This window comes from Zootoca vivipara, chromosome 2, assembly GCF_963506605.1.
Source record: "Zootoca vivipara chromosome 2, rZooViv1.1, whole genome shotgun sequence".
In the NCBI taxonomy this organism is placed as follows: Eukaryota; Metazoa; Chordata; class Lepidosauria; order Squamata; family Lacertidae; genus Zootoca; species Zootoca vivipara.
In genome coordinates, this window is record NC_083277.1 from 2619456 (window position 1) to 2760562 (window position 141107).

The 141107-nt window shown below is 46.2% G+C and overlaps 7 protein-coding genes and 1 pseudogene across 11 annotated transcripts; 2 read left to right on the top strand and 6 right to left on the bottom strand.

Moving 5' to 3' along the window:
• Nucleotides 1–7454: 7454 nt before the first annotated feature.
• On the bottom strand, nt 7455–31164 carry LOC118081503 (zinc finger protein 883-like). 2 transcript variants are annotated; one of them, XM_060268649.1, is made up of 7 exons: nt 31111–31164; nt 28983–29406; nt 28030–28156; nt 27430–27509; nt 24166–24298; nt 21950–23053; nt 7455–11123 (listed from the first exon to the last, which is right to left on the bottom strand). In XM_060268649.1, exons 2-7 carry the CDS (start codon nt 29397–29399, stop codon nt 9691–9693), a joined length of 3294 nt encoding a protein of 1097 aa, XP_060124632.1. In that variant the 5' UTR covers nt 29400–29406; nt 31111–31164; the 3' UTR covers nt 7455–9690. The 2 variants fall into 2 exon arrangements, with proteins under 2 accessions (XP_060124632.1, XP_060124631.1); XM_060268648.1 differs by lacking the exons at nt 21950–23053; nt 24166–24298; nt 27430–27509; ... (1 more) ...; nt 28983–29406; nt 31111–31164 and adding exons at nt 12200–12286; nt 16206–17311 and having other exon boundaries at nt 7458–11369.
• A 19855-nt stretch (nt 31165–51019) lies between these two features.
• LOC118081505 (zinc finger protein 391-like) lies at nt 51020–60349 on the top strand. Of its 2 annotated transcripts, none has more exons than XM_060268658.1 (6): nt 51020–51141; nt 52145–52831; nt 53937–54066; nt 54614–54699; nt 57031–57157; nt 58503–60349. In XM_060268658.1, exons 2-6 carry the CDS (start codon nt 52415–52417, stop codon nt 59519–59521), a joined length of 1779 nt encoding a protein of 592 aa, XP_060124641.1. In that variant the 5' UTR covers nt 51020–51141; nt 52145–52414; the 3' UTR covers nt 59522–60349. The 2 variants fall into 2 exon arrangements, with proteins under 2 accessions (XP_060124641.1, XP_060124640.1); XM_060268657.1 differs by having other exon boundaries at nt 52219–52831.
• Nucleotides 60350–61016: 667 nt separating this feature from the next.
• Nucleotides 61017–62519, bottom strand: LOC132591242 (oocyte zinc finger protein XlCOF6.1-like). Its single transcript, XM_060268874.1, has one exon. The coding sequence runs from the start codon at nt 62517–62519 to the stop codon at nt 62172–62174; it is 348 nt and encodes a 115-aa protein (XP_060124857.1). The 3' UTR covers nt 61017–62171.
• Nucleotides 61017–65491, bottom strand: LOC118081416 (oocyte zinc finger protein XlCOF6-like; annotated as a pseudogene).
• Nucleotides 65492–68139: 2648 nt separating this feature from the next.
• LOC132591146 (zinc finger protein 420-like) lies at nt 68140–75495 on the top strand. Of its 2 annotated transcripts, XM_060268756.1 has the most exons (4): nt 68140–68489; nt 70222–70398; nt 70518–70644; nt 73008–75495. In XM_060268756.1, exons 2-4 carry the CDS (start codon nt 70324–70326, stop codon nt 74144–74146), a joined length of 1341 nt encoding a protein of 446 aa, XP_060124739.1. In that variant the 5' UTR covers nt 68140–68489; nt 70222–70323; the 3' UTR covers nt 74147–75495. The 2 variants fall into 2 exon arrangements, with proteins under 2 accessions (XP_060124739.1, XP_060124737.1); XM_060268754.1 differs by lacking the exon at nt 68140–68489 and having other exon boundaries at nt 69428–70398.
• Nucleotides 75496–80300: 4805 nt separating this feature from the next.
• On the bottom strand, nt 80301–87339 carry LOC118081262 (zinc finger protein OZF-like). 2 transcript variants are annotated; one of them, XM_035107662.2, is made up of 5 exons: nt 87260–87321; nt 86490–86521; nt 84324–84410; nt 83378–83502; nt 80301–82908 (listed from the first exon to the last, which is right to left on the bottom strand). In XM_035107662.2, the coding sequence occupies exons 4-5, from the start codon at nt 83427–83429 to the stop codon at nt 81392–81394; spliced, it is 1569 nt and encodes a 522-aa protein (XP_034963553.2). In that variant the 5' UTR covers nt 83430–83502; nt 84324–84410; nt 86490–86521; nt 87260–87321; the 3' UTR covers nt 80301–81391. The 2 variants fall into 2 exon arrangements, with proteins under 2 accessions (XP_034963553.2, XP_034963556.2); XM_035107665.2 differs by lacking the exon at nt 84324–84410 and having other exon boundaries at nt 87260–87339.
• A 6538-nt stretch (nt 87340–93877) lies between these two features.
• Nucleotides 93878–100504, bottom strand: LOC132591786 (vomeronasal type-2 receptor 26-like). The gene is made up of 3 exons (XM_060272215.1): nt 100312–100504; nt 96755–96826; nt 93878–94776 (listed from the first exon to the last, which is right to left on the bottom strand). The coding sequence occupies exons 1-3, from the start codon at nt 100502–100504 to the stop codon at nt 93878–93880; spliced, it is 1164 nt and encodes a 387-aa protein (XP_060128198.1).
• A 7647-nt stretch (nt 100505–108151) lies between these two features.
• Nucleotides 108152–114010, bottom strand: LOC132591787 (vomeronasal type-2 receptor 26-like). Its single transcript, XM_060272216.1, has 4 exons — nt 113699–114010; nt 110629–110859; nt 109873–109999; nt 108152–109071 (listed from the first exon to the last, which is right to left on the bottom strand). Exons 1-4 carry the CDS (start codon nt 114008–114010, stop codon nt 108152–108154), a joined length of 1590 nt encoding a protein of 529 aa, XP_060128199.1.
• Between the last annotated feature and the right edge of the window lie 27097 nt (nt 114011–141107).

The window sequence follows — 141107 nt, forward strand, 5'->3', positions numbered from 1 at the left end:
CCATCATCATCATCATCACGGAGGTATTTGTGGAGGGCATATAATGATTGGGTTCCTATTGAGGGTATTGTGGGAGCCAACATGACTGTGATGTGAGATTGAGGATCATTCTGTGATATTATGGCAGTAGACAAAGCTGTATTTTAAAAAATGTTTTTTTTAAAGGTCTCGAATTCAATGCTTTCCATGCAGAAGGTCCTGGCTGAAATCCTCGGCAGGCAAAGAGACCCCTGTTGGCATCTGTCTCGGGAGGTGATGGAGGGGGCCTTTGGGGGTGACGTCCAACTGTGGGCAGCTTGCAGCTCCTGCTGTGGCTGCTTCATGTCATGGGCAAACGCTCAATGCTGGCAGAGGGAGGAGCAGCTCCAGATGAACTCTGCTTTCAGCCTCCTATACTGCCTGCTCTTTCTACATATTTCTGAAAGATGGGCCAATCACGTGGGCAGAGAGATTCTTCTCTCCGCAGGGAAATGGCTCTCCTGAAACTACTGGCAATGCCCACATTTCCCTGTGCCACCTTCCCTCCCCATGTTAGTTCTTGCCCCCAGCACCTCCATTATTCCAGCGGCCACCAGGGATTTTGTACATTTTGCAGTTTAGTGTCAGGGGCTGGTGTGAATCGGAGGATTGGGGAATGCAATCACAGGAAGATCAGCTTCTAACAGAAGAGGAGAGGAAAGATCCCACCCCCACCCCCCTTCCAGAGTTTCATGAAGCAGAGAGACAGGCAGATTCAGAGGCTGCACAGTTGAGACAGGAGCTACCAAGCTTTGAGATAGTAGCTAGGAAACAGTAAGGAGGGAGGCACCTAACCAATACACCAACCAGAGTGGGGGGGGAACTCCCTCCCTCCCCAAACTCTCTGAGATATGTGCCTGTCTGTCAGGAGTATGGGCAGGAGTCAGGCTCTGGGGCCTGTAGTGCTTTGCAGGACTGGGGCATGCCTCAACTTGTGCTGGAGAAGCAAGGCGTGGCCACACAGGTGAAGTCCTCAGCTTGTGCTGGAGAGGCAAGGAGTAATCACCCAGGTGTGGCCACTTGAGATCTCACTGCACCTGGTGGCAGGAGCTGGGAGGGATAAAAGCCCAGTATTTCCCTTCACTTCTTGGCCACAGCAACGCTATCCCTGCCTGGTTGCATCTGGCCTCCTGTTCCTTGGACCCTTGCCTTGTTGCTGCCGTGCTTCTTGGACCCCTGCCTCGCCTTCGCCTTGCTCCTGCCCCGTGGACCTTCGCCTTGCCTCTCGTTCCTGGATCCTTCGCCTTGCTCCTTGGACCCTTGCTTCGCCTTCGCCTTGCTCTTGCCCCGTGGACCTTCGCCTTGCTTCTTGTTCCTGGACCCTCGCTTTGCCTTCGCCCTGCTTCGTGCCCCGTGGACCTTCGCCTCTGCCTTCGACCCTGCTTCTTCACCACCATCTTGCCTCTGGTGCTGACGCCCACCGACCGGACCGTGACAGTGTCAGAGGAAAAAAGGAGAATTAGGGACGCCCTGTTGGAAGTGGGTAAGAACTGCTATCCTTGCAAGGAGTTGCTTGTTGGTGCTAGCAACATGATAAGGTAATAATAATAACCAACTGCTCATTAATTCTCATCAGTGAGCAACCAAAAGGGAGGGGGGAACTCCCGGACATGACATGTAACCATGATAAAATAAAAAACAACGTAGGATGGTTTAGAATAGAATAGAATAATAATTTATTGGCCAAGAACTAACATACAGTACTTGGAATTTTGTTTCGGCTAATTTTGTTTAAGGATTACTTTGTGCACATAAGGCTATGCATTTCAGCCTTTCTGTGTTTTCATTGTTCCTTTATTGCAATTAAAAAAATGAAATTTATGCTGTTGTTCTTATAACAAGGAGTTGGACTAGAAGACCCTCGCAGTCCCTTTCAACTCTACAGTTACAGGATTCCAGAGCACATCCTGCTTCCTAAACACCACTGTCGTACTCTACTTTTCACAACTCTGCATTCCCAATTCTCTCTGCAAAGACCAAATATCAATGGACTCTCAGCACATGTTCACTCACAATGAGCACTCCAGAGCCACATTCCGCACATCCCTTACAATACATTGTATATTTCATTATACTTACATTTATGAGACATTACCTTCATTGTCTTAATACACATATGTACAACTTTCCATACAAACACCAGAACATCAAACACACTCCATGCATTTACAAATGATTTTTCCCTATATGAGTTTGTTGATAGGAGCGACGAAGTGAACTCTGTGGAAAAAAACTTGGAACACTCCATACATGTAAATGGGTTGTTCCCTGTGAGAGTCCATAGGTGTTAATTAATAACTCAATTATAATTGAAACACTTTCCACACTTTTTCCATTTAAACAGTTGCTTCTCTGTGAGATCGTTGATGTCTTGTAAGAGTTCCACTTTCACTGAAGCACCTCCCACAATCCATACACTTATATGGTTTCTCCCCCGTGTGAATTCGTTGGTGTATGGTAAGTCTTCCATTTTGACTGAAGCTCTTTCCGCACTCCATACATTTAAAGGGTTTCTCCCCTGTGTGAGATCGTTGATGTGTTGCAAGAGCTCCTCTCTCAATGAAACCCTTCCCACAATCCATACATTTAAATGGTTTCTCCCCTGTATGAGTTTGCAGGTGTCTTGTAAGTTTTCCACCTTCACTGAAGCCCTTCCCACAATCCTTACATTTAAATGGTTTCTCCCCGGTATGACTTTGTCGGTGGACTATGAGTTTCCTACTACAAATGAAGGACTCTCCACACTCCAAACAATTATATGGCTTCTCCCCTGTGTGAGTCCGTCGATGTACAGTAAGTTTCCCCCCTTGACTGAAACCCTTCCCACACTCCAAACATTTATATGGTTTCTCCCCTGTGTGAGTTCGCTGATGTTTTGTAAGTGACCCACTTTCAGTGTAGCTCTTTCCACACTCCATACATTTATATGGTTTCTCCCCTGTGTGAGTTCGTTGATGTTTTGAAAGAGCTCCACTCTCAATGAAACCCGTCCCGCATTCCATACATTTATATGGTTTCTCCCCTGTGTGAGTTCTCCGATGTATAGTAATGTGTGAATACTGATTGAAGCTCTTCCCACACTCCATACATCTAAATGGTTTCTCCCCAGTGTGAATACGTTGATGTACAGTAAGCTTTCCCCTATCCCTGAAGCTCTTCCCACACTCCATACATTTAAATGGTTTCTCCCCCGTGTGAGTTCGTTGATGTCGAGCAAGACTTCCATTTTCACTGAAGCTGCTTCCGCACTCCATACATTGAAATGGTTTCTCCCCTGTGTGAGTTCGTTGATGTCTTGTAAGAGCTCCACTATCAATGAAGCCCTTCCCACAATCCATACATTTATATGGCTTCTCCCCTGTGTGAATTCGTTGATGTGCGGTAAGATTTCTATTTTGACTGAAGGTCTTTCCACACTCCATACATTTAAAGGGTTTCTCCCGTGTGTTAGTTTGTAGTTCACTCACACTGAAGTACTTTACAGATGGCCCCTCAAAATTATGATTGCCTTCTTCATCACCTGGTTTAAAGGGGGGGGGGAGAAAATATTGTTAGGTATTCAAGGAAGAGAACAAGAGAACTTAGCACACAGAAATACCAGCCAGCACCTCCTCTTATTTTAGCACCTCTAGCATTCTTCCCTCTCCTATGTACATTTTTAGGAAAGGAAAGGAAATCTGAAAATAGTCTGAAGAACCCTTAGTATCCAGTTCTACCTTCAACTCCCATGTAACACTGAGCACCAAGAGAAACCTTCTATGCTGAGGTGAGGCATCTATGGCCCTCCAGATGTGGTTGGACTCTAAGTACCATCAACCCAAGCAAAGATGGCCAATGACCAGGGATGATGAGTGTTGTAGTGCAGCAACATCTGGAGATACACACTTTCTCCATCGCTCCCCCCCCCCGAAAATGCTACTCCTCTTTATTAATTTTTCTCCTTCCTCCCTGATTTGTGATACATTCCAACCAACTGTACACATCACCTAAACCTCCACCAGGATGCTGGAAAAGATGGGCCCTCGTTCTGATCCAAAAGGGCTCTTTTTATATCCCTACACACTGAAAGGAAACACACAAGGTACAGCCTCACAGCAAAGTGGAAGTATGTACCTCTCAATTGGTCCAGGACAACACCCCTGTATTTTTCTGTTCCAGGCGAGGAGATGAGCTCAGACTTGAGTATCAGAGTCTCTGCTATGTGAAATAAGTAACACAGAAGTGCTGTTTATATCGTATGTGACTGTAAAAATATTAATCTTGTGAAACAAAGACAGTAAAATATCTGGTGGCCCATTTAAAGCTAATAAATGACGTCGACCAGGAAAGCTCATGTCACCATTATTATGTTGTGAGTCTCTTTTTAGATTTTACATAGTTTTTTGGGGGGAAATTCAAACAACAATATCAGCTTGTTAAGACTTACCTACTGACAAAAGTACAGCATTGCTATAAACAACAATCTTCAAGGTCTCAAGGCAAATCTAAAAATATGCATTATTTGGGAACTGGGAAACACTGGCCTGCAAGTGCTCCAATAGAAGAATAGCCTTTACCAAAGGTGTAATGGACTTTGAAAAAGCACAAACTCAGGACGAAAGGGAGAAGTTAAGCAAACCCTCACTGTGATTAACTCCTGCCTGACAAGCTGGAACGTGTCCAGAAGAGGGCAACCAAAATGGTCAAAGGCCTGGAAACAATGCCTGATGAGGAACGGCTTAGGGAGCTGGGTATATTTAGCCTGGAGAAGAGAAGGTTAAGGGGTGATATGATAGCCATGTTCAAATATATAAAAGGATGTCATATAGAGGAGGGAGAAAGGTTGTTTTCTGCTGCTCCAGAGAAGCGGATACGGAGCAATTGATTCAAACTACAGGAAAGAAGATTCCACCTAAACATTAGGAAGAACTTCCTGACAGTAAGAGCTGTTCGGCAGTGGAATTTGCTGCCAAGGAGTGTGGTGGAGTCTCCTTCTTTGGAGGTCTTTCAGGGGAGGCTTGACAGCCATCTGTCAGGAATGCTTTGATGGTGTTTCCTGCTTGGCAGGGGGTTGGACTGGATGGCCCTCGTGGTCTCTTCCAACTCTATGATTATATGATTCTAAGACACGGCATGAATAAATGGCTCAAACAGCAGATTAACACCTCCAATGTCTAACAGTCAAGAGGAATAAAAATGTGCCCTTACCTAAAGAAGCCACCATTTCATAATTCTCCTCCATGACTTCCTTGTGCAGAGCTCTTTGGCCTGGATCCAGCAGAGCCCACTCCTCCTCTGCGAAAAACACAGCCACCTCCTCAAAGGTCAAGAGGGCCTGGAAGAAGAAGAAAACAGAGCTTCTCTTAGATCCCCATCATCCCCACTCAACACAGAGGGAAGCTGGGTTGTCCCATCTGTGCCTCTTCCCTCCTACCGCCTCCCATTGCTCTTTCGCTACCTGAGGAAGCTGCCTGGCTCCTCTTTCCATTCCATCTTTAAGAAGAGACCATTCAGAGGTTGTCTCAGAGGCCATTGCGTTGACAGTGGAAAGGACAGAGGAGGAGGAGGCGTAAACTGGGCCACTTCTGGGAGATCTCTCAGGTGTTGCTGCGATGCACTTCAATGCAGGGAGCAGCTCTTTAAGGAGAAAAATGCAGAAATTATTACTATTATTACAGATTGAATTTATATACCGCCCTATATCCGGAGGTTTGAGAGCAGTTCATAGAAAGGCGGATTTATTTAGAGTGGGAGACATTTACACAGAGAGCATACGTTTTACAAATACTGTACAAATACCAATTATAATAAATTAATACTCCCAAATTCTAATTACAAAAGCTCTGGAACACTTGAGATTATCACAACAGAAACAGAAACTATATAATATTATGTATATATAAATCTTTATAGTACCAACAATCCCATATTGGCAGAATTGGAATGATATGTGTAAAAGAAAAAACAAATGAAGTATTTAAGGGGGGGGGGAAGAAGACATAGTAACAAAAACCTGTGGAAAAAACAAGGATATAAGAAATCAGGTATAATGAAAAGGATTGGAAGTATAACATGTTTATTTATACTCAGACCAACACGGCTACCTACCTGTAACTATGTTTAATTTGGATGTAACGTTTTGGAAGTGTTTTAGTTTCTTTTCTTTTCTCTCCCCCCCTTTATTCTTATGTGTATGAGTTAAAATGTGAATTCTTTTAAAATATATTTTTGTACCTTTGTGTACTTTTAAATAATTTTCATTAAAGAATATATTTTTTTAAAAAAGAAACAGAAACTATTGACTTTTGGTGTATTTGTTGTGTATCTGTCTCTCTCTCTCCCCTCCTGCCCAGACTGGCTACCTGACCCAGAAGGCTGGGGGGGGGGCAGCGTTCCAGGCTCAGTGTGCAGAAATACATAAGGATGGGTTAGGAGGGGCTGGGTCAAAGATTGGGGTGGGAGCTTCACCTCAGTGCATAGGTGCCAACTCCCTGGGTGCCCGAGGACCCACCCAATTCCCCATGAAGGGGCCGGGCACCCACAAATTTTGGTGCCAGGGCAATGCCCCCTGCATGGTACCATCAGCCGTGGGGACCCATGGTCGTGGGGTGAAACTGGCACACTGGTTCAGTGTCCCAGTCAAGTTGCATGGGGTGGGGAGCGCCCTTCGTCTCAGAAAGCAAAATGTATTTCCCTCTCCCCACCCCCACCAGGAGGCTGGTTGATCTCTCCGCTTCCAAGAGGATACTGCAATGCAAACCTCATTTGGGGAAGAGAACCATCACCACCCCTTTTGCAGCAGATTGCAGATTACCTTTCCTGGGTTTTTTTTGGGGGGGGGTGAGAGAGACCATCCTTGCTTTAATGCTCCCCTCACATTTCCCCGCCCCCTCCTACCCTCCCTCCCGCCCTGTTTTTAGATTCACGGGGAGGAAAAGCAAATTCGTCTCCCTCCCTGCACCCCAAATCTCCCCCACGAAATGTTGCACCTTTTCCCTCCTCCTTTGCAAGCCTCCTTCTCTTCCGGGGATGTGCATGGAGACCCCACCCCTCAAACATTGCCTCTAACCCCCCCGCCTTCCTGCGTCACTTCCTGCCTCTCTAGGAAGCGAGTTCATTGATCCAGGGGGAGGGGTCCTCCCTGCAAGCCGAGTCATAGGAATGTAGTGGGAAGGGAACCCCCCCTTCAAGGGTCATGGAGCCCGGTGTCCTTTAGCCTTTTCCTGAACATGGCCCCCTCCCGATCTTGTTTCCTTCCTGTGCCCCCCCGCCCCTCCTGCCGGTAGAAAGGTAGCTATTTAAATGTTTTACTTGTAAATAGAACACATTCTGGGAATCCTAAGGTCTTACATATATAAGATAAATGTTCATAAATATACAAGGCAAACACACATGGATAAGTATGTCCACCTAAACATTAGGAAGAACTTCCTGATAGTAAGAGCTGTTCGTCAGTGGAATTTGCTACCAAGGAGTGTGGTGGAGTCTCCTTCTTTGGAGGTCTTTAAGCAGAGGCTTGACAGGCATATGTCAAGAATGCTTTGATTGTGTTTCCTGCTTGGCAGGGGGTTGGACTGGATGGCCCTTGTGGTCTCTTCCAACTCTACGATTCTAGTATAGTGTCTGAAACAGTACGGGAGAACAATCCTGAAGCTGTTTTGACTCTCCCAAATTGACATCAAATATTTCTTTGCAAGGAGGAAGGAAATGGGAAAAGCTTTCCAGTTTGTCTTTGGACTGCAGGGGCTTACACCTCCCTTTGCAAAAAACGGTCTGGCAAGTACAGTATCTGTTAAGCTGAGCAAACTATCAATATATGTAAGAGATTCAGGAACTAGAGTATTTACCATCACAAAAGAATGGCCAGGCTGCCCAGGTTGAGCCTTTAAAGCCCTAAACGGCCTCAGCCAAGTATACCTGAAGGAGCTTCTCCACCCCATCATTCAGCCCAGACACTAAGGTCCAGTGCCGAGGGCCTTCTGGCGGTTCCTTCCCTGCAAGAAGTGAGGTTGCAGGGAACCAGGCAGAGGGCCTTCTCGGTGTTGGCACCCGCCCTGTGGAACGCCCTCCCATCAGATGTCAAGGCAATAAACAACTATCTTACTTTTAAGAGACATCTGAAGGCAGCCCTGTTTAGGGAAGTTTTTAATGTTTAATGCTGTATTTTGTTTTTAATATTCGGTTGGGAGCCACCCAGAGTGGCTGGAGAAACCTGGCCAGATGGGCGGGGAATAAATAAGTTGTTGTTGTTGTTGTTGGGCGGGGAATAAATAAGTTGTTGTTGTTGTTGACAAATGCAGGTGGTTCTTTTAATGAGATTCAGAAGCAATACAAACACAAGTGAGTGAGAAGATTAAAGATTTTATTCTAAACAGCAAGCATTATATACATTACCAAGCAAGCACTCCGATCTGCCACTGGGAAGCCCTCAAGAAGTGGCAAAGTGACCTCCCCAGGTGGTCTCAGGTTGCACAAGCTTCTGGCTATGAGTCCGTACACGAGCGTCCTCAAAACCATCTGATTTATTGATAGCTAGCCAGTATGGATTGCCCAACTGCCTATGGCAGATATATTCTCTGGCTAGCCCCCTCCATACCCTGCATTATCACTTCTTCCTTCAACCAGATTATACATTAAAGCAGGGGTCAGCAACTTTTTTCAGTCCCTCAGACCATGTGGTGGGCCGGACTATATTTTGAACAAATATATGAACGAATTCCTATGCCCCACAAATAACCCAGAGATGCATTTTAAATAAAAGGACACATTCTACTCATGAAAAATCACCAGGCAGGCCCCACAAATAACCCAGAGATGCATTTTAAATAAAAGGACACATTCTACTCATGTAAAAACACGCTGATTCCCAGGCCGTCCATGGGCTGGATTTAGAAGGCGATTGGGCCACATCTGGCCCCCGGGCCTTAGGTCGCCTACCCCTGCAATAAAGGCTGCTCTCAGCCATCAAAGAACTTTAAGAAGAGATAGAGAAGGGAAGTAAACAGAGGCAGGAAGAGATGGCCAAGTTAGATCACTTATCTCCTCAAAGTACAAATATATTCCAGAAAAGGTTGCCCATTCATCCCCCTCTTTGGGGGCCGGGAATGGGACCCTAAGAGTCACCTAGTCCAACCGTCCTGCAATGCAGGAATCACAGCTAAATAATCCCTGGCACATGGTCACACAACCCCAGTTTAAAAACATCCTTTCCACATTGAACCAATGGATTCAAATTACCAGACTGCAGGGTGGATTTGATTTAAAGATTCTTTTGTCCCAAAGCATTTTATTTTAAAAATCCAATTTAAATTTTTTAAAAATCTGATTTTGATTTTTTAAAAATCATTGATTTTTATCCACCCTGCCAGAAAGGAGATTCCAACTAAACATTAGGAATAACTTTCTGATGGCAAGAATCATTCAACAGGGGAACAAGCTCCCTTGGCTGCCCTTCATTCAAGGTTTTTAAATGAAAGTTGGATGGCCATCTGCCAGGGAATCTTTAGCTGTGATTCTTGCATTGCAGAGGGTTGGACTATATGGCCCTTGGGGGTCCCTTCCAATCCTTCAATAACTGCAATCATGATAATAATAATTGCTTTCAACTCCTTGGGCCCATGGAAACAGCAGATCCAGGCGGGATGCCACAGAATATGGGGACAAGTTTAAGGCTGCCCCAGGCGAAACCGGCAGTCAAGAATTCTTCCTGCCATGTAGGGGAGTTTGGGGCACAGGCTTTTCTGCAGAGGGACCCCCTCCGCCCCTTGTCTTCTGTGCCGCCCCCTCCCCCAGCTTCCAATGGCTCAGCCACTGGCGGATTCCCAACCCTCCTAGAAATTTCAAGGGAAAACAAGAATATAAACGGTGCACATTGCCTGCAGGCACAGTGGCATCCACATTTGCACCAGGGAAGGGTGGCGTGTGTGGTTTCTCCCTCCTGTGGATGCCTTCATGCTTATAAAGGCTTCCTCTGTTTCTGAAGCTCTCTCCACATCCCATGCATTTATACGGCTTCTCTCCCGTGTGGGTTCTTTTGTGAGCAGTGAGAACCTCAAGCCAACGGAAGCTCTTCCCGCACTCCACACACGGATATGGTTTCTCCCCTGTGTGGATTCTCTGATGGGAGAGAAGTCTCGAGTGGCCCCGGAAGCTCTTTCCGCACTCGACGCACTGAAACGGCTTCTCCCCCGAGTGAACGCTTTTGTGAAAAGCGAGGCTCGCGCTGTCGTTGAAGGCCTCTCCGCACTTCCGACACTTATAGGACTTCTCCGCTATGTGCGTTCTCTGATGTTGACAAAGGTTTCCTTTGGTCCGGAAGCTCTTTCCGCACTCCTCACAAGGGTACGGCTTCTCCCCTGTGTGGATCCTCTGGTGTAAAGTCAGGCTTGACCTTTCGGCAAATGTCTTTCCACACTCGGCACATTTATGTGGCTTCTCTCCTGTGTGAGTCCTTCTGTGGTAGGCGAGGCTTGGTCTCTCACGGAAGCTCTTTCCACATTCCACACACGCATACGGTTTCTCTCCGGTGTGAGTTCTCTGATGAGCGGTAAGGCCAGAGCTCATCCTGAAGCTCTTCCCACACTCCACACATTTGAACGGCTTCTCCCCTGAGTGGATTCTTTTATGGAAAGTAAGGCTCGTGCTGTCACTGAAGTCCTTCCCGCATTCTGCACATATATATGGCTTCTCTCCTGTGTGGATTCTCTGATGTTTACAAAGGTTTCCTTTATTGCTGAAGCTCTTCCCACAGTCGGTGCATTTATACGGCTTCTCCCCCGTGTGGATTCTCTGATGTTTACAAAGGTTTGCTTTTGTGCTGAAGCTCTTCCCGCAGTCCGCACATTTATATGGCTCCCCCATGTGAGTTCTGTAGTGCGACGTCAGCTTCGAACTCACTCTGAAGCACTTTCCACACTCGGCGCACTGATAGGGCTTTTCCCCCGTGTGAGTTCGGTAGTGTATCGTCAGGCTACCACTCTGAGTAAAACTCTTTCCACACTCCATACACTTATATGGTTTCTCTCCTGTGTGAAGGAGCATGTGTTTTTTAAGGTTCCCGCTATTGCTAAAGCCTTTTCCGCACTCCTTACATGTATACGGTTTTTCCCCTGTGTGGGTTCTGAAGTGTTTATTTAAGTCCGATTTAAACTTGAATATTTTCCCACACGCCGGGCACATTCTCCTCCTCTTTCCTTTACAATCTCCTTGGGGTGTGTGGAGTTTGTGGGCATCTGCACCCTGAAAAGCAACGGATGTCTTCCTCCAAGTCTTCCTCTGGTTTTCCTTGTGACCTTTGCTTTCAAAGGTCTCTCCTTTTACTTCGGGCTTGATGGCTTCTGATGGTGCTACAGAATCCTCATTCTCCTGCCCACCTGTTTGGAGAGGGGCAGAAATCCTGTTAGTAGTGCAAGGCAGGAACTAAGGGTCTCAAAATGGATCAAAAGCAATTGGCTGCTTCCCTTATTTCAACATCCCTATCCTGACCCGCCGAATTCAGTAGCCAACAAGACACAGAGGCTGCAGAGCCATTGGCTAAGGAGCCAGACCAGGTAGCTGACTCTGAAGCAGGTGAGGAGAGGGTGGCGGCACCAAAACAGAGATTGGTGGGTTGGAGATCCCTGGATCAGAGCCCACAACACGAGAGCCATAATTGGACAACCCTGTAATGTCCACTTTTGCTAGCAGCCCCAGGCTTGAAATAGTGAGATGCTGGAAGAATTCGGAGGGTACTTCTTTGACAAATGGGTACCATAAAGCACCATACGGTCGCATCTTACGTGAATTGCACAATTTCAACCCCACATGGTTGGGGAAAGGCTGGTTGAAATTGTGCAAGTTAAACCCAAGCAATGTGCAGTGATTAAAAGTTCATCTTTGTACTGTGTCTTTGCTAGACCAGGAAATTCTCCATGATTCTTCCCTTTGTTGAAAGCTTGCTTATTTTCTTAAATTTATACACTGCTTGATTGTTTGGGGGGGAACCCTCAAAGCAGTTTACAAAGAGAAAGCCGAAGTACACTAGGTCAACCGAATCACTGCTATCTATCTATATGCTTGCTGACACTCTCAAAGAACTCTAACAGGATTGTGAGACAGGCCTTTCCCTTGCAGAAGCCATGCTGGTTCTGCTTCCGCAAGGCTTGTTTTTCTACGTGCTTCGCTCTTCTATCTTTAACAATGATTTCCACAACTAAGCAGCTACCTGATGATGTCTCCTCTGCCACCTCTTTTTTAGGGACCTGGATAATTTCATCTTCTCCTTCTTCCCAACAGGAAATGAAGTCTGGCTCTTCCAGGGGGAGAAAAAGACATGGTTGGTATGGAAATATATCCATATGTACTTTAATTTTATTTGATGTAATTGACAAAAGTGAAAGCCTGCATTACAAGTTTTGTTTTGCTTGTGTTCACTATTGTGGAAAACCAGCACAATACATTTTTTAAAAATGACATGTTTTGTTACTTTTGAGCACAAAGTATTCAGAAATCCCATATTAGAGAGTGGGGTGAGAGAACAGCAGAACATCTGGGGAGGGAATAAAGCCCTGTCCAATCCCTGTGACCAGAGCCATGTTGAGTTATAGAATAATAGAATTACAGTTGCACCTTGATTCTCGAACAGAATGCGTTCTGGGAGTCCAATCGACTCCCGGAACCGTTCGAAAAGCAAGGTGCGGCTTCCAATTGGTTGCAGGAGCGTCCTGCAGCCAATCAGAAGCCACGCCGGATGTTCGACTTCTGAAAATCATTCAGAAACAGGAACACTCACTTCCAGGTTTTGATCATTCAGGAGCCAACTTGTTCAGGAGCCAAGGCATTTGAGATCCTAGGTGCAACTGTATAGAATTGGAAGGAACTTAAAGGACCGTCTAATTCAACCCCCTGCAGTGCAGGAATCATGTTGCAATTCTCTTCCCTTAGAAATGAAGTAAACCCTAACAGCATTAAGTCCCCCCCCCCCCCCGACTTCCCAAATTAGCCTATTCTATTTCTGTGGTGCTTACGTCTTGCTGCAATTTATACCGTTTGTATGATCAGTATTAAGCTTTCTGGTGGAAAGTCAAGTGTGGCACTCATCTTTAACTCAATAATAATAATAATAATAAGCTGCAAGGTGAATCCTGGGTGCTGGATCAGTCCAGTGGCCCACCTAGTCCAGCATCCTGTTCTCACAGTGGCCAACCAGATGCCCCAATGGGAAATCTGCCAGCAGGATTCGAACACAAGAACAACTCCCCCCTCCTGTGGCTCCCAGCAACTGGGATTCAGAAGAATCACTTTCTTTTACATGTCAGGAATCTCCCAACATTCAGCTTCATGGGATCTCCACCAGTTCTAGTGTTATGGGAGAGGGAGGGAAAATGTTCCTCTATACACTTTCTCCATGCCTTGAATAATTTTGCAAACTTCTACCATTTTGCCCCTCATTCGCCTTTTTAGCTTGGAGTCCCAAACTCTGCAACCTTCCTTCCTAGGGGAGCTGCTCCACTCCTTGATCGTTTTGGCTGACCCTTCTCTGACCCTTTTCCAACTCTACAAATATCCTTTTTGAGGTCAGGTGACCAGAACTGGGCACAATGCTCCCAGTACAGCTGTACCATGGCATTGTGCTACTGCCAGTTTTTTTTTTGTTGCTTTCCTAACTATCCCTAACATTGAATCTGCCTTTCTCCCTGGCCTGCTGCCAAATTGAAGCACCCAGGCTGGAGATCATAGAATTGTAGAGTTGGAAGGGCCCCTGAGGGTCATCTAGTCTAACCCCCTGCAATGCAGGAATATGCAGCTGTCCCGTACGGGGATCGAACCTGCAACCTTGGCATTATCAGCACTGAGCTCTAGCCAACTGAGCTATGATTAGGTGCCAAGTGAAAAAGAGTAATAAGGGCAAAATCATCACGATCATTGGGAATAGAAGATAAATTAGTCAGTTCCACAAAGGGCCCAACGACACAGCTAAGGACTAACCTGCTAATGTCCCTTCCTCCTCTTCTTTGAGGTCTTGGAAGAGCAGATATTCTCCTTTTCCCCAATTGGAACCGAGCTCTGACTCTTTCAAGGAAAACAGGGAAGGCTGTTACTTTTGACTACTGAACTCTTCAGGTCTCCTCCAGGCCACAGTTATTAGAAAGCCAAGCCAGACATTTAACTTTGGGGAAACAGCTGGAAGGGGAGGTTCAACCAGCAGGCCAGCTCTCCTCTTTATAACAAGAGCTGGGCTGGATCAAACCCAAGTCCCACCTACCTATTGCTTCCGAATACCTATGGGCTGCGGAATATTGAACACAGCCATCTTCGCTCTCGATCACATGCAACCTGGGGACCGTTTGCATCCAAAATTCAGTATGGGCATTGTAACGGATTGACACGGTTTTGAAATATTTATTCCTATGTGGCTGGAAAAAGAGTTAATCCACCTCTAGCCTGATTGACATAGCATTCTGGTGGGGGCGGGACTGTTCCCAGTTTAAAAGGAGGGAGCAGCGGTTTTGTCAGTGGAGGAGAGGGAGAGGGAGTGGGTAGGTGAAGAAGAAAGTTGAGAGGCCAGGATAGTGGGCATCTAGATGAGGTTCAGGAAGGCTCGATGTTAAATGTTTGACAGAGATTATCTACAACCGAAACGTAGCTTATAAACACAGGAAACGTTAAACAAACAACTATGTTCTAAAGGTTAATAAAATTCTTCTCTTTTGTGCCAAGAAGTATCGCCATTATTTTTCCAGCAAGGTATCGGGACTCACAGAAGTGGTAAATGTGCTCTGGTCCATGGGGTCATGAAGAGTCGGACACGACTAAACGACTAAACAACAACAATAAAGGGGTTTATTTGGAGGTGGTGGGAGAAGAGGGTGTGTGGCTTCACCTCTGGATTCCAGTGTCGCATTTTAGTAATAGAGGGGGGGAACATTCGCCGCAGGCATGATTTTCAATTACCTTCATATTGTACGAATTTGTCAGTGCCCAGTTATCACAGACAATAGACCAAAGCTAGATTAAATGTTTTCCCTTCTGAAGTATACCCTATCACAGAGGTTTTCAACCTTTTTGAGCCCATGGCTCCCTTGGACATTCTTTCTGCGGTACCCCTGTGGGGCTCAGGAGGTCAGTTGTGCCACCCCTTGCCTGCAGAGCTGGCAGCCCCTTACCCCTTTTCAAACACCCTCCGTTGTTCACTCAGCCTCCTCTCCTTGGGAGTTCTCCAGGCAGCCTCTGCTGCCACCCCTGGTCTCTGGGCTGCCCCCTTTGCCCCACCCCAAAGAGAGGTGCCTCCTCACACTGCTCCACAGGGGCCTGGGACTTGCTGGTCTGTTCCCAACAGCAAGGGCTGGCCAACCGACTGGCTGGGCTCCCTTGCCTGCCTGCCTGCTTGCTTACTCCAAAGCCACCTTAGTTGCTGGCACCCAGCACCCCCTGGCCAGCCCCAGAGGCACCATTCGCCCAGGGAGCCGGGACTGCTGCCACAAACAGCTGTGCAAGCCTTGGGAGGTTTGGGAGGGCATCCTTGGGAGGGCATCCGAGGAGGGAGGGAAGGAAAGAGGGACAGAGGCCAGGGTTGCCCACGACCCTCCCAGGGCATCATTCAAGGCACCCTAGGGTGCCAGGGCACACTGGTTTAAAACCACTGCAAAATAGACTTTGTTTATGTCTTCAGGCTGTCAACTGTATGAAACAAATTTTACTACACTGTGGGCTTTATAAACAAGCCAGGAGCCAATTAATTAAACCTTGGTGAATTCATCTGGTAAGTCTGATACATTTTATCTCAAATATCTCATTGGAAGGTAAATGATATAACCCTGGCTGTGGCAAAATTCCTCTTGGGGGTAATAAGAATTTGAAATCGACATGCTCTGGATAAAACACAATGACTGCCCAGCAATGTTTTTCCTCTATCTCTGCTGTATTTTGCTTTCAAAATTGATTTTGAGGGTCTCTGGACTGTAATAAAGAATGTGTGAATACCAGTTGTTGAAAACCGCAGGAAAGGGCCAGTGCGTTTTTCTGCTTGGGCTTGTGGCTTTCCTACAGGCATCTATTATTATTATTATTATTATTATTATTATTATTATTTAGCAGGGCTCTTATTTTCTTATCCAGCACACATGGCCCAGACACCCATTTTCATCACAGCATCACTGCAGTGCAGGTTTAAGTGGCAAAAATAGTAGATTCACACCTATGATACCTATCAATCAAGAAGGTATTCTTACCGAGAGAGGCCACCGCCTTGTGATTCTCCTCCATGACTTCCCTGTGCAGAGCTCTCTGGCCCGGATCCAGCAGTGCCCACTCCTCCTCCGTGAAACACACAGCCACCTCCTCAAAGGTCACTGGATCCTGGGAGGAAAGAACACGCTCTCTACTCAGGAGGTAATCTCTCTCACAGATACCATTGCTCCCAGTTTGAAAGGGGAAAGGGTAACAAGGTGAGGTGCTGGCTGGCTTTATTTACTCATCTATTTATTTGCAGCATTCAAGAGTTTGTACGGGAGAATCTGTGATGCAGCAGCAAAAAAGGCTAATGTAATGCTAGGCTGACTCAACGGAAGTATAGTGCCCAGATGAAGGGGTACAGAGGGTGGCAACACAAGAACAGGGCCTTCTCTGTAGTGGCTCCCCGTTTGTGGGATGCTCTCCCTAGGGAGTTTTGCCAGGCACCATCAAGAAGGCTGATGGCCAAAGAATTGATGCTTTTGAGTTATGGTGCTGGAGAAGACTCTTGAGAGTCCCATGGACTGCAAGAAGATCAAACCTATCCATTCTGAAGGAAATCAGCCCTGAGTGCTCACTGGAAGGACAGATCGTGAAGCTGAGGCTCCAATACTTTGGCCACCTCATGAGAAGAGAAGACTCCCTGGAAAAGACCCTGGTGTTGTGAAAGATGGAGGGCACTAGGAGAAGGGGACGACAGAGGACGAGATGGTTGGACAGTGTTCTCGAAGCTACGAACATGAATCTGACCAAACTGTGGGAAGCAGTGGAAGGTAGGAGTGCCTGGCGTGCTCTGGTCCATGGGGTCACGAAGAGTCGGACACAACTAAACGACAACAACAATTATTATCCTGCTCTGGAGGGTAGAACTTGAACCCATGGCTTCAAGCTATAAACTATGAGAAAGGAGATTCTGACTGAACCTCAGGAAGAACTTTCTGATGGTAAGAGCCGTCCAACAGCGGCTACCTTTGAAGGTGGGGGGGCTCCCCTTGACTGGTAGCTTTTAAAGCTGAGTTCGGGTGGCCACCTGTCAGGGATGCTTTGGCTGAGATCCCTGCATTGCCGGGGGTTGGGCTAGATGACCCCTAGTGCCCCTTCCCCCCTCTCTACAATCCTATGATTCTCTGAACGAGGAAGGTCTGCAGAACCTCTTTGTGTGTGACCTTGAGAACCTGCAATGTGCCAAAAGAGGAAAAGGAGGATTCTTCTGGACCTTCCGACTTCCTCCACAGTAGAGCGAGGTACCCAGGCTGCCCCCCTGTGTCTCTTCCCTCCTCCATCCCAGTTCTCCTTCCCTTACCTGAGGGTCTCCTCCCGCTTCATCCCAAGGACCAGTAGAAGGTCCCACAGGTGCCATGCTGCTGCCTGTGAGGAAGGCAGAGGAGGGAGACTCTCAGCGCTGCCCTGTAATAAAAGATTTGGAAAAGCTTCAGAAAAGGGACACCCAAATCACAGAATGGTAGAGTTGGAAAGGGAGCCCATGAGTCATCTAGTCCAACCCCCTGCAAAGAATAATTGCAACAAAAAAATTTTTTGGGGGTGGGTGGGTGGGTTATGTTTAGGAAGATCCCTGCAATCAAACTAATGCAATTTGGGGGCATTGGGGTGATAATTCCATCCTTTCCTTCATTGGGGGGGGGCAGACATGGCGAGAGAGCACTCTCCCTCTCTCCCCCTCCCAGAAAGGCTGCTTTCTCTACACCAAGCCCCGCACCCACTCCCAGCTCCGTTTTGGGTGGGGGTGGGGCTTCGAACAGGACCGTGCAATAGAAATCCTGCAAGGGGTGTTTCTCCCTAAACCTTGGGGGGCGGGGTTCCTCATCTGCACACAGACCTATGGATCTTTCTCTCCCCGCCGCCCCCCCAACCCAATGCATTTTTCTTGACGGTGGGGTCTGCAAAAAGGCTCTTGGGATGCAAAATCCACGCAGCTGTTGGGGGAGCGATTCTGAAGCCGGGTTGCATGCAGTACATCAGAGACCCCTCCCTCCTTCTATAGGGTTCCGGGGGGGGGGAACTCCCCCTTCCCCCTCCCTGCACCCAAATCAAATCCCTGCCCTTCCCTCTTGCACAGCTTTGCACCTCTTTCTTAGTCCGCGGTTCTCTCCGCATTTCAGCCTCCCTCCTCCTCTCCGAGGGAGTTTGATCAAGCCTATTTTCCCCTCCCTGCCTTTCACTATTGTCTGTCTGTCTGTCTCCCTCCCCACCCCTTCCAACACCTCTCTTTCCCTCCCCCCACTTTTATTACAACATCCTGCCTCTCTAGGAAGCAGAGTCCAGTTCTTTCCACAGCTGGAGGGCTGAGTGACAGGTGAGCTCTCTGTTGCGCTTTGCTCTCTTAATACATTGCAAACTGCAGACTATCAGTTAATCCAGAGGTCCCCAAACTAAGGCCCGGGGGCCGGATGTGGCCCAATCGCCTTCTAAATCCGGCCCATGGACGGTCCGGGAATCAGCATGTTTTTACATGAATAGAATGTGTCCTTTTATTTAAAAACTAGAGCTTCAGCCAAAGCTCGAGCCTGAGCTCCCATCAAAAAGTTCACACGGAGGAGAAGCCACATCAGTGCGTGGAGTGTGGGAAAAACTTCAGCCAGAGGAAGAATCTCACCAGGCACCAGACTATATTTTGAAAAAATATATATGAATGAATTTCTATGCCCCACAAATAACCCAGAGATGCATTTTAAATAAAAGGACACATTCTACTCATGTAAAAACACGCTGATTCCCGGACCGTCCGCGGGCTGGATTGAGAAGGCGATTGGGCCGCATCCAGCCCCCGGGCCTTAGTTTGGGGACCCCTGTAGTAGATGGTTCTTGGGGGGTCCCTTCCAACTCTACAATTCTATAATCATAGGATCAGAGAATTGTAGATTTGGAAGGGAATCTTTCACCCAACATAGTACAGGTCATACCTCGGTTTAAGTATGCTTCGGTTTGAGTACTTTCAGTTTAAGTACTCCGCGGACCCATCTGGAACGGATTAATCCACTTTCCATTACTTTCAATGGGAAGGTTCGCTTCAGGTTAAGTACGCTTCAGGTTAAGTACAGACTTCTGGAACCAATTGTGTACTTAAACTGAGGTACCACTGTACTTAGGGTTGAAATATGTTGGAATTTCCAGACGTATCCGGAATACTGAAGTCGGAAGAAGTGTCTGGGCAGAAATATTTTTTTAAAAAAAAAATCATGGGAAATCTGGCCATATGACAACCCAGTGGCTTTAAAACATAGCTTTGCGAATTTGCCAAGCAAACTTTTCTGTCTGGATTATCAGTGTTTGAAATATGGCAACCCTATCCACACAGATAGGGTGTGTGGATTGTTGCTGTTTAGTCGTTTAGTCGTGTCCAACTCTTCGTGACCCTGTCTTCCACTGCCTCCCGGAGTCTGACCAAACTGCGGGAGGTAGTGGAAGACAGGAGTGCCCGGTGTGCTCTGGTCCATGGGGTCACAAAGACTAAACAACTAAACAACAACAATCCACACAGAACCCTCAGATTGAGAGTGCTCTACTGACTGAGCTATGATGTTGGCAACGGGAGCTCACCCCGTCACGGGGATTCGAACCACCGACCTTCTAATCAGCAAGCCCTGTGCAAGTAGATAAATAGGTACCACTGCAGCGGGAAGGTAAACAGTGTTTCCATGTGCTCTGGTTTCCATTGCAGTGTTCTGTTGCACCAGAAGTGGTTTAGTCATGCTGGCCACATGACCTGGAAAGCTGTCTGTGGACAAACGCCAGAGCCCTTGGCCTGAAAGTTGAGATGAGCACCACACCCCATAGTCGCCTTTGACTGGACTTAACTGCCCAGGGGTCCTTCACCTTTTACCTTTATGATCTTGGGTGCCAAATCCCTGGGGCCTTGGGTGCCCCAGCACCCACAAAATTCCCCATGAAGGGGAGTTTCTCGCAAAGCATCTTCTTGCTTGGGGCATGCAAAATCTGTGCATAGAAGGAATGAACGCCTTTGGAAAACAGGGTCTTCTTCTTGCCCCCCAATTCAGACAGCTTTGCCTCGAGAAAGACATTGGAAGCAGAGCAAGGAGATGACTTCGGGTCCTGTCAGAGGTACGAGAGCAAGACTCGGCCAGTCCTGAAGCGGGAAGAGGCCCTGGTGCCACTGAGTTTGCGAGGAGCTGAGGATTGTGGGAAGGAACCGTGCATAAGATCTTGGGCATGCAGAAGATCCTGGGAGACTCCGTAGTCTGCTGGCAGTGGCTGAAGCCAGAAAGGCTCACCAAGGCTCAGATCCTGGACCTGGTGGTCCTGGAGCAGTTCCTGGCTGTCCTCCCCCTGGAGATGGAGAGCTGGGTCAGGGAATGCGGAGGCGAGACCAGTTTTATTTCTGTCTCACTGTGCAGTCCTTGAAATCTCCATGGTTCTAAACACCTCATTTGCCCCCAGGATGCATCTTTCTTGCGGTGGGTTCATCTGAGATCAGGTGTTCCCTGAAAGTTATTTTATGCAAAAACTACTGCACACTAAGTGTGGGTGCCTAATCCTCCCCTTGTCACCCAACTGCCTCTCAGTTGTATTTAATTGATTTTTAATATTTTGATCTTAGTATTTCTAGTGACTCTAGTTACAGGTAGGTAGCCGTGTTGGTCTGCCGCAGTTGAAACAAAATAAAAAAATTCCTTCCAGTAGCACCTTAGAGACCAACTAAGTTTGTCATTGGTATGAGCTTTCGTGTGTATCTGAAGAAGTGTGCATGCACACGAAAGCTCATACCAATGACAAACTTCGTTGGTCTCTAAGGTGCTACTGGAAGGTTTTTTTAAAATTTTGTTTCTTCTCACACTCCGTAGCCCAAAACTCCTGGTTTTAAGAATGGGAACCATGCACTATTTCTGTTAGGAAAATTCTGCAGTTCCTCGGATCCACAACCCACCTGAGTAACGACAGGGAATACAAGACCTGCTATAAGCTAAACAGGTTTAATGGCACATCGCCTCGCGAGGGAGAAGAGAAAGCAGTAGTTTTGACCAAATTTGTGGTTTTTTTGATAAGAAAAATAGAAACATAAGCAGAGAATTAAGGCACAAGTAAGTTGACCAGTGACTTTTCACAAGTGGTCAGGACTTAGCAAGACACAAAACATACAGTACATTAATGCCTAGGATATATTATTACACATCCAAAGTAAATAAATACCAGCCCTGCTCTCACTTGTGAAAGGAGGCTGATCTCCATCAAAGCCCATCAGCATCAACTTATTTCTAAATTGATACTGACAGAAGGGCTTCCCGCCACCCCAACTTTTTTACTGAGGAAGGAAAGAGGAAAGTATCTTTCCACAGTAGGGCTTGAGAGGCGCTGAGCAACAAAAAGGTTATGTTGCCACCAGCACCCGTAATTCAAAATATATGGAGTGGAAGGAAGTCTAACAAAGTTCTGGCTTTCTCATGACTAGTTCATGACTAGGGATGATTTCTCCCTAAATCTCACAAATCGTATTCTTGTGCAAATTCCCCGAGGGGGCGCAACACTGGTGCGCCACCCGAATCCACATCAATGCTCCAAGACATGATGGACAAGTCTTCCCCTCTGTGAATTCGCTGGTGCCTCTTCAGTGTACACTTATCAAAAAATCTCTTTTCGCACTCCACGCACTGATGCGGTTTTTCTCCCGAGTGGATCTTCTGGTGCCTGGTGAGATTCTTCCTCTGGCTGAAGTTTTTCCCACACTCCACGCACTGATACGGCTTCTCCTCCGTTTGAACTTTTTGATGGGAGCTCAGGCTCGAGCTTTGGCTGAAGCTCTTTCCGCACTCCAAGCACCGATACGGCTTTTCGCCGGTGTGGATTCTCTGGTGTATGAGAAGGTGGTGCTTATCGTAAAAGCTCTTGCTGCACTCCGGGCAGCTGTGGGGTTTCTCTCCCGTATGGGTCCTCTGATGAGAAGCAAGGTTCGTATGGTGCCTGAAATCTTTCCCGCACTCCAGGCAGCTGTAGGGTTTCTCCCCGGTGTGCATTCTTTGGTGTATAAGGAGGTGTGATTTGTCGTAAAATCTCTTGCTACATTCGGCGCAGTTATAGGGCCTCTCCCCGGCGTGGATTCTCTGATGTGAAGTAAGATTGGAACTTCGATGAAAACTCTTTCCGCAGACGGAGCATTCATACGGTTTCTCCCCCGTGTGGATTCCTTCGTGGGAAGTAAGTTGCGACCGTCGAATGAAGCTCTTGCCACATGCCAAACATTTGTGTGGCTTATCCCTCGAGTGAATCAACTGGTGGAGATTGAAGACGGATTTATCGCAAAAGCTCCGACTGCATATCGAGCAGTTATATGGTTTCTCCCCGGTGTGTTTTCTCAGGTGGGAAGTGAGGTTCGTGCTCCTGTTGAAACTCTTCCCACACTCCAAACACTGATAAGGCCTTTCCCCTGTGTGGATTCTCTGATGGGAAGTGAAGTTTGCGCTCTCCCTGAAACTCTTCCCGCAGTCCAGGCATTTATAGGGTTTCTCTCCCGTGTGGATTCTCTGATGGGAAGTAAGGTTTGAGCTCCTGTTAAAGCTCTTCCCGCACTCCAGGCATTTGTAGGGCTTCTCTCCCGTGTGGGTTCTCCTGTGAGCAGTAAGGTCCGATTTCTGGCTGAAGATTTTCCCACACACCAGGCAGACGTTCCTTTCCTTTCCTTTTGGTTGAACTAGGATTTCGCAGAAGTCACCCTCCAGCCAGGATGTCTTCTTCCCCATCTCTGTTGGGTTTCCCTCCTGCTGTCTTGGTTCCTCTTTATTTCCGATGTTCTCTCCCATCTCTTGAAACTTGTTCCTCTCCAATGATGGCAACAGGCATGGTCCATCATCTTTCTGACTGTCCCACCCATCACCTGCTGGAATAGAGACAGAGATCTTGTAACAGCGGGGAAAGACGCCTTTAATCAATGCCCACCCAGTTCAATGCTATGCTGGTTGGAGCTGATGGGAGTTGTAGTCCAACAAAAACTGGAGGGTACCAGGCTGACTGGTGAAGGCCAAGTTATAGCTTAGCCATCTTTCCAGAATTTTAGTTATTTTTGCTCAAGTGTAAGATGAGCACAGCTGGATCAGGCCTATGGACCATCTAATCCAGCATCCTGTTCTCTCACAGTGGCCAGCCAGATGCCTGTAGGAAACCAGAGAGCAGGATCTGATCATTCTCCTGGTTCCACCCCCCCCCTCCAAGCAACTGGTCTTCAAAAGCACTTCTGCCTCCAATGGCAGAACAGAGCCATCATGGCTGACTTCACTGCATGCCCATATGTTCCGGTGTTACGAAAGAGGGAGAAAACCTTTCCTCTATTGGCCCAGTAAACCTGAAGGAGCCTCTCCACCCCCATCATTCAGCCTGAGGTCCAGCTCCAAGGCCTTCTGGCAGTTCCCTCACTGTGAGAGGTGAGGTTACAGGGAACCAGGCAGAGGGCCTTCTCGGGGGTGGCACCCTCCCACCAGATGTCAAGGAACTAAACAACTACCTGACTTTTAGAAGACATCTGAAGGCAGCTCTGTTTAGGGAAGTCTTTAATGTTTTATTATGGTTTTTATATGTGGCGAAAGCAGCCCAGAGTGGCTGGGGAAACCTAGCCAGATGGGTGGGGTATAAATAATAAAATTAGTATTATGATTATGATTATTATCCACTTTCCCTATGGCATGCATAATCTTATAAACTTCTATCATGTTTCTTCTTGGTCACCTTTTCTCTAAATTAAAAAAATCCCGAACACTGCCACTTTTACATTCAGAACCATAGGATCTTAAGAGTTGGAAGAGATCTCTGAGGGTCTGATCTAGTCCAACCCCCTGCAATGCAGGAAACTCAGCTAAAGCATCCATGACAAATGGCCACCCAACCTCTGCTTGGAAACCGCCAAGGAAGGAGAGTCCGCTCCACCCCATTGACCAATTTGGTCACCCCTTTTCTGAACCTCACTTTCTCGACTCAGAGCAGAGAAGGGAGTCCTACCAAGAGAGGCCACACTCCTGGAGTTCTCCAGCATGACTTCCCTGTGGAGGGCTTTCTGCCCGGCCCCCAGCAGCGCCCACTCTTCGTTGGTGAAATAGACAGCCACTTCCTCGAAGGTCACCACGGCTGGATCCTGAAAGGAGGAAGAGGAAACATCTGCTGTAAAAAGCCCAGGAAGTGTGTCCAGGTCCTCGACTCACAAGAACCCCCCAAGAGGACATTGGCAATGGAGCAAGTGAGCTCTTCCCAACAAGGTCCAGAACTCTGGATGATGAAACAGGCAAGAGCTCACGGCTTCTGTCTAAAGAGGGGCCAAAAGCTCTATTAACTTTGGCCAACTCGAGGTTTGTTATTGTTTGAGGGCAATCTAAGAGGAGCCTTCTGGATCAGGCCAGCGGCCCATCTAGTCCTGGGGCCCACCAGAAGAGTGAACGATGGGGATGGAGACGCTCCTTCAGGTCTACTGGGCCAAAGCCATTTAGGGCTTTCAAGGTCAGCACCAACACTTTGAATTGTGCTCAGAAACGTACTGGGAGCCAATGTAAGTCTTTCGGGACCGATGCTATATGGTCTCGGTGGCAGCTCCCAGTCACCAGTCTAGCTGCCGCATTCTGGATTAGTTGTAGTTTCCGAGTCACCTTCAAAGGTAGCCCCACGTAGAGCGCATTACAGTAGTCCAAGCGGGAGATAACTAGAGCATACACCACTCTGGCGAGACAGTCCACACGCAGGTAGGGTCTCAGCCTGCGTACCAGGTGGAGCTTATAGACAGCTGCCCTGGACACCGAATTGACCTGCGCCTCCATGGACAGCTGTGAGTCCAAAATGACTCCCAGGCTGCGCACCTGGTTCTTCAGGGGCACAGTTACCCCATTCAGGACCAGGGAGTCCTCCACACCTGCCCGCCTCCTGTCCCCCACAAACAGTACTTCTGTCTTGTCAGGATTCAACCTCAATCCGTTAGCCACCATCCATCCTCCAACCGCCTCCAGGCACTCACACAGGACCTTCACTGCCTGGGTATCATCCGCATACTGATGAACACCCAGCCCAAACCCCCTGATCTCTCCCAGCGGATGCATGTAGATGTTAAAAAGCATGGGGGAGAGGACAGAACCCTGAGGCACTCCACAAGTGAGAGCCCAGGGGTCTGAACACTCATCCCCCACCATCACTTTCTGAACACGGCCCAGGAGGAAGGAGCGGAACCACTATATGACAGTCCCCCCAGCTCCCAAACCCTTTAGGCGGCCCAGAAGGATGTTATGGTCAATGGTGTCAAAAGCCGCTGAGAGATCCAGCAGAACTAGGAAACAGCTCTCACCTTTGTCCCTAGCCCGCCGGAGATCATCAACCAGTGCGACCAAGGCAGTTTCAGTCCCATGATGAGGCCCGAATCCCGACTGTCTGCAGGCAGGTAGTCTCAACAGCCCCTTCTATTTACAGCCCCATGGAGATGGAGCTCAGCCCCTCCAATCTTGAGGGGGTCGAGGAGACTGGCGGTAAGTCATATGGGGCCACAGGCAGTCTCCTGACCTGGCACAGCCTGGTGGGTTATCGCCCCGGGCCATGAAGCATCAGGAGAGGCCACACAGACCAGGACAGCCTGGGAGATAAATGTCTCATTGGGAGAAGGCCCGCCTGGCTTCCTCCCGACGCAACAATTGTCACACATGCAACATGCATGCTGCTGTTGCAGCAGACATTTAAGATTTTCGCTGTCCCACACTGTGTACCTTATGCAGCCTTATGCCAACATAGGCTAGAGACAGTTGCCTGGATGAGTTTTCTCTTATGCTGGCTAAACATTTGCTTTTCAGCACTCCTTCCCTTCCCCAGGACTACAACTGTTTTGTACAAAGATATGGCAACTTGGGGACGCGGGTGGCGCTGTGGGTTTAACAACAGCGCCTAGGGCTTGCCGATCAGAAGTTCGGCGGTTCGAATCCCCACAACGGAGTGAGCTCCCGTTGCTTGGTCCCAGCTCCTGCCCACCTAACAGTTTGAAAGCACGTCAAAGTGCAAGTAGATAAATAGGTACCACTCCGGCAGGAAGGTAAACAACGTTTCCGTGCGCTGCTCTGGTTCTCCAGAAGCGGCTTAGTCATGCTGGCCACATGACCTGGAAGCTGTACGCCAGCTCCCTTGGCCAATAATGCGAGATGAGCGCTGCAACCCCAGAGTCGGTCACGACTGGACCTAATGGTCAGGGGTCCCTTTACCTTTACCTATGGCAACTTGGGCTTTCAGAGGATCTCCTAGGTGCCGTAGCGTTCCCAGTCGCCAAAGCCATGTTAAATACTAGGTTATGGGACATAGAGCGCCAGGAACTAATTTAAGTTCCCCTTTTTATTTTTGACTCTCTTGGGTGCAGGAATTTAACCCCAATTATTTACATTTTTTGTTTAACCCGCAAGAAAGAAGGGCTTTCTGGCTGGCTAGGTTTAACGCTAATCCCTCTGGGGTAGGTGGTGGAAACTCTAGCTCACATGGTCCTCAATTGTACAATGTATGGTGATCTCCGCCAACAATTCCTAGACCAACTATGTATCCCAATATGGAAACTGGAGACAGAGGTCATACGCTTCCTATTACAGGGAAGAAACCAGGAGCTCACCAAGACAGTAGCTAAATTCCTCTATTTGATCTTTTGCCACTGAAGTACATTACAGGACCCTGCCCTTGTTGGAGACCCACAGAGGTGAAATAGGTTGTTGGCCCCTCTTCCCATTGGCAAGTGACTGTACTGATGATATGGTGATGAGATCGTACTGGCCTATTTACTTTGAATGTTTGTAAAGGTAAAGGTAAAGGGACCCCTGACCATTAGATTCAGTCGCGGACGACTCTGGGGTTGTGGCGCTCATCTCGCTTTACTGGCCGAGGGAGCTGGCGTCCAGCTTCCAGGTCATGTGGCCAGCATGACAAAGCCGCTTCTGGCAAACCAGAGCAGCACACGTAAACGCCTTTTACCTTCCCACCAGAGCGGTACCTATTTATCTACTTGCACTTTGACATGCTTTCAAACTGTTAGGTTGGCAGGAGCTGGGACCAAGCAACGGGAGCTCACCCTGTCACAGGGATTAGAACCACCGACTTTCTGATCTGCAAGCCCTAGGCTCTGTGGTTTAGACCACAGCGCCACCCACATCTTGAATGTTTGTAAGTGATGGCAATAAAGGTTTTGATGCTGCTGTTGCTTCTTTGGGGCACCTGGTTAGCCACTGTCTAGGACTTGTTCTCCTTGTGTGGTCCTCTCCCTACCTGAGCAGGCAATCCAGCAGCCGCTTCCGACCCACCGCAAAGAGATGTTTCAAAGAGCCTTGGTGACGTCACCTCGTTCTCTGTGAGATGGGGGTGGGAAGAAACATTGAAATTGTTGTGAAGCACCCTGAAATCTACAGGTGAAAGGTAGTATGCAAATTTAATAATTTTTAAAAATTGTGCATGAATGCACTCTGCATAAGGCTGGACACAATACAAATATAAATATAAAATGATTATTTATTATTTATATCCCGCCCAACTGGACTATAATTCCTGCTTCACAGGGGGTTGGACTAGATGACCCTTAGGGTCCCTTTCCAGCTCTATGACCTCTCTGCACAAACACACAGTGGGGTGGGGGGGTGGGGGGCTCAGTCAGCGAAGCATATAAACAGCTCATTATGTCCCAGGCGCCCAAGGAGAGAACTGGTAGTCTTGGAGCAGTTCCTGTAGGAACTTCTTCTGGGAACGTGAAGAATCGTAGAATTATAGAGCTGGAAGGGCACCAAACAGTCATCTAGTCCAACCCCCTTGCAATGCAGGAACCACAACATCACACAATTCCAGCAACTTAGGAAGGAAGAAATCCTCTATTACCCAGCGAAATGCCCCGACTTCGAATCTCCTGGGCCACGCCAACGGAGAGCAGTTTCTGACAGGGATTGGATGGGGCGTTCTCCAACTCTGAGGAACCAGCAGCGACCCCCAGGAGTGGGCCTTGCACCTGAAACAGAAGCAAGGATGCCATGGAGGGAACAGGTGAAGAGGAACAATCCATGCGGGGGGGGGGGGTCGTCAAGAAAAGAACCGAAAACAAAAACGGCCAGTATCACAATGCCGTCATACAATTATGATGTGATTCCATTCGGAATTCTGTGTATAGTTCTGGTTGGCTCGCCTAGGAAAGGATAATGTTGAGTTGGAAGAGGTTCAGAAAAGGATCAAGGTGATGGGGCAACCGCCCCCCCCCCATGGGGAAAGGTGGCAGATTCTGGAGTTTTTCAGTTTAGCAACTAGGCAAGTAAGGGGCAACATGGTAGAAGTTTATAAAATTATGCAATGGCATGGAGGAAATGGGAAGGGAACATTTATTTCTCCCTCTCTCTTAACACTAGAAGCCGTGGACACCCCAGGAAGCTGAATGTTGGAAGATTCAGGACAGATAAAATGAAGGACTTTGTCACGCAGTATGTAGCTAAACTATGAAGGAGCATCTCCACCCACATCGTTCTGCCCAGACGCTGATGTCCAGCTCCAAGGGCCTTCTGGTGGTTCCCTCCCTGCGAGAAGTGAGGTTACAGGAGACCGGGGGGGTCCGACTAGATGGCCCTTGGGGGTCCCTTCCAACTCTACGATTCTATGAGTCTGTGATAAATACTGGGAAGGGACATGTAAACTCACACGTGACAAATCTGGCACCTCACAGATGGATCAATCTGCCTAGAGACATCGTGAAATCTCTCTTTTTGGACAAGTCCCAAAACGGGGTGTGTCGGAATATAATTTTCTTGCATGCATTTTCCAACTTGAATGGAAATACTCTCTCTCACCTGCTTCTTCTCTCCCTGCTTCTTCCCCTCCTCCTGGCTCAGGAGGAAGCCTTCTGCCAGAGCCACCGCCTGGGAGCTGGTCTCGGCTCCGCACTCCCTGACCCAGCTCTCCATCTCCAGGGGGAGGACAGCTAGGAACTGCTCCAGGACCACCAGGTCCAGGATCTGAGCCTTGGTGAGCCTTTCTGGCTTCAGCCACTGGCGGCAAAGGTTGTGGAGTTGGCTGAAGACCTCGCGGGGCCCTTTGGCCTCCTGGTAGCAAAATTCCCGGAACTGCTGGCGCCAAAGGTTTGAGCTGGTATCCGCCTCATCCAGGATCTTCTGCGCAGTCCCTTCCCAGCATCTCCCCCTGCATCCAGACTGCATGGGGTGGGGGTCTTTTTCTGCTTGCTCCCCTGCCCGGCTGGGCACTTCCATGGTGGAACTGAAGGAAGAGGCAAGAATGTCTCAGTCCCACAAGGGCATTTCCTGCTACCAATCTGAGCTTCTCCTGCAGGAAAGAAAGCAACACCAACACCCCCCCCCCCAAGAATCAGGGGAGGCCACTGGCCAAGTGACTTTGCACACAGCTCCCTTCCCTTAGAAGCATTTACCTATTGCTTTCTTCTCACCAGGTGTGTTCTCTTCTGTGTATACGTATATTTAAAAAATATTCATCCATATGAGGATGCCTTTGTAACTCGGAAGCTGACACAGTGCACTAGGAACCCTCAATGAGTGCAATAACTGTATTTTCCCCTTTGCTCTGCATGTGATTCCTGCTACCGACTTGGGGACAGAGGAAGCTGCCTTCTACTGAGTCAGACCATTGCACCATCTGGCTCAGTAATGCCTACACTGGCTGGCAGCAACAGCTCTTTAGGGTTCCGGGGGATATTCCCAGCCTTGCCTGGGGACCGAACCTGGACCGGAACCTTCTCCTGCATGCAAAGCAAGGTGTTATAAACACTGAGTTGCAACTTGACACAACAGGGCTTGCCATCAACCCTTTTGGGCCACAGATGCCGGGAGAAAGAGAACTCTGATCTGTGTCTCTTCGGTCCCGTTAATGCGGCAGTTTGACCTTCACCCCCAGGGGCGCACTCAAGACAGATGGGTGCTTGAACATTTCCGAGCACAATTCAAAGCGATGGTGCTGATCTTTAAAGTCCTAACAGCCTCAGCTCAGTATAGCTGAAGGGGCGTCTCCACCCTCATTGTTCGGCCCGACACTGAGATCCAGCACCAAGGGCCTTCTGGTGATTACCCTCACTGTGAGAAGTGAAGTTACAGGGAACCAGGCAGAGGGCCTTCTCGGTGGTGGCGCCCACCCTGTGGAACGCCCTCCCGCCAGATGTCAAGGAAATAAACAACTATCTGACTTTTTGAAGACATCTGAAGGCAGCCCTGTTTAGGGAAGTTTTTAATGTTTCATGCTTTATCATTTTTTAAAAATATTCTGTTGGGAGCTGCCCAGAGTGGCTGGGGAAACCTGGCCAGATTGGTGGGGTATGAATAATAAATTATTATTATTATTATTATTATTATTATTATTATTATTATTATTATTATTTCATCATTCTAAGGTCCCAGGGTGGGTTACAACTTTAAAGCACAATATTGAGAACAGTTTTAAAGCCAGTTCCCTGAGGTCAGAACAGACCAGGCTGTGTCAAAACACACAGGGTCAGGAACTCTGTGCATTCCCAGAAGAGCCACAGAATGATGGGGGATTGCCTTCCCTAGGAAAACAGCACCTGGAGAGTGGAGTTTGGATGATGCTGGGGTCCTCCTGCCCTCTGCCTCTCCACACTCCCTTCCCCTTGCTCTCCGGGAGCATCAAGAGCCTTTCAGGGGCTTCTGTGGACCAGATGAACCTTTCTGAATGCAAAACCCCAGAACCACAAAATAAAAATATATTTAAATACCAGTTGCAGGGGGGGACGGACTGCTAGCTCCTGACCAGGACAGTCCTCCCGCCTCCCCACAACTGGCAGCAGCTCTCCCACTGCCCGGCACATAGCTGGGCCCTTGCTCAGAGTCTTGCCCCCCTCCCCAAACTTTTAGCAGGAGGGGAATCCTGGCTCGCCCCTACCCCAACTGCATGCATGCAATTGCATGCATGCACTCCCCCGTCACATCTCCTTACCTCTCTCTCTGCAAAAACCTCCTCTCTCCACCATCCCAAAACTGGAGGAGGAAGTGCCCCCCCCCACCCGCAGACAGGGGCCTCTCTAGGAATGCAAAACTAGCCAGTCTCTCTCTCTCTCTCTCTCTCTCTCTCTCTCTCTCTCTCTCTCTCTCTCTCTCTCTCTCTCTAATTTTTTTTAAAGGACTCGTCGTGGGGATTGGAGAGGTTTCGGGGAAGGTGGGGCTTTGCATTGCATTGCAACGCTGCCTTTCCCTGCCCGCAACAACCCTCCCTCTTCAAGACAGGCTGCCTGCTCCACACAGGGCTGTTGTTTTCGCCTTTACGCACCGTTATGTTCCCGGGAGCTGCGCAGAAGGGGAATGTGGGTGCAAATGGCAAATGGCCTTCAATGCTCCTGTGCTTGGATCATAGAATCGTAGAGTTGGAAGAGACCACGAGGGCCATCCAGTCCAACCCCCTGCCAAGCAGGAAACACCACCAAAGCATTCCTGACAGATGGCTGTCAAGCCTCTGCTTAAAGACCTCCAAAGAAGGAGACTCCACCACACTCCTTGGTAGCAAATTCCACTGCTGAACAGCTCATACTGTCAGGAAGTTCTTCCTAATGTTTAGGTGGAATCTTCTTTCTTGAAGTTTGAATCCATTGCTCCGTGTCTGCTTCTCTGGAGCAGCAGAAAACAACCTTTCCCCCTCTTCTATATGACACCCTTTTATATATTTGAACATGGCTATCATATCACCCCTTAACCTTCTCTTCTCCAGGCTAAACATACCCAGCTCCCTAAGCCGTTCCTCATAAGGCATCGTTTCCAAGCCTTTGACCATTTTGGTTGCCCTCCTCTGGACACGTTCCACTTTGTCAGTCTCCTTCTTGAACTGTGGAGCCCAGAACTGGACACAGTACTCCAGGTGAGGTCTGACCAGAGCAGAATACAGTGGTACTATTACTTCCCTTGATCTAGATGCTATACTCCTATTGATGCAGCCCAGAATTGCATTGGCTTTTTTGCATTGGAGTGTTGTTCCATTTGGGAACATGGACTCCCACCCACCACCCCAAAATCCAGAAGGGGTCACAGAAAAACAAGCAAGATTTCTGGGTTGCCAGAGCCATGACTTCTCATAGAGGGGAAGAAGCCCCTAACTCACTGAGGGTTTGAGACCCATCGGCTACCCTCACCTGGTTTAGCTGGCCCACTTCCCAAGATGTGGCTGCTTCTGACCATCTCCAGGAGCCGCAGGTGCGAGCCATAGGAGCCAACTTCCGGCGGCCCCCCAGTGAAATATTTGAGGGGGCTGGCCCTCCCCCCAAGCTGATGGGCTTTGCTATTCAAATGGTGTGCACCATGGCATGTGATCAATTATGTGGGGGGGGGATTCACGTGGGTCCCCCCCCCCCATATATTTTATTCAAGTTGGCATCCCCGGTGAGAGCTGAGTGCTTGGTGGGGACCAGAGGAGCATAATGTGTCCCTTGGCCATCAGATGTCAAGGAAATAAATAAATAAATCTGACTTTTAGAAGACATCTGAAGGCGGCCATTTGGAGGGAAGTTTTTAATGTGTGATCCTTTATTATGCTTTTGTTGGAAGCCACCCAGTCTGTTGAGGTGGGTACAAATTTGATCATCACCATCATATTTTGAGTGCCCTTTTGTGAAGCTTTTCCAACTCTTTTCTGCCCCATGGAAGGCGAAGTCAACTAGTTTCATGTCTCATCCACCCACACCCAATAACAATACAGTAAAATAATAATAATAATTTCTACTGCGCCCATCTGGCTGGGTTTCCTAAGGTAAAGGTAAAGGACCCCTGACAGTTAAGTCCAGTCACGAACGACTCTGGGGTCTTAAGCATGCCTGGCGCCCAGGCGCGACGGATCCCTCCGGCGCTTCCCCCGCCCCGTTTCCCGGCGTAGCGGGTGGGCGCAGCGCGGCTGCCGCCTGGAGGGCCGGCACCCTGCACCATCCAGCCTGTCCGCCCCCGGTTGCAACCCCCCTGCGCGCGGCAGAGGCAGCCCCAGGCCTGCGCGCCTCCAGAGAGCGGCCTGAACAGCTGAGAGGCGCGCCTAGGGCTGCATCCGCCATGCCTGGGGCAGCTTCCGCTGCACCTCTCAGCAGGCGCAGTGGCGCCCTTGGTGGCCTGGTGCCCCGTGCCACCGGACCCGGACCTAGAGACGGCCCTGTGGCCGTGGGAGCTGACGTTTGTCCATAGACAGTTTTTCTGGGTCATGTGTCCAGCATGACTAAGCCACTTCTGGCGAAACCAGAGCAGCTGCTGACTTTCCGATCGGCAAGCCCTAGGCTCAGTAGTTTAACGGCTCCCAACAGAATATTAAAAACACGATAAAGCATCAAACATTAAAAACTTCCCTAAACAGGACTGCCTTCAGATGTCTTCTGAAAGTTGCTTATCTCCTTGACATCTGATGGGAGGGCGTTCCACAGGGCAAGCGCTACTGAGAAGGTCCTCTGGTTCCCTGTAACTTCCGCTTCTTGCAGTGAGGGAGCTGGACCTCAGTGTCCGGGCTGAGCGACAGGGGTGGAGATGCTCCTTCAGGTGTACTGGGCCAATCCTGTTTAGGGCTTTAAAGGTCAGCACCAACACTTTTAATTGTGCTCAGAAACGTACTGGGAGCCAATGTAGGTCTTTCAGGACCGGTGTTATATGGTCTCGGTGGCTGCTCCCAGTCCCCAGTCTAGCTGCCGCATTCTGGATTAGTTGTACCGTAGTTTCCAAGTCACCTTCAAAGGTAGAGCGCATTGCAGTAGTCCAAACATGTCTCTCCCTTATCAGTCTCTACAGCCACAGCAAGTGCTATGACCTTTGAATAGCTCGACTTCATTTCCAAAGGTACACTCCATTGCCTCCCAAGACAGACGGATGCCGACCAGTAATAAACATGTTAGTCCTTGTATTGCCACAAGACTCTTTGTTGTTTAAAGATGTTTGAAGGTGATCAAACCCGCGGTGAGGGATATCTATCGGGCCAAGGCTTTGTTACCAAAGTCGCTTTAAAAATGCAGACAGAGCCCAGAGAGGAATTACGATTAACACTGTACTGAGTCAAACTTTGCAAAAAGAGCATATAATTTGAGGAGAAAGGAACAAGGGAAGTTTTGTCTTTTTTAGGTCAGGCCTCGTACGTAGGAGGAAGACATTCAACTAAACACAGAGAGGGAAAACTGCCTCAGACTTTGCAGCCAGTGTCTCTGACTTGATAGAAGATACAGCAGAATTGTAGCTAGGGTCAGAAAATGAATGTCATTCTTGATATCTGTTTCCCAAAGTGTTCATAATTAATAAATGCATATGACTCATACAAAAATAATAATAACTACACAACCAATCAGAAAATGTGTTACCTCAGTGAAGATCATGCAATACTATCTGGTCTCTAAGCAGCAGCACCCCTCTTAGCTAATATACTAACATTAGCAGAATTAACCCTTACGTGGCAAACTGTATGATCCCTGCTGCTGCACTGTCAATACCCCCGACCATTGGGCATGCTGTGACTGGGGTGGGGAGGGGAGATGTACTTCAGCAACGTCTTTTAGGGGTGGGTGGGTGGGACAAAGTTAAATTACAGTGAGCAAAGCAAACACAACACTTAAACATACTTTTTATTAATTTTACAAAATACAAAACAAAACAAAAAAAACAAAAAAAAATAACGGTACATACATAAACACCTTTTCCACCTCCTTCCTACCCACCCACATGGGTCCTCCCCTGCCACAGAAGTATCCCATGTATGTGAACAGTCAGAGATGGTCCATTTTATGCTTGGATTTCTGTCCTCCTCCCCCTCCCCTGACCCCAAAGCCCCCCCCTGCCACCAGGGAGCTCCAGCAAACCAGGGCAGTACGCAGGAGACCATCCATCCAACCATCTATTGTCATACCAAAAAAAAGAAAAATAGAAATAGGAAAAAAGAGAAAAAAGAAAAGGCAAAAAAAAGAGAAAAAAAACAATACAAAACAGAATTTTTTTTCTTTCATTCATAATTGTAAAACCATATTTTGTGGGCTTCCCCTCCCCCCCCTTCCCCGGTTTTCATCCCTTTTTTATCATCTGCAACAGTTTCTTACTTTATAAAAATACACCTTTATATCTTATACAACTTATAAATCAATTGTTAACATTTTCATCTAATATTCAAATCACTGAAAAATCAAACTCCCATTTTATCTTCCCGTGCCTAATTTTTACTCCCTCTATAAGCCTCCATATTTTCACATTTTTCCAAAATCCATTCACTTTTAAAACTATAACTATTCTCAATTTAACCTTACATCCCCGATTACCGGCTCCACCCCCCCCCCAATCCAGCAAATTCCATAATCAGCAGACCAGTTATAAACCTGTTAATCCATCCTTATAATCACAACATCACTTTCCCTTCACCCCACCCCCTGTTTACAGTCTTTTGCCATCCAGGCCACCATACAGGACCCCTGAATTTCTTCTCTTCTCTGCATATTTTTTCCTTCTTCCCTGTGGGCGTTCTGGAGTTCCAGTAATACCAATCGTGCCCTCCTCAAAGGCAGGGCACTCCATCCAACTTTTTGTAGAGTAAAGTCATCATTTTTTTCGTGGTGTGTTTCATTTTGTGTTGAATCATCACAGTCCTCATCTTCATCTTTTTCAGTGTCAAAAGCTTCATCTTCTAAAAAATCATATTCTGCCATCACCATCTGAAATTGTTGCTGTAACTCTTGCCGTCGTGTCTCCTCTTGACATAGTTCTATTCTTGTTTCCCACATTAAGGTCAAAACAGACCGCTGGAACTCAGGGGAACACTTTTTTGTTGACATAGTTCAATCCTGCCAAGGTCAAAACTTGTCACGTGGGGTGGAATATGATCACAGTTTATTTTCTCGACTCCATTTTAACAAACTGGCTGCATTCTTCAAGTCTTATTAACAATAAAGTTCGAACTCACATTTCACAAACATTTAAACCAAAAAAGAAATTCCACAAAGTCCAGAAATACAAAGTGAAATAAAAATTGACTTATAAATCCTGATCAACTCACTGGGTTGTCTGGGCTGCCGGCTCCCGAGGAAAAGAAAGGTTTTTCTTAGTCTTTACCTCTTGCTGCAGGGCACTCACAACCACAGTCTCTCTCCCCTTTCACCCTGCATCAAAGGGGAGATTCTCTTTGATGCCTTTGAGGGATCCTTTTGAATTGCAAATCTTCTGTTTACGGCTTCGGGTTTCTATTTACTGTCTCTTTTGTTGCCGTGGGGGGGGGGGTGGCTTCCTCTTTTCTCCCCTCTCTCCCAGATCCAAATTGTTTTATAATCCAAATCGTGAGGTTACTTACAATCTTGTTTATTTTCGGAAGAATCCAGCGCTCTCCGCCTTCGGCTTGAAGCTTCTCCCTGCTAGAATAACGTTGCCGCTCAAAATGGCCCCCGCGACTTCTACCCTCCTCACTCCGGAGCTCTTATTAGAGCTAGCCGAAGGGTTGGGGAGTCCGGATTGGGGCTGTGCCAAGCAAATTTGCCCCCGGGACGCCCTTCCCGAGGTTCTAAGGGGCGCAGCGTCGCTCTCGCTGCCCTCCCCACTCCTAGCAGGGACGGGCCGTCTCGGAGACGAGACGAAACCCCGCCGATCGGCGCTGGCGCTGAACCCGGAAGCCCAAAGCAAACACAACATTGCTAACAAAATATTTGTAAAATATCCATCAGTCGCCAAGACAAATTACAGCCACCACAAATACTGCTCTACTTTACATGAGGAGGAGAGAGGAGAATTAGGAGGTCAGAATTCTATGGCAGAGCACATGTTTTGCGAACATAATCGTAGAGTTTGGGGTGTCGGGGTGGGGGCTTCGTAAGCCGTCTAAATCCAACCCCCTTGCTTGAGGCAATACATCTTGAGCCAGGGCACCCCCCAAAATATTGGGTGAACTGGACGTTGCTGTCAGGCCTCAGGTCCAATCTTCCATGTCCCAGAAAGCAGGGCTGGGAAATTATCCAGAGCCATTTCCAAAGGAGACTCTGGAGGTGTGACCCATGTTCCTACGCTCACAAAGGGGCACCGTTGCAGACACCGGCCCTGTAGCCTTTGGCCTCCCCGGCCTGATGACTCCATTGATTTCCAACTCAATCTATGTATGTGGAGAAATCAGCCTTAAATCTCTTAGCCACCAACAGGTCTGCCCTTCTAGAAGTTGCCTACTCTGTTTCTAATAATACCCCTTTCTGTGTTAGTAAGACCTCCATCTCTTAAGTGTGGCAGCACCTACCCTCGCCCCAGAGTGACCAGGGAAACCCAGCCAGATGGGCAGGGTATAAATGAGACAATTATTATTATTCTTATTATTACTCTTTTTGGTGCCTGCTAAAAATGTTTCTGTTTAGGCAAGTTTATAAAGTTGATGCGGGTTTTAATCTGTTTTTTGGTCTATTGCTATTTTAACTTTTTGAAAGCTTGGAATTATAGTTGTTAATTTTTCTTAAGTGGTAATTTTAATGTTTTATCTTCTTTTTAAAACAACAACAACAACAACAACACACAACTCCTAGGCTTTTCACAAAGCAGTGTATAAATTGTACAAAAGATTAAAAATAAAATAAAATAAGAAAGCTACATGTCTAAGCTACATGTCCTCATCACAACCACGTGGAAGCGATTCCTGCAACTTGACCATGGTGGGGTTGGTGAAGAAGCTGTTTCATCTTTGTTGGCCTTGAGCTGACCATCCAACCAGTTTTACTGGCGGTGTGCCCAGATCTTCGTGTGTTGTTTTTTTGGAGAGTGAGGAATTCTCTCCATCCACAGTTAATAAATTCATAGAATCATAGTTCTTCTGTAGAGTTGGCAGGGGACCGAATGGTCATCTGTTCCAATCCCCTGCAATTCATAACATTCCATCCTGTTCTGGGGCAACCCAGTCCAATGGGTGGGGTACAAATAATAAAGTTGTTGTTGTTGTTCCTCCAAGCAGGAACCACTGTCGTGCCATGACAATGTCATATGAAAGCATTCATAGCATTGTAGAAAACGAGTTCCGATACCATAGCTAGAAAACAGATAATGGCTGAAAGATACATTTCTCCCTCTCTTTCTTAGAATATTTGCTAGGAGGACATATTTAACTGATAAAATGGACCGGGGGGAAAGCATAACAAAACAAAAGTCATTCAGTTTTTTCTACATTTTCACCAAGATTAGGTTTCTCCCCTTTATGGATTCTCTTAAAACCAGAGAGGCTCCACTCTGCTTGTAAATACGTTGCCTCCGTATGAGTCACTGGAGAGGAAAGTCATCCTCATATGCCTTCCGCATCCCAAAGATGTCTCTATCCTTCTCAGGATGCCCTCCCTTTGTGCACTCTCTGATGTCTAATAAGGTTTATCTTCTGGCTGAAACTCTTCCCGCACTCTGGGCATTCATAGGGTTTCTCCCCCGTGTGGATTCTCTGGTGGTAAGTGAAGTTGGTGAGTTGGCTGAAGCTCTTCCCGCACTCGGCGCATTTGTATGGCTTCTCTCCAGTGTGGATTCTCTGATGGGCACTAAGGCTCGAGCCGTCACTGAACCTCTTCCCGCACTCTGAGCATCGATATGGTTTCTCCCCTGTATGTACCCTCTGATGCCTCACAAGGTTTATCTTCTGACTGAAGGTCTTTTCGCACTCAGAGCACTCGTACGGTTTCTCCCCTGTGTGGATTCTCCGATGTTCGTTAAGGTTTGAGCAATGGCTGAAGCTTTTCCCGCACTCGGGGCATTGGTATGGTTTCCCTCTAGAGTGAAGTCTCTGGTGGTAAGCAAAGCTGGTGGTCTGGCTGAAGCTCTTCCCACACTCGGAGCATTTGTACGGCTTCTCCCCCGTGTGGATTCTCTGATGATCACTAAGGCTTGAGCTGTGGCTGAAGCTCTTTCCACACTCGGGGCATTTATAGGGTTTCTCTTTCGCGTGCACTCTTTGATGCCTGGTGAGATTTATCTTCTGACGGAAGCTATTCCCGCATTCTGAGCATGTGTACGGTTTCTCCCCCGTGTGGATTCTCTGATGTATTTTCAGGGTTGTGCTCTGACTGAAGCTCTTCCCACACGCTGAGCACTCATGGGGTTTATCCCTTGTGTGCACTCTCTGATGTCGTGTAAGGTTCATCTTCTGACTGAAGCTCTTCCCGCACTCAGAGCATTTAAACGGCTTCTCTCCCGTGTGGATCCGTTGGTGCCGAGTTAGGTTTGTACTCCGGTTGAAGCTCTTCCCACACTCTGAGCATATCAAGAGCGTCTCCTCTTCATGGGTCATCTGATCTGTGCTAAAGATAGATGGCTTTGAACACAGAGTCTTTCCTTTTTCTCTTTTGTGATATACTTGTGGGAGTGGGATTTCTTGGGAACAGACAGAATTCATCTTCCCTGGCTGTTTTGATCCAGCTTTCCTTCTCCCTTGCCTTTTCTGCCCACCATCTGCAGGAATAAAGAAAGATAATCAGAGATAATCAGAGACTCAGATTGTCAGGCAGCTATTGTGCAATTTACACCACTTTTTGTAAGGTGTTTCAGATTTTGTGTTTTGTGCCTCAAGATCATGGGTAGGCAAACTAAGACCCGGGGGCCGGATGTGGCCCAATCGCCTTCTAAATCCAGCCCGCAGACGGTCCGTAAATCAGTGTGTTTTTACATGAGTAGAATGTGTGCTTTTATTTAAAATGCATCTCTGGGTTATTTGTGGGGCATAGAAATTTGTTCATTATTTTTTTTCAAAATATAGTCCAGCCCCCCACAAGGTGTGAGGGACAGTGGACCGGCCCCCTGCAAACTTTTTCAGCAGGGGGCCGGTCCACTGTTCCTCAGACCTTGTGAGGGGCCGGACTTTATTTTGGGAAAAAATATGATTGAATTCCTATGCCCCACAAATAACCCAGAGATGCATTTTAAATAAAAGGACACACTCTACTCATGTAAAAACACCAGGCAGGCCCCACAAATAACCCAGAGATGCATTTTAAATAAAAGACACAGTCTACTCATGTAAAAACATGACTGTCTGCGGGCCGCATTGAGAAGGCGACTGGGCCACATCCGGCCCCCGGGCCTTAGTTTGGGGACCCTGGTTTAGGGCTTATAAACACTAACACGAGGACCTTGAAATAGACCCAAAAATGAACTGGTCACGAATACAGCTGTTTTAAAAGAGGGGTTATATGAGATCTGCAGGTAAGGAAAATGATAAAGGACCCCTGGACGGTTGAGTCAAGTCAAAGGCGACTATGGGATTGCAGCGCTCATCTCGCTTCAGGCCAAGGGAGCTGGCGTTTGTCCACAGACAGCTTTCCGGGTCATGTGGCCAGCATGACTAAACTGCTTCTGGAGCGACAGGACACTGTGACGGAAACCAGAGAGCACGGGAACGCTGTTTACCTTCCTGCCACAGTGGTACCTATTTATCTACTTGCACTGGCGTGCTTTTGAACTGCTAGGTTGGCAGGAGCTGGGACAGAGCAATGGGAGCTCACTCCATTGTGTGGATTTGAACCGACCTTCTGATCAGCAAGCCCAAGAGGCTCATTGGTTATCTGCAGGTAACCCCAAACAGTAATCTGGCTGCTGTATTTGGGGCCAAGTGAAGTCTATGAGTCGTCTTCAAGGGCAGCCCTCTGTAGATCGCATTGCAATAATCCAGTACATTTCCGAGCACAGTTCAAAGGGTTGGTCCTGACCTTTAAAGCCCTAAACGGCCTCAGTCCTGTATACCTGAAGGAGCGTCTCCACCCCCCATCATTCAGCCCGGACACTGAGATCCAGCACCGAGGGTCTTCTGGCGGTTCCCTCCCTGCGAGAAGTGAGGTTACAGGGAACCAGGCACAGGGCCTTCTCGGTAGTGGCACTCGCCCTGTGGAACGCCCTCCCAGCAGATGTCAAGGCAATAAGTAACTATTTTACTTTTAGAAGACAACTGAAGGCGGCCCTGTTTAGGGATGTTTTTAATGTTTGATGCTGTACTGTTTTTAATACTGTATTCTGCTCTGGTCAGACCTCACCTGGAGTACTGTGTCCAGTTCTGGGCACCGCAGTTCAAGAAGGATACTGATAAGCTGGAACGTGTCCAGAAGAGGGCAACCAAAATGGTCAAAGGCCTGGAAACGATGCCTTATGAGGAACGGCTTAGGGAGCTGGGTATGTTTAGCCTGGAGAAGAGAAGGTTAAGGGGTGATATGATAGCCATGTTTAAATATATAAAAGGATGTCATATAGAGGAGGGAGAAAGGTTGTTTTCTGCTGCTCCAGAGAAGCGGACACGGAGCAACGGATTCAAACTACAAGAAAGAAGATTCCACCTAAACATTAGGAAAAACTTTCTGACAGTAAGAGGTGTTCGGCAGTGGAATTTGCTGCCAAGGAGTGTGGTGGAGTCTTCTTCTTTGGAGGTCTTTAAGCAGAGGCTTGACAGCCATCTGTCAGGAATGCTTTGATGGTGTTTCCTGCTTGGCAGGGGGTTGGACTGGATGGCCCTAGTGGTCTCTTCCAACTCTATGATTCTATGATTCTAATATTCAGTTGGAAGCCGCCCAGAGTGGCTGGGGAAACCCAGCCATATGGGCGGGGTATAAATAATATATTATTATTATTATTATTATTATTATTATTATTATTATTATTAGGAAGTAACCAAGCGCATGGGGTACTGTGGTCAGTTGCATAAGTATCTTAATTTAAAATAAAAATAGAGGATGCTGCTGTCGTTCTGCTCAAACAGTGCAATGAATGAAGCAAGAAAAGAGTTGCTGAAATTCCTCTTTTCTGTGTCTGTCTGCCAGGGGAGAGCAGTGAGCCTTACACAGAGAGTAATTCTCCTCCATGACTTCCCTGTGCAGAGCTCTCTGGGCCGGATCCAGCAGAGCCCATTCCTCCTCTGTGAAATGCACAGCCACCTCCTCAAAGGTCATAGGGCCCTGAAATACAAAGGAAACAGGTTTTCCTACTGGATAGTGCAAGAATTCAAGGGGCGGGGGAAGAGACAGTAAAAAGTGGAGAAGAGGTTCCTCAAACAGTGCCTCAAACAGTGGGGTAGGAGAGCTGAAAATAATGCCAAACTATTTCACTATTTCACAGGGGGGACGCAGGTGGCGCTGTGGGTTAAACCACAGAGCCTAGAGCTTGCCGATCAGAAGGTCGGCGGTTCGAATCCCCACGACAGGGTGAGCTCCCATTGCTCGGTCCCAGCTCCTGCCAACCTAGCAGTTCAAAAGCACCTCAAAAGTGCATGTAGATAAATAGGTACCGCTACAGCGGGACGGTAAATGGTGTTTTCGTGTGCTGCTCTGGTTCGCCAGAAGCGACTTAGTCATGCTGGCCACATGACCTGGAAGCTGTACGCCGGCTTCCTCGGCCAGTAAAGCGAGATGAGCGCCGCAACTCCAGAGTCGGTCACGACTGGACCTAATGGTCAGGGGTCCCTTTACCTTTTACCTATTTCACATCTAGCAACCAATGTGCCCTTTTGGTTTCTGATGGGTAAGGTACCCCTGACCGTTAGGTCCAGTCGTGGACGACTCTGGGGTTGTGGCGCTCTTCTCGCTGTATAGGCCAGGGGAGCTGGCATTTGTCCGCAGACAGCTTCCGGGTCGTGTGGCCAGCATGACAAAGCTGCTTCTGGCGAACCAGAGTAGCACACAGAAACGCCATTTACCTTCCTGCCGGAGCGATACCTTGATACTTTGATGTGCTTTAGAAATGCTAGGTCTGCAGGAGCTGGGACAGAGCAACGGGAGCTCACCCCATCGCGGGGATTCGAACTACCGACCTTCTGATCGGCAAGCCCTAGGCTCAGTGGTTTAGACCACAGCGCCACCCGCTGTGTAGATGAGTCTAAAAAGCTCGGGACACAAGTTTTCATGGCTCTTCAGCGGCTACGGTGGCTCATTGTCCAGAAGTAATGTATTCAGCGTTAACTCTGGGAGAGTCTATTCGATTCTGACCCAACTTAGCCTCCGAGCATATACGGTGCTGATGCTATGCACAGTACCTGGGAACGGAACCTCGGCGCAAGTGGGCCGGTCGCCTGTAAATGGAATGAAACAAACAAATCTCTGCAATGATTACCTGATCCGGTGGAGAGTGTACCACTTCCATTTCCACTTGGGCAGGAAGAGAAGGAAGTCCTTTTGCCATCCCAACACCTGGGGAAGAGAAAGGATGTGAAAATGTGGCGCATGTCTTTTTCTTCTAGAAAATACATAAATAAATCCATAAATTTGGCACGTCAGTTTGTGGGCTGGAGTAAAATCTGTCTCCACGCTTGCTTTGTGCCTAGTTCAAGATGGCTGCTTTAGATTTCAGGCCTTGCGCCTCCAGGCCTCTGGAATGAGGAGCTAGCCAAAGTCATAGAATCATAGAATCATAGAGTTGGAAGAGACCACAAGGGCCATCCAGTCCAACCCCCTGCCAAGCAGGAAACACCATCAAAGCATTCCTGACAGATGGCTGTCAAGCCTCTGCTTAAAGACCTCCAAAGAAGGAGACTCCACCACACTCCTTGGCAGCAAATTCCACTGCCGAACAGCTCTTACTGTCACGAAGTTCTTCCTAATGTTTAGGTGGAATTTTCTTTCTTGTAGTTTGAATCCGTTGCTCCGTGTCCGCTTCTCTGGAGCAGCAGAAAACAACCTTTCTCCCTCCTCTATATGACATCCTTTTATATATTTGAACATGGTTATCATATCACCCCTTAACCTTCTCTTCTCCAGGCTAAACATACCCAGCTCCCTAAGCCGTTCCTCATAGGGCATCGTTTCCAGGCCTTTGACCATTTTGGTTGCCCTCTTCTGGACACGTTCCAGCTTATCAGTATCCTTCTTGAACTGTGGTGCCCAGAACTGGACACAGTACTCCAGGTGAGGTCTGACCAGAGCAGAATACAGTGGTACTATTACTTCCCTTGATCTAGATGCTATACTCCTATTGATGCAGCCCAGAATTGCATTGGCTTTTTTAGCTGCTGCATCACACTGCTGACTCATGTCAAGTTTGTGGTCTACCAAGACTCCTAGATCCTTTTCACATGTACTGCTCTCAAGCCAGGTGTCTCCCATCCTGTATTTGTGCCTTTCGTTTTTTTTGCCCAAGTGTAGTACTTTACATTTCTCCTTGTTAAAATTCATCTTGTTTGCTTTGGCCCAGTTGACTAATCTGTTAAGGTCATTCTGAAGTGTGATCCTGTCCTCTGGGGTGTTAGCCACCCCTCCCAATTTGGTGTCATCTGCAAACTTGCTCAGGATGCCCTCAAGCCCATCATCCAAGTCATTGATAAAGATGTTGAACAAGACTGGGCCCAAGACAGAACCCTGTGGCACCCCACTAGTCACTACTCTCCAGGATGAGGAGGAGCCATTGATGAGCACCCTTTGGGTTCGGTCAGTAATCCAGCTACAAATCCACTGAATGGTAGCATTGTCTAGCCCACATTTTACCAGCTTCTTTACAAGAATATCATGGGGCACCTTGTCAAAGGCCTTGCTGAAATCAAGATAGGCTACATCCACAGCGTTCCCTTCATCTACCAGGCTTGTAATTCTGTCAAAAAATGAGATCAGATTAGTCTGACATGACTTATTTTTCAGGAACCCATGCTGACTTTTAGTGATCACAGAGTTTCTTTCTAGGTGCTCACAGACTGTTTGCTTAATGATCTGCTCTAGAATCTTTCCTGGTATTGATGTCAGGCTGACTGGGCGGTAATTGTTTGGGTCCTCTCTTTTCCCCTTTTTGAAAATAGGGACAACATTTGCCCTCCTCCAGTCTGCTGGAACTTCGCCTGTTCTCCAGGAATTTTCAAAGATTATTGCCAGTGGTTCTGAAATCACCTCTGCCAGTTCTTTTAATACTCTTGGATGTAGTTCATCTGGCCCTGGAGACTTGAATACATCTAAACTAGCCAAGTATTCGTGTACTACCTCCTTACTTATTCTGGGCTGTGTTTCCCCTGATCATAGAGTTGGAAGAGGGCTATCCAGTCCAACCCCCTGCCAAGCAGGAAACACCATCCAAGCATTCCTGACATATGCCTGTCAAGCCTCTGCTTAAAGACCTCCAAAGAAGGAGACTCCACCACACTCCTTGGCAGCAAGTTCCACTGCCGAACAGCTCTTACTGTCAGGAAGTTCTTCCTAATGTTTAGGTGGAATCTTCTTTCTTGTAGCTTGAATCCATTGCTCTGTGTCCGCAAGTCAGCCCCCCAGCATCATGGGGCTGGATCCAAAATGCTGATCCTACTTAGAGGAAGGAAATGAACGCATCCGAGTTGAGCCACATTCGCAATATACGTTGAGAGCGGCATTGCACCGCTTTAAACAGCTTCCCGCAAAGGGTTCTGGGAACTGTAGCTGAAGGGTGCTGTGAGTTGTTAGGACGCCCTCACGGCACTACAATTCCCAAAGTTCCCTGTGTAGACGCATGAAATGTTAAAGCACTCTGGGAATCGTAGCTCTGTGAGGGGAAGGGGGAATCTCCGAACCAATCTCAGCACCATACTGAACTACAGTTCCCATAATTCTTTGAGGGAAGCCATGACTGTGCAAAGTGGTATCGTAGCACTTTAGGCGGGTCCATGAACTTCAATGGGTCAACTCTGAGTAGGATTAGCACCCAATACAAGTCCATGATGTTGAGGTTCTGCATCCCGAAGAGTATTTTGTTGTGGTTTTAAGAAGGGTTTACCTCCATCCATGGTTCTTACATTCCAGGTTCCTATGCAATATTTTTCTTTACAGCATCGGACTTTCCTTTCGCTTCCAGGCATATCCGCAACTGAGCGACCTTTCAGCTTTGAGTGCCTGGCGTGCTATGGTCCATGGGGTCACGAAGAGTCGGACGCGACTAAACGACTAAACAACAAGAAGGGTTTCCCTGAGGAGTGACCCTCCTGGTCATTTATGGACATTAACTGTAATCCTGTAAGAACAGTTTTAATTGCTCTCAATAGTTTTTGTGTACTTAATTTTACCTTGTACATGGCTCTGATGGCCTCAGGCTGGGAAGCAGTTTATTAACTTTTAAAATAAAATATGTGAGCCCAAAGTCCCCAAAAAATAAGAGCCGGGGGCAGGGGGGCGGGGGCGGGGCTGATTTCGATCCATGAAATGAAATGCTACATTATTAAAAAAAACACTTTTATTCATTTTTAATTTATGAGATTTATATAACTGCCATCCACCAAAAGACTATTTTTCAAAATTACTGTTTATCAAATTTGTATTAACACACTTCATTTGTAGATATCGGGGGGAGGGGGGTTGCAGCATTTTAAAAAAGGGACAAAAACACAAAATTGAGAGAGCATACAGTAATAGAATCGTAGGGATGGAAGGGACCACAAGGGTCATCTAGCCGTGCAGCCACCTCACCTAACTCCCTCCCCAATCCCACCCCTCTGGCCAACTTTAAATATGTCCCCTTGATTCTTACCTGGAAAGAAAGTCCCTCCATCAACCTTCTGCTGGGTCCCCCCTAACACTGACCTCAGGCCAGTGTCCGATTGGGTTTCTTCTACCCCAGAGAAATCTGTCATGGCTGCTATGGCCAAAGTCCCGTCCACCTGAAAAGGAACCCCAGGCAGAGAAGATGCAGGTGAGGAGCTTTGCTTCTAAGCCTCCTACCTTGGGACCCAGGTGGCGCTGTGGGCTAAACCACTGAGCCTAGGGCTTGCTGATCAGAAGGTCGGCGGTTCGAATCCCTGCGACGGGGTGAGCTCCGTTGCTTGGTCCCAGCTCCTGCCAACCTAGCAGTTCGAAAGCACATCAAAATGCAAGTAGATAAATAGGAACCGCTATAGCGGGAAGGTAAATGGCGTTTCCATGTGCTGCTCTGGTTTGCCAGAAGCGGCTTTGTCATGTTGGCCACATGACCTGGAAGCTATATGCCGGCTCCCTCGGCCAATAATGCGAGATGAGCGCACACCCCCAGAGTCGGTCACGACTGGACCTAATGGTCAGGGGTCCCTTTACCTCCTACCTTGAACCCACGGAGATGTCTAAATCTTTGTGGTTGTCTGTCCGTATCTGAGCCCAATTCCAAGTGCTGGCTTGGGACCTATAAAGGGCCGGGACCCCAATATCTCCTGGAATGCCCCCCCTATACCAGACCCTTCGATCCATCTGCCATTGGCAACTACCAAGATTTAACCCTCTCACCTGCTTCTCCTCTCCCTGCTTCTTCCCCTCTGCCTGGCTCAGGAGGAAGCCTTCTGCCAGGGCCACTGCCTGGGAACTGGTCTCTGCTCCGCACTCCCTGACCCAGCTCTCCATCTCCGGGGGGAGGACAGCCAGGAACTGTTCCAGGACCACTAGGTCCAGCATCTGGGCCTTCGTGTGCCTTTCCGGCTTCAGCCACAGACGGTAAAAGTGATGGAGGCGGCTGCAGATCTCTCTGGGACCCTCGGCTTCCCGGTAGCAAAACTCATTGAAGTGTTGAGCATCTAGGTGGGCATTTCTTCCACCTAGGGTCTTCTGCCCTGTTTTCTCCCATAATGCCCCGCTGCTTCCAGCCTGGGTGGCCCGAGGGTCCTTTCCTGCTGCTTCGTTGCCCGGGGAGATTCCTGGCACCTCCATTTTCTTTCTGTGCTCAGAAAGGTCCCTCAAATACCTTCATGCACAAAAGGTTCTTTTTATTCCCAAGGCCAGGAGGATGCAAGGGGGTTAATAGCTGGCTTTACAAGGCGGTCTGTTCCAAACAGATTTCTCTGGGAAATACTTCACAGACGAAAGGCGTGCGCTTCTACCTGAAAGGGGGGGGGGACAAGGAAATCACAGATAATATAATATAATATAGTATAATAATTGGAGAAGGAACTGGCGAGCCACTCCAGTATCCCTGCCAAGAAAACTCCATGGACAAAGAGTTTGACCAAACTGCGGGAGGCAGTGCAAGACAGGAGTGCCTGGCGTGCTATGGTCCGTGGGGTCACGAAGAGTCGGACACGACTAAACGACTAAACAACAACAACAACAATAGTATAATAATATTAAGATTGCCGGAAGAAATATCAATAACCTCAGATCTGCTGATGACACAACCTTGATGGCAGAAAGTGAAGAGGAATTAAAGAAGCTTTTAATGAGGGTGAAAGAGGAGAGCGCAAAATGTGGTCTGAAGCTCAACATCAAAAAAACCAAGATCATGGCCACTGGTCCCATCACCTCCTGGCAAATAGAAGGGGAAGAAATGGAGACAGTGAGAGATTTTACTTTCATGGGCTCCTTGATCACTGCAGATGGTGACAGCAGTCACAAAATGGATGCCGAAGAATGGATGCTTTTGAATTGTGTTGCTGGAGGAGACTATTGAGAGTCCCATGGACTGCAAGAAGATCAAACCTATCCATTCTGAAGGAAATCAGCCCCGAGTGCTCACTGGAAGGACAGATCGTGAAGCTAAGGCTCCAATATTTTGGCCACCTCATGAGAAGAGAAGACTCCCTGGAAAAGACCCTCATGTTGGGAAAGATGGAGGGCACAAGGAGAAGGGGACGACAGAGGATGAGATGGTTGGACAGTGTTCTTGAAGCTACGAACATGAGTTTGACCAAACTGCGGGAGGCAGTGGAAGACAGGGGTGCCTGGCGTGCTCTGGTCCATGGGGTCACGAAGAGTCGGACACGACTAAACGACTAAACAACAACAAAAATACAGTAATAATAACTTAGTCTCGAAATCATGCACATAAAAGCTCATACCAATGACAAACTTAGTTGGTCTCTAAGGTGCTACTGGAAGGGGGGGTATTTTCTTTCGACTACGACAGACCAACACGGTTACCTACCTGTAACTAGAATATTTATTTACTTATTTATATCACGCCCATCTGGCTGGGTTTCCCCAGTAACTCTGTGTGGCCCGCAACAGAATATTAAAAATGGAATAAAACATCAAGCATTAAAAACTTCCCTAAACAGGGCTGCCTTCAGATGTCCTCTAAAAGTCAGATAGTTGTTTATTTCCTTGACATCTGATGGGAAGGCGTTCCACAGGGCGGGAGCCACCACCGAGAAGGCTCTCTGCCTGTGTACTCCTCAGTCAGAAATATTCCCTTCGTTGTTGTTGTCTGATGTAGCTGTTAATAGCTAAAATTTGACCAGAATGGCAAGAAATGAACACAAGAGGATTCCTGAGCCGGATCAGACCAAAGGGGGTCTAATTTAGTCCAGCAGTCTATTTTCACAGAGTCCAACCAAAGGGAAGATCTTAGGCAGGATTCGAGCACCAAACCTGAAACAACTAAATGGGGAATCAGGAGAGGTTGGACTGAAGGTGGCTAAGGCTAAAGTAATGGTTGAAGAAGAGAACGATATATACAATTAGAAAAAAAAGAAAAGAAACAGAGCAAGTCAAAGGATACGTCAATTTAGGACAAAGAACAGGGAAGAGAAAATCAACCAGAGGAATAATAAAACAAGTTTGCAAAAACTCAGATCATGACGAAAAGAAAACCCCCCACTTCATTAGACTTGAAAGCTGAAGTGTCCAATGCATGCATATAATCTATTTATCATTCGTTAATTTATTTCAGCAGCAAGGCCCACATGGGTACAGGAAGCAAACAGCAGAGAACCATGGAGAGAACTGGAAGAGGCGTCTATCCGAAGACGGATGTGTGATGCAGAAGAGGAAAGACTATTTCTTTAAGATGTCCAGCCTGATGAGGAGCCCTGCGTAACTCAAAAGCTCTGCAGAGTCCAAGGAGGGCATTGTTTCCCTGGATTTGGTTCCACCGGTCTGCCAGAGTGCAGGCCTGCCGTCACCCTATAGCTAGCAACCCATTTATCCTGGGACGGCACACAGGGAGCTCGAGCTCCCTTATGTACTCAGCCCAGAGCACCAAGGTGCCTTGAACTCAGAATTGCCCACACTGACTGGCAGCAGCAGCTCTCCTGGGTTTCAGACTCGGGGCTCCCCCCACCCCAGCCCTACCTAGAAAGGTCACCAGGGATTGAACCTGGGAACCTTCTGCACGTCAAGCAGGCGATCTCCCCTACTTCAGCCAGGGCCCCCTTTCTTATGACGCCAGCGCTGCAGAGGGTTAGACTGGATGACCCGCGAGGTCCTTTCCAACGCAGCAAGTCTATGATCCTAATTGCACCGCAAGGACCAAGCGGCTCAACGACGATCTGCCATCTCTGCTGCTTCAGCTCCAAAAGGGGGCATCTCTCCTCGCCTCTTCTATCGAAAAAGTCCCAGTCTGCGTTTTGCAGCCGCGGTGGACCTTAGCTTGGCATGGGGGGTGGCAGCAGGCAGAGAAAGAGGGGGGGGGCGGACTTCTGCATGCAAGACTCCTGGGATGCACCCCTCCCCTCCAGACCCCCCTACCACCTCCACCCCACACTCACCCGGGAGCACAAACCCTCCTCACCTTCCCAAACAATGCCTGGGAGCGGAGGGGGTGCGAGCTGGAAGTGATCTGATGCAGGGGGAGATCCCTCTAGGGGGGGGGGGGTCTTTAACCCCGCTCCCCCAAAGGTGCAAGGGAAGGAAGAGAAGGAGAGCCCCTCTGCGCCCCCAGCTGCAAAGTCCTCTTGCAAGCGCGGCTGTTTTCCGGGCTTTTGCAAAGGGATACCGGGGGTGGGTGGCTGGGTGGGGGGCGATGAGGAGGGAGGCCCTCTCTGTGTGGGTCCGCGGCGAGGAAGGGGTTAAAGCGAGCGAGGCTGGGTTCCTGGAGCGGCGTGCAAGGAGGAGGGGGGGGTGGCAACACCGGAGGAAGGGAGGAGGAGCACAGAGCATCAAACGAGCCGCCTGGGATCTCCCCCCCCCCCGCAAAATAATCAGGGCGCTATTGCAGTAGGCAGCTGCTGACTCACTTTGCGGGCACGGAAGGGTTAACCCGAGCCCTGAGCTCAAGTTTCCCATGTGGGCGGGGCTTAGCAGGTTCCCTCCCTCTTCTCGCTGCCTTGTAGGAAGGAGGAGGCGAGGAAGGAGAACCAGGGAATGAAATCTCTCCAAAGGGAGATATTCTCCTGCCAAGTTCCTTTCTAAGTCCTTTTTCCTTGTTCGTGACAGCTCCTGAAACTCTTGTGAGTAGAAATATAATCTCCGCTTCAATCAATCACTCAATCAATCAATCGATTGTTTGGGGGGGGGGGAATATGATCCAACAGCCCCTGCTGTCTCTTCCTCCAAGGGGGGGGGCGCAGGGGGGGCGCAAATGCAACTGAGGTTGGGGAGAGTTAACCTAAGTGGCTGCACAACCACCTCCTCAAAGGTCACCAGGCCCTGAAAGACAAAGAAAACAGGGTTGTCCTGGCGGAGAATGTAAGAATAATAATTTTTGAAGAGGGGTGGTGGAGGGAGGTTCTCTTGCAGGACCTGGAACTTCCTCCTTGACATGCAAAGCCTTTGAAGTGAGCAATTGGGAGGCAGCAATAATTCAGATTACCAGTTGCTGGAAATCACAGGAGGGGAGAGGACTCTTGTGCTCAGATCCCGCTTTCAAGATCCCCACAGGAATCTTGTTGTCCACTGGCCTGATCCATCGTATACTCAGTATACGAGTCCAGAAACTGAGATCTCGTGCGGAGGGTCTTTCTATGATTCTATTAAGCGGAGGCTTGACAGCCATCTGTCAGGAATGCTTTGATGGTGTTTCCTGCTTGGCAGGGGGTTGGACTGGATGACCCTTGTGGTCTCTTCCAACTCTATGATTCTATTCTATGGTAGTTCCCTCACTTCGAGAAGTGAGGTTGTAGGGGACCAGGCAGAGGGCCTTCTCTGTGGTGGCACCCACTCTGTGGAACGCCCTCCCACCAGATGTCAAGGAAAAAAACAACTATCTGATTTTTTAAAAGACATCTGAAGGCAGCGCTGTCTAGGGAAGTTTTTAAGGATTGATGTTTTATCGTTTTTAGTATTCGGTCGGGAGCTGCCCAGAGTGGCTGGGGAAATCCAGCCAGATGGATGGGGTATAAATAGTAAATTCTTCTTCTTCTTCTTCTTCTTCTTCTTCTTCTTCTTCTTCTTCTTCTTCTTCTTCTTCTTCTTCTTCTTCTTCTTCTTCTTCTGTCTCCCATGTCCAAGAAGTCCACTACACCACACTGCCTCCGCTGCTCCCCCATGTCTCTCGGCTGCTTATAAGTCTCTGCCGTCTTTTACAGGTCCCAGCCAGGGTCAACCCTTGCTCCTAGCAAAGCATCTTTCCCTTAGGTGTGTGCAAGAGGGGGGCTTGCAAACTTTGCCAGACATCGATTCCCTTCCCTCCAACGCCAATCAAATTCCGGCAGCCTTTGTTTTGGGAACAAAATTGTCCGTGGCGGAAGGCAATCCTTGGATTCCTTGGGGGAACTTTGGGAGATGGAAACGCCAGACTCGGCGGCTCCCTGGGGAGGAAAGGACCCCCATGTCACCCAGACTGGGAGCACTGGGGAGGTCTGGGAAAGGAACGTCCAGCAGATCCTGGGCGAGGGCAATGCAAGCTCAGACGTCCAGCGCCAACACTTCCGGGCGTTTTGCTACCAGGAGGCCGAGGGCCCCCGCGAGGTCTGCAGCCGCCTCCACCACCTTTACCGCCAGTGGCTGAAGCCAGAAAAGCACACCAAGGCCCAGATGCTGGACCTGGTGATCTTGGAGCAGTTCCTGACTATCCTCCCCCCGGAGATGGAGAGCTGGGTCAGGGAGTGCGGAGCAGAGACCAGCTCCCAGGCGGTGGCTCTGGCAGAAGGCTTCCTCCTGAGCCAGGTGGAAGAGAAGAGGCAGGAAGAAAAGGAGGAGGTGAGAGCGCTTTCTTTAAATCATGGGAGTTGGGAAGGAGCCAAATAGCAGGGTGGATAAAAATCAATGATAAAATTTTTTTTTATTTAAATCAGATTTTCAAATTAAAATCATTTTGGAGCAAAAATCTTTCTAAAGATAGTTTTCTATTTAAATTACATCATAGTCCAAAGGCTATTCATCAGGAAATAACGATTTGTTTTAAGTTTTGCATGTGTGCTAAAACTCAGTCTAAGTTTTTTTTAAAAATTTTTTAACCACATCAGTTAACATGCCAAAATGTTATTGTTTTAGTTAAATATAGTTTAATAGTTTAGTTAAATAAATTGTTTAAATTGTTATTAAGTGCAGCAGAAAAGTTGTCCAAATATAAACAGTTAACTTATTAAACATCACAATAATTTCATAATCATCTCTCTATGTATTTCTAATAGAATTAACCAAATAGGTAATTTTTGATATAACTGTAAAAACTATTCTGAAAATTTATTATTCCAAAAACGAAACCTTCACCTGGTTGTAAATATTAAGATTATACCAGCAAGAATGAGTCTTTTTGTAAAAAATAATAATGATTTAAATCAAGTCTTACTGACTTGTGATTTAAATCCATTTGATTTAAATCAAATCCACCCTGCCAAAGAGTCATCAGGCATAGGCAAACTCGGCCCTCCAGATGTTTTTGGCCTACAACTCCCATGATCCCTAGCTAACAGAACCAGTGGTCAGGGATGATGGGAATTGTGGTCCCAAAACATCTGGAGGGCTAAATTTGGGGATGCCTGATCTAATCCAACCCCCTGGAATTCTCCCCCCCCCCCCGCCCCATTAATCTGTTACAATAAAATAAAGTTTAATAACAGATGCCAAATGAAAAAGGAGCAAATTTCCACACCAGAATCAAAATTTCCACACCAAAATCAAAGTACAGTATTACACTTTTTTATGCCGACAGTCCAGTGGATTTTCCCCATCTGAAATCTCTTTCCCAGCTATTTTGGTATGAATTCATTGTAAGAGCTAAACTCCCCAAGGGGAGAATAGAATGTGCAAATGTTTGGTATGTCCCCCATGATGAAATCAGAGCTCCCCATTTTTATTTCAGATCCAGAGGCTGAAAAATGGGGGCCTTCCATTTTACGGGACAGAGAAGGTCCCACCGGCCACCAGGAGCAGGCAACTGTTCTGGAGAGCCGTTCCGGAGGGCAGTGGAATGGATGCTTCCCCTTCGCTGGGTGAGGAAGAATTGGGAGTGGGTTTTTGGTTTGATCACGGTCTCTTGGGGGTGTGTGTGTTATATGCCCAAACCGTCTTGCCTCCATGAGTAAATGGCAAATTCTGCTCCAGCTGAAGTTTATGAACTGTCTTCAGAACCATGTATAACGTAATCTAACCAATGAAGTTGCCCGATTATAAAGAGTTAGCTTATTAAACCTCACAATAATTTCATATCACTCTATGTATTTTTAATAGTATAAACAATTCAGTAATTTTTGATATAACTGTAAAAACTGCTCTGGAAATGTATTATTCCAAAAACAAAACCTTCTTCTGGTTGTAAATATTAATATTATACCAGGAAGAATGAGTGGTTGTTTTTTTTAAAAAAAAGATTTAAATCAAGTCTTGTCTTACTGATTAGTGATTTAAATCGTGATTTAAATTGATTTGGTTTAAATCAAATCCACCCTGATCCCCAAGTATACCCAGGCAGTTTGGGCTGCGACCCAGGGCAGGTGGCAGGAGAAGAATCCCTCCTTCTTCCTTTTCTTTTGCTCATAGGCAACCAAACTCCTCTGCCAGATCACCCCAGCCTTTCCTTACTGTGTGACAAAGAAGAAAAGGTGTTCTTTCAGTTGCCTGGTCAGGTAGGAGATGGAAAAACCTGGGATCTGGGAAGTGGTGTTAGCTGGTACTTGAAAGGATCTGCTCCTTGATCCCTTTCCAAGAATCTCCACTTCCTTCAGAGAATTGCACAAGAGTCATATGATAAGACACGAAGAAGTAGTGTACATTACAAAAAGGGCTGGGGGGGAGGGAATTGTTAGTGTAGCTAACCAGACCTTAAACTAATATGGTATTTATACAAATGAATCTTCAATCCAACCGTTAAAGGGAGCTGGATTTTAATTTTTTCCAGTTCATCAACACCAGCCTTTTTGTGGCAGTGAGAGCGAGGAGTCTGTTCATATTGCCCCTTTTTTTAGATTCCATGTGTTGGGTATATCACTCAAAATGACATTTTCCTCTACAGTCATGTCGATTATCTCTATTACCTTCTGACAAATGTTTTTCAACGTAGGACGTTGTAAAGGTAAAGGTAAAGGTACCCCTGACCATTATCTCATCTCGCTCTATAGGCCGAGGGAGCCGGCGTTTGTCCGCAGACAGCTTCCGGGTCATGTGGCCAGCAGGACTAAGCCGCTTCTGGCGAACCAGAGCAGCGCACAGAAACGCCGTTTACCTTCCCGCCAGAGTGGTACCTATTTATCTACTTGCACTTGATGTGCTTTTGACTTGCTAGGTGGGCAGGAGCTGGGACCGAACAACGGGAGCTCACCCCGTCAGGGCCGTCTTAAGCATGCCTAGTGCCCTGGCGCGACGGATCCCTCCGGCGCCCCCTCGCCCCGTTTCCCGGCGCGGCGGGCGGGCACAGTGCGGCTGCCACCTGCAGGGCCGGCACCCTGCACCATCCAGCCTGCCCCCCCCTGTTGCGATGCCCCTGTGCATGGCGGAAACTGCCCCAGGCCCGTGCGCCTCCGGAGAGCGGCCTGAACAGCTGAGAGGCGCGCCTAGGGCTGCATCCGGTGCGCCTGGAGTGGCCTCCAGTGTGCAGGGATTCGAACTGCCGACCTTCCGATTGGCAAGCCCAAGGCTCTGTGGTTTAGACCACAGCGCCACCCGTGTCCCTTAGGACATTGTACAAACATATGTTATAGGGAAGCTTAATCCCTGTCACATCTCCAGCAACTATCTGTCTTAGATAGTCCTTTCATAAATGAGCAGTCTGGAGTCCAGTAAGTTCTAAATATTATTATTTGCATGAGTCTTAATTTGAGGCCCAGAGACACCCTGGTTATAGAACTTACCGTGTAGCAGGGTAGCTTATCAAGTCCTTGCACGCGTGTGTCTCCCACAGTCACCCCACATTTTTCTCAGTTCTCTCTCTCTCTCTCTCTCTGTGTGTGTGTGTGTGCGTGTGAAGGTGCAAACAAACCACTGAACAGGAATGTTATAAGAGAGGAGACCCAGAAGTCCTTGCTGCGAGAGAGATTTGAGTAAGAGTCACAGAGCAAACTGTTGGGCTTTAAGAACTGTTTAGAAGCTTAGAGATACCATCTCATTTTATACATGAAAGAAGGCACCAGGCTGGCGCTGTGGTGAACCACTGAGGCTCTTGGGCTTGCTGATTGGAAGGTCGGCGGTTCGAATCCCCGCAACGGGGTGAGCTCCCGTTGCTCTGTCTCAGCTCCTGCCAACCTAGCAGTTCGAAAACATGCCGGTGCAAGTAGATAAATAGGTACCGCTGCTATAGGAAGGTAAATGGCGTTTCCATGCACTCTGGCACTTGTCACGGTCCTACCTGTGCCAGTAGCAGTTTGGTCATGCTGGCCACATGACCTGGAAAACTGTCTGGGGACGAATGCCGGCTCCCTCGGCCTGAAAGCGAGATGAGCACTGCAACACCATAGTCGCCTTTGACTGGACTTAACCATCCGGGGGGCCTTTACTTTTACCTATACGAAACAAAATTTTAAAAAATCCTTCCAGTAGCACCTTAGAGACCAAATAAGTTTGTCATTGATATGAGCTTTCATGTGGTCTCTAAGGTGCTACTGGAAGGAATTTTTTTGACTACGTCAGACCAACACGGCTACCTACCTGTAATTTTACCTACACGTGAAACAATGGAACATATATTACTACGTGTGCGGAGGCAACATTCAGTGAATACTTTTAAACCTCCATATTGGAGGTTGGCCCTCAGTCATGGAAGCTTAAGTTGAGATTCCTGGACTAGAGGACCCCTTGGGGAGGTCCCATTCAACTCTACAATTCTATGGGACTTTGATTCTACGATGTGCCCGCAGAAACCCCAGCAACCCAATGGGTCATTGAGTCATGCAATGCCAGAATCACAGCTCTCTTTACGTCAGTCTTGAGCAGCAAATATTTTCTAACCCTTTTTTTCTCCCCAGGACCCACTAACTTTTGAGGAGGTGGCTGTGTTTTTCACGGAGGAGGAGTGGGCTCTGCTGGATCCAGGCCAAAGGGCCCTGCAGTGGGAGGTCACGGTGGAGAATTATGGGAACTTGGTCTCTCTGGGTAAGGACCCCCTCTTCCCTTGTTCAAAGAAACTGCAGCGCAGAGATGGTCAACAGTTGAACCAAAAGCTCATAGAAAGTCTTCTGTAGCATCCTTTGGTGCTTGCCCTCTTCGTGGATGGCGGCTAACAGATTGAGGTTGAATCCTGACAAGACAGAAGTACTGTTTGTGGGGGACTCCCTGGTCCTGAATGGGGTAACTGTGCCCCTGAAGGACCAGGTGCGCAGCCTGGGAGTCATTTTGGGCTCACAGCTGTCCATGGAGGCGCAGGTCAATTCTGTGTCCAGGGCAGCTGTCTATCAGCTCCATCTGGTACGCAGGCTGAGACCCTACCTGCCTGCAGACTGTCTAGCAAGAGTGGTGCATGCTCTAGTTATCTCCCGCTTGGACTACTGCAATGCACTCTATGTGGGGCTAACTTTGAAGGTGACTCGGAAACTACAATTAATCCAGAATGCGGCAGCTTGACTGGTGACTGGGAGCACCTGTCGAGACCACATAACACCAGTCTTGAAAGACCTGCATTGGCTCCCAGTACGTTTGCGAGCACAATTCAAAGTGTTGGCGCTGACCTTTAAAGCCCTAAACGGCCTCGGTCCAGTATACCTGAAGGAGCGTCTCCACCTCCATCACTCTGCCCGGACACTGAGGTCCAGCGCCAAGGGCCTTCTGGCGGTTCCCTCACTGCGAGAAGCAAAGCTACAGGGAACCAGGCAGAGGGCCTTCTCGGTAGTGGCACCCGCCCTGTGGAACGCCCTCCCACCAGATGTCAAAAAGAAAAACAACTACATCTGAAGGCAGCCCTGTTTAGGGAAGCTTTTAATCTTTAAGAAATTAGTGTATTTTAATATTTCTGTTGGAAACCACCCAGAGTGGCTGGGGAAATCCAGCCAGGTGGGCGGGGTATAAATAATATATTATTATTATTATTATTATTATTATTATTAATTATTATTATTATTATTATTTACCTGAATTTGAGTTCCTTTTTGTTCTCTTCATTTGGGCAAGACTTCAGTTTTTTGAAGGAAGCCTCTAATAGCTTCTTTGACTGCTGACTAACCATATCAAGTGTCCTCTCGGGTTTCTGAGAGGGATACCCCCAGTCTAGGAAGCTCTTTTTAAAATTTCTCCCAACAGCAGCAAGTGGGAGGTGGAGTTGTCCTGAGACTGTAGCATATACAGAAGCCAACCTCAGATTCAGCAGGGCTTGGGGAGAAGGTAGGGGGGACGCTTGAAAATGATAGAACCGGAGAAGCAGGGAACTGGCCTCGATCCATAACGAGAATCTGCTTCCGCCTTGCAATTGAAATGCATTTTCTTTTTCCCCCTTCCCCCCAAACAGGTAATGTGCAGAATAATGATAATAATGGTGAGACATCCATAGCAACATCAGAGAATGAAGCATGGAAAGAGATGTTTGCCAGTCAACAAGCACCCCAAAAGTCAATGAATGGGGAAGAGAAATCCTCCACAACTCAGGACATTGATGTCCGTGTACCCCTGAATTCACAAGATCACAAAGGAAACAGCAGGAATACATGTCCAGTACGTGGTAATATATGTTACAGCATCCACACAGAGGAGAAAGCATATAAATGTTTAGAATGTGGAAAGAGCTTCAGTCGTGGTGGGGATCTAAATGTGCACCAAAGAACTCACACAGGGGAAAAACCATTTACATGCATGGAGTGTGGAAAGAGCTTCAGTCGACGTGACCATCTTACTTCACATCAGAGAACCCACACAGGGGAGAAACCGTTTCAATGCACGGTGTGCGAAAAGAGCTTCAAACACGGTAAAAGCCTTACTGCACATCAAAGAACACACACATGGGATAAATCGTTTATATGCATTGAGTGTGGGAAAAGCTTCCATGAGAGTAGTGACCTTACTGAACACCAGAGAACCCACACAGGAGTGAAACCTTACAAATGTATGGAGTGTGGAAAGAGCTTTAGCCAGAGCGGAGGCCTTGCTGCACATCAAAGAACGCACATCTGGGCAAAACCGTTTAAATGCATGGAGTGTGGCAAGAGCTTCCATAGGAACTGTGACCTTACTGTGCATCAGAGAACCCACACAGGAGTGAAACCTCACAAGTGCGTGGAGTGTGGAAAGAGCTTTTGCCAGAGCGGAGGCCTTGCTGCACATCAAAGAACCCACACAGGGGAAAAACCCTTTAAATGTTTGGAGTGTGGAAAGAGCTTTAGTCGCAATTACCACCTTACTTTACACAAAAGAACCCACACCAAGGAGAAACCATATCAATGTACAGCGTGTGGAGAAAGCTTTAGTGGGAGTGATGGCCTGACTGCGCATCTGAGAACCCACGCTGTGGATAAACCCTCCAAGGGAATGTGAAAAAAGCTGTAGTGGGAGCAGTAAACTTACTTCATAAAAGAGAATTCTTTGCTGTGTGTGTGTTTTCCCCTTAAACTGGGGGTTAAATTGGATGCTGTGGCCTGTGGTGGCAGCTCCAGGTTTGAATCCAAAGGAAGTCAAAACTGAGTAGGAGAGGCAGGCCATTTTGACGCTCACGACCCAGCCAAGGCATGTGGCCCCAATCCACAGGTTTCGCCTCCTTCATCAAATCTATCTTTTCGGTGTGGTGACCTCACCTGATTTGAATGATTTGCCTAAAACCCTTTATGTGTTGATGCAAAAACAACAACTGGGGCTCACTTGAGATCAAGTCCCTTAACCCGAGTTCCTTAAAGCAGAGTTGACTATTAAGCCTTTGATTGTTTATTTGTCATGACAAATATTCAACCTCTCTCAAAAGCAAAGAAGGGAGAACCTCGTGACAAGGGGTGTTCTGCCTTTTAAAGGTTTACAGTTCCCGCGAAAGAGCGAGAAATCATGCCCCACAAACGTCAGTGATACATAGGTAATTAGGAGGGGTTTCAATATGTCAATCAGAACATTTGGGAATTGTGGGTCTTTTTTATTTATTAAAAAAATTAATGATACTTTTCAGATATATACATTTCACTGAATAATTTTGACATTTTAAAACTTGACTTCCTTCTCCCTCTTTCTGCGGTTCCTTCAATTTATTTTTAATATCTTCTACATATCCAAATTCACTTAAGTTACTAATTTGTTTATCTTCTTTAAATATATACTCTTATGTAACTGCAGGTTATTACAATAACTCTGCCAGTGTTTTTATCTGTTTACAATTTATATGTAAATATTCAATAAACCATTTCTGCTCTTTTATAAAAAGTTTGTTATCTTGATTTCTTATTCTTCCGGTAAGTTTTGCCATCTCTGTTTATTCCATACGTTTTTGTGTCCATTCTTCCTTTGCTGGGACCTCTTCTTCTTTCCATTTTTGGGCAAGTAACATTCTTGCCACTGTAGTTGCATACATGAATAAGTTTCTATACAATTTAGGTAGTTTTGTCCCTATAATTCCCAAGAGAAAGGCTTCCGGGTTGTTGTTTTTACAAACGTTATTTTGAACATCTTTTTCATTTCAGGGACTTGTGGGTGTTACACAGGCATCCCCAAACTTTGGCCCTCCAGATGTTTTGGACTACAATTCCCATCATCCCTGACCACTGGTCCTGTTAGCTAGGGATCATGGGAGTTGTAGGCCAAAACATCTGGAGGGCCGCAGTTTGGGGATGCCTGATCAAGATGAAGATGGGTAAAGGGATTGAATGGGACTCGTTTTCTACTCTGAACACTGGGAGTGTTCACTTGTCTGCTTACAGTCAGTGTAGATGGTACTGAGCTATGTGGAATGATGGCCTGACTCTGTACGAGGCAACTTCCTATGTTCCTGTGTGTGCCCTAGTAGGCTGTACTACTTTATGTGCTTAGAACAGCTTCCCAAAATAATTTATTATTTATATCCCGCCCATCTGGTTGGGTTTCCCCAGCCACTCTGGGCGGCTTCCAACAGAAATATTAAAATACACTAATTTCTTAAAGATTAAAACCTTTGAACCAAAGCTCACGATTTGAAAAAGAACTTTTACAAAATAAAGAAAAACACCTCTCTAAAATGTATAATTTGTTATTAGAGTGGGAAACAAAATATCAGCTTGTCAAAGCTTCTATGACACACTGGGCAATAGATAGAGGACATAATATAGATTTTAATTTATGGGGAAAACTTTGGAAGAACGATTTGAAGTTCACATCATGTGAGGTATAATCTTGATATCCACCGTGGAGTGTATTAATGGGTGATCTGTCCTGCACTCGTTGGCACTCGTCAAAGCTCTGGTAAGGAGCACATCACGGCGATCTTCAGCTTGGACAATTACATAGTCTAAGAGGTGCCAGTGGTTTGACCGAGGGTGCCTCCATGATGTTTTAAATTAAATTTTTTGTTGAAAGAGTGCATTGGTAATAACAAGGTTGTGCGCTGCACATATCGTCAAAAGAAAGATTCCAATGTGGCTGGTTCTTGAAGCTCTGCTTCACAAGAACGATGGGAAACGTTGCAGCTCTCTTGCGGCGATGGTAGTTCTACATTCGGGACGCTCATTATCTGTGTTATCCGACAAAGTCCATATATTCCATGTTCCAAAGTTCAATCGTCTTTTACGACTGCTGGGTGGTGACCTCACTGGGCGTGTTAATCCAGTCAGGTAAAAAGGGAGGCAGACTATGTTTAGGGCACCTTTTCTAGCCCCTCCCCTTTTGGCATGATTGTAGATCATGCCATGCTGGTGGCAGATATATTGTATTCTTCCACTTTGAACTGGCTGCTTGGGGCTTTTCATTGAAAGTTGCTGAGGTACTTTGCAACCTCTTTAAAAGCTCTAGTTACAGGTAGGTAGCTGTGTTGGTTTGACGTAGTCGAAACAAAATTAAAAAATTCCTTCCAGCAGCACCTTAAAGACCAACAAAGTTTTTATTTTGGTATGAGCTTTCGTGTGCATGCACACTTCTTCAGATACCTTCTTTAAAAGCTGACAGTCTAGCCGATGAGCCTAATACGGTAGCGGAGCTCACCCGTGTGAGTTCGTAGATTTTTCTAAGGGTTCCAGCATCAGCAAATGTCTTTCCACACTTGGTACTCCCCTGTGTGAGTTTGCTGGTGTGCAGTAAGGTGTCCTTTCTGGCTAAACGACTTTCCACATTCCATACATTTAAATGGTTTCTCCCCTGTGTGAATTCGTAGGTGTCTTGAAAGCTTTTCACCTACATTGAAGCACTTTCCGCATTCCATGCATTTAAATGGTTTTCCCCCTGTGTGAGTTTGTTGATGTCTTGCATGATTTCCACTACGAGTGAAAGTCTTCCCACACTCCAAACACTGAAATGGTTTCTCCCCTGTGTGAGTTCGCTGGTGTGTTGTAAGGTATTCCTTCCGGCTGAACGTCTTTCCACATTCCATGCATTCAAATGGCTGAAGATCATTAAGACTTCCACTCACACTGGAGCACTTTCCACACTCCATGCATTTAAACATTTTTCCCCTGTGTGAGTTCGTTGATGTCTTGCAAAGCTTCCACTATCAGTGAAGTTCTTTCCACACTCCATACATTTAAAAGGCTTCTTTCCTGTGTGAGTTCGCTGGTGTGTTGTAAGGTATTCCTTCCGGCTGAACATCTTTCCACATTCCATGCATTCAAATGGCTTCTCTCCTGTGTGAGTTCGCTGGTGTTTTGTAAGGTATTCCTTCCGGCTGAACGTCTTTCCACACTCCATACATTTAAAAGGCTTCTCCCTTGTGTGAGTTCGCTGGTGTGTAGTAAGGTCTCCTTTCTGGCTAAACCGCATTCCATACATTTAAATGGTTTCTCCCCTGTGTGAATTCGTAGATGTCTTGAAAGCTTTTCACCTACATTGAAGCACTTTCAGCATTCCATGCATTCAAATGGTTTTTCCCCTGTGTGAGTTCGCTGGTGTCTTGCAAGGTTTCCTTTCTGGCTAAACGACTTTCCACATTCCATGCATTCAAATGGTTTCTCTCCTATGTGAGTTTGCAGGTGTGTTGTAAGGTGTCCACCACTAGTGAAAGTCTTCCCACACTCCATGCATTTAAACATTTTCTCCCCTGTGTGAGTTCGTTGATGTCTTGCAAAGGTTCCACTATCAGTGAAGTTCTTTCCACACTCCATACATTTATATGGTTTCTCTCCTGTGTGAGTTCGCTGGTGTGTTGTAAGGCATTCCTTCCAACTGAACGTCTTTCCACATTCCATGCATTCAAATGGTTTCTCTCCTGTGTGAGTTCGCTGGTGTTTTGTAAGGTATTCCTTCCGGCTGAATGTCTTCCCACATTCCATGCATTCAAATGGTTTCTCTTCTGTGTGAGTTGGCTGGTGTTTTGTAAGGTATTTCTTCCGACTGAATGTCTTTCCACATTCCATGCATTCAAATGGTTTCTCTCCTGTGTGAGTTCGCTGGTGTGTTGTAAGGCATTCCTTCCGACTGAACGTCTTTCCACATTCCATGCATTCAAATGGTTTCTCTCCTATGTGAGTTTGCTGGTGTGTTGTAAGGTGTCCACCATTATTGAAAGTCTTCCCACACTCCATGCATTTAAACATTTTCTCCCCTGTGTGAGTTCGTTGATGTCTTGCAAAGGTTCCACTATCAGTGAAGTTCTTTCCACACTCCATACATTTATATGGTTTCTCTCCTGTGTGAGTTCGCTGGTGTGTTGTAAGGCATTCCTTCCGACTGAACGTCTTTCCACATTCCATGCATTCAAATGGTTTCTCTCCTGTGTGAGTTCGCTGGTGTTTTGTAAGGTATTCCTTCCGGCTGAATGTCTTTCCACATTCCATGCATTCAAATGGTTTCTTTTCTGTGTGAGTTCGCTGGTGTTTTGTAAGATATTCCTTCCGGCTGAACGTCTTTCCACATTCCATGCATTCAAATGGTTTCTCTCCTGTGTGAGTTCGCTGGTGTGTTGCAAGGTTTCCACTATGACTGAAGCACTTTCCGCACTCCATACATTGAAATGGCTTCTCCCCTGCGTGAATCCGTTGATGAACTTTAAGACTTCCATTCACTCTGAAGCAATTTCCACATTCCAAGCATTCAAAGGGCTTCTCCCTTGTGTGAATTCGTTGATGTATCCTAAGTGTTCCACTATCAGTGAAGCTTTCCCCACATTCCAAACATTTAAATAGTTTCTCCTCTGTGTGAGTTTGCTTATGAGAAGTAAACTTTGTCCTCTGGATGAAGGACTTTCCACACTCCATGCATTTAAATGGTTTCTTCAATGAAATTCCTGGCGGCTTCGTGGAATTCTGACTATTGTTTCCATCACCTGCTTGGGGAGGAAAGAAAATCCTGTTAGGCTTCCAAGGAAAAGGATTAAGTTTCACATATCTAGTGAAAATAGCACCTCTTATTTCAATATCCCTTACGTTCTCCTTTTTCCTTTTTATGTTCCATTTTTTAAGGAATTTAGGTATTTATTATTATACAAAAAATAAAAAATTGCTCAGTAGCACTTAAGAGACCAACTAAGTTTGTTCTTGCTATAAGCTTTTGTGTGCATGCACACAGCATCAGGTATCTGAAGAAGTGTGCATGCACACAAAAGCTTATACCAGGGGTCAACAAACCTTGTGGGGGGCCGGACTATATTCTTAAAAAAAATATGAACTCCTTTAGAGTCTCGAGAGGCTTGAAACCAGATGGGAGGGGGTGCAGGAATTGAGCGCGTCGCCAGGCGAGCCACGCTGGGAGCCTCCCCACACTTCCCAGGACTTTTTTCCACTCGGGCAGAGCGCCCGGATGGGGAAACCCCTCGTCGTTGGGAGCCCTGCTGGCCCCTTCCGCGCCGCCGGAATGTTGTGGGGCCGCATGGCCCGAAGCAGAACAGCGGTGGGTGACAGGCGGTGGCAGGAGCCGCGCCCCCGAAACGTTCTGGGGCCGCATGGTAGTCTTGGTAGACCACAAACTTGACATGAGTCAGCAGTGTGATGCAGCAGCTAAAAAAGCCAATGCAATTCTGGGCTGCATCAATAGGAGTATAGCATCTAGATCTAGGGAAGTAATAGTACCACTTTATTCTGCTCTGGTCAGACCTCACCTGGAGTACTGTGTCCAGTTCTGGGCATCACAGTTCAGGAAGGATACTGACAAGCTGGAACGTGTCCAGAAGAGGGCAACCAAAATGGTCAAAGGCCTGGAAACGATGCCTTATGAGGAACGACTTAGGGAGCTGGGTATGTTTAGCCTGGAGAAGAGAAGGTTAAGGGGTGATATGATAGCCATGTTCAAATATATGAAAGGATGTCATATGGAGGAGGGAGAAAGATTGTTTTCTGCTGCTCCAGAGAAGCGGACACGGAGCAATGGATTCAAACTTCAGGAAAGAAGATTCCACCTAAACATTAGGAAGAACTTCCTGACAGTAAGAGCTGTTCAGCAGTGGAATTCGCTGCCAAGCAGTGTGGTGGAGTCTCCTTCTTTGGAAGTCTTTAAGCAGAGGCTTGACAGCCATATGTCAAGAATGGTTTGATGGTGTTTCCTGCTTGGCAGGGGGTTGGACTGGATGGGCCTTGTGGTCTCTTCCAACTCTATAATTCTATGATTCTATGGCCCAAGGCAGAGCGGCGGCGGGAGGCAGCGGGAAGTAAAGGGCAGAGCCTGGCAAAAGAGCTCGAAACTTGCGTGTTGGTTCGCCCTGGTTCCCGCAGACCCCTTCCCGTCAGGAAAATGGCAGCGGCAACTGTGGCAGTGGTGGCGTTAACGGTGCCAGGAGGCGGTGGCGGGTGCAGTCCGAGGCAAGGCGCTGCTCTGCTCGCCGCCTGGCTCAGCTCATTGCTGCGGGCGGCTCGTGTGAGTGGGTTTCTCGTGTCTGGGTCGGCGCGCCTGAAAGGGAAGGAGGGGAGCCAAGGAGGGAGAAAGCAGGGCGGGAGAAAAGCCTTTCCTCTTTGCTAAGCCCCGCCGTCTCCGCCAGAACTCGGGCAGCGGGGGAAGCTCGCGGGAGGCGAGTCGTCTGGGGCGTGTGAACGCGACACTGCGGCGGAGCGGAGCGCTGTTGTATTGGTGCTGTTGGGTGTTGGCGGGGGGTTCCAGGTCTCCCTGAGTTCTGCTCGCAGCCCCTCCCTGGTCTCTCTCCGGTAAAAGGAAGAATGGGTGGGGGTGAGCTAACGTACGTGTCATGATGGTGGCGGGTGTACGTGTGAATCGCTTTGCTGAAGAGCCCAAGGCGGAACAGAGACCAAGGAAGAGCAGGTCTCCCCCCCCCTCTGGCACTCCGCCCGTTGGGTCTTTAGGTTTAGCTCTGCACAGATAAATAATAAGGGTAAGTTCTGGCCCAGGGAAAAGGGGAAGTCGCTGCGTCTCTTTCCTCTCTGCTGGTGCTGGATAAAGCGCCCAAGACCTCGTGTTGTTGCCATTGTTTGGCTTTGGGTTTCCTGCCTTCATTTGTAGCGCTGCTTTCTTAAAGCAGTGTACAGTTCTTACTAGTCGTAAGGAGGTACTTACAGTAGTAAAAAAAAAAAGACACCCCCCGGTGCTGGAGGAGACTATTGAGAGTCCCATGGACTGCAAGAAGATCAAACCTATCCATTCTAAAGGAAATCAGCCCTGAGTGCTCACTGGAAGGACAGATCGTGAAGCTGAGGCTCCAATACTTTGGCCACCTCATGAGAAGACTCCTGGAAAAGAACCTGATGTTGGGAAAGATTGAGGGCACTAGGAGAAGGGGACGACAGAGGACGAGATGGTTGGACAGTGTTCTTGAAGCTACGAACATGAGTTTGACCAAACTGCGGGAGGCAGTGGAAGACAGGAGTGCCTGGCGTGCTATGGTCCATGGGGTCACGAAGAGTCGGACATGACTAAACGACTAAACAACAACAAGGGAAGTGGGGGAATTGGAATCCTCTCCTTTTCAGAGATTTCCCTCGCTCGACTTGAAGGAGACTCTACTCCTCCCTCCTGAGCCCAGACACCCTCCTTGCCCCTGCTCACCCCTTGCCCTGCGCGCCGAATCTTTTCCTAGCGCCCCAACCTCTCCATCCGGAGGGGCCTTGCAAGATCAGCAGGAAGCGGGGAGACGGGATGGGTCTCTATCCAGGCCTCTTTCGGTTCCCTTAACCCAGGCATCCCCAAACTGCAGCCCTCCAGGTGTTTTGGCCTACAACTCCCATGATCCCTAGTTAACAGAACCAGTGGTCAGGGAAGATGGGAATTGTAGTCCAAAACATCTGGCGGGCCGAAGTTTGGGGGTGCCTGCCTTAACCCTTCCGTGGACTCCCTCGCTCCGTCTCTACCACCAAAAGGGACCCACACGGGGCACTCCGGACACGCTGCACGCCCCGATGGATTCCTGCAAGGGCGAAACCCGGATGAAGCCCTGCTTGGGGATGGGGGCGCTGTGGTCACCCTCCCCCTTCCCTCTCGATGGGCATTGCATTTCAATTCCCGCAAAGGCGCCCAAAGGTGTGCGGAGCAGCTGAGCATCTCTTGGCCGTCCCGGACTAGTAACAATTTGTGTGTGAGAGCGCGCGCTTCAAAGGAGACGGTGCCATGCAAACCCTGCAGGTGCTGGGTCCCCACTTTGCAGCCGGATTGCCTGGCTCCGGGCCCGCGTCGATGGGTCCTAGGAAAAGGAGCGTTTGGGGGGAGAGGGTCTCTAATCATCCCCTCCCCCCACCCGCCAATAACCTCTTCCCTAACACGCCGCATCTTTACCTCTTTAGTTCTCTCCTGGCCATCCGCCTCCCTATTCCGATTTCATTTCCTGTAATAATATAATGGGGAGGTGGGAGTTGTCTACCGACGCCTCTCCTCCCCTTTCCAAAATGTTTCGCTTCTCAAGCAGCTGCTTTTGCCCCCTTGCCTGGAAACATCCGACACGTTTCGCGGCGACACTTCGGGTTCGTTTGCGAACGTGTGGGGGGAGGCGCCTACCGGTTTCAGCCCCTGCCTGCCTGCCTGTGTATGGAGCGGAACCGGATGCAACGTCACAAGAAAAGCAATTTGGGGGAGGGGTCATTTCCAGAACTGTGCACACACACACACACACACACACACACACACGCAACCCAAGGGCACAGATGCGCACTGCACCCCAATCCTGTACACGACCCAAGTCAGGCTTTTCACCTGGAAACAAATTTCACCTGGAAACTTTCACCTGGAAACAAATTTCATGGCAATCATCTGGGCCTCCGTCTGAGAAAATGCACATCAAACTACAAAGCTAGGACACACTACCAATGCAAGCTGCTGGGATTATTTCTGCGTAAATACATTTTGTTTTGTTTTGTTAAAAGCATTCAACAACCTGGCCCCCCTCAGCTCTGGCAAGCGGCGAACACGAAACGAATGGAGGCCCGGGAAAAGACAACCAATCAGAAGAGCCGGAATGAAGAGGCGAACCAATCAGGTGAGCCGGAAACTGGAAACCCATTGAAGAAGTTGCGGTTTCCTCATTCAGCTTTTTTTGTCGATCCGGGTTCCGCCTCCCGAGGCTCCCACTTCAGGCTGCCTGGTGGTTCGGGATTAAAAATGGGCCGGGGGAGTTGAGAGAAATTGCCTGGAGAGGAGGAGGAGGAGAAAGAGGTGCAACATATTGATGGGTGGTTTGCTTTTGCTCTAACTGAATCTACAAACGGAGCAGCTGGGAGGGGAAGGGAGGAGGGAGGGAAATGAGGTTTCTTGCGGGAGGGGGATGAGGGAAAAGCAAGGAAGAGCCCCCCTTTCTCTCTGGGAAGCAGTATGGGGGGCTGATCCAGGCAATCCAGATGAAAAGTGGTGGAGGTGGGTCTTCTGCCCAGCAAAGTTTGCATTGCAAGAAGATTCTTTTTGAAGTGCGGAGATCAGAGCAGCCCAGCTTTTCATGCACTGCCTTGCTGCGCATGGGGGAGCGAGGCCCAAATTTAATGCCACCCCACCCCCGGGCCAAAGTGGAAGTCTGGTGGGTGCTATAGAAGCTGGTGTTTTTTTGAAAAGTTACCTTGGGTCAGTACTTTTTCCAGTTCCCCCCCCCCCTGAAATTGCAGTAGTTCAGACTTTCAGTTTCTATTTGCAAGTGTTCCAGAGATTTCTAATTTTGATCAATGAGATGTTGGAACAGCCAATAAAGAAAATGTGATTAGTTCTTCATATCTCAGATTAGCATTATCGTCTTTAAAAATGGCTAACAATACCAAACTTCAGGTAGATAGGATGTTTAGTTTTCACTAAAATAAAAAAATTCCTTCAGTAGCACCTTAAAGACCAACTAAGTTTTTATTTTGGTATGAGCTTTCGTGTGCATGCACACTTCTTCAGATGCATGCACACGAAAGCTCATACCAAAATAAAAACTTAGTTGGTCTTTAAGGTGCTACCGAAGGAATTTTTTAATTTTACTTCGACCCAGACCAACACGGCTACCTACCTGTAACTAGTTTTCACTAACAGTTTCATATATAGAGAGAATGAATATACAGTGGGACCTCGACTTACAAACTACTCAACAACCGAATTTTTCGACTTACGAGCAAAAAAAGTGGCCACACGCTAATGAATTTCTCGACATCCGAACGAAAACCACGGTGGTTTAGATGCGGGTTTTTTCGACTTACAAATTTTTAGATGGGGTTTTTTAAACTTACAAATTTTTCCGATCCCCCCCCCCGAAAACTGCTTCTCCAATGGCGTTTTCGACGTACTCATTTTTCGACCTACGGATGTGCATTCGGAATGGATTAAATTCGTAAGTCGAGGTCCCACTGTATCTGTGTTTGGATTCTGCATTAGTACAGTGGCACCTGTACTGGTACCACTTTGGATTACAACTGTTTTGGTTTACAACCACATCAAACCCAGAAGTGTGTGCCCCTCTTTTTTGGATTGCAACCCATTTGGGGGGGGGCATTGGCGAAAGCACTCCTTGGGTTACAACCTGTGTTGGTTTACAACCGGACCTCCGGAACGGATTATGGTTGTAGACCAATATACCACTGTATTTGTGATTAGAATTTCAACTGGAGTTTATGGGCCTAGAGGCATATGCAGTAACTTTTGGGTTCATTAGAAAATGTGTAGGCAAGTCCAGATGTTGTCCAGCTTTACTATCTGTGTAAATGTCTCCCACCCTAAATAAATCCATTTTTCTCCATTGTTCTCATGAGAGAGCTGCTCCCTGCATTGACGTGCATCGTGGCAACAGCTGAGAGAGTCCTAGAAGTGGCCCAGTTTACGCCTCCTCCTCCGTCCTTTCCACTGGCAACGCAATGGCCTCTGAGACACCCTCTGAACAGTCTCTTCTTAAAGATGGAGTGGAAAGAGGAGCCAGGCACCTTCCTCAGGTAGCGAAAGAGCAACAGGAGGAGGGAAGAGGCACAGATGGGACAACCCAGCTTCCCTCTGTGTTGAGTGGGAATGATGGGGATCGAAGAGAAGCTCTGTTTTATTCTTTTTCTTCCAGGCCCTCTTGACCTTTGAGGAGGTGGCTGTGTTTTTCACAGAGGAGGAGTGGGCTCTGCTGGATCCAGGCCAAAGAGCTCTGCACAAGGAAGTCATGGAGGAGAATTATGAGATGGTGGCCTCTCTAGGTAAGGGCACATTTTTCTTTCTCTTGGCTGTTAGACATTGGGGGTGTGAACCTGCTGTTTGAGCCATTTATTCATGTCATGTAGGAACAACATACCTCGTAAGAATAGCCTGCTCCCAGTGGCCCATCTCATCCAGTATCCTGTTGCCTGTGGGAAGCAGCAGGATTTGAGCATAGAAGCATCTCTCCCCACCTGTGGTTTCCAGAAACCACTATTCAGAAGCATTGCTGCCTCCGACTGTGGAAGTAGAGCAGAGCCATCTTGGGTAGTGGCTGTTGGTAGACCTCCATGAATTTAGAGAGCATTAGAATCATAGAATCATAGAGTTGGAAGAGACCACTAGGGCCATCCAGTCCAACCCCCTGCCAAGCAGGAAACACCATCAAAGCATTTCTGACATATGGCTGTCAAGCCTCTGCTTAAAGACCTCCAAAGAAGGAGACTCTACCACACTCCTTGGTAGCAAATTCCACTGCCGAACAGCTCTTACTGTCAGGAAGTTCTTCCTAATGTTTAGGTAGAATCTTCTTTCTTGTAGTTTGAATCCATTGCTCCTTGTTCACTTCTCTGGAGCAGCAGAAAACAACCTTTCTCCCTCCTCTATATGACATCCTTTTATATATTTGAACATAGCTATCATACCACCCCTTAACCTTCTCTTCTCCTGGCTAAACATACCCAGCTCCCTAAGCCGTTCCTCATAAGGTATCGTTTCCAGTCCTTTGACCATTTTGGTTGCCCTCCTCTGGACACGTTCCAGCTTGTCAGTATCCTTCTTGAACTGTGGTGCCCAGAACTGGACACAGTACTCCAGGTGAGGTCTGACCAGAACAGATTACAGTGGTACTATTATAGGCATTCCCAAACTGTGGCCCTCCAGATGTTTTGGCCTACAACTCCCATGATCCCTAGCTAAGAGGACCAGTGGTCAGGGATGATGGGAATTGTAGTCCAAAACATCTGGAGGGCTGAAGTTGGGGGGGGCATACTATTACTTCCCTTGATCTAGATGCTATACTCCTATTGATGCAGCCCAGAATTGAATTGGCTTTTTTAGCTGCTGCATCACACTGTTGACTCATGTCAAGTTGGTGGTCTACCAAGACTCCTTTTCACATGTACTGCTCTCAAGCCAGGTGTCTCCCATCCTGTACTTGTGCCTTTCATTTTTTTGTCCAAGTGTAGTACTTTACATTTCTCCCTGTTAAAATTGATCTTGTTTGCTTTGGCCCATTTGTCTAATCTCCTGCCAGAGGACAAAACACTGGAGAGCCCCAGACTCCTGCTGTCTTCCTTCCTATATTTTTCCCCCCTTGTTTGTTTGGAAGAGCAGGGTGCCCCGGCCTCCTTCCCCTCCTGCAGAGCTTGCATGTCTGCCTAACTCAGAGCTAAGAAGTTCATCAGCCGAGGCTTCCTCTGGCACACAGCAAATTGTTGTCAGGAGCCGGAATTGGGAGGAGGACAGCAGTAAAGCACCCGGTGTCAATGAAGTTAACCCTTTATTCAAAGAACCCCAAACAGTGCAGGCCTAGTGGTCACACTTCCCAGTAGGTCTTGCCCCAATGAAGCAGTTGCGAGGGCTGAGGTTTCCTGCCTTCCCACTGCTCTCTAAGGCCCTTCTCCTGGTTCCTTTCCCAGCAGCCTAAGGCTCCTTCTTCTTGTCTCTCCTTGCCCCACCCTCTTCATCCCTCTGTGTGTTCTGGGAGCCCAACGGGAAGGGGAGCTGGTCAAAGAAGGAGGGGGAGCTTCCCTGGCTTCTTATCCAGCTTGTCTCTACTCTGCTTCTTGACACCCCCCTCTGCTTCTGCTTCCAAGGCTGAACTGCTCTCTGCCACAGCCTCTTCCTGCTCACCAAACCCATCTCTGCTCCTCCTGCTCCCAGTCTGCTCCCTCTTTTCCTTCTGACAGCCCCTTGTCATCCCACCATCAACCTCCTGGCTCTGAGCCTTCTTCCCCTGGGGGTTCCCCCCACCCCATGCCTCTCACTATTCATCTGCATCCAGCCAGTCCATGACGATTGTCAAGGCTCTCTCTCGTTAGGTGATTGATAGGGGTCCTTCTTTTACTCTTCAGATAAAGATTTTTGCAGATTTGCTTTCTGAAGCAACATCCGTATATTCACCGAACACATGTTGTTACAGTGGGGACCATGCGGCCCTCTCCTTCTCATTCCGTGCATCTTTATAGGATCTGAATACATACAGTGGAACCTCGAGATACGTTGCCTTCAGTTGGGCAGGGAGAGGAGGAGGAGGGGACGTACTTTAAAATTGTAAAATCAGAGAAGCAGAGAACTGGGCTTGATCCCTGTTTCTGCCTTGCAATTTGAACAATATTTTCTTTTTCTCCTTCCCTCAAAACAGGTGATTGGCAGAGGAGTGAGAATTATGGTGAGCTATCCGTGGTGTCATTAGAAAATGTGGAGAGTGAAACAGCGAAAGAGATATTTGTAAATCAACCATCGCCCCCGAAGCATGTAGGAAACACGTTGAAAAATGGGGAAAGGACACCTTCCACTACTCAGGACATTGGTGTTCATGTACCCCTGAATTCACAGGAGGAATGCACAGGAAGCAGCAATGGGGAGTGCGGACAGAGGTTCAGTCATACTGGAAGGCTTAGTTTACATCAGAGAACCCAAACAGGGGGGAAAGCGTTTCAATGCATGGAGTGTGGAAAGAGCTTAAGTAGTGCTGGTAACCTTGTCAAGCATAAAAAAATCCACGCGGGGGAGAGACCCTTTAAATGCATTGAGTGTGGAAAGAGCTTCAGCCAGAGTGGAAACCTTATGGCACATCAAAGAATCCACACTGGGGAGAAACCATTTAAATGCATGGAGTGCGGAAAGTGTTTCAGTCTCAACCACCATCTTACTTTACATCAAAGAACCCACACTGGGGAGAAACCTTACAAATGTATGGAGTGTGGAAAGAGCTATTGGCAGAGTGGACACCTTGCTGCACATGAAAGAATGCATACGTGGGCAGAACAGTTTAAATGCATGGAGTGCGGCAAGAGTTTTCTCAGAAAATTTGACCTTACTGTGCATCAGAGAACCCACACAGGAGTGAAACCTTACAAATGTATGGAGTGTGGAAATAGCTTTTGCCAGAGCGGACACCTTGCTGCACATGAAAGAATGCACACGTGGGCGCAACAGTTTAAATGCATGGAGTGCAGCAAGAGTTTTCTCAGAAAATTTGACCTTACTGTGCATCAGAGAACCCACACTGGGGAGAAACCTTACAAATGTATGGAGTGTGGAAAGAGCTTTTGCCAGAGAGGACACCTTGCTGCACATCGAAGAATCCACACAGGGGAGAAACCCTTTAAATGTTTGGAGTGTGGGAAGAACTTTCACAGGAACTGTGACCTGACTGCACATCAGAGAACCCACACAGGAGTGAAACCGTACAAATGTATGGAGTGTGGAAAGAGCTTTAGCCAGAGTGGAAACCTTACTGCACATCGAAGAACCCACACAGAAAAACCTACCTTTTAAATGTTTGGAGTGTGGAAATAGCTTTAGTTGCAATTACCACCTTACTTTACACAAAAGAACCCACAGCAAGGAGAAACCATATCAATGTACAGCGTGTGGAGAAAGCTTTAGTGGGAGTGATGGCCTGACTCTGCATCTGGGAACCCACGCTGTGGATAAACCCTCCAAGGGATTGTGAAAAAAGCTGTAGTGGGAGCAGTAAACTTACTTCATACAAGAGAATTCTTTGCTGTGTGTGTGTGTGTGTGTGTGTGTTCCCGTGTTCCCCTTAAATTGGGGGTTAAATTGGATGCTGTGGCCTGTGGTTGCAGCTTCAGGTTTGAATCCAAAGGAAGTCAAAACTGAGTAGGAGAGGCAGACCATTTTGACGCTCACGACCCAGCCAAGGCATGTGGCCCCAATCCACAGGTTTCGCCGCCTCCTTCATCAAATCCTTTCGGTCTGGTGACCTGACCTGATTTGAATGATTTGCCTAAAATCTTTTGTGTGTTGATGCTCCAAAAATATGGGGCTCATTTTAGAGCAAGTCTCTTAGCCTGAGATCCTTTGCAAGAAGCTAAGTTCCCCTGTCAGAGTGAAAAATAAAAAGGAAGGCAACCAAAATCCAAGGCAAAGTGGACTATTAAACCTTTGATTGTTTATTTGTCGTGACAAATATTCAGCCTCTGCAAAAGCAAAGAAAGGAGAACCTTGTGACAAAGGGTGTTCCACCTTTTAACGGTTTACAGTTCCCGCGAAATAGCAAGAAATCCCACCGCACAAACATCAGTGATACGTAGCTAAACGTCAAAGATGCACCACGGAATTAGGAGGGGTTGCAATATGTCAATCAGAACATTTGGGAATTGCGGGTCTTGCACCTTTCCAGGCAGAATTTACATGAAGCGTTGTTATTGCAAGCTACTTTGGGATGGCAACAAGAGCAGCACATGTTCTATTCACCAGACAGATCACATGCAGATATTTGCCATTACATCTCATCCATTGCCTCCATCCAGATCCATTCAGTGGGAGAAATCTTGTCCCTGGCTTCTTCCCCCTACATGACTCTGTGCTTTGGGGATTATGATGGGAGAGTGACTTCCCATAATGCAAGAGAGTGCGTGTGATTCTAGAAGTCTGTTACAAAGAATAAATCATTTACGGAGCATTTAACACAGTGTGTCATTCATCTATACACAATTTCCCTAGTAAAACAAGCTTAATTATTTGTTACCGCTTTATATTGCAAGTATTGTCCCTAACAAAATGAATTTCAACAGGGGCAGATCATGTAAGGTTTTGTGCAAATATAGGATGGGGGACACCTGGCTTCCTGGCAGTACATGTGAAAAGGGCCTAGGGGTCTTGGGTGGACCACAATCTTAACATGAATCAACATTGTGATGCAGCAGCAGAAAAAGAAAATGCTATTCTGGGCTGCATCAACAGAAGTCTAGTGTCCAGATTAGGGGACATAGCTCTGCCCCCCCCCCCCGGGTCTTGGAACCTGACTAGCACCAGGTTCTAAGGTCCCGCAAGGTATCAGACAGCATCAGTCACAATCCCTGAAAAATGGTCTGAAGGCCCCTTGGTATCCACTTCCACCTTGAACTCCCAAGTGACACTGAGCCCCAAGAGGAACCTTCTCTGCCGAGATGGAGCACCTCTGGCCCTCCAGATGTGGTTGGACTCAAAGTACCATCAGCGCAAGCAAGGATGGCCGATGGTCAGGGATGATGACGATGATTTACTGAATGCATATACTGCCGTATACTCTGAGGTCTCGGGGCGTTTCACAGAATAAAATCAAAATATAAAACCACAAAATACATACAGGGTAATTAAAATAAAAACAACAACCCAATACCCACCCACCCCAAAACCCCACCACATTTTAAAAGGGCCATTTCCTCCTTTCTTATGATCTTTAACATCTTCCTGATGCATTCGTCTTTCTCGGCTTCTCTCTATTTTTTTATTGTTATCTGGGTTACTTGTCATTTATTAATCCCCCTTTTCCTCCGAGGAGGTAGGTTAGGGGAGAGGAGAGGCAAGGTCCCCCAGGGAGCTTCAGGGAAGAAAGGGACAGAGGATGTTGGTGGTCTGAGGGGTGAATGGAAGCATCCCTGGGGGTAGGATGCTTCCCTGGGTGGTAGGAGGGGTGGGGTGGGGAGAAAAAGAGGGAGACATGTGACCTTTTTCTGAGATGCCTCCATCTGGGGTCTGGCAGGGGAATTTCTGAAGGGGCTGCCTTGGCTTCTCCGTTGACCTAGAGAAGGATTCCTGGAAGCTGAATCCCCTTCTGCCCATTTTGCAGAAGCTGCTGCTGCATCGGAGCTCCAGACAATATCTGTGATCTTCCTTATTCCAAGTCAGGCCATTGGTCCACCAGGAGAGGAGAGGAGGGGTGCAAGTGACGGAGTCCGTGTCAAGATAAAAAGGTGGTGTAGATAAATATAAGAATAATAACAAGAATCCTAAGATTGCTTTAGGAGGCTTCTAGTCAAAGCAACTGGAGCTTCTTGTGAAGCCCTTGAATGAGCCCAGCCTGAGAAGAATGAGTGTCTTGGCCAGGGCCGTCTGAAGGCCATCTGAAGATGCCTCTGCCCCCCCCCCAATTTCCCAGAGTTGTCGACCTTTTTTTAGGGAGCTGACACCATGCTTACACATTATCTCTAACAAGCCCTTAGAACAAAATAAAATGAAAAGGCAGAAGAAAATCTAATGAAGTCCTCAATTCCAAAGCAAGACTCATTCTAGACTCTGCAATTCTTCAAAATCATCCTCATGATTCAAATCACCACATATCAAAAAGTTAAAGCAATTACCAGTTTGTTGTTCTTTAAATAAATTAATAAAGACACAGACAAGGAAGTTTCTGGCCCATTTGCATTTAAGTACAAAGCTGAAGCCTTCAAATATTGTGGGGTGTGTGGGGTGGGGGTGGGTGGGTATAAAGCAGTGACATCCCGAACCTAAAAAGGACCCAAAACTTGGGTCACAAAGGCTGCAGCCCTAACTGCACTTACCTGAGAGTAAGCCCTGCTGAATCTAATAGGACCTTACTTCTGAGTAGACAGTAGGACTGCAGCAAGAAACACAGTTGGGAATTAGGGCCTTCTGTTTTAAATCTCAACCTGAGGAAAATGTTATATTGGAGATTAGGGAGAAAGGAATATGAATGGATTGGGGGAAGGCGGATGACGAGAGACCAAAAACCACAGGTAGCAAGACAAGGCACACTTTCTGGGGAGCAAGCAACACACAGAGTTGCTTGGGGCGAGGACTGCAGAGGGACCATAGTTGGGTTGTGCATGTGTGTTTTTCAGAAAAACGTAGAATTGGAAAGGACACTGCGGGTCATCTAGCCCAACCCCAGCAATGTTTTTTGGCTTGCATTGATCTTAAAAACCTTCAGTGCCATTTTTTTAGTTGGATAGGCAATTAAAATATACTTTTCTAGCGAGAGCCGCGCAGAGCATGTAAGTGGCTCTCCCTTTACAGTGAGCTGTTGGAATGTTGATTGTTATATGAATAAATAAATGTACTGTATTGGCCTGCTGCAGAGAAGACGTCAAAATGGGCCCCGGGCAGGTGTCTCTAAGGAGAGTCTTCCACAATCAAGGGGCCACTGCCAAAAAGGCCTTCTCACTCATAGGCACCCTCTGTGCTTCAGCCACAGCAGACATGTGAACCAGGGTCTCCACTGATGGTTTCAAGGCCCAGGTAGGTACATATGAGCAAAGGTATTCCATTAGGTACTGAGCTTCAAACTGCATACACAGTTTTTCTACAGCAAGCCACTAAATTGGTACTTTGTGGGCAGCAGAGATAGAAACTTCAAAGACGCTTCTGGCCGTGTCACTATAAAAAAAGCTGATGGCACATAAAAAGATTACTTTCCTGCATCCATTTCACATCCAAACCTATGTGGTGGCACTGTGAAAAGGTAAAGCGTTATTGGGAGAATATATACAACGAAATAAAAAAGATTCTAAGATGCAACAACAGGTGCAAGAATAACCTTAGCTCAGGTTTGGAAACAAGACCAAATTCCAACAATAGATGACTGGCATAAGAAGATGGTGGAATACATGGGGATAGCTAGATTAACATCAAAAATAAGACAGCAAGACAACGAAACGTGTTGAGAGAGAACGGGGAACATTTGTGAAATATATGGACAGGATGGTAGAAACATAAACCATCAGAATGAACATAACCTCATAATTAAAGTTTAAACTTCTTTATTGGTAATACAAATTCAATGTATAACAAAACAATTAGACAAATTTATGGAGCATGTGAGTTGGAATGACATAAGCATGAAAATAGAATTTTGCATGATTGTGAAGATAACAATAACAGTGGATCTATGATTTCAAGCATAAAGAAAGTTAAACTGCTCAAGTCTAAAGCAAGACTTTAAAAAGGCGAATGAAGGCAGGGTGGAAGTCATATTTTAATATTTGTATCAATATTAGTCCTATGTTCATTGCTCTTTCTTTTCTTTTTTTTTCTTTTCTTCTCTTTCCCCCTTTTTGGAATTTTTTTTATCATTTTTTTGAATTTTGGGAATTTTTGCTTTATGTATAAACAAAGCTAAAGAAAATGTGATGTATGTGAAATGTAATTTTGATATTGGTTATTGGATATGTAAATTAAAGATTATTATATAAAAAAAGAAAGACAAAAGTCAGAGTTGTGTGTGTGAGCTAGAAGCTAGGAGGAGGAAGCAGGCTGGGCAGCTGAGAGACAGAGCCATGCCTGATTTCTGCTGGGATCCAAGGCTGTGGCTATGGGAAAAGCATGACCCTATTGGGGTATTAATGCTATGAGTTCCTTCAGCATAGGCTCAGGTTGTATATATGAGAAAATAAACCATATATCATAAAAACATTTCACATCCAACCTGTTCCTTGTAACCATGATCTCTGCTACATGTTCCAAAGCAGTGGCAGTCCTGCTACCACAGAATAATAGTGCAGGGTGGGGAAGGAGGGGGAAGAGAGAGAAGGAAGGAAGGAAGGAAGGAAGGAAGGAAGGGAGAGGAAGCCTGCTTTTGCGAGAGGCGGCGACGGGATGAGTGCCCCGAAAGGAGCGCTTTCGGGGCGCTGATCCTGTCACCACCTCTCGCAGGGGCGGCAGTGTCTCCCTTCTCCCCGGCTCACTGTGGGGCAGGGGGAGGGAAAGCGGTCCAGACGGACCCCTCCCTCGCCGCTCGCCCCAAAGCAGTGGGGCTAGGCAGGAGCTAAGTGTCTCCTGCGCAGCCCCGCTGCTCCAAAACAAGCCGCGAGGGAGAGAAACGGAGCCCTCCTTCAAGGCTTCAAGACTGCTCCTCAGGAGACAGTCCTGTCCAGCTTCGCTGCTTCAAAGCCTTGAAGGAGGGCTCCGTTTCCCTCCCTCGCGGCTTCCTTTGAAGGAACTTGCTGATTCTGAGCCCTACCTCGCGGTTCACCCCAAAGCAGCAGGGCTGAGCGCGAGTTCGGCATCCTTGCCCCCTATTCGCACCCCCCCCATCCCCACCAGGCAGGCCCCTACCTCCACTTGGCAATGTTGGGCCTTGTTGCTGCAAAAGGCCTGTTTTTCAGTTGGTTGCTGTGGAATTTTGTGATGTCATCTGGTGGCACGGCTTTGGAGGCAGCAGTGGGCGATCTGCCTTTCTATTGGATGCTGCTGGAGTCTTCGGAGCTTTTGCTGGTGACGTCTAATTTGTGTGCCACTTTTTTGTGTTTAATCATTATTTTAGGTGTGAAAGATGTGTTTTGGGGAAAGAAATTATGCCAGATCGCTCCCTTATGGGCAAGGTATGCTTTGTCCTAATTTGATGCAATTCGGTCCTACAGTTATGGTGAAAGGCTCTCGCCAACAAACACTCACCTTGAACATTTATATCTATAGATATAGATATCTGGCGGTCAGAAATTATAAGCAATACCCTTGATTTGAAGTGATGCAGGACACTTCAAACAATGGCAAAAAGATATTACAGTACTAGATTTATCTGGCAAGGGAAGAAGCCAAGAATAAAACATAAATTGCTGATAGATTCTAAAGACAGAGGCGGATTTTCCCTGCCAAATTTAGGATTATATTATGATGGTCATGACCAGGCACCCCCAAACTGTGGCCCTCCAGATGTTTTGGCCTACAACTCCCATGATCCCTAGCTAACAGGACCAGTGGTCAGGGATGATGGGAATTGTAGTCCAAAACATCTGGAGGGCCGAAGTTTGGGGGTGCCTGGTCATGACAATAGATACGGTTTGGTTCGCATGCATATTTGTGGTATGAGAAGGTTAAAGTACATAGAGCTTTCTTAAATCATGCTGTAAGAAAATCAGTGTATGAAGTATTGGGGGGGGGACTTAATAAGCATGTTATACGTTGAAAGAAAACTTTATGAAAATGATGTATCATTGGTATTTAACTCCCAGTAAATCAGGAACAATATATAAAAAAGGGTCCAATGTATGTTGGAAATGTAAGGAAAAGAAGGCACCTTTTATCATATGTGGTGGACATGTAAGGTAGTAAAAGAATTTTGGGAAATGATATATAGTGAATCAAAAAATGTTTTAAATAACTTTTTCTAAAAACCCTGAAGCCTTTCTTTTAGGAATCCTAGGTGCCGAAATTTCAAAGAAAAAAAAAGCACCTATGTATGCTACCACAGTTGCATGAATGTTATTGGCCCAGAGATGGAAAGAAAATGAAGTCCCGACCAGAGAAGAATGGCAGATTAAATTGATGGATTATGCTGAAGTAGCAAAAATGACCAGAAGAATTAGAAATCAGGAAGACTAAACTTTAATAAGGAATGGGGGAAATTTACAAGCTATATTAAAAACCATTGTAAAAAGCTAAAATCGTTACTAGGATTGGAATAAACTTGTAGTTTAATGGTGCACTTTGGACATAATAGAGATGTAAAAGATTTAGATTATTATAAAAGACACAGGAGGAAATTATTTACAACAAAGGGGAGGAGGGAAGCCCAGGAAATTCCTTTGAATCTTGACTTTATGTTGTATGTTGGATATCTGATTTTAAATTTTTATTTTGAAAAACCACACACACACACACACACACACACACACACACAGAGAGAGAGAGAGAGAGAGAGAGAGAGAGAGAGAGAGAGAGAGAGACTTTCCACACCGTACTATATATTGGTTTTTCCATTGTGTGAGTTTGTTGATGTATTCTAAGGGTTTCATTGTAACTATAACTCTTTCCACACTCAATACATTGGAATGGTCTTTACTTTGTATGAATCTGTTGATGTATTCGAAGATTATCTCTACGACGGAAGGTCTTTCCACACTGTATACATTGATATGGTTTTTCTCTTGTGTGAATTTGTTGATGTCTTTTAAGGGCATGAGTAAAAGAAAAGCTCTTTCCACACTCCATACATTTAAATGGTTCCTCATATGGGTTTCCTCCTGTATGTGTTTGATGATGCGAAGTAAGTTGAGAACCGTAACGGAAACTCATTCCACACTCCATACATTTATATGGTTTTTCTCCCGTGTGTGTTCGATGATGCGAAGTAAGTTGTGGGCCGCTACTGAAACTCCTTCCACATTCCATACATTCGTATGGTTTTTCTCCCGTGTGTTTTTGATGATGCGAAGTAAGTTCTGAGCCGCGCCTGAAACTCCTTCCACATTCCATACATTTATATGGTTTTTCTCCCGTGTGAATTTGTTGATGTCTTCTCATATGAGCTATTTTACGGAAGCTCTTTCCACACTCCATACATTTATATGGTCTTTCTCCTGTGTGGATTCGTTGATGGGTTGTAAGGGTGGAATTTAAGGAAAAGCTCTTTCCACAAACCAAACATTTATATGGTCTTTCTCCTGTGTGTGTGTATTGATGTGTCCTGAGGGATACATTCTGAAGGAAGCTCTTTCCACACTCCATACATTTATATTGTTTCCTCTCTGTGTGAATTACCATATGTTTTCTGAGGGCAGCCCTATTAGTGAAGCTCTTTCCACACTCCATACATTCAAATGGTTTTTCCATTGAGTGAGTAGATAGGTGTCTTTTAAGGCCATTTTTTAAACTAAAGCTCTTTCCACACTCCATGCATTCAAATGGTCTTTCTCCTGTGTGTGTTTGTTGATGTACCTTAAGGGATACATTATGGATGTAGCTCTTTCCACACTCCATACATTTATATTGTCTCCCCACTTTGTGATTTACCATATGTCTTCTGAGGTATCCCCTATCAGCGAAGCTCTTTCCACACTCCGTACATTCAAATGGTTTTTCCTTTGAGTGAGTAGATAGATGTCTTTTAAGTCGACTATAAACACTAAATCTCTTTCCACATTCCATGCATTTAAAGGGTTTCTCCCCTCTGTGAGCTACTACATGTCTTCTGAGGTATCCCCTATCAGCGAAGCTCTTTCCACACTCCATACATTTAAAAGGTTTTTCCCCTGTGTGAATTCGCTGGTGTGTCTTTAGGCTTTTACGTTCACAGTAGCTCTTTCCACACTCCATACATTTAAAAGGTTTTTTCCCTGTGTGAATATGCTGGTGTGTCTTAAGGCTTTTACGTTTACAGTAGCTCTTTCCACACTCCATACATTTGAATGGTTTTTCTCCAATGTGAGATTGATGGTGTGTTCTAAGCATTTGTAGTTGATTTCCAAGCTCTCCAGGATCCATGAAGCTCCTTGCACATTCCAACGCTTTTGTTGTTATTACTGGTGAAATTGCAGGTGGTCCTGCTGAGTTCTGTCTGTCATCTCCTCCACCTGCTGCAAAGGGAGTGGAAAGAAAATCCTTTTAGAGTTTCAAGGAACAGAAGAAAGAAACTTAAACATACACAAAGCCCAATCCACACTTTATCTTACTTTAACATCTGCTAGATTTCAGTTTGACCTTCCAAACTAAATTGGGAAGTTACAAAGGTTTGTTATCCTTTGATGCTGAAAGATTGTATATTGTCTTGTAAATTATTCACTACATTGTATAACCCACCCTGTGATCTTATGATGGGAAGTAAAGAAAATTCAATAAATTATTGTCATTATCTAGAAAGAACAACATTTGTCACTATCAATGAATCATGCAGTACAAAAACCATGTAAAACCTAAATTCTTCTTCCTGTCAAGAACCTCCTGCCTTTTCTCTCCTCTCCTACTTTTCCTATTCCCAGGGAGGTTCCCCACTTCCAACATCCATCCATTCATCCATGTCCTCTTCTCCCCTCCCCTCAAACTCACCAGATATCTCGGAGGTCCCTGGGAGAAAACACTCAGAGGTTTCCCCTTCCATCCTTGATAGGACTGCAGGATCAGCCTCTTGAATCCTTCATGAGCAGCCCAGTGCCTAAACAAGATGGAGATTCCTGGGAGAAAGAAACAAAGGGAGCCTCAGAGCCCTCGCAGGGATTTTCCTTCTCCCACCCGCAGCTTCCTTGGTAGAAGAGGGGTACCTTCCTCCTGAACGCCACCTTGCAAGGAATGTGGAGACATGCCTGAAAGAGGATCTTCTTCACAGCATTATAAAAAAAACCTTTCCTTTCCTGTCCTACAATTTCCCTGAACCCCATAGAGGAAGGGGCTGTAGCTTACTTGGACAGAGCACCTGCCTACACGCAGAAGCTCCGAGGTACAATCACCAAAGGGCCTGGCTCAATATAACACAGCTTTGTTCAATTGGAAATGCTGCTGAAGAATTTATAACAATTTACTGCCAAACATTCTCCTCTTCCCAGTTTTGAAGTCTTCCCTCCTTCACCTCCCTGCCACCCCCTTCCTTCCTTCCTTCCTTCCTTCCTTCCTTCCTTCCTTCCTTCCTTCCTAAATCTACCCTGCTATGGAGCCTGATCAGAGTCTGCGTCCCCTCTGAACTCCCCAGAGATTATTTATTTATTGAATTTATATGCTGCCCTATACCTGGAGGTCTCAGGGCATATCACAGAACAAAATCAGAATATAAAACCACAAAATAGATAATCAAAATAAGAACAACAACCCAATAACCCCTGCAAAACACACACAAAAAAAACAACAACCCAGATTTTAAAAGGGCGTAGGATGTCAATCAAATCAACTAAAGGCCTGGTTAAAAAGGAAAGTTTTTGCCTGGCGGCTAAAGCCGTATAATGACGGTGCCAGGCGAACTTCCCTGGGGAGAACATGAGGAGTAGCAACTAAGGTTACATACGGGAATGTTCTTTGTGTAGCAGTTGGTTTCAGTTTTGCTGGGAAGAGAAGCAATGTCCGCTGTCTCTCCCGGTGCTGTTTATTTTCGCTGTAAATAAAGCTTTTTAGTTTAGTATTAAGAAGCTGTACTTCGTGAGTTTTATTCAGAGCTACTCCCGAGAGGCTCCACAAGTTTTTCGTTGCGCAAGCCAGAGAAGGAACTTTGTGATTTATTGCCGAGAACGCGCTGAGCTGGAAGCGTGCCGGACCTGGTGAGAAACCCCGAATGAGCCATAAAACACTCATTGGGGCAATAAAAACTTCAGAGAGCATTCCACAGACGGGGAGCCACTGTGGAGAAAGCCCGTTCTCATCTTGCCACCCTCCAGCCCTCTTGAGGAGGAGGCACACAAAGGAGGGCCTCAGATGATGATCTCAGGGTCTGGGTAGGTTCATATTGAGAGAGGCGGTCTTTGGGATATTGCGGCTCCAGAAGGACAACATGGTTGGTGATATCAAAAGCCGCTAAGAGGTCAAGAAGAATTAACAAGGACATGTTTCCCTTGTCTCTCTCTCAACAGACGTCATCATACAGGGAGACCAAAGCAGTTTCTGTACCAAAACAGGGCCTAAAACCAAATTGAAATGGATCCAGAAAATCAGTTTCTTCCCAAAGCACCTTGATCTGATCTGGTTTACTTCTTAGCATGGGGGGGGGGCAACTTGAATAAAATATTGGGAGGGCCCAGGCAATCACTGCCTGGCATAATTGATCATATGATGTGGTGCACACACTGTATTTGAATGGCAATGCCCATTAAACTTCATATTTTACTGGCACAGCCTGATCAGACCATAGGAGTTGGCTCTTGTGGTTCTCAGTAGAACCACAAAGGGCTGGGCTGCAGATTCTTCTACAACTACTGAGAAGTGTTGCTGTGCTGACTATTCCTGGCTCCCTGGAGCAGTCCTTGTTTCTGCTAATGAAGAGAAATAGGACTCCCCCCCAACACATTTTGGGAAAGGAGCACAACAAGGTTGTATATTGTCTCCCTGCTTATTTAACTTATATGCAGAATTCATCATGCGAAAGGCTGGACTAGCTGAATCCCAAGCCGGAGGATTGCCGGAAGAAATATCAACAACCTCAGATATGCAGATGACACAACCTTGATGGCAGAAAGTGAGGAGGAATTAAAGAACCTTTTAATGAGGGTGAAAGAGGAGAGCACAAAATATGGTCTGAAGCTCAACATCAAAAAAACCAAGATCGTGGCCACTGGTCCCATCACCTCCTGGCAAATAGAAGGGGAAGAAATGGAGGCAGTGAGAGATTTTACTTTCTTGGGCTCCTTGATCACTGCAGATGGTGACAGCAGTCACGAAATTAAAAGACACCTGCTTCTTGGGAGAAAAGCAATGACAAACCTAGACAACATCTAAGCAGAGACATTACCTTGCCAACACAGGTCCGTATAGTTAAAGCTATGGTTTTCCCAGTAGTGATGTATGGAAGTGAGAGCTGGACCATAAAGAAGGCTGATCGCCGAAGAATTGATGCTTTTGAATTATGGTGCTGGAGGAGACTCTTGAGAGTCCCATGGACTGCAAGAAGATCAAACCTATCCATTCTTAAGGAAACCAGCCCTGAGTGCTCCCTGGAAGGACAGATCGTGAAGCTGAGGCTCCAATACTTTGGCCACCTCATGAGAAGAGAAGAATCCCTGGAAAAGACCCTGATGTTGGGAGAGATGGAGGGCACAAGGAGAAGGGGACGACAGAGGACGAGATGGTTGGACAGTGTTCTCAAAGCCACCAACATGAGTCTGACCAAACTGCGGGAGGCAGTGGAAGACAGGAGTGCCTGGCATGCTCTGGTCCATGGGGTCACGAAGAGTCGGACACGACTAAACGACTAAACAACAACAAACCATCCAGGGGTCCTTTACCTTTTGAATATCCTATAGTGTTATTGTGCGTGGGTGTGTGTGTGATCTCTTGTGGGGGAGGGGATTCATCCTGCCATGCAAGCCCTGCAGGTATTGGGTCCCCACTTCGCAGCTGGATTGCATAGATCCGGGGCCCAGTAAGGTCGGTTTTTTGGCGTGGGGAGATATGGAGGGCTCTTTGTCCTTTTCTCCCCCCCTCCCCATTCCACCCCCTCCCTTCCCCATCGCTGCATTTTTACCTCTTTCTCCTCTCGCCTTCCGAAGTCTTTTCCTGAAATGGAAAGAGCAGGGTGGGAGGAGTTAATCCAGCGATGCCCCCCCTTTCTAAAGCTCCCCCCCCACCTGCCCAGAAACGTCAGACCCATAGAGCTATGGTGGGGAAGAGCAGCCCCTCCCTGTGCTCAGATGGGAACCTGCACTGAGGATTTCCCCAGGACTTGCATGGGAGTCGCCTGGGTCGAGTGGGGGTGGGGGGTGCCCCCATCTCCTTTAGGATTGAGGGGGGGCAGTTCATCCCTATTCAGTTCTTCCTATACTGGATGCTCAGGGATCCTGCACCTCAGCCCACGAGGCCCCTTTTCTGCAAGGCGGTTCTTTGGCCGCTGCTTCCCTGCCTCTGGTTTATAGAAAGAGCTGCAAACTCTGCACATGCCCAGAGTACACTGTATTAAATCCCACCACGCCGTTATCCGTTCTAGTTTGCTAAAAGCTTTCATTTGAGGCAGCTGAAACTGGCAGTGTATGGAGGATTTTAAAAAGAAAAATGTCTGCGGACAAAGGTCCAGGGGTCCTTTGGTGGGCATCGCATTTCAGTTCCTGCAAGAAACATGTTGGGGGGGGGGAGACTTCCAAGCAAACCCTGCAGGTCCCCAACTTCGCAGCCGGATCGCATGTACGATCCTGCCGATGGGTCCCAGGAAAGGCCCCTTTTTTGGGGGGGGGTTGTTTTCTTCGCGCTTTCCCTCCCGATCCCCCCCCTCACCTCTCTCACTTCACGCGGCATTTTTACCTATTTGGTCTTTCTGCCCATCCGCTTGCTTCCCCTTGCTCGCTATTCCGATTTCCGAATGCAAAGCCCCCCCCCTCTCCCGCCCCCCCAGGGTCTTCGGAGCAGCGCCTCCCTCCGTCGGATGGATGGGAAGCGGAGGTGACGCCACAAGAAAGAGAGATATTTCGGGTGGGCAGTTCTAAAAAAAAAGCATCAAAAAAGGCCAGCGCCTCTCTGCGGTGGCAGCTGGGGACACGAAATGAATGGAGGCGTTGGCCGAACCGGCTTGAGGATCGGGATTGCAATTGACGTGGAGAGAACTTTCCCCCCTCTTCACGTAGCCAAGAACGAGGCAGGCGTTGGAATAACGGAAACTTCCATGCAAATCCTTGAGACTCCTCTGGGAAAATATAATAATAATAATAATAATAATAATAATAATAATAATAATAATAATAATAATAATAATAATAATAATAATCTGGTATCTGATGAAGTGTGCATGCACACGAAAGCTCATACCAAAATTAAAAATTAGTTGGTCTTTAAGGTGCTACTGAAGGAATTTTTTTATTTTGTTTCGACTCAGACCAACACGGCTACCTACCTGTAATAACAACAACAACAACAACAATTTATTTATTTATACCCTGCCCATCTGACCGGGTTCCCCCAGCCACTCTGGGCAGCTTCCAACAAAATATTAAAATACAGAAATCCATCAAACATTAAAAGCTTCCCTAAACAGAGCTGCCTTGAGTTGCCTTGTAAAGGTCTTGTAATTATTTTTCTTTTTGACATCTGGTGGGAGGGCCACTACCGAGAAGGCCCTCTGCCTGGTTCCCTGTAACTTGGCTTCTTGTAGCGAGGGAACCGCCAGAAGGCCCTCGGCGCTGGACCTCAGTGTCCAGGCAGAACGATGGGGGTGGAGACGCTCCTTCAGGTATACTGGACCGAGGCCGTTTAGGTCTTTAAAGGTCAGCACCAATACTGACCTAGAACAATTTGCACAGCTCTACAGTGGGGAATCAAGGATCAAACCTATCCATTCTGAAGGAAATCAACCCTGAGTGCTCCCTGGAAGGACAGATCGTGAAGCTGAGGCTCCAATACTTTGGCCACCTCATGAGAAGAGAAGACTCCCTGGAAAAGACCCTGATGTTGGGAAAGATGGAGGGCTCAAGGAGAAGGGGACGACAGAGGACGAGATGGTTGGACAGTGGCTACCAACATGAGTTTGACCAAACTGCGGGAGGCGGTGGAAGACAGGAGTGCCTGGTGTGCTCTGGTCCATGGGGTCATGATGAGTTGGACACGACTAAACGACTAAACAACAACAACGGGGAATAGACTGTTTAGTCTAGATTACAAGTAGGTAGCCGTGTTGGTCTGACGTAGTCGAAACAATTTTTTTTTCTTCTTCTTTCAGTAGCACCTTAGAAACCAACTAAGTTTGTCATTTCAATGACAAACTTAGTTGGTCTCTAAGGTGCTGCTGGAAGAATTTTTTTATTTATTTTGTTTAGTTTAGATTAGGAATACTTTCTGGGCACTATCCTCCTCATCCCTTTTCACAAACGACTAGCCCAGAACATAGCTGTCAAGTTTTCCCATTTCTCGTGAGGAACCCTATTCAGCATAAGGGAATTTCCCTTAAAAAAGGGGAGAACTTGACAGCTATGGTCTAGACCAGGGGTTCCCAACAAAATTTTCTCGAGGACCCCTCATCGTGCCGCTATTGTGACAAGGACCCCCATTAATTCCTAATCCTAAAATTAAAAAGTGAGAACCAAATTAAGAGTCTTTTTATATTTTATATTTATACGTTTTTTACAGTTACAACAGAGTACTCCATCAGTATACAGTTAGTTTTAATTTTCAGTTCTTAATGAGATGAGTTAAATCTGTCCTCTGAGTCCATTATTTCTGAAATATTAGGTTCCAAACTTATCACAGCGAACCTACGATTTTCAGGAAGCCCCGTGGTTCTTGACCCCTTAATTGCTGGCAATTCTGGAACAGCTTCATTTGCCAGCATCATTCCACAAACAATATGGAATATGTTATAATAATAATAATAATAATAATAATAATAATAATAATAATAATAATAATGTAGTAGCAGCAGCAGCAGCAGCTGTAGCAATAGCTGCTGCTGTTGTTGCTGCTGCTGTTGCTGTTTAGTCGTTTAGTCGTGTCCGACTCTTTGTGACCTCATGGACCATAGCTGCTGCTGTTAACAACTCTTTAATAGCAGAAACAAGGTTTGGTCCTGGGAACCACGACTAAGGGTCACAACAACTCTTCTGGGTAGGTCTTGCACATATGAGGAAGTTGCAGAGGCTGTGGAGGAATCTTGTTATGTACTGAGCTGAATCCTATAACAATAGGATCCAGAATGCAGCAGTCTGATTGGTTCGCAGGAGCCATCCAATCTAGCTCCAGGTGGAAGTAAGTCAGCAACCTGATTGGCCTGCAGGAGCAGCCAATCAGGCTCCTGGGTGAAGCGAGTCAGCAACCTGATTGGCCTGCAGGAGCAGCCAATCAGGCTGCTGGCAGAAGTGAATCCACAACCTGATTGGCCTACAGGGGCAGCCCTGAAGTAGCCAATCACGCAAGTCCCATTGTGTAAATAATGTATATAATAATGTTTAAGGAAGCTTTTAATGTTTGATGGATTTCTGTATTTTAGTATCTTGTTGGAAGCCGCCCAGAGTGGCTGGGGGAACCCAGTCAGATGGGCGGGGTATAAATAATTTATTATTATTATTATTATTATTATTATTATTATTATTATTACTACTACTAATATTATTATTATTATTAGCAGACATTTTGGCGGACAAAGCAATTCTTCTCTTCTTCTGTTGCTACTACAAGCCGAATAAAGAGCATGAAATTCACTCTCGGCTTCGAGTATATTTCAAATCTTCAACCCAGTCCTTTGCAGTTTTACTGAGAACTAAGCCCTGCAGGGACCCAGGTGGCGCTGTGGGTTAAACCACAGGGTCTAGGGCTTGCTGATCAGAAGGTCGGCGGTTCGAATCCCTGCAACGGGGTGATCTTTACCTTTACCTTTACCTTTACAGTTAGGAGTTGGTCAGAGAAAGGAGGCATGGAAGTCATTGGTTGGAATGAATCTATTTCTCATAGAATCATACCGTAGAATCATAGAGTTGGAAGAGACCACAAGGGCCATCCAGTCCAACCCCCTGCCAAGCAGGAAACACCATCAAAGCATTCTTGACATATGGCTGTCAAGCCTCTGCTTAGACCTCCAAAGAAGGAGACTCCACCACACTCCTTGGTAGCAAATTCCACTGCCGAACAGCTCTTACTGTCAGGAAGTTCTTCCTAATGTTTAGGTGGAATTTTCTTTCTTGAAGTTTGAATCCATTGCTCCATGTCTGCTTCTCTGGAGCAGCGGAAAGCAATCTTTCTCCCTCCTCCATATGACATCCTTCCATCTATTTGAACATGGCTATCATATCACCCCTTAACCTTCTCTTCTCCAGGCTAAACATACCCAGCTCCCTAAGCCATTCCTCATAAGGCATCCTTTCCAGGCCTTTGTCCATTTTGGTTGCCCTCTTCTGGACACGTTCCAGCTTGTCAGTATCCTTCTTGAACTGTGGTGCCCAGAACTGGACACAGTACTCCAGGTGAGGTCTGACCAGAGCAGAATACAGTGGTACTATTACTTCCCTAGATCTAGATGCTATACTCCTATTGATGCAGCCCAGAATTGCATTGGCTTTTTTAGCTGCTGCATCACACTGCTGACTCATGTCAAGTTTGTGGTCTAACAAGACTCCTAGATCCTTTTCACATGTACTGCTCTCAAGCCAGGTGTCACCCATCCTGTATTCGTGCCTTTCAATTTTTTTGCCCATTTTCTTTGTCCTTATGTATATTGTTGTTGTTTAGTTGTTTAGTCGTTTAGTCGTGTCCGACTCTTCGTGACCCCATGGACCATAGCACCCCTTATGTATATATTATTATTATTATTATTATTATTATTATTATTATTATTATTCCTTTTGGAGCCTTTTGAGAAATAATAAGCCTGGGATCCAGGTTTTTTCTTTCTAAATCCCTAATAAAAGCTGTAGTTCCAGTCCAGATTTTGGTGGGGAATTAAAAAATATCTGTAGTGCTAAGAATTAAATGCAATGTTTAGTGTTTTGTCGTCAGATGCTCCTTCATGTTCAGATCAGGCCTCAGTATAATAATGTAGCACTTGGGCAAGTGGAGGTCAGCCTGTCCATGGCAAGACACCCGCAGACCAACGGGCAGGCGGAGCGGGCCAACGTGATTCTTCAGCAGTACCTGAGGTGTTATGTCAGCCAGCGACAAACAGACTGGGTAGATCGCCTACCGCTGGCGGAATTCGCCTACAACAATGCAGTGCACGTCTCCACAGGGGTGTCGCCCTTCAAGGCCAATTACGGGCGGGACCTCAGGTCGTTCCCGGGGAGGGAATGGGAGGAGGAGGAGGAGGGTCCCGCAGCTGAGGATTGGGCGGAGGAACTGGAGACGGTGCATCAGCAACTCAGAGAACACTTGGAAAGGGCCAAGGCAGCGTACAAGGAGGGGGCGGATCGCCATCGGAGACCAGGGGAGGTCATCAGGGTGGGCGACAAGGTGTGGCTGTCCTCAGAGGGGCTTCCCACCAGGGGGAGGTGCAAGAAGTTAGCACCCAGACGTCTGGGACCCTTTACGGTCACGCAGCAAGTCAATCCGGTGGCTTTCAGGCTGGAGTTACCGGAATCCATGAGGGTACACCCAGTGTTCCACAGGTCGTTGCTGTCGCCCTATAAGGAAAGCACCAGGTTCACCAACAGCAACCAGCCCACAGAGGGTGGGGAGGAACGGGGAGGCACACAGCAACTCAATGAGGCCACGGAAATTCTGGATTCCAGGTGGGGGGAGAGAGGTCTGGAGTATCTCATAGCGTGGGAAGACACTGCGCCGTCCCAAAACGAATGGGTGCAGGCCACGGAGATACAGGAGGAATTCTTAGTGGAAGAGTTCCACGCTCTCTTCCCTCACAAGCCCAAGCCCTGGCAAAGGGACAGGGAAGGGGAGGGGGAGGAACCCGCAGGAGGGGAATCCGAGAGCAGCTCCCCATGGAGATGGGAAGCTGGTTTTGAGGAACCAGAAGAGGAAGTATGGTTCTACCAGGAGGCTGGAACGTCAGAGTCAGTAGAGGACTGGGGGGAGATTTTCACTCCCATCAGCTCTGACGCCACGGAATTTTTGGGCTTTCCGTCCTCCCAGGGAGAAGGGGGGGATTCCCAGGATTGGGGGAAAATTTTCACCCCCACCAGCTCCGATGCCACGGACTTCATTGGTTTCCAGTCGTCCCCGGCTCTCTCTGAGCCCTCAAGGAGGGGGGAGGGGAGCCTGGAGGGGGGTGGATGTGAGGGACAGAACTTACAGGCAGGTCCCTCCCATCTTAAGCAGCAGCTCATCCCCCAGCGGAAGCGCGAGTGGGGAGGGAGAGATCTCCAGCGGAGATTCAGGAAGTGGTGACCGAGGCTCAGGCAAGGTAGCGGAGCCCGTGCCCAGTGTGGGAAGGGAAGTGGGAGGCCAAGGAAGGAGACCAGTCCCACCGACCCCGGAACTGAGAAGGAAACGACGGGGACGGAGATTCAGTATGCCTAGACTGCTTTGCTGGAGGAAAATGTGCGAATCTCCATTCGGAGGTTCTGACCCCTAACTGACAACATGTACATAGCATTGCTCTGCACTGTAAATAATTAGCACTAAATAAAAGCATGAAAAGACAACGCCTGGAGGAGTCGTTACTCTAGAGTAGCCACCAACGCGCCTGTGACATGAGAGCTGGACCATAAAGAAGGCTGATTGCCGAAGAATTGATGCTTTTGAATTATGGTGCTGGAGGAGACTCTTGAGAGTCCCATGGACTGCAAGAAGATCAAACCTATCCATTCTGAAAGAAATCAGCCCTGAGTGCTCACTGGAAGGACAGATCCTGAAGCTGAGGCTCCAATACTTTGGCCACCTCATGAGAAGAGAAGAATCCTTGGGAAAGACCCTGATGTTGGGAAAGATGGAGGGCACAAGGAGAAGGGGACGACAGAGGACGAGATGGTTGGACAGTGTTCTCGAAGCTACGAACACGAGTTTGACTAAACTGCGGGAGGCAGTGCAAGACAGGAGTGCCTGGCGTGCTCTGGTCCATGGAGTCACGAAGAGTCGGACACGACTAAATGACTAAACAACAACAACAGTATGGTAATCTTACTCTTTCCATTCAGCCTACACATATTAAAGAGCTTTTCATCTGTTTGATATATGATTTCTACTCCTGGATTTGACTCAGTAGACTAACATGCACCAAAGAAGAAAGGCAGGTTTGGCTGAACTTCATTGAGAACAAAGTCAAGAAGTGTCCAGAAGCTGCGTCAAGCCAAAGGCCCATTATGGTATCCTCTTTTCACTGTGGCCAGCCAGATGCCCCCAAGGGAAGCCAATAAACAAGAGCTGAGTGCAGCAGCACCTTTTCCATCTGTCATTCCACCACCCCTGAAAAAAATTCTTCTGACTGTGGTTTCAGTCCACAGTCCTGTGAAATAATATTCCATATTATTCCATAATATTCCATAAATATATTTAGCTTATTGTTTTCAAGTGCTTCTTCGTGTTCAGATCTGGCCTCAGTATAATAATGTAGCACTTGGGAATGAAGATGCAGCCCAGAAGCCCAGCACTGGAGGCCAAGATGGAGAAGACCTGAACGGCTACCATGTATTTCCCCTTGGTGCTCAGGTAGGTGGGAACAAAGGACACCCAAACACTGCAGAAGACCAGCATGCTGAAGGTGATCAGCTTGGCTTCATTAAAAGCCCCAGGCAATTTCCTGGCTAGGAAAGCCCCTGTGAAACAGATGGCAGCCAGGAAGCCCATGTAGCCGAGGGCAGAATAAAACATGGCAACAGAGCCTTCGTTGCATTGCAAGATGATCTCTCCAGCTAGGGAGCTCATGTCAGAGTCCGGGAATGGGGGAGAAAGTCCTAGCCAGGTGATGCAGATGACAACTTGGACAGTGGAACAGGAAATGACAATGGAGTTGGCCAGAGTCTTCCCCAGCCATTTCCTCAGCCTGTTCCCTGGCTTGGTGGCCAAGAAGGCCAACACCACCGTGATGGTTTTTGCCAACACAGAAGAGATGGCAGATGAGAAGATGATGCTGAAGACCATTTGTCGGAGAAGACAGGTGACTTTCCTTGGCCGGCCGATGAAGAGGAAAGAGGACAGAAAGCAGAGCAGGAGGGAGAAGAGGAGAATGTAGGAGAGGTCCCGGTTGTTGGCTTTGACTATGGGAGTTTCCTTGTATTTAATAAATATTCCAAACACAAGGCCAGTGGTTAAGGATAAGAAGAGGGCAAAGGAAGATAGGAGGCTCCCCAAACATTCTGCATAGGATAGGAAAGTGAATATTTTGGGGACACATTGATCTTGCTCCTTGTTTGGATGCTGATCTTCTGGACATTTGGTGCATTCCTTGGCATCTGCATAGAGAAAGAGACTTCAATATCCTTATAGCATTAATACACCTACAGCAGTCGGAATGTTGTCACAATTGTGGGGAATGTCTGCAATCTGGGAGAGATCAGGAAAGAACACTGTATTGTTGGGAAGGAGAGAGGTGCAGTGGTTAAGGATAAGAAAAGGGCAAAGGAAGTTGTGAGTATTCCCAAATGCTCTTTATAGGCTAGGAAGGGAATAACCTGCGGCTGGGAATCCCCATGACGTGGGCGGCATCCCTCCGGCTCCAAGCCGGGTCACTGGGGGTCCCGGATGCTGGTCCGCAACACCCCCCCCCCAGGTAATGGGGACGGATATATGAAAAGCACAAATAAACAAAACACAGTATAACAGCATCAACATTCAGCAGAGTGGAGAGAAACATTGATAACAGCATGGCCATCATTAAAACTACCAGGGCATGGTACAAGCTGAAATAATAACATTTTAAATGTAAAAAAATCTCAGAACCAAGCACAGTGCACCAGCATTCTAGAGAGCAGGTCATTAAACCAGACAATGCACTGAACTGGTTGAGCAGCTAAAGATTTAATAAAAAAAAATCCTTTCAGTAGCACCTTAAAAAGGTAAAGGGACCCCTGACCGACTCTGGGGCTGCGCGCTCATATCGCATTATTGGCCGAGGGAGCCGGCGTATAGCTTCCAGGTCATGTGACCAGCATGACAAAGCCGCTTCTGGCGAACCAGAGTAGCACATGGAAACGCCATTTACCTTCCCGCTGTAGCGGTTCCTATTTATCTACTTGCATTTTGACGTGCTTTCGAACTGCTAGGTTGGCAGGAGCTGGGACCAAGCAACGGGAGCTCACCCCGTCACAGGGATTCAAACCAACTAAGTTTGTCATAGGTATGAGCTTTTGTGTGCATGCACACTTCTTCAGATACACTGAAACAGAAGTCACCAGACCCTTATGTATAGTCAGAGGGTGGGGAGGTGTATTACTCAGAAGGGTGGTGGGAATGGGTGATTGGCTGATGCCAGCTTTGCCGCCACATACAGCCGGACAACACCATCACTGGCCCCAACAACATCAGACATACCATCTCAGGACTACAGTATTTAATTGCTCATCTTCTAACATTGTGTATGCCATCAAATGCCAACGGTGCCCTTCAGCTCTCTATATTGGACACACAGGCCAAACCCTACGCCAAAGGATATATGGACATAAATCTGACATCAGGAATCACAAGACAGAGAAACCAGGAGGAGAACACTTCAATCTCCCAGGACATTCTGTACAAGATCTCAAAGTAGCTGTTTTATTACAGAAAATTTTCAGAAATAGACTGGAAAGAGAAGTTGCTGAATTGCAACTCATTACCAAGCATAAAACCATGAAGCCACCTGGAATGAACAAAGACATAGGATTCTTATCTCATTATACATGATAAAGCTTTCTTTAGCACCTCAGCCCTTGCTTTTTCCTGCAAGACCAATTGCAGTCGTTAACAGTCATCAAGAGGTTTACCACTCCTATCAGCCAATCACCCATTCCCACCACCCTTCTGAGTAATACCCCTCGCCACCCTCTGACTATATATAAGGGTCTGGTGACTTCTGTTTCAGTGTATCTGAAGAAGTGTGCATGCACACGAAAGCTCATACCTATGACAAACTTAGTTGGTCTCTAAGGTGCTACTGGAAGGATTTTTTTAAAAAAAAAAATTTGTTTGACTGTGCCAGACCAACACGGCTACCTACCTGAAACCAGCTAAAGATTTGTTCGCCTGATGCTGGAATGACATCACAGCTAGCTGCAGCTGAGGCTCCCTGGCAAGGCCATCCCATTCACTGCCATGGTATTTCCCCCCTCCCCCTTTAACGTCAGGCTTACAGGGTTTTTTGTTCGTTTTGTGTTTCGCAAACAGAACAAATGGAATACCTTCCTGAGTAGAGATGGTCCCTTCTGCACATGGAGTGCAAGCATAGCAACAAACCGGCTTTCCTTCCTGAGTCTCTTTGGCATATCCAACGTGACAGCTCTCGGTGCACCTGGAACGAGGCACGGTCTGTCCAGAAAGAGATGGAGCATCAAAGAAAAAGAATTAGGAGTATTTGCGCTTGGTGGTATACATTCAGAGATTTGAGCTTCAGACACTGCGAAAACCTTGCTGGGCAATGTCTTTCTCTTCTTCTTTTTTTAAAAAATAAATTTTTATTGTTTTCTCAAACACAAAATTACAATATACAGAAAAGAAAAACGATCGCCAATAAAACAATTCCTCTATTACATTTCTATTACTGTTTACTATATACATTCTATTGTTCTGCCGAACACAACTTCCTCCTTTTACCACTTCGGTTTTCTAAGTTATCATCATATATATCACGCTTTCTTCATCCATATCTCTTTCATCTTCTTAATTACATTACCATATTTTGAATACAGTGGAACCTCGGTTTATGACACCTCGGTTTACGAATTTTCGGTTTACGAATGCCACGGACCTATCTGGAACGGATTAATTCACTTTCCATTACTTTCAATGGGAAAGTTCGCTTCAGTTTATGAACAGACTTCTGGAACCAACTGTGTTCATAAACCGAGGTACCACTGTATATCTATATTGTTTCTGTTGTAGGTTTTATGTCAATCCTGTTAGCGTCTTTATAGTCTTACAGTACTCCTTTAGGTATTCCACAAACTTACTCCAATCTTTTTGGAACTTCTGGTCCTTTTGTTCCCTTATCCTTCCTGTCATTCTAGCTAACTCTGAGTACTCCATCCTTTTAACCCTTCACTCCTTGAGTGTTGGAATTTCTGTTGTTTTCCATCTTTGGGCAATGTCTTTCTCAGGCAACAAAATGTTCTGGGCCAGCCATGACAGAACCTGCCCTTAATCCCCCCAAACAGGGCAGGTTGGGGAAGTTAAACACTCATTGGCTGGTGCTGCTATGGGAAGGTTCCTTTCTACACTGCAGCCCTGGAGAACCTGGAGAACCTGCCAGCCCTTTAGATCTTGCTGGGCTACAGCTCCCATTTATCCCAGGCCATGACTGTACTGGCAAGGGCCGTTGAGCGTTTGAGTCCTACAACATCTGGTTCCTCATCCCTGCTATATGTGTTTACATTGCGTCCCAGCATGCTCAAATTATTTGAGCTTGGCACATGTCACAGACAATAAAAAGTCGCACATCCCCCCCAACCTTCTTAAAACTCCCGGGCCATGAAATAGCATCTGGGTTAATGGTGAATTTTAGGTCTGAGGTTGTGCATCCCTCCACACTTCCAATCTTCACTCTGCCACGAGACTTATTGGGAAACTGCACCCAATTGATGATGTCAAAGCTGGCTGGCAGCTCCCGACCCTCATCCAAACATTGCCCATCAGTGGAGATATTCGCCACCTGGACTTCTCTTAAGAAAGAGTGAAGCTGAAATGACAGAAGAAACAGCAGCATGTGTGGTAGGTAAGACGAATTCACATAGAACAATGCTATCGACAGATACTAGCCATGGTTAGCTAGCTAGCTAGAAGCTTTATTTGCATTAGCCACTAGCCGTAGCAGTAAGATGAAATATACTGGAAATAGAGCTAAATAGTTAGCTTTAGCCACAGATAAAACATGTGAGCCAATAGGCTTTCTTTTGATTTAAAGCAGGCATCCCCAAACTTCGTCCCTCCAGATGTTTTGGACTACAATTCCCATCTTCCCCAACCACTGGTCCTGTTAGCTAGGGATCATGGGAGTTGTAGGCCAAAACATCTGGAGGGCCGCAGTTTGGGGATGCCCGATTTAAAGAAAAAGGAAAACCTGAGGAATGTTAGAAAGTTTATCACATAATGGATCTTACTCTAATTGCCCCTGCTAAAAATATTATTTTTACAATTATACTAAAATTAAACTAATCCCCAGCCCCATCTAAACGTTTATCCTACCCCCAACAGAACAAAAACAAAATTTTTAAATGCCACAAATTAAAAACTATTTTAAAACATTTAAAAGCATTTTTGACATTTGCCCCGACCCCAGAGTTTGTTTCATTGAGTCTGGGCTCCTTCAGGACTCGCAGCAGGGCAATGTCCCTCTGGCCTCCCAGGAGTCTAAAGCAGAGCTGCTCTCTAGGCCAGGTGGGAAAAGGCCTTGCAGGGAGCGGCCTTCAGCCCTCACAGCAGGATGCTTCATATTGGGACTAGCGCACAACTCACCTGGACTCCTATATATTTCTATTAGAAGTAACCCTCACTGAATTCAGTAAGCTTATTCCCCTGTAGTACTGCATATAGTACTGTAGCCATAGTGGCTGATCATGGTTGCTGCTGTTCTCTGCTATCACAGCTTAGCAACCTTCTTCTCTTCAGCATTTTAAGGCTGGCTATGCAGAGACATCACCTTGTCAACAAAGGTCCATATAGTTAAAGCTATGGTTTCCCCAGTAGTGATGTCTGGAAGTGAGAGCTAGACCATAAAGAAGGCTGATCGCCAAAGAATTGATGCTTTTGAATTATGGTGCTGGAGGAGACTCTTGAGAGTCCCATGGGCTGCAAGAAGATCAAACCTATCCATTCTGAAGGAAATCAGCCCTGAGTGCTCACTGGAAGGACAGATCGTGAAGCTGAGGCTCCAATACTTTGGCCACCTCATGAGAAGAGAAGACTCCCTGGAAAAGACCCTGATGTTGGGAAAGATTGAGGGCACAAGGAGAAGGGGACGACAGAGGACGAGATGGTTGGACAGTGTTCTCGAAGCTACGAACATGAGTTTGAGCAAACTGCGGGAGGCAGTGGAAGACAGGAGTGCCTGGCGTACTCTGGTCCATGGGGTCACAAAGAGTCGGACATGACTAAACGACTAAACAACCACAACACACTCATCATTACATTACAGGTGTAAGCTCAGTTTTATGTTTGTTTCATTTTTGAAGGAGAGCATATTCCACTGTTAGGCAAAATGAGATTGGCTACTCAAAATGATACATTTGGGGCACCACTGAAGAGAATTACCTGCCAAGGGTGCAGCCTCTGATGTTGCAGCCTGCGTCCTCCACCCACCCTCAAGATCTGTCTGGATCTCGATGAATGAGCCATGTTCAAGGCCCGAACCACTGCTTGGACACTGTTGTATGTGCTGTAGCTGTCCTGAGAGAAAACTCTCTCAAGCTCCTCCTGCTGCAAAGTCTCCAGCTTTTCTCCTTCTGTGCATCGTGTCCAGCCTCTCACAGACAAAACATGCTTTGAATATGAACAATGAAACGCTCTTTTCCAAAACCGTTCAAGAACAGGTGAGAATGGATTATAGTAGTCATATTTCATCCTTACGGGGGTCTTCATTACAAAGGACAAGGAACCACAGAGGTAACGGAAATCAACAAACGAGTACAGGTTGATGTCCCAAAAAGTGGTTGTGATCCAGAGCTTTGACCCAGCATGTATTGTTTCAAGGCGGGTTTGCAAAATTGCAATCAGATCAAATTCGTGTTGAGAGTCTGCATAGTAAACAAGTACGCTAACTTGTCTCCACACGTCACGTGATTCTCTTTTGAGTAACTCGCCGTACGGCGTCGTCTTGAGGACTCTCTTTGAAATGGCAACACAGATTCCATTGTGGATCAGCAGAGGTTTCAAGGCACTCATGAACCTCTCTCCATTGTCAGTGTCTGGAGCGACGAGACCAACCCATGTCCACTGGAAGTGCAGGAGCAGTTGGACAATCCCCAAGCACTGCGCCTCTTCTTTTGGGACCATCCGGTAGACAAAAGGGAACCGAGTTTTATAATGAAGAAGAAAGCCGTAACTGACCTAGTGAAATAAAAAAGTTCCTTCAGTAGCACCTTAAAGACCTACTAAGTTTTTATTTTGGTATGAGCTTTCGTGTGCATGCATATTTCATCAGATACACTGAAACAGAAGCCACCAGACCCTTATGTATATTCAGAGGGTGGGGGGTGGGAGTGATGGGAATGGGTGATGGGCTGATAGGAGTGGTAAACCTGTTGATGACTGTTAATGACTGCAATTGGTCTTGCGGGGGGGGGGGGGGAGCAAGGGCTGAGGTGCTAAGGAAAGCTTGATCATGTATAATGAGATAAGAATCCTATGTCTTTGTTCATTCCAGGTGGCTCCATGGTTTTAAGCTTGCTAATGAGTTGCAATTCAGCAACTTCTCTTTCCAGTCTGTTTCTGAAAATTTTCTGTAATAAAACAGCTACTTTGACCTAGTGAAGAATGGGAAAAAAGATGGATGATATGTTTCCAGGACAATGATCAAATACTTGCTAACCTGGAGTTACTAACATGTATCAACAGCCTCCAAGGGGACTCTGTGAGGTGCTTGTCAGTGAGTGTCAGTCTACTCAAGATGCTGCGCCCAGCATTAAAACAACCACATCCACAACACAGTGCTTTACTTTCCCCCATAGGACTGAATGGTGACCTTTACTCAAAAGGAAGTGGTGAATGGAGATGCTTCAGTCAGGGTTGTTTAGCAGCACAGTCTTACATATATCTAGGAGAAAGAAAGAGGCAAGGATAGCCTTCACACCTTCATACTCCACACAGGTGTTGAGTTGTGCCTAACCTGGGGGAGGGGGGCACGACGTCACACATGCATGATGCCCAGAGAAGCAGACACGGAGCAATGGATTCAAACTACAAGAAAGAAGATTCCACCTAAACATTAGGAAGAACTTCCTGGCAGTAAGAGCTGTTCGGCAGTGGAATTTGCTACCAAGGAGTGTGGTGGAGTCTCCTTCTTTGGAGGTCTTTAAGCGGAGGTTCGACAGCCATCTGTCGGCTTAGGGAGCTGGGTATGTTTAGCCTGGAGAAGAGAAGGTTACGGGGTGATATGATAGCCATGTTCAAATATATGAAAGGATGTCATATGGAGGAGGGAGAAAGATTGTTTTCTGCTGCTCCAGAGAAGCGGACACGGAGCAATGGATTCAAACTACAAGAAAGAAGATTCCACCTAAACATTAGGAAGAACTTCCTGACAGTAAGAGCTGTTCGGCAGTGAAATTTGCTACCAAGGAGTGTGGTGGAGTCTCCTTCTTTGGAGGTCTTTAAGCGGAGGCTTGATAGGCATATGTCAGGAATGCTTTGATGGTGTTTCCTGCTTGGCAGGGGGTTGGACTGGATGGCCCTTGTGGTCTCTTCCAACTCTATGATTCTATGATTCTGTGTCACATGTGTGGCTCACGATGTGTATGCCCAGTCCTACCAGGCCAACTCAACCTGCCACCCCCCACCCATTGCCCAGCACCCGCTGCCTTACTTTAATTTGCAGCTGCCACCACAAGGCTGAGACCACCTTGGTGCGGTCGCCTCCTGCCCCTCCTCCACGTGGTCCACCGAGGCACCTGAGCACATTTTGAGATTGCCAGCGCTCCTTCCTGGAAGGCGCCCTGCTGACCCCCAAAGGGACACGCTGGACCAAGACACCGTGCCCTGCCATGTCTCTGACAGTGTTTGTCAGCATGAAGGCCCCCTCAACATTGTGGGGACTGGAGGCCCTGCCAAAAGATATTGAGGAGACACCTCAGCCCCCTGGAGCTGCCACAGCTGCTTGAGAGGGTGAAGCAGCTCCTCTATGAAGAAAGGGACCTTTTAGTTTGGAGAAGAGGCAAAGAAAAGGAGAGACACATAAATGTTGGAATATTCAGGACAGAGCAAAGAAGGTACTTCTTCACAGAGTGCATAGTTTAACTTGGATGGTTTTAAAAGGCAATGTTCTGCCTCCACTGCTCAAGGCACTGTGCACTGAATATCAGTTGCGGTGAGTCACAAGTCTGGAGAGTGTTGTTGAGTGTCAAGTTATAACAACAACAACAACAACAACAACAACAACAACAACAACTTATTTATACCCCGCCTGTCTGGCTGGGTTTCCCCAGCCACTCTGGGCGGCTTCCAACTGAATATTAAAATCAGTACAGTATCAAACATTAAAAACTTCCCTAAACAGGGCCGCCTTCAGTTGTCTTCTAAATGTAAAATAGTTGTTTATTGCCTTGACATCTGCTGGGAGGGCGTTCCACAGGGCGCGTGCCACTACCGAGAAGGCCCTCTGTCTGGTTTCCTGTAACCTCACTTCTCGCAATGAGGGAAGCGGCAGAAGGCCCTCGGTGCTGGACCTCAGTGTCCGGGCTGAATGATGGGGGTGGAGACGCTCCTTCAGGTATACAGGACCGAGGCCATTTAGGGCTTTAAAGGTCAGTACCAACACTTTGAATTGTGCTCGGAAACGTACTGGGAGCCAATGTAGGTCTTACAGGACCGGTGTTATGTAGGCCACTCCCAGTCACTAGTCTAGCTGCCGCATTCTTGATTAATTGCAGTTTACGGGTCACCTTCAAAGGTAGCCCCACGTAGAGCACATTGCAGTAGTCCAAGCGGGAGATAACCAGAGCATGCACCACTTTGGCGAGACGGTCTGCGGGCAGGTAGGATATCAGCCTGCGTAGCAGATGGAGCTGGTAGACAGCCGCCCTGGACACAGAATTGACCTGCACCTCCATGGACAGCTGTGAGTCCAAAATGACTCCCAGGCTGCGCACCTGGTCCTTCAGGGGCACAGTTACCCCATTCAGGACCAGGGAGTCCTCCACACCTGCCCGCCTCCTATCTCCCACAAACAGTAATTCTGTCTTGTCAGGATTCAACCTCAATCGGTTAGCCGCCAAGTTCTGCTTGTGAGCTTCCCATTGGGACATTGGGTTGGCAAATGTGAGAGTAGGATGCTGAATTAGATTGGCCTGATCCAGCCAATTCTTAAATGTTGTTAATTACCAAATAATGGCAATGTAATAGACAGATTCAGGGGAGCTGTTACAGGTAAAGTTTCCTTCGGAAAAACGGAAGTCTTGCTCCAAATAGGAGAACAAAAAGGAACATAAACTTTGGCAAAATAAATTTTGCAAGTCACCAAAGGATCTGCAGAATTATACACAGTTGTTTTTTCTCCCAATCCATCATACCTGTGGGATTTTGTAGATGCCCAACATGGTTGAAATCTGGCTGAAGATGTCAGAATTAGCATGTTCAAGAACTGCCAACAGGTTGTTCCATTTTCCGCAATTGTAGTTTGGAATATTGATTTCCCCACCAGCCAGCAGGTCTAGCATGACATCGGAAGTGATTCTGCTATCACAATAGTTCTCATAGATGTTGTAGCCCAGGGTGATGTTGGGCAAAATCCTAGAATCCTGATTGATCTTCTGAATGGTGAAGAAGAAGGACAACATATGCCAGTACCTTCTGAATTCAAACCTGCAATACAAATATTTATAGTTCACCCTGAGATCAAAATGACACTTAATTCAGGCAATATTTCCAATTACAAAACAGCAAATAAAAAAAACATCATCAACAACAGTCGATTTAATTCATGTTGGACTTTGGTATATACCTGTATATTGCTGCACAGTGCTGAAGTAAGTAGTTTGGCAAGACTGCTGGTTGAAATAAAAAAAAGGAACATTATGAGTGTATGCTTGCCTGCAGCCATCATGATGAAAGGTCCAAAATGAAGATTCAACACTGGCTGGAGAAGGAAGAAGGAAGGAAAACCTGAGAGAAAGTAATCTTCATGGAGTTACTTAAGAAGGTATTGGCGAGGGAAGAATAGATTGTCTTTCTGCCTACAAACTCCCAATGGTTTAGGTAACTTACTGGGCTGCATTGTACCTTTGCTCTCAACAATTTTAAAACACAAGTAAGAACTACCACTAGGATTAACAGTTTCTAAACAGTTCAGATAATATCCAAGTTGAAACCTGGCTGTGAAATCAAACCAATGTGGATGGCTGTGGGACCTCAGAGGACAGGGTTTTTCACAATGCAGAGATAATCCTTTGCGCAGTGGATTTTATCCTACTTTCTATAGAAAAGCTGCAACTCAGTGCTCACTCAGGAACATCTGCTCCCCTTCTATTAAGAAGCTTTGTGGGAGGAGAAAGAGGAAGTCTAAACTGTGGTTATATACAGTATGATCTTGAAATACGTGGGAATATACAAGTTTTTTTCTTTTCTTTATGTTTGTTCCTTTATGTCGGGAGTGCATGTATTTTCTCTTGTGTTTATGTGATGAAATATAAAGGATAACAAACTAGGTGGAGTGATATAATATATTAATATTTATTTTTTGTATTATAAGGTAGTACTCTACATTGTGTTAGATAAAGAACATTGCATTGAAAAGCAACACTATGTAATGACAAACAAATAACTTTTGAAAGTAGAATCATAGAATCATAGAGTTGGAAGAGACCACAAGGGCCATCCAGTCCAAGCCCCTGCCAAGCAGGAAACACCATCAAAGCATTCTTGACATATGCCTGTCAAGCCTCTGCTTAAAGACCTCCAAAGAAGGAGACTCCACCACACTCCTTGGCAGCAAATTCCACTGCCGAACAGCTCATACTGTCAGGAAGTTCTTCCTAATGTTTAGGTGTAATCTTCTTTCTTGAAGTTTGAATCCATTGCTCCATGTCCGCTTCTCTGGAGCAGCAGAAAACAACCTTTCCCCCTCCTCTATATGACATCCTTTTATTTATTTGAACATGGCTATCATATCACCCCTCAAAAGTATTTCCTTTTGATTATTAGTTTACTATGTAATATTATAAAATCTTTAAATAATAATAATAATAATAATAATAATAATAATAATAATAATAATAATATCAAGCAGCGTATAGTTTCTTACTCAGAAATCCTCGTTAAGGGGGGCCCGGAGAAAATGTATGGTTTAATTACAGCACCTTTTGGACATATGATGCCCCCGATGAGGTAGTCTCCTGGCCTGTAATAATTCCATGGGTCGCTTTGATCCCTGATCAAATTCAATGGGCATTTTGCCTTCAGCATCCCACAAACTGCCTGGGGTATTGGCAGCAGGAGCAGCAGCAGGAGAAGCAATGTCATTCTGAGTCTGCCTGCAACAGTTGCCTCCCTTTTGACAGCAATAATTTTAGTTATACAGATCGAGTCCTGCTATTGAAAAGTACCAGTAGTAAACCTTGCCCACTTGTCCCTACCGGCTCCAAATACCAGTGGTAAAGGGTATATTTCTGAAACCATTCCTCCTTCAGGCTTAGTGCAATAACTTGCCTCATTGCTCTTAATTATGGTGTTTTCAGTCATTGGGGAAATCCCAGGAGTTTTGGTAAGAAGAATGGTGTAAATCACTGTAATTTTAATAATTATAAGATAGAAGAATCACCCAGCCCTCTGGTCCATCTGCTTGGGTGAAGGGAAATGTTCAGAACTGGAGAAAAACATGTTTTTTGGAACTCATTTGGGGCAAAGAGGGAGGGCAGGTGGCCTTGACAAGCTTTCCACGAGAAACATCTTTGGAATTGCTAGGACGAAAATTTCCTCCCCCCTTCCTCTATACCAGGCATCCCCAAACTTTGGCCCTCCAGATGTTTTGGACTACAATTCCCATCTTCCCTGACCACTGGTCCTGTTAGCTAGGGATCATGGGAGTTGTAGGCCAAAACATCTGGAGGGCCGCAGTTTGGGGATGCCTGCTCTATACAAAGAATGTAAAGCAGTTGTCACACTGCAATTCATTTTGTGGCTGCCAATCGATGGCCAGGTGAATGAGTAAGCAGAGCAGGTGCCCAGGCAAGCTGTTTGAAGGAGTATGGCGGGTCCTTAATTTACATCAGAGAATCCATACAGGGGAGAAGCCATACAGTGTGGGAAGAGCATTACCTAATGATGTCACCAGTGCTTTTTTCAAGAAAAATAGGGGCTGGAACTCACCATGAAGTTTTCCTGAAAGACATACATTGGCTCCCAGTACATTTCCAAGCACAATTCAGAGTGTTGGTGCTGACCTTTAAAACCCTAAATGGCCTCGGCTCAGTATACCTGAAGTATACCACCCCCATCATTTTGCCCGGACACTGAGGTCCAGCTCCAAGGGCCTTCTGGTGGTTCCCTCACTGTGAGAAGTGAGGTTACAGGGAACGAGGTAGAGGGTCCTCTCAGTGGTGGCACCCACCCTGTGGAATGCCCTCCCATCAGATGTCAAGGAAATAAATAGCTACCTGACTTTCAGAAGACAACTGAAGGCAGCACTGTTTAGGGACATTTTTAATGTTTGATGTTTTATCGTGTTTTTAATATTCTGTTGGGAGCCGCCCAGAGTGGCTGGGGAAACCCAGCCAGATGGGTGGGGCATAAATAAATTATTATTATTATTATTATTATTATTATTATTATTATTATTATACCGGAACTGCGCTCTGGCTGGATAAAAGGCACTGGAGAAAAACCATACAAATGCTCACAATGTGGAATGTGTTTCAGTCACAGCTCTAGCCTTAGAGAACATCCAAAAGTCCACACAAGAATGAAACCATATACATTGTTATAGGTTTTGGGTGCCAGATTCTGTGACTGCAAGGCACCCATCGTTTCTAAACATTAAACATTCTAAACATTGAGTGCCAGATGTTGTGTGTAGCAGTGTAAAAATGCAGGTTAAATCAGTTTTTCCTGACTAGAAAACCCCCTGTGGAAAAGAACCATCATCTAGAACAAAAGAAGACAATGGGGAATTATCAAAAAAAGTTACTCTGTGCCAGACAGCAGAGGAGTGTGAGGCTGTTCCGCTCATGACGGGCTGATGAGCAGAGCAACAGGCTGGGCTTAGGATTTCAGTCTGTTTTGTGGCCTTGGAGGGGGCAGGGATTGACTGTGACAGGCTATAACAACAAAGAAAGAGGCAGCATGGATGATTTCTATGTTCATAGACTCGAGCCTGCTGTGCCTATAGGAGGAGGAAGGCACGCCCTTGGAGCATAATGCTGGAGCCTTGCCTCCACAATAGACTTGGGTTGTAGATATGTGTAAATAAACCATATTTCATAAAGACGCCACAGTCTCCACTGAGCCTCATTTGCAAAAGGAAACACAGACCCTGAATAAAGCAAAGCTGAAATCCCTGGAATTTTGCACCTCTGTTGGAAACTGGAGCGGCATGTAACAATAGACTCTGGATGTGGAAGGAGTTTTATTTGGAAACTAAACCTTACAAGCCACCAAAGATCCCAAGCAGGACAGAAGCTATATAGATGTTTGGAATTTAGAAAGAGATTGAGGTCAAGTCTTACTCTACACAAAAGAAGCCAGAGATTAACTTTAAGGTAACATCTCCCAAGCTGTGGATACCTTTGTATGTCAATATATTATACCAGTAGCAATTATCTCAGTAGTGGTGCAATATTGTAGCATTGATCTGCCTGAATTTGTACAAGTTGCAGATTCTGGGTCAGTCTCGAGGGCAGCCCCACATTTTTGCAGCTTTAATTGGTTTTTAAATCCCTACTAGAAGTCATAGTTCCAGTCTATTTTGTGCACAAATCTTCCGCGTTCCCACAGCTACCTACCAAATGCCATGTTTGGTTTTTTGGTTGTCAGGTACTCCTTCATGTTCAGATGCGGCTTCAGTAAAATAATGTAGCACTTGGGAATGAAGATGCAGCCCAGGAGCCCAGCACTGGAGGCCAAGATGGAGAAGACCTGCACGGCTACCATGTATTTCCCCTTGGTGCTCAGGTAGGTGGGCACAAAGGACACCCAAACACTGCAGAAGACCAGCATGCTGAAGGTGATCAGCTTGGCTTCATTGAAGGCCCCAGGCAGATTCCTGGCTAAGAAAGCCACTGTGAAACAGGTGGCAGCCAGGAAGCCCATGTAGCCAAGTGCGCAATAATACATGGCAACAGACCCTTCATTGCACTTCAGGATGATCTCTCCAGGCTGGGAGTGCATGTCTGAGTCGGGGAATGGTGTAGAGGTTCCCAGCCAGATGGTGCAGATGGCAACTTGGACACAGGAACAAGATATGACAATGGAGTTGGCCAGACTCTTCCCCAGCCATCTCCTCACTGTGTTCCCTGGCTTAGTGGCCAGGAAGGCCAATACTACAGTGATGGTTTTTGCCAAGATGGAAGAAACAGCAATAGAGAAGATGATACTGAAGACTGTTTGTCGCAGAAGGCAGGTTGCTTTCCTTGGCTGGCCAATGAACAGGAAAGAGGACAAAAAGGAGAGCAGGAGGGAGATAAGGAGGATGTAGGAGAGATCCCGGTTGTTGGCTTTGACTATTGGAGTTTCCTTGTATTTAATGAATATTCCGAAGATAAGGACAGTGGTTAAGGATAAGAAGAGGGCAAAGGAAGTTAGGAGGCTCCCCAAATATTCTTCATAGGATAGGAAAGTGATTCCTTTGGGGACACATTGATCTTGCTCCTTGTTTGGATGCTGATCTTCTGGACATTTGGTGCATTCCTTGGCATCTGCACCGGGAGAGAGTTTTCGGTACCTTACATCAGTAACACACCTACAGCAGTTGGAATGTTGTAACAATTGTGGGGAAGGGGAGGCATATGGGAGACATCAGGAAAGAACACTGTGTTGGGAAGGAGAGATGCATACTTCCCTGGTAGAGAAGTCTCAATCCATTGCTCCCCCCCCCCAAAAAATGAAACTTGTGGAGCAAGGCTAGAAAAGTTTTCCCTGTGAGATCAGCCCACTGCATCAGAATTAGCCCAACAGGTCACTCAGTTTGGTGAAGCTGTTTTTTTCAGTTGTGTGACGGGTAACAATAGAGCTTCAAGGGAATGGTTGGGTGCTTCATCAAGGCAGAATTCAACTGCCCATCAGGTGATGGGGGGTGCAGGTATGTAAAGGTAAAGGTAAAGGTAAAGGACCTCTGGATGGTTGTCCAATCAAATTTGACTATGGGGAGCCAGCGTTTGTCAGCAGACACCTATTCTGGGTCATGTGGTCAGAATGACTAAACCACATTTGGCGCAACGGGACACGTGATGGAAGCCAGAGTGCACAAAAAATGCCGTTTACCTACTCATGCTTGTATGATTTTGAACTGCTAGGTTAGCAGGTGCTGGGACAGAGCAACGGGAACTCCCTGTTGCGTGGATTTGAACTGCTCACCTTACGATTGGCAAGCCCAAGAGGCTCAGTGGTTTAGTATGTGTTGGTCAAGTGTGGGGGGGGAGCTATTTCCAACCAGCGGAAACTATTTGTGCCTCCCAGTGCTGCTCTTTGGACCTGCTAAAACCAGAGACACATTCTACCTTCCTGAGTGGAGATTGTTCCTTCTGAGCAAGGAGCGCAATCATAGCAGCAGGGAGGCTTCCCTTCCTGAATCTTCTTGGCACATCCAGGGTGACAGCTCTGTGTGCATCTTGAACGAGGCACGGTCTAGGTAGAAAGAGAAGAAGCAACATCGCGGGGAAATTGTTAGGGATCTTTGGAAAAGGAATATAGAGTCTTGGAAAGGTCCTGGAAAAGGTATATTTGCTTCTAATGGCTCAACATGACCTGGGCCCAATTCAGGGTGAAATGGTTGGTTGGTTGGTTTGAAGAGCAGCATGGCAGAAAATACCCTTCTGTGTTTCTTCTTCTTCCCCTTAAGATTGATATTCCACGGGGACATTCAGCCACCCTGAGCTGAACTGTTTTCATGCCGCCCTCTTGAGCTATCAAAGAGATGCAAAGACCTTAGCATACTCTGGTGCCCATCAGATATTTTTGTCCTAGAGGGCAAAATACCTGGAGGGCATCATGTTGGAGAAGGTTCTACTGTGCTTTGAAAAGTTTCCCATTCCACTGTGGAAACTTAAACATGCTTCATCAATCAAGAGTGATTAAGCTCCATTAAGCTCAATGGGACTTAGGTCCAGGGAAGTATCTACAAAATATTAAAAATACAATAAAACATTCAAAACTAGGGCTGCCTTCAAATGTCTTCTTCATATCACTATTCAACAATGTACTAGAGGTTAACTGATGTCATAGGTAATAAAATCATGCATATAATTTCCCCATACCTTGTTAAAGAATAAGGGCCACACTATAGCTTCTGGGCTAATGGTGAATTTCAGTTTTGAGAATGCCTCTTTCTCTATTCTCCCAACTTCCACTCTGGCATGAGAGTTATTAGGAAACAGCACCCAATTCACGATATCGAAGTCAATGGCCAGTGCCCCATTCTCATCCAAGTACTGCTCCTCAGCTGAAGCATTAGAGTAGAACTGGACTTCTTTCAAAAAACGATGAAGCTAGAATGAGAGAAGAAACATCAGAATCCTGAGAGCATGCAACCACATTTGATATTCAATCCCTGATTATTCTGAATCCTAATATCTGAATAAGAACCAGTACATTTCTCATCTGGACTCATTAGGAAAGTTGATTAAGATTTTGGGGAAGCATGTGAAGAACGATGACGATGTAGTTATTAGAGGTCTAAGTTCTATACTGATGGAGTCATCTTCTACTTCTGGATCCTCTTTTGCTCTAGCAAGCAGTCCTAAAAGAACCTATATAAAGATGGTTATCCAGTGGTATTGGTCACCCTGGAAGTCATAAATTATAAGGAAGTTGGAGATGGGATTAATGGGAAGAGAAATTAGAAAGGAGGACCAAAAACTGTTCATGTATGCCACTACGGCAGCCAGAGTGATATTAGCCGAAAGGTGGAAAACATCAGAAATTCCAACTGTGGATTACTGGAGAGAGAAAATGATGGAATATTCAGAATTGGCAAGGTTGACAGGAAGAATAAGAGATCAGAAAGAGCAAAGGTTTCAGGAAGAGTGGGGTAAATTTGGAGATTATCTAAAGGAATTTTGTAAAAATGTTAAAACACTAGTAGGATTAACTTAAAAAAATACAACATAAGAAACATCTAGCCCTGTCAATATGTATGTTTAGAGTAGAAAACCAAGAGAGAAGAACGAGGAAGTCAAGTTCGGAAGAACAAGTATGTATGTTTGGAATTGATAAGAGGAGGACAAGAGTTAAGAGATGTAAATAAGAAACAACACACTGTAATTTATGTGAAATATTTTTATTTGTAACATGTTTATTTGATTGAAAAATCAATAAAAATGATTTTTTTTAATAATAAAAAAGGAGATGGTGTGACTCCATGGAGGGCTGAGAAAGATTCCTTTCCAAAAACTCTGGAGAACCACTACCAGTCGGTCACTGTAGACAAGATCAATGATCTGACTCAGTGTATGGCAGCTTCCTAGGTTTCTGCTCCTAGTCAGCGTAAACAATACTGAACTAGATGGAGCATTCCTCTGATTGGTATAAGGTACCTTCCTATGTTCCTATCAGGATGATTCCGGAGCTGTGATACTGAACTGCCAGTTTGAAAAGGACATACCTGCCATGGCTGTAGACTTTGATGTTCCAGCCTGCCTCCTCCTCCTCCCAATGACATGTACTGTGATCTGGATGAATAAGCTGCATTCAAGGCCTGAGCCACCGCTAGGATACTGAAGTAGTTAACATAGCTGTCTTGGGATAGGACACTATCAGTTTCTTTCTGAGGTAGTACAGTCAGATTCTCCATCTCCCTGCATCTTGTCCAACCTCTCACAGACAAGGCATGTTTTGAATATCCACATTCAAATTCTTCATGCCAAAGCTGCAAAATAGCAGGGAATATTGGTTCGGAGTAGTCCTTTTTTGTCCTTTTTTTAGTCTTCATTACAAAGGACAAAGAACCATGGACATACCGGAAGAATTCCCTCTCATAGAACAAGATTGTGTTCTCAAGAGCTGTGGCTATCCAGACTTTACCCCCACATTGTATCCTTTCAAGTAAGGATTGTACCTCAATGATTACTTGAAGTTCATATTGAGCGTCCGTATAGAAAACAAATACATTAACTTGTATCCACATAACAGGAGCTTCATGAGGTAACCACAGCCAAGTTTTTCGTAGTACTCTTTTTGTGAAGGCAACACAGATTTCCCTTTTGATCATCAGACGTGTCAAGATACTCAGGAATCTTTCTCCATTGTCATTGTCTGGAGCAAAGAGGCCAACCCATGTCCACCTGAAATGCAGGAGGAGTTGGATAATTCCCAGGTACTGAGTTTCTAGGTTTGGAGCCATTTGGTAGACAAAAGGGGACTGGGCTTTATCATGAAGAACAAAACCATAACTGAGCTGTTGAGGGGGGGGAAAACAAATTTGTTTTTCAGGACAAAGATTGGATACTTATTCCCTTATATACATGTAATATTTATTAAATTGTTAGTAGCAGAAACAGCAAACATCGTATTTCCAGAATAGGAGCTGTTAACGCCATAGTAGTAACACACACAATAACTGATTTGGTGAATATAACATGCAAAATCAAAGAAGAATATGACAAACCTATCAGACCACAGATAATATGTACTAAATCTGTGCAGATAAACTTTTCAGCAGCGGCTGAGAGCGTTAGTCATTCAAAAAGTCTTTAAGTAGAAATCACTTCTCAACGAGCAGAACTCCAAATGACTTCCACTAAAGAACACAGAGACAAATCCACATTACCATTCCATAAATTGTGTTTGAGTGTGTGTCAGCCACCCGCAACAATGATAACACTATTGGCAGCACAGTGACAAAAACCTGAAAATATACTCCCACCTATCGAGCTTGGAGAGTGACACCCCACATCCTAGCCTAGAAATCGCCAACCCAGAAGAGTCAGTCACATCAAGCCAGCTTGTTTGTCATGTGTTTTGCTGTCCATCTTTTTGTTTTTAACTCCCCACCTCACCCAGAAGTTGAGTGTCCACCAGGTTTTCTGCTGTAAATCAGTGAGGGGTAGGGCCTCTTCCAGCGACAGCCCCATAGCTCACCCCCTTGCAAATTAGGCTTCAGTCAATACTCAGTGGTGGAGCAGGTTTTTCACATGGAGAAGATCTCAGGGTCAATTTATTTACAAAAATATATCTATATGGCTTTTCACTTCATGGAAAGCAATGTTTCAAAGTGGTGTCTGATGTAAGGTAAGCAATAAAGCCAGTTACATTATCCTAAAGCATCATTTGTTTTTCTATGGCATGTCAAGTGTTTCTGAGTGTGCTTGACCTGAACCCAGTTCTTACCTGTGGGATCTTGTAGATGCCCAACATGCTTGCAATGTGTGTGGAGATGCTGGATTCACTCCCTTCAAGAAATGCCAGCAGTTTTCCCCGTCTTCCACAGCTGTAGTTGGGAATGTTGATTTTCCCACCAGCAAGGAGGTCTGTCAGGGCATCAGAAGTTGTTCTTCCATCAAAATAGGTATCATAGATGCTGTAGCCCAGGGTGATGTTGGGTAAGAGCCTGTGGTTACGATTGATATCCTGAGTAGCAAGCAAGTAGGAAAGAATTTGCCAGTCCCTTCCATCCATTTGACTGGAAAAAGTGTGACACATAGTTACCCACAATTCAGTAAAAATGAAAGTTACATTCTTTTTATTTTTGTATAATTCAAAGCAAATACGAAATGAGGCCAGTCAGTAGGGGGAAGCGGGACATAGGTGTAGCAGTAACAGTGCCCAAAGTATCTTTGGAAAGGAGGAAGATGGAGGTCCATATTCTGGTAACCTCTTTGGCCATCTGACCAGTTCCAGTGGTTAACAGCTGACTTTGCATCTGAGGAGATGACATTGCATCTCCATGGATTGTATATCTCACCAAAAAATAGTCTCAACATAGTATATAACAAAACAACAACAACAATAACAACAACAACCACTGCTTTATTATTTGCACCCTGCCCACCTGCCCATCTGACTGGGTTGCCCCAGCCACTCTGGGCAAAAACCTTAAATCAACTATAAAAGCATAATAAAATATTAAACATTTAAAGCTTCCCTACACAGGGCTGCCTTTAGATGTCTCCTAAAAGTAGTATAGTTCCTTATCTCCCTGACATATGATGAGAAGATGTTCCACAGGGCGGGAGCCACGACCGAGAAGGTTCCCTGTAACTTCACTTCTCACAGTGAGGGAACCTCCAGAGAGCCCTCAGAGCTAGATCTCTGTGTCTGGGCTGAATTATGGGGGTGGAGACAGATGTACTAGGATGAGGCCATTTAGAGCGTCAAAGGTCAGCACCAACACTTTGAATTGTGCTTGGAAACGTACTAGGAGCCAATGTAGGTATTTCAAGACTGGTGTTAATGTGGTCTTGGCAGCTGCTCCCAGTCACTGCTGCATTCTGGATTAGTTGGAGTTTCCAAGTCACCTTCAAAGGTAGCCCCATGTAGTAGTCTGAGCGGGAGATAAGACAGCCTGGCAAGACAGTCTGTGGGCAGGTGGGAGCATGGAAGGAACAGCCCCTTACAGCAGCCAAGAAACTTAGGGATGGAGGGCACCAAAGTCAAGCTGTGGGAGCCAAATGGATTCCACAGACTGCATTATACCTGCCTAAGCTGGAGGAGACTCTTGAGAGTCCCATGGACTGCAAGAAGATCAAAGCTATCCATTCTTAAGGAAATCAGCCCTGAGTGCTCACTGGAAGGACAGGTCGTGAAGCTGAGGCTCCAATACTTTGGCCACCTCATGAGAAGAGAAGAATCCTTGGAAAAGACCCAGGTGTTGGGAAAGATGGAGGGCACTAGGAGAAGGGGACGACAGAGGACGAGATGGTTGGACAGTGTTCTCGAAGCTACGAACATGAGTTTGACCAAACTGCGGGAGGCAGTGCAAGACAGGAGTGCCTGGCGTGCTATGGTCCATGGGGTCACGAAGAGTCAGACACGACTAAACGACTAAACAACAACAAGCATAGCAGACATTTAAAGTTTGCAGCTGTATAGATTATGGAGTTCCTGTTGAAAATTGTTATCTCCATCTATCATTGCAGCCAGCTATGAAGGAAGAGCCAGCCTTACACTGCAGAAAGAGAGTTGTTTTATTCACTTTTCTCTGTGAGAGAACCAATCTCTCCTCTGTCTCCAGGCAAGGGCATTGTGTCAAACCTGCAATTTTCATGCCAAAGGACATAGTATGAGCATTCAACCTTCCCAAATGTTCCACGAGAGACAGTGAGAGAATGAATTTCATTTTGGTTACTGAAGATCGGCAGCAGTTCAAACACACCTCACAGGTTTTTCTATCTTATAGAAAACAAGTATCAGGAGTGGGTAGGAAGCATCAATACACCATTACTTACAAGTGAATCGCACTTAAGGGAGTGTTGGAAAAGGTGAAGGGACTTTGTTCTCCAATTAATCTCAGCGATATTATTCCACTAATGAGGTGGTGTCCTGAGCTGTAAAAATTTGCAGCAGAATTTTTATCCCGGATCAAATTCAGTGGACATTTTGTCCTCTGCTGCATCACATAGGTTGCAAGAGGCAGCAACAGAAGCAGTGTTATCATTCTGACGAACCTCAAAATCCCCGCAAGACAGAGGTTGCAGTTGCTAGACAAAGACTATTCTGGCTTCAGAGTGAGAGGTGAATAGCCGCAGCTCAGTGGTAGAGTGTGTGTTTTGCACCCAGATTGGGCTAAGCTGAATCTCTGCTAGTTGTTCAAGGTAGGGCTGAAAATGCGCCTAGCTGGAGAGCTGCTGCCAAACTGTTGACAGTTCTGAGTTAGAAGGCCACTTCCTTTGCTCTGATTAAGCTGCACACAGTATTCTCTCAGCCATTCGCCTGCCCTACATCTTGGCCCCAAGGACTCTGTGGCACACAATATATTTTATACATCAAACTTTTCAGTCACAGTGGAATAAATAACCTCCCAGTGCCCAGTGATGTTTAGATTGTTGTTCCCAAAGGCAATATTGAAATAGGGTCTGAGGGCATCCCTTGGATGCTGGAAAGAATTAGACTAGATCCTTGTGGTTCTGATAATTGTTAAGGGAAGAATGGTCTCCTCTGAAACTTTATGGGAGCAGGTGCAGAGCTGGAGGGAAAACATGTTGACTCAGTCTTCTTCCTTGGCAATCACTCGTAACCAAGTAAGATTGTCTTCCATGAACACGGTCTCAGCAGTGAGTCCATAAGTGTCTGTCACAGTCAATTCTGAATCCACATGTCCTTCCAAAGTGGGGGCATTGGTTTCCAGGTGGGGGTTGGTCATGGTGAAGGTTTGCCAAACATGCCTTCTTCTTAGTATGTTTCTCCCTTTCGTCCTGAGTTTGAGTGTCTTCAAAGTCCATGACATCTTTGGTAAAGACTGTTCGCAAATTGGGGGGTTCCGGTTTCCGCCGGCAGGAATGGCGGACCTGTTTTCCATCCCTCTGACCTTCGTAAGGAATTTGGCGGTTGCTAGGGGAGTAAATGGCAACCCCCTACCCTCTCCGGGGGTTACGGAGAGGGGCCGCTGGCCCGCGATGCCCCCAGACCCACTCCGACTGTTTATGGAGTGGGGGGAGCTTGGGCTGAAAAGCACTTACGAGGGCCAGGACTCCCGGACGCTAATCTGCATGGCGGGGATTTCCATGGTTAAAGAAGATAATTAGGCTTAAATCTATGGACATACTTCAGAAGGAGGGGAAGAAGCGCTGTTTACTGCTGAGAAATCTATGCTGCTGAGGGAGAGGAGTTAAAGGCTGTATATCATCTGGAAGAAGGATTGATGGGGACGGAGCGATAAGGGAATTGAGGTTTTTTTATTTTTATTCATATGAGTTACTTCGTACCTTCCCAGACGCGATGTCCTGGCTTGTTTGGAGTGAAAGAGAAGCAAAAGACTGTGTGAGTTGAACTTTATAAACTGTTGTTACTGAGCATATTTTTTAAAGATGTGGAGTTGCCGATGAGAAAAGCCCCCCCCCCTAGTCGGACGGAAGGAGTCCTGGACGCGTTCGGAGGATTTATGAGCTGTGACGCACTTTGAATTGGAGCAGCGACCTGAAGCTAAGTTCAGCTATAGGGCAAGGAGATCCATTAATTTACCAAGAGTTTATGGTTTGATGTTTGGGTCTTCTGCCTGGAAAAGCTGTAAATTTTATAAGATCGTTAATCTTCATGGCTATGAGAGAAAACGAAAGTGATTTGAGCTTTTTAAGATGGCGCTGCTTCGACGCAACAGGGAGCTCCAGACTAAGAAGATTTATGGGGAGGCTGGACTGATTAACTCACACAGGAGAAAGAACATTTGTGAAACCTTGTTTGATATTTATCTCAGCAGCTGGGAAACAATCGGTTGAAAGTGGAAAACATCTATGTGACTGTAAGGGGAAGATCTGGATTATTATGAACTTGGAGGACGATTTGAACTTTAGAAAAAAGACGGCAGTGGACGGTTGCGAGGAATCCCCAATTTCTTGAAGCATGGGAACCCAAATAAAAAATTCTTTAGACGATTTGGCATAACATTCGGTTTGATTGATATATATATGTGTATAATTTGAAATAATGAATGTGATATAATTGGTTTTAATTGGAAAATTAATAAAATATATTTAAAAAAAAAAAGACTGTTCGCCAATTGGAACGCTCGCAGGCCAGTGTTTCCCAATTGTCAGTGTTTATTTTTTTAAAGATTTGCCTTAAGAGAGTCTTTATTTTTAAAATTGTTAAACCTCTTTTATTGAACACCATCGTTACACTTTCCATTCTTAAGTTGGGAATAGAGTACTTGCTTTGGAAGACGATGATAAGACATTTGAACAACAGCTGGACAGCTGAGACGCCAATCGATGGCGGAGGCTGGACCTACAGATATAAGAGAATTGTTATTAGGTATGAAAACAGAAATGAATGAAAAATGGACTCTCTCAATGAAAAATTTGACAAAATGGGTAGTAAGATAGATCAAAATTTGAAAATGATTGAAGAGAATTCAAAAGCAATAGCGGAATTGAATAAACAACAAGAAGAGTTAAAAGGGAAAAATAATGAGATGGAGCAGGTTACTCAGGAACTGACGGAAAAGTTAAATAAACAGGAGGAAATAGTAAAAAAACACACAGAAGACTGCAGAGAATGTAAGAGAAACCAAGAAAGAGTGAAAGAGGAATTACAAAAAATAAAAGATATGCAAGAGGCCCTGTGGGATGCACTCGCGATGCAAGAACTCCGGCAGAATGACCTGACGTTGAGAATAAGAGGCCTGAAAGAAAGCCCAAATGAAAATGTGGAGACTACTATTATAAAAAGCCTGGCGGAATGGATGGAGCTACAGGAAGAAGATGTCTCCGTCTGTGTGGACAAAGCATTTAGAACAAAATCCAAACAAGCAAGGGCAGGGAATTGGCCTAGTGACTGCTTAGTTTTCTTGAACTCCAGAATCTTGAGGGACAGAATAATGCAACATAAAAAGCAGCAGAAATTGACAATAGAGGGCAAGGAAATTGTGATAATGAGAGAGGTGCCACCAAGGCTGCTGAAGAAAAGATCTAAATATAAGATGCTGGCTGATGCATTACAGAGGAACAAGATATTTTATAAGTGGGAATTCCCGGAAGGGATTTCCTTTACGTATAAGAAAGTCTGGAGAAAACTATCCTCCGAACACGATGTGGATAAGTTTTGGAGAAAATATGAAAAATTTCTAAGGGGGGGGGGGAAGCGGCTGAACAGAAAGGAGACAAAGACAGATCGGACAGTGAGAAAGAGTGAACTGAAATAGAAAAGTTCGATGATACTCTTTGCTTAATGGATGTGGTATAAGGAGTTTTTAAACAAAGTGCCTTTCAGAGATAAAATGTAGAATACATTTCTTTATTTCTTTAATTCAATTATTATTATTATTTTCTTTTTCTTTTCTTTCTCTACTCCTATTTGCTCTTCTATTCCTTTTTCTTTTATCTCTTCTTATTTCCCTCTCTATTATCTTTATTTTTGCTTTTTCTTTCTTTATTGAAACTCCCTCTTGTGGAAGAAACAAAATTTATCTTAAGCTAAAGAAAACAAGAAACAGGAATAAATAAAGGTATTTGACTATATAAATCAAGAGTGAAGGATGGATCTAAAAATTATTACTTGGAATGTGAATGGGCTAAACAGCAAAGTGAAAAGGAATAGGGTAGAACATTTATTGGCTAAAAGGAAATTAGATGTTATATGTCTGCAAGAAACGCACATTGCAAAAAAGCACCGTAAATTATTGATTAATAAAAAATTAGGGGAGGAATTTATCTCCTCAGATACAATAAAGAAGAAAGGAGTGGTAATGGACATAAATCCCAAATTGAACCCAGTGCAAATTTATAAAGATAATGATGGCAGAATTAATATTGTTAAAATACAAAAAAAATTGGATAATATATTTATAACAGGAATATATGCACCAAATGAAAACAAAGCTGTTTTTTATCAAAAATTAGAGAATATTCTAATGGAATATAGTGATCAAAAACATATTGTAATGGGGGATTTAAATGGAATTGTAACTCCAGATTATGATAAATCAAATGAAGAAAAAAGAAAAAAAGAAGGGAAACTCCCAAAAACCTTCTTCCAATTAGTAGGTAAATTAGACCTAACAGATATATGGAGATGCTCACACCCAACACAAAAACAATTCACTTTCTTTTCCCACCCACAAAATTCGGAAAGCAGAATTGACATGATTTGGTCAACCAAGGATATATTATTAAGATGTAAAAAAATTGATATTTTACCCAAAACCGTATCTGATCACAACCCGGTATTGATGGAAATAGCAGGAATAGGAAAGACATTTAAACGATGGAAAATGAATGAGTCATTACTGGAAGATGAAAATGTGGTTAAAAAGGCGGAGAATGTAATAAAAGAGTATTTGGAAATAAATTTAAATCAAGAAACAAATATAAACACAGCGTGGGATGCCGGAAAGGCAGTGATTAGGGGATTTTTCATAAGTCAAAGTAGCTGGAAAAAGAAGGAAAAGGAACAGAAACTAAGCAATTTATTGAAAGAAATTAGGAAAAATGAATTAGAAATAGGGAAAGGGAGTAAAGTGGATAAAGAAGATTTGAAAAGAAATATAAAAGTATTGCAAAGTCAAGTATCGAACATACTTGACAAAGAAATAGAGAATAAGATAAGATATTTGAAACAAAGACGTTTTGAATACTCTAATAAAATTGGAAAATATTTAGCCTGGCAATTAAAGGAAAAGAGGAAAGAAAGACTTGTAATGAAATTAGTGGAAGGGGGAAGGACGATAATGGAGCCCAAAGAAATTTCGAAAACATTTGCACAATTTTACTCAAAATTATATGCAGAGGGAAAAATTGATAGCCAGAAAGTGGAAGAGTATATTAAAAAAACCAATATATCTAAAATCGAAGAAGGAAAGATGGAGTTAATGAATAAAAGTACTTCAAATATAGAAATCCAGGAGGCAATTAAGAGAGCTAAAAGTGGAAAATCACCAGGGATGGATGGGTTACCATCACTATATTATAAAAAATTTGGTAAGGTATTATTAGATCCATTAAAGAAATTAATGAATAACATCCTAGAAAAAGGGACAATCCCAGAATCGTGGGAAGAAGCTTACATTGTGGTAATTCCCAAACCAAATTCGGACATAACACAGATTAAAAATTTTCACCCTATATCCTTGTTAAATAATGATTACAAATTATTTACAGACATATTGGCAAACAGAATGAAAATTATATTAGGAAAATTAATTAACAAAGATCAAACGGGGTTCCTACCAAAGAGATCAATGTATAACAATATGAGGAATATCATAGATATTTTGGAGTATCTAAGTGTGAAAATAAATAAGAAAGCGGCCCTTTTATTATTGGATGCAGAAAAAGCATTTGATAAAGTCCTATGGATATTTATGAAAAAATGTATAGAAAAATTGGGTTTTGGAGAAAAAATGGTAAAAGGTATAGGAGCAATCTATAATAAACAGAGAGCCAAACTGATTATAAATGGAGAATTAACAGAGGAAATTCAGATACAAAGAGGAACAAGGCAGGGCTGCCCTCTTTCCCCATTATTATTTATCCTGTGCTTAGAGTTTTTGCTAAAAAACATAAGAGAGGATGAGAGGATTAAAGGAATAACAAGGGGAAGAGACACCCATAAATTAAAAGCGTTCGCTGATGATATCATTCTTACATTGGAGGACCCAGAGGAAAGTGTACCCCAAGCATTAGAGAAAATTAGAGAATTTGGGGAGCTAGCGGGGTTTAGCGTAAATAAAGATAAAACGAACATGTTGGTCAAAAATTTAAGGAAAGAGGAGATTGAAAGGTTACAAGAGAAAGTAGGATTGAAGGTGGTTAAAAAGGCTAAATATTTAGGAATTTGGGTTTCTAACAATACTAATAATTTGGTAAAGGATAATTACGTCAAAATTTGGAATGAGGTTAAAAAAGATTTAGAAATATGGGAAAGATTAAATTTATCACTTCTAGGCAAAATAGCGACCATTAAAATGAATGTTCTACCGAGAATGTTGTTCATATTTCAAATGCTCCCAATCTTAGGAACAGGAAGTGGAATTTTTAAACAATGGAATAAAGATCTATCCAAATTTATATGGAACAATAAACCAGCCAGAGTAAAATTTAAATTATTAACCGACATAAAAGAGAGAGGAGGACTGGGGCTCCCTAACCTAAAAATCTACCATGATGCCGCAAGCCTTCTTTGGATAAAGGAATGGATTACCTTGGAAAACCACGAACTACTAGATCTAGAGGGATTTCAAAACAGATGGGGTTGGCATGCCTACTTGCAGGATGAAAAGGTAAAAATACATAAAGGGTTTAACACGCATGTTATTAAAAAAATCTCTATTGAAGGTATGGGAAAGACATAAACCCCTGATGGAACCGAAGACACCAAAATGGTTGTCACCTATTGAAATAATAACAGTGAAAAAAGTAAATAATGATGGAAAATGGATAAAGTATAAGGACTTAATAGAGGAAAAAGAAGGGGTATTTAAAATTAAAAAATATGAAGAGGTTAAGCAGCAATTGGCAGGATGGCTCCAATATTATCAATTAAATAGTAGGTTTCAAGAAGATATGAAAAAAGGAGGGTTTATGTCTGAACCATCCCTACTTGAAAAAAGTCTATTACATAGTGAACGGAAAATTATATCTAAAGTGTATAACACCATTCTAGAATGGGAAGTGAAGGATGAAGTCGTGAAGGAGACAATGACGAAGTGGGCAATGGATCTAGGGAAAGTAATAGAAATGGATAAATGGGAAAAACTCTGGAGTGTAACATGGAAATTCACGGCGTCAGAAACAATTAGAGAAAATTTAATAAAAATGTTCTATAAGTGGTATCTGACGCCGGTTAAAATTTATAAAATGTATAAAGTTAAAGATAACCATTGCTGGAGGTGCGAAAGAGAAGTAGGTACGTTCCTACATATCTGGTGGCAGTGTCCAAAAATTAAACCTTTCTGGAATGGAGTGTTAGAAGAGTTAAAGAAAATATTTAAATACAACATTAAGAAGACTCCAGAATCTTTCCTATTAGGAATGGTTGAAGAGGAAGTGGCAAAAAAAGATGAAAAGGTATTTTTATACTCAGCAGCGGCGGCGAGAATTTTAATTGCAAAATTATGGAAAAGTAAGGAAGTACCCACTATAAGAGATTGGCAGGAGAAATTAATCGGTTATATTGATTTAGCGAGATTGACGAATTCAATCAGGGGCGGTTCCAATAAAAAATTTATTGATAATTGGGAAAAATTTGGAGTATACTTAAAAGAACTTGGGTTTGAAACCAATATTTTGTAGTATTCCAAGGAGGAAAGTTAATGTAAGCAGTAGGAGGATAAATAATTTTATAGTCAGGATAGAAGATAAGGGGAAGTCGAATTACAGAAGAAGATGTGAAGACAGAATGGAAGATATATAAGACAAGTTGATGATATATTTGAGAAGATGGAGTAAGCTTTGTTTGAATTTGTATGATTATTTATGTATGTATTGATTTTGCTTTTATTTTAGAGAATTGTTTTGTTTTATATTGATTTTAAACTTAATAAAGATGAAACAACAACAAAAAAGATAAGACATTTGAACAACATGACCAGTCCAACGAAGTTGTTGTTAAAGAATCATTGCTTCAACATTTCTTACAGTACACTGGCATTTGTTCTCCTGTCTTCCCGAGTGATAAAAATGAGCAGGGAGGGAACAGCTGGCTGGGCCAGGGAGGCGATCAATGCCTCTTTAGGAAAGGGGTTGGTCCCTGCCTGTTTTGTATGATGACCTCTGTTGAGAAGGAGACAAGGGAAACATGTCCCTGTTAATTCTGTTCGATATCATCGACCATGGTATCCTTCTGGAGCGACTCTCCAAACTAGGGGTGGGTGGCAGCGCTTTGTGGTGGTTCAAGTTCTACTTGGATAGTTGTTTCCAGAGAGTGTTTCTTAGGAAATGCTTTTCAGCATTTTGACGTATAAAGCCTTAAATGGCTAGGACCGCAATACCCCAAGGACTGCCTCTTTCCATATGAACCTACCCGGACCCTGAGATCATCTTCTGAGGCCCTTTTTGTGTGCCTCCTCTTCAAGAGGTCTGAATGGTGTCAAGAGGAGAACAGGTGTTCTCTGCAGTGGCTCCCCATCTGTGGAATGCTCTCCCCAGTGAGACTCACCAGGCACCTTCATTATACACCTTTAGGTGCCAGGCAAAAACGTGCCTTTTTAACCAGGCCTTTGCTTGATTTGATTGACAACCTATGCCCTTTTGAAATGTGGGGTTTTGGGGGGGGCGGGTTATTGGTTTGTTGTTTTTATTCTGATTATACATTTTGTTGCTTTAGATTTCAATATTTCAATTATATTTATATAAGTTATATAAGTTATACAACAACAACAACAACAACAACAACAACAACAACAACAACAACAACAAGAACAACAATTTATTATTTATACCCCGCCCATCTGGCCAGGTTCCCCCAGCCACTGTGGGCGGCTTCCAACAAAATATTAAAATACAGAAATCCATCAAACATTAAAAGCTTCCCTAAACAAGGCTGCCTTGAGATGCCTTCTGAAGGTCTGGTAATTGTTGTTCTCTTTGACATCTGGTGGGAGGGCATTCCACAGGGCAGGAAGGCCCTCTGCCTGGTTCCCTGTAACTTGGCTTCTTGTAGCGAGGGAACCGCCAGAAGGCTCTCAGCGCTAGACCTCAGTGTCCAGGCAGAACGATGGGGGTGGAGACGCTCCTTCAGGTATACTGGACCGAGGCTGTTTAGGGCTTTAAAGGTCAACACCAACACTTTGAATTGTGCTCGGAAATGTACTGGGAGCCAATGTAGGTCTTTCAGGACCGGTGTTATGTGGTCTCGGCGGTTGCTCCCAGTCACCAGTCTAGCTGCCACATTCTGGGTTAGTTGTAGTTTCCGAGTCACCTTCAAAGGAAGCCCCACATAGAGCGCATTGCAGTAGTCCAAGCGGGAGATAACTAGAGCATGCACCACTCTAGTGAGACAGTCCGCGGGCAGGTAGGGACTCAGCCTGCGTACCAGATGGAGCTGATAAACAGCTGCCATGGACACAGAATTGACCTGTGTCTCCATGGACAGCTGTGAGTCCAAAATGACTCCTAGGCTGCGCACCTGGTCCTTCAGGGGCACAGTTACCCCATTCAGGAACAGGGAATGCCCCACACCTGCCCGCCTCCTGTCCCCCACAAACAGTACTTCTGTCTTGTCGGGATTCAATCTCAATCTGTTAGCCGCCATCCATCCTCCAACCGCCTCCAGACACTCACACAGGACCTTCACCGCCTTCACTGGTTCTGATTTGAAAGAGAGGTAGAGCTGGGTATCATCTGCATACTGATGAACACCCAGCCCAAACCCCCTGATGATCTCTCCCAGCGGCTGCATGTAGATGTTAAAAAGCATGGGGGAGAGGACAGAACCCTAATAATAATAATAATAATAATAATAATAATAATAATAATAATGTGTAATTTTTTCAGAGACACTGTTGATGGAAACTTTGAAGAAATTGGAAATTGCATTTATAAGTGGTCCATGTTTCACAAGCATACAGTAAGGTTAGTAGTACAATAGCTTTGCAAACAAGCATTTTGGTTTCCCTGTGAATATCCTGGTCCTCAAACACGCTGCACTTCAATTGGGAGAAAGCTGCACTCGCAGAGTTCAGGCGATGCTGGATTTCAGCATCAATGTCAGCCGTTGTGGAAAGATAACTGCCCAAGTAGGTGAATCATAGAATCATAGAGTTGGAAGAGACCACAAGGGCCATCCAGTCCAAGCCCCTGCCAAGCAGGAAACACCATCAAAGCATTCTTGACATATGCCTATCAAGCCTCCGCTTAAAGACCTCCAAAGAAGGAGACTCCACCACACTCCTTGGTAGCAAATTCCACTGCCGAACAGCTCTTACTGTCAGGAAGTTCTTCCTAATGTTTAGGTGGAATCTTCTTTCTTGTAGTTTGAATCCATTGCTCCGTGTCCGCTTCTCTGGAGCAGCAGAAAACAATCTTTCTCCCTCCTCCATATGACATCCTTTCATATATTTGAACATGGCTATCATATCACCCCGTAACCTTCTCTTCTCCAGGCTAAACATACCCAGCTCCCTAAGCCGACAGGTGGCTGTCAAGCCTCCGCTTAAAGACCTCCAAAGAAGGAGACTCCACCACACTCCTTGGTAGCAAATTCCACTGCTGAACAGCTCTTACTGTCAGGAAGTTCTTCCTAATGTTTAAGTGATCAACACTTTCCAACGTTACACCATTGAGTTGTTTTGTGCTTGTTGGTGCAGCACTTTGTTTTTTTGGATGTTGAGTGAGGTCATCCTCTGAATGTGCACACAATACGTTGTCATCAGCATACTGAAGCTCTATAACAGAAGTTACAGTATGGTGTATGGAAGTGGGATGTGGGACGACCCCCGCCGCCCGCCGCCTGCTCTCGCGGCGCGCAGCGCAGCAGCGCTCTTCCGGGTTGGGAAAAAAGCGTCAAAAATCCTTTCTGCGCATGCGTATGGGCCTCTCCCGACCCAGAAGAAGTCATTTATGGTGCACTTGGGAACCAGCCCAAACGCCGGTAAGTCTGGGGACCCCTGCTCTAGAGTAGCCACCAACGCGCCTGTGACAGCAACCTCCGAATCTTTCTGGCTACTTTGGAGTTGCTGCGATGAGTGCGGAGGAGACGGCACACTGGCAGCAGGAGGCCGAGAAGATGAAGCAGGAGTTGCAGACCCTGGCAGCGCAGGCTCAGCAGCAGCTGACCCTCGCCAAAGAGGAATCGCGCAAAACGCAGGAGGAGCTACAGAAAGCAGTGGAGCAGGTGAGAGCGAAAGACGAAACCGAGAGGCAGCTGCGAGTCCTGGTAGCAGATCTGCAAAACAAATTGGACGCGGAGAAGGCAGCGAGAGGTGGGGGGGCGCCCCAACCACAAATACTACCAGTGCGGAGGGGGCAAGCCCTAGTAACCAAGTTTAACGGAGACCCCAAAGAGTACTTAGGATTTGAGACTGAAATTAACTACGCGCTGGAACTGCATGACGCAGACTTTCCGGATGATGTGCACAGAGTCTCTTATATCGTGGAACACTTGACGGGGGGCGCAAGAGAATGGGTCAGGCCATTAATCGCATCAAAAAATCAATGCATGAAGAATGTAAAATTGTTATTAGAAGCCTTAAAAGTAATGTATGCGAGCGACAGTGAGATGGAAGGGACTAAGGAGGAGCTTCACAATTTGACGCAGGGGAAAATGACGGTCCGAGAATACTGGACGAAGTTTACCATGCTGGTGCACAAGCTTGGGTGGGATTTGCATAGTGACCCAGTGCAGTCTGCCTTCTACCTGGGTTTGCATGCAGACGTGAAGGATGAACTCTCGAGGGGGCCAAAGCCACAAAACATGGATCAATTGAGTAAAGCGGCATTAGCGGTGGGGGTGAGGCAAGAATCCCGGTGGAACGACAAACAGGCAACGCGCGCAGCTCGACCTTGGTTCCCACGCTCGCAGGAGAGGCAGCATCATCAGCCCCCACCCCAAGCCCCACCCAGGGCCGTCCCAGAGCCGGAACCGATGCAAATTGATGGAGCGCGCGCGCGGGCTTTTCAAACCCCAGCGGCGCCAAAACGCAAGGAAGGAAGGGGCGGGAACTGCTTCCTCTGCAACTCCCCCAACCACCTCGTCAGAAGCTGCCCCCACCGCAGGGAATGGCAAGGGAGGGCGGGAACTGTCATGCCCTCCCCAACTGCGTCAGCGCAGCTGCAGGGAAACGAGACAGCCTGGCTGCAGGAGACAAGGGGCAGCGGCCAGGCACAATCACAGACCGACAGCCCCAACCCACCCACCCGTGCACAGAAGAGCAGCGCCAGCCCACCCACCCCCCAGAGCAGGGGTGGTTCTAGAAGTGACTCTGACGCTCCCAAATGGGTACCCACTAACGGTTTTGGGTCTAATCGACAGTGGTGCCTCTGCCAACTTTTTTCGAGGGAATTTGCAGACGCACACCAAATCCAACTTCTGCAGCTGGACTTTCCCCTGCACGTCTCCACCATTGACGGCAGGGAGTTGCTGGGAGGGGCCATCACCCACCAATCGGTTGCACGGATTGCCCTTGAGGGTTATATCAGATAGGGGGCGCCAATTTGTTTCCAGGTTCTGGCGCAGGCTCATGAACCTCCTTGCAAGTGGAGGTCAGCCTGTCCATGGCAAGACACCCGCAGACCAACGGGCAGGCGGAGCGGGCCAACGTGATTCTTCAGCAGTACCTGAGGTGTTATGTCAGCCAGCGACAAACAGACTGGGTAGATCGCCTACCGCTGGCGGAATTCGCCTACAACAATGCAGTGCACGTCTCCACAGGGGTGTCGCCCTTCAAGGCCAATTACGGGCGGGACCTCAGGTCGCTCCCGGGGAGGGAATGGGAGGAGGAGGAGGAGGGTCCCGCAGCTGAGGATTGGGCGGAGGAACTGGAGACGGTGCATCAGCAACTCAGAGAACACTTGGAAAGGGCCAAGGCAGCGTACAAGGAGGGGGCGGATCGCCATCGGAGACCAGGGGAGGTCATCAGGGTGGGCGACAAGGTGTGGCTGTCCTCAGAGGGGCTTCCCACCAGGGGGAGGTGCAAGAGGTTATCACCCAGACATCTGGGACCCTTTACGGTCACGCAGCAAGTCAATCCGGTGGCTTTCAGGCTGGAGTTACCGGAATCCATGAGGGTACACCCAGTGTTCCACAGGTCGTTGCTGTCGCCCTATAAGGAAAGCACCAGGTTCACCGACAGCAACCAGCCCACAGAGGGTGGGGAGGAACGGGGAGGCACACAGCAACTCAATGAGGCCACGGAAATTCTGGATTCCAGGTGGGGGGAGAGAGGTCTGGAGTATCTCATAGCGTGGGAAGACACTCCGCCGCCCCAAAACGAATGGGTGCAGGCCACGGAGATACAGGAGGAATTCTTAGTGGAAGAGTTCCACGCTCTCTTCCCTCACAAGCCCAAGCCCTGGCAAAGGGACAAGGAAGGGGAGGGGGAGGAACCCGCAGGAGGGGAATCCGAGAGCAGCTCCCCATGGAGATGGGAAGCTAGTTTTGAGGAACCAGAAGAGGAAGTATGGTTCTACCAGGAGGCTGGAACGTCAGAGTCAGTAGAGGACTGGGGGGAGATTTTCACTCCCACCAGCTCTGACGCCACGGAATTTTTGGGCTTTCCGTCCTCCCAGGGAGAAGGGGGGGATTCCCAGGATTGGGGAGAAATTTTCACCCCCACCAGCTCCGATGCCACGGACTTCATTGGTTTCCAGTCGTCCCCAGCTCTCTCTGAGCCATCAAGGAGGGGGGGAGGGGAGCCTGGAGGGGGGGTGGATGTGAGGGACAGAACTTACAGGCAGGTCCCTCCCATCTTAAGCAGCAGCTCATCCCCCAGCGGAAGCGCGAGTGGGGAGGGAGAGATCTCCAGCGGAGATTCAGGAAGTGGTGACCGAGGCTCAGGCAAGGTAGCGGAGCCCGTGCCCAGTGTGGGAAGGGAAGTGGGAGGCCAAGGAAGGAGACCAGTCCCACCGACCCCGGAACTGAGAAGGAAACGACGGGGGCGGAGATTCAGTATGCCTAGACTGCTTTGCTGGAGGAAAATGTGCGAATCTCCATTCGGAGGTTCTGACCCCTAACTGACAACATGTACATAGCATTGCTCTGCACTGTAAATAATTAGCACTAAATAAAAGCATGAAAAGACAACGCCTGGAGGAGTCGTTACTCTAGAGTAGCCACCAACGCGCCTGTGACATGAGAGCTGGACCATAAAGAAGGCTGATCGCCGAAGAATTGATGCTTTTGAATTATGGTGCTGGAGGAGACTCTTGAGAGTCCCATGGACTGCAAGAAGATCAAACCTATCCATTCTGAAGGAAATCAGCCCTGAGTGCTCCCTGGAAGGACAGATCGTGAAGCTGAGGCTCCAATACTTTGGCCACCTCATGAGAAGAGAAGAATCCTTGGAAAAGACCCTGATGTTGGGAAAGATGGAGGGCACTAGGAGAAGGGGACGACAGAGGATGAGATGGTTGGACAGTGTTCTCGAAGCTACGAACACGAGTTTGACTAAACTGCGGGAGGCAGTGCAAGACAGGAGTGCCTGGCGTGCTCTGGTCCATGGAGTCACGAAGAGTCGGACACGACTAAATGACTAAACAACAACAACAGTATGGTAATCTTACTCTTTCCATTCAGCCTACACATATTAAAGAGCTTTTCATCTGTTCGATATATGATTTCTACTCCTGGAGTTGACTCAGTAGACTAACATGCACCAAGGAAGAAAGGCAGGTTTGGCTGAACTTCATTGAGAACAAAGTCAATAAGTGTCCAGAAGCTGCGTCAAGCCAAAGGCCCATTATGGTATCCTCTTTTCACTGTGGCCAGCCAGATGCCCCCAAGGGAAGCCAATAAACAAGAGCTGAGTGCAGCAGCACCTTTTCCATCTGTCATTCCACCACCCCTGAAAAAATTTCTTCTGACTGTGGTTTTAGTCCACAGTCCTGTGAAATAATATTCCATATTATTCCATAATATTCCATAAATATATTTAGCTTATTGTTTTCAAGTGCTTCTTCGTGTTCAGATCTGGCCTCAGTATAATAATGTAGCACTTGGGAATGAAGATGCAGCCCAGAAGCCCAGCACTGGAAGTCAAGATGGAGAAGACCTGCACGGCTACCATGTATTTCCCCTTGGTGCTCAGGTAGGTGGGCACAAAGGACACCCAAACACTGCAGAAGACCAGCATGCTGAAGGCGATCAGCTTGGCTTCATTGAAGGACCCTGGAAGCTTTCTTGCTAGGAAAGCCACTGTGAAGCAGATGGCAGCCAGGAAGCCCATGTAGCCAAGGGCAACATAAAACATGGCCACAGACCCTTCATTGCATTGCAGGATGATCTGTCCAGGTTGGGAGTAAATGTCAGCTTCTGGAAAGGGTGGAGAAAATCCCAGCCAGATGGCACAAACAGCAACTTGTACACTGGAACAGGAAATGACAATGGAGTTGGACAAACTTTCTCCAAGCCATCTCCTCACCCTGTTCCCTGGCTTGGTGGCCAGGAAGGCCAGCACCACAGTGATGGTTTTTGCCAAGAGGGAAGAGACAGCAACTGAGAAGATGATGCTGAAGGCCGATTGTCGCAGAAGGCAGGTTATTGTTCTTGGTTGTCCAATGAAGAGGAAGGAGGTCAAAAATGAGAGAAGGAGGGAGATGATGAGGATGTTGGAGAGATCCCTGTTATTGGCTTTGACTATGGGAGTTCCCTTGTACTTAACAAAGATTCCAAACACAATGGCTGTGGTGAACGATAAGAAGAGGGCAAAGGAAGCCAGGAGGCTCCCCAGAGATTCTTCATAGGACAGGAAGGTGACTACTTTGGGAACACATTGATCTTGCTCCTTGTTTGGATGCTGATCTTCTGGACATTTGGTGCATTCTTTGGTATCTGCATAGAGGAAAATAGACATCCATATGCTAATATCAGAAGGAGCGTCTCCACCCCCATCGTTCTGCCCGGACACTGAGGTCCAGTACCGAGGGCCTTCTGACGGTTCCCTCGTTGCGAGAAGCCAAGTTGCAGGGAACCAGGCAGAGGGCCTTCTCGGTGGTCGCGCCTGCCCTGTGGAACGCCCTCCCATCAGATGTCAAAGAGAAAAACAGCTACCAGATTTTTAGAAGACATCTGAAGGCAGCCCTGTTCAGGGAGGCTTTTTAATGTTTAATAGATTATTTTATCCCATTTTTCTGTTGTAAGCCGCCCAGAGTGGCTGGGGAAACCGAGCCAGATGGGCGGGGTATAAATAAATAATATTATTATTATTATTATTATTATTATTATTATTATTATTATTAGCCTACAGGAGTGTGAATGCTGCTGCAATTGTGGGACAAGGGGGACATTGGGAAAGATCAGGAAGAACACTGTTTTATTGGGCAGGAGAGAGATAAAAGTTCTCGATCTATGGCTTCCTTCCCAAAAGAGGATCTTGTGAAGTATGTCTAGAGAATCTGAGTCTGTGAGATATTACGGAACCGCTTCTCTTAAGAGTAGACCAGGGAGGGGAACATTGGGCCACTGGGTCAGATTTGGCCCAGCTGGTTTCTCCATTTGGTGTAGCCATTTATGCCAATTGTGTGATGGGAAAGGCCGGGGGTTTAACAATTGGGAACTTATGCAAGGCAGGCTGCAATCTGCTCATCAGCTGGTGGGTGGTGTATGCATGTATTGGTTAAGAAGTAGAAAGCTGTTTCCATCCAGCAGAAACTGCCTTCACCTACCAGTGCTGCTCTTTGAACCTCCAAAAACTAGAGAGGCATTCCATCCATGTGTTGCCATTACAAGGATCATGTTCAGACTGGCTCAAATATTTGCCCCATTCTCCCATCAAAGGCCATTTCCTCTGAGATCCTCTCCTACCTTCCAGAGTAGAGATTGTCCCTTCTGAGCAGGGAGCACAATCGTAGCAGCACACTGGTTTTCCTTCCTGAACCTTCTTGGAATATCCAGGGCGACAGCTCTCTGTGCATCTTGACCGAGGCGTGTTCTGGGCATAAACAGAAGGAATATCAAGGGGAAAGTGATGTAACTGCAACGTAACTGAATAAACTACAATGCCAGGATGACAGTAACAGCAAACAGGAGCATGGAAACTACAATCATAAAGCACTCCTATGAAGAGAAGCAATAACACAAATCCTCACACAGCTGCCTTGGCATCTGCTCCTTTGTTGAACAGTTGTGAAATATGGACTAAATATGTCACTAAATGTGCTACCCTGAGGCCAGCTGTTTTCATGCTGTCCTCTTGATCTACTGAAGAGATGGGCGAAAAAAATAAAAACAAAAACAAAAAAATTGTTGAGTAGCACCTTAGAGACCAACTACTGGTAAGTTTGTTCTGGGTATAAGCTTTCGTATGCATGCACAATTCTAAGTGTGCATGCACATGAAAGTTTATACCCTGAACAAACTTAAAGGTAAAGGTAAAGGGACCCCTGACCATTAGATCCAGACGTGACCAACTCTGGGGTTGCGGTGCTCATCTCGCATTATTGGCCGAGGGAGCCAGCATACAGCTTCCAGGTCATGTGGCCAGCATGACAAAGCCACTTCTGGCGAACCAGAGCAGCACACAGAAATGCTGTTTACCTTCCCGCTGTAGCGGTCCCTATTTATCTACTTGCACTTTGATGTGCTTTCAAACTGCTAGGTTGGCAGGAGCTGGGACTGAGCAACAGGAGCTCACCCCGTCACAGGGATTTGAACCGCCGACCTTCTGATCGGCAAGGCCTAGGATCTGTGGTTTAACCCACAGCGCCACCTGCGTCCCCAGAACAAACTTAGTTGGTCTCTAAGGTGCTGCTACCTGACAATTTTTTTCTTTATTTATTTATTTCGACTGCATCAGACCAACATGGCTACCTACCTGAAGAGATGGGGAAGAACTTACTGTACTCCAGCCTTGCCCAGCCATGTCCCTCTCAGATATTTTTGTCCAATGCTGGACTGGGGGATGGGGAGATGGGAATTGTAGTCCAAAATATCTGGAGGGCACCAAGTTAGGGAAAGCTGTTCTACGTTGCTTTGGGAAGTCTGCTATTACTACGACATCTTATGCCTTCTTAAGAGCATAAGCAGGCTCCATTAAGTTCAATGAGATTTCATTCCAGGGAAGTATCTATAAGATTACAGTCAAAGTCTCCTATGTACTATTGAAAAAGTGATTAGCGCTGAGCAGATATCATAGTTAATGAAACGACACATGTAATTCCCCTATACCTTGTTAAACGGCAAGGGCCATACAATTGCTTCTGGGTTAATGGCGAGCTTCAGATTTGAGGATGCCTGTTTCTCTATTTCTCCAATCTTCACCCTAGCATGAGAGGTGTTAGGAAACAGCACCCAGTTCACAATATCGAAGTCAATGGCCAATGCCCCATTCTCATCTAAGTACTGTCCATCAGCTGAAGTATTAGAATAGAGATGCACTTGTTCCAAGAATGGATGAAGCTACAATGACAGAGGAATCTCTATCACTCAGAGATCATGAAACCATTTTGGATAATTCACTTCCCCTGTCAGTCAATACAGACAATACTATTTGTTAGACCAATGGTCTGACTCATTTTAAGGCAGCTTCCTATGTTCCTAATACAGTATGCTGATTCCAGAGCTGGGACAATGAACAGTAGTTTGCAAAAGGAAAAGGACATACCTGCCATGGCTTAATCTTTTGAAGTTCCAACAGGTCTCCTCCACCCATCAGTGACACCCGCTTTGATCTGGATGAATATGCTGCATTCAAGGCCTGAGCAATGGCTAGGATACTGAAGTAATGAACATAGCTGTCTTGGGATAGAACACTATCAATTTCTTTCTGAGGTAGTACAGTCAGATTCTCCATCTCCCTGCATCTTGTCCAACCTCTCACAGACATGGCATGTTTTGAATATGAACATTCAAATTCTTCTTGCCAAAGCTGCAAAATAGCAGGGAATGTTGGTTCGGAGTAGTCCTTTTTTGTCCTTTTTTTGGTCTTAATTACAAAGGACAAAGAACCATGGGCATACCGGAAGGATTCCGTCTCATAGAACAAGATTCTGTTCTCAAGAGCGGTGATTATCCAGACTTTCCCCCCAGTTTCTATCCTTTCAAGTAAAGACTGTACCTCCATGATTGTAAAAAGTCCATATTGAGAGTCTGTACAGTAAACAAATACATTGACTTGTCTCCAAATGGCAGGAGCTTCATGGGGTATCCACAGCCAGGTTGGTAGTAGTACTCTTTTTGTGAAGGCAACACAAATTTCTCTTTTCTTCATCAGATGTGTCAAGGTACTCAGGAATCTTTCTCCATTGTCATTGTCTGGAGCAAAGAGGCCAATCCATGTCCACCTGAAATGCAGGAGGAGTTGGATAATTCCCAGGTACTGAGTTTCTTCCTTTGAGACCATCTGGTAGATAAAAGGGGACTGGACTTTATCATGAAGAACAAAGCCATAACTGAGCTGTTAAAGAAAGGAAACTGGTGTTTCTCAGGACAAAGATTGGAGACCTCTGTGTGAATTGAATTGAATTAATATGATGACATATTTAATTAGCATAAGCCTCAATGCTTTTTGGAATCTTATGTATATGCAATTTATTTATCACCTAATGGCAATCGTCTCTAAGCAGTTTAGAAAAATACAATAGAACCAAATTATGAATGCAAAAGTTTAAAAGCAAACTTCAATTAAAATGCATCCTGCAATACATTGAAGCCTTCAATAGGTCTGGGAGGTCAGTCCACAACTACACCCAGAGGGGTTTCTACATCATGCACAACTCCCCCAGATTGAAATCCTTTGAAAAATTAGAGTTGTGTGTTATCAGCATGGACTGCAGCATTAGAACTGTTTTCCAATGGTCCCTTTTGAATATGACCACTGCATCTCCAACACCTTTTTTCTGAACTTTTCCCAATTCTATAATACAGTGGTACCTTGACAACCGAACGACTCGACTTCCGAAGGTTTCAACTTCCGAAGTCGACAAGCCCGGAAGTCTTTTTGCCCCGCGTGCATGTTCTGCGCCTGCGCAGAAGCGGTGCGTGCGTTTGGCACTTGCGCGGAAGCGCGAAATCTGCAGAACATGCGCTTCGAGAACCGAAGACTTCGACTTACGAAGACGGCTGCGGAACAGATCGTCTTCATAAGTCGAGGTACCACTGTACACTGTTTGAGGTGTGTCAAAAACCAATGTACACTGCCTTCCAAAGGCAGTGGCCCCATAGGTTTGTATAACTATGTTATGAGATTGACAGTTTTATTTTTAATTCCTTTCCTGATGGTCTACTTAGCATGGAATTTGCTTTTACATGACTGCTGTGCACTGAGTCAACATCTTCACTGACCTGTCTACCGAGACCCCATCGTCTCATTTCTGTCCAGTCAATGCCAGTTCAGAACCCAGGAGCAAACATGTGAAATTAAGGTTGTTTCCCCCCTCACCATGCATAAATTCACACTTGTTTATATTGAATTGCATTTGCCTTTTTATTTGGAGAAGTTCTTTTGAAGCTCTTCACAATCTGTTTTTGGTTTAACAATCTAGAACAATTTAGTATGGTCAGCAAACTTGGCCATCTCACTCTTCACTCCTAAATCCAGATCAGTCTTGATACCAATTCTTGAGGTACTCTGCATTAAACATCCCTCTGTTTGGAAAAATTCCATTCACCTTGTTGCTGGGTGGCAGTTGTGGTGCCATGCGGCTCATTGCTGGTGTCATGCCATTTCAGTCTCCATTAGCCAGAGGTTGTTTGCTGGAGACAGATTCACAGATCCATTCTCTTCAGTAGCTTCAAACAAAGGGCACACACCCAGACATGGATGTCTCCCAGATTAACATAAGCATAGACCTCTAATTCTATCTCTTTCATGTGACTGAACCAGCAGACGTACAGTTCCATGATACAACCCCAATAATGATTAACCTAGCAAGCTCTTCTTCAGCTTCAGTGGAAATTTTTAACCATGCCTCGCGGTATACAATACAGGCATACTACAAATTTAGTTCTCATTTCAATGTACAGTCATACCTCAGTTTCCATCCACTTCAGTTTGAGTACTTTCGGTTTAAGTACTCAGCGGACCTGGAAGTGTTTATTTCCGGGTTCTGCAGCGCACGCATGCGCAGAATCAACCTGCGCGGCTTGCGCATGTGCAGAAGTGATCTGTGTGCTTCGCGCACGCGCATAAGTACTCTATCAGCACGTCGCGCACGTGCGCTATCGGTGCTCAGATTAAGTACTTTTCGGGGAGCGAATGGGACCCCGGAACCAATTAAGTACTTAATCCAAGGTACCACTGTACATTAAACAATTATGTTTCATAGTTCCTGGAGCTGTAGTATTTATTTATTTATTTCTACCCCGCCCATCTGGCTGGGTTTCCCCAGCCACTCTGGGCAACTTCCAACTGAATATTAAAAACAATACAGCATCAAACGTTTAAAACTTCCCTAAACAGGGTTGCCTTCAGTTGTCCTTTAAAAGTAAAATAGTTGCTTAATAATAATTTATTTATTATTTATTAATTATTAATAAGAAGATGTGGCGGTCGCATGGAACTGCGGATTTCTGGCAGGGCAAAATTTATGTAGCAATGTGCTACAGAGGCTGCAACTGGTTGGAGGGCAGGGAGCAATAAAATAAATTGCACTAAGCTAAGCGGGTGGCACTGTGGTCTAAACCACAGAGCCCAGGGCTTGCCGATCAGAAGGTTGGCGGTTTGAATCCCTGCGACGGGGTGAGCTCCCATTGTTCGGTCCCAACTCCTGCCCACCTAGCAGTTCAAAAGCACGTGAAAGTGCAAGTAGATAAATAGGTACCTGCTCCGGCGGGAAGGTAAACGGTGTTTCCGTGCACTGCTCTGGTTCTCCAGAAGCGGCTTAGTCATGCTGGCCACATGACCCAGAAGCTGTCTGCAGACAAACACCAGCTCCCCCGGCTTGTAGAGTGAGGTGAGTGCACAACACCAGAGTCCAAACGGTCATGCGTAACTTTACTTTACTTTAAGCATACCTTGCTTTTCTTATGAAATGGCAAATGTTGCTGGGTATGTTTGACTTGAACCCAGTTCTTACCTGTGGTATCTTGTAGATGCCCAACATGCTTGCAATGTGCATGGAGATGTCAGTTTCACCCCCTTCAATAGTAGCTAGAAGGCTTCCCCGACTTCCGCAGCTGTAGTTTGGAAGATTGATTTTCCCACCAGCAAGCAGGTCTGTTAGGGCATCAGAAGTTATTCTTCCATCAAAATAGGTATCATAGATGCTGTAGCCCAGGGTGATGTTGGGTAAGAGCCTGGGGTTACGATTGATCTCCTGAACGGTAAGTGAGAAGGAAAGAACGTGGCAGTTTCTCCCTTCCATCCAGCTGCAAAAAGGTGTGTCACATAGTCACCCACCATTCAGTGAAAATGAGTTGCGTACTTGTTTGTATAAATCAAGGCAAATGTGACAGGAGGCCAGTAAGTAGGACAATGTGGCGCTGAGGTGTAGCAGTAATAGTGTCTGCAGTATCTTTGCAAAGGAGGAGGATAGAGGCCCATGTTCTGGTAACCTCCTTGGTCATCTGACCAGTTCTGTGGCTACTAGCTGCCACTGTATCAAAAGATCACTCTAGGCATTATATATCTCACAAAAATTGGTCCCCCAATAATGGTCTGCATGTTTCTGGTGGGATTTGGGAAGAGCAACCTCTCACACCAGCCAAAAAGACTTACGGATGTTGAGCTCTGCTGAGCACTTCAGAAAATGTCCCCAGAGCCAATCTTAGTCCACAGGATACATTTCAGCTGCCTAAGGTTAGCATACCAAAAAAAGAGAGAGGCAACACGTCGACCAATTCCAACGGGCAAAATATATCTATTTTTATCTTTATAAACTATAACGACATGCGGGACAGTGATCCAAGGTAATCATACTGTTTCGGTTTGGTCTTCTTCAGTTTTTTAACTTAGTGTTTGTATACAATCTTGTTTGTATACAAGTTTGTAGACCACAAACCTGACATGAGTCAACAGTGTGATGCAGCAGTTTAAAAAGCCAATGCAATTCTGGGCTGCATCAATAGGAGTATAGCATCTAGATCAAGGGAAGTAATAGTACCACTGTATTCTGCTCTGGTCAGACCTCACCTGGAGTACTGTGTCCAGTTCTGGGCACCACAGTTCAAGAAGGATACTGACAAGCTGGAACGTGTCCAGAGGAGGGCAACCAAAATGGTCAAAGGCCTGGAAAAAATGCCTTATGAGGAACGGGTTAGGGAGCTGGGTATGTTTAGCCTGGAGAATAGAAGGTTAAGGGGTGATATGATAGCCATGTTCAAATATATAAAAGGATGGCATATAGAGGAGGGAGAAAGGTTGTTTTCTGCTGCTCCAGAGAAGCGGACATGGAGCAATGGATTCAAACTACAAGAAAGAAGATTCCACCTAAACATTAGGAAGAACTTCCTGACAGTAAGAGCTGTTCGGCAGTGGAATTTGCTGCCAAGGAGTGTGGTGGAGTCTCCTTCTTTGGAGGTCTTTAAGCAGAGGCTTGACAGGCATATGTCAAGAATGCTTTGATGGTGTTTCCTGCTTGGCAGGGGGTTGGACTGGATGGCCCTTGTGGTCTCTTCTAACTCTATGATTCTATTATTCTATGAATCTGCGGAACAGAGGTCATACACATATGTAGTCTAAGGTTAGCAGGCATTTGCAGTTGCATTGGTTATGTTGTGCCTGGGGGAAAGAATTGTTCAGTTCCTGCTGAAGATGGTTTGCTCCAATTATCATTTCACAAATCTATAAAGGAACAGCCTGCCTGCCTTCTCCTGGCAAGGGTAGCGAGTCAAACCTGGGACTAGCTGCCACTGTATCAAAAGATCACTCTAAAAATTATGTATCTCGCAAAAATTGGTAGTGAGTCAAACCTAGGACACTAATTCTGTGGATAAACGTCTAGAAGATTATTGCAGATTGAGAGTAGGAAGCTTCCCATTATTCATGCCAAGGGCCATGGTCTGAGCATTTGACTTTCCACAACATTTCATGAGAGACAATGAGACAGCTACGGAAAAGCTGCAATTCAAACACACCTCACAGCTTTTCTAGCTTATAGAAAACAAGTTTAATTTAGAGAGCATGACTTATTTTTTTAATACTTAAATTATAGTGTAAAGCACATTGATACACTTCTTTTCACCAAGTAAAGTGACGTACAGAAAACTTTAATAAACAAATGGAACAAATAACAGGTCTCCATCCAATGGCATTATTGTTTAGACTGCCAGGAAAAATTCATCCTAGCTTCAGTCAGTTTCATCTCACAGGTTTAAGAGCAAAGGTGGGGTTTGCCGATAGACAGACGGATGCCAGCAATACTCCTACTCAGAGTTTCCACTTGAAATGGGGGGATTTGGAGAGCAGGTGGAAAGCAGAAATACATCAACACACCATTACTTACTTCTCAAAATTGCTTAATGGGGTGCTTGAAAAGCTAAAGGGAAGTTGATTTCCAATTAATCTTGAAGATATGATTCCACTAATGAGGTGGTCTCCTTCCTGGTAATAATTCACAGCTAGATTTCTCTCTTTGATCAGATTCAGTGGACATTTTGCCCTCTGCTGCATCCCATGGGTTGCAAGAGGCAACAAAAGAAGCAGCGTTATAATAACAATAATCATTTTGGGTCTGCCTGCGACTCTTTCCTTGTGACTGTTCCTGTCCACACAAGCAGCTAATTAGAAGAAACCCCAAATATTTGCCAGACAGAGGCTTCAGCAATTTGACAAATACAAGGGGTGTTCAGCTCTGCCCAAAATAGGATTGAAGGGAAGGGCCATATCTCAGTGATGGAGCATATTTTCCCCACCCAGAAGGTGTCAGGTGTCTCATACAGGTAGGGCTGAGGATGTCCTCTACCTGGAGAGATGCTACCAATGAGTAGATGGTCCTGAGCTAGAAGGCAGCTTCCTATTTTCTGATTAGGTTTTATACTCCCTCTTCTTCTGCAGCCCTTAATTATGAAGTTGACATTATTGTTCCCCAAGGCAATATCTGACAGGGTATGAAACTATCTCTTGGACTCTGCAGAGAATAAGAATAAATCACTGTGGTTGTGATAAATGCAAGGGGAATAAATATCTCCTCTGAATCCTTTATGGGAGCAGCTGCACAGAAGAAGAAGAAGAAGAAGAAGAAGAAGAAGAAGAAGAAGAAGAAGAAGAAGAAGAAGAAGAAGAAGAAGAAGAAGAAGAAGAAGAAACATGGTTCATGGATTGGCTGATCTTTATTGAGAGCCAGTGTGGTGTAGTGGTTAAGAGCGGCAGTCTTGTAATCTGGTGAACTGGGTTCACGTCTCTGCTCCTCCACATGCAGCTGCTGGGTGACCTTGGGCTAGTCACACTTCTTTGAAGTCTCTCAGCCCCACTCACCTCACAGGGTGTCTGTTGTGGGGGAGAAAGGGAAAGGAGGATGTTAGCCGCTATCAAATCCAATATCTTCTTCTTCTTTACTGATGCTAGATCAGGTCAAATTTATAAAACACTTTACTGTAAATAGACCCTCCAAGTGGT

Excerpts from the sequence above, each read along its gene's own strand:
- LOC132591146 (XM_060268756.1), top strand. The coding sequence starts at position 70,324 with ATGGCCTCTGAGACACCCTCTGAACAGTCTCTTCTTAAAGATGGAGTG. Across the intron at positions 70,399-70,517 it reads GAGCCAGGCACCTTCCTCAG|GCCCTCTTGACCTTTGAGGA; the intron begins GTAGCGAAAGAG and ends TTTTTCTTCCAG. Across the intron at positions 70,645-73,007 it reads TGAGATGGTGGCCTCTCTAG|GTGATTGGCAGAGGAGTGAG; the intron begins GTAAGGGCACAT and ends CCCTCAAAACAG.
- LOC132591242 (XM_060268874.1), bottom strand. The coding sequence starts at position 62,519 with ATGGAATGTGGAAAGACGTTCAGCCGGAAGGAATACCTTACAACACAC.
- LOC118081503 (XM_060268649.1), bottom strand. The coding sequence starts at position 29,399 with ATGGAAGTGCCCAGCCGGGCAGGGGAGCAAGCAGAAAAAGACCCCCAC. Across the intron at positions 24,299-27,429 it reads CTGCTGGATTGCCTGCTCAG|GATCCAGCCGTGGTGACCTT; the intron begins GTAGGGAGAGGA and ends TCCTCCTTTCAG. Across the intron at positions 23,054-24,165 it reads CAGGAGTGTGGCCTCTCTTG|CAGGTGATGGGTGGGACAGT; the intron begins GTAGGACTCCCT and ends TCTCTATTCCAG.
- LOC132591786 (XM_060272215.1), bottom strand. The coding sequence starts at position 100,504 with ATGGTCCCAAAAGAAGAGGCGCAGTGCTTGGGGATTGTCCAACTGCTC. Across the intron at positions 96,827-100,311 it reads CCTCAAGACGACGCCGTACG|ACCGTGCCTCGTTCCAGGTG; the intron begins GCGAGTTACTCA and ends CTTTCTGGACAG. Across the intron at positions 94,777-96,754 it reads AGACTCAGGAAGGAAAGCCG|ATGCCAAGGAATGCACCAAA; the intron begins GTTTGTTGCTAT and ends TTCTCTATGCAG.
- LOC132591787 (XM_060272216.1), bottom strand. The coding sequence starts at position 114,010 with ATGTGTCACACTTTTTCCAGTCAAATGGATGGAAGGGACTGGCAAATT. Across the intron at positions 110,000-110,628 it reads GGCCCTTATTCTTTAACAAG|ACCGTGCCTCGTTCAAGATG; the intron begins GTATGGGGAAAT and ends CTTTCTACCTAG. Across the intron at positions 109,072-109,872 it reads AACAATCTCCACTCAGGAAG|ATGCCAAGGAATGCACCAAA; the intron begins GTAGAATGTGTC and ends CTCCCGGTGCAG.
- LOC118081262 (XM_035107665.2), bottom strand. The coding sequence starts at position 83,429 with ATGGAAGGGGAAACCTCTGAGTGTTTTCTCCCAGGGACCTCCGAGATA. Across the intron at positions 82,909-83,377 it reads AGGGACCTCCGAGATATCTG|CAGGTGGAGGAGATGACAGA; the intron begins GTGAGTTTGAGG and ends CTCCCTTTGCAG.
- LOC118081505 (XM_060268658.1), top strand. The coding sequence starts at position 52,415 with ATGGAAACGCCAGACTCGGCGGCTCCCTGGGGAGGAAAGGACCCCCAT. Across the intron at positions 52,832-53,936 it reads GGCAGGAAGAAAAGGAGGAG|ATCCAGAGGCTGAAAAATGG; the intron begins GTGAGAGCGCTT and ends TTTTTATTTCAG. Across the intron at positions 54,700-57,030 it reads TCTTTCAGTTGCCTGGTCAG|GACCCACTAACTTTTGAGGA; the intron begins GTAGGAGATGGA and ends TTTTCTCCCCAG.